Source organism: Nuphar pumila, chromosome 11 (genome assembly GCF_984573655.1).
Source record: "Nuphar pumila chromosome 11, dmNupPumi1.hap1.1, whole genome shotgun sequence".
In the NCBI taxonomy this organism is placed as follows: domain Eukaryota; kingdom Viridiplantae; phylum Streptophyta; class Magnoliopsida; order Nymphaeales; family Nymphaeaceae; genus Nuphar; species Nuphar pumila.
In genome coordinates, this window is record NC_143259.1 from 117,005,355 (window position 1) to 117,149,533 (window position 144,179).

Genomic DNA, 144,179 nt, shown 5'->3' on the forward strand with positions numbered 1-144,179 from the left:
CTCGTAGGTAAAATTTTATTTTCCTATGAAATTTCTCTTTGCTCGCAAATGTGCCCTTAAGACTGTAGCATAATTTAGGGTGTTGAACTCCACAAGCAAAATTAAACTTCTGGATTTGCTAAAAAAAAAATCTTTTGGATCATGTTTCACATGTTGTACTTACTATTAAAGTTGAGTCAAACATGATATTTTATATCATTTTTTAAGTTACCCTTCATCAATTGTATGTTGGGAAACAATGTGTCCCTTTGTATGTATTTCTTCTCATGCATCATACTTTTTGATACGATGAAAATGCAAAAATTGAAGGCTTACAAAGATCGATCATTTGCTTACCTAATGCTTGAAGGCTTCTACTCATCAACAGAAGCATTTTGGCTGAAGAGATCATCAATTTCTAACGCCAGTAGTGCATTGTCAGGGACAAGTATGTGACCCTATTCAATGTGTTTGCTCTCCCGACGTTGTGAGCATTAGCCAATGTTAAATATTGAACACTTATGATTAACCTAAAGTGCCGGGAAAATCAGAGTCATTCGCTTTGCTATATAAAATGAGACAACGGTTGCTAGTATGTTTGGTTGGGTTCCATGAGATTTGAATTCTCATTTAAATGAGATTCTCCAGCTGCTCTTTTCAAAACATGATTCACAATCACATGAGGTCTTACATGATTTTAAATCTCAAGCAAATTACAAAGTGACTTTATGAGATTCACTTTCTCACAACTTACCTTTTTCATTCAAATGAGAAAGTGAATCTCATGTCATCCAACCGAACGAGCCCTAAATCTCATTTGTCTGTTAACCAAACAAAAAAAAGGCGGTGGGTGTGAGAAACCTCCAACCTTTGAGATTTGAAATCTCACATTAAATGTGTGTGATTCGAAATGACATGTGATTTATTTTCACTTTTTAAAAACTCAAACCAAACATACCCAATGCACATGCAATCTTCAAGGGAGCAGTGAATGGACATGCAATTGTAAAACCTGATTAGATTTGGATATAAAGAACTAGAAGAATTGGAACATCTATCTATTTGGATATAACAGGCTTGTCGTGTGACTCGTGTCCATTTTTTACCGTGTCTAGTGACAGGACACATGGAGGCAAAACATGTGATACGTACGTACAGCCAGTATTTTATTTTCTATTAGCTTTTGTAATATTTAAATAAAAACATTTTATATATTGAAATAACAAAAAGTATTTTTTAATAATTTAAAATTTGAAAGATTTGAGAACTGGTGCCTCGTAATTGTGTCCAGTAGCATTGACATCCCTTAATGTTGTTACATTACACTATCAATTAGAATGAGATTACAAGGGTTGTTTTCGTTCTTAAAGGTAGTAGAAACCTACCTGATAGTTTTTGAAAAAATTTTAAAGTATTATATGGCCGTTTGACAATAGGCGTTAAGGAAGTGAAAAGTTTTCAGGCTAATAGCTAGGGAGCTACAATTAACAAATTACTTATTTTAAAATTAAAGTACTGAATTGGAGAAAGCACTCACACTTAGGGGTGTCAACGGGTCTGGTTTACCCAGACCAGAACTGAACCAAACCCTATATGGTCCAGGTATGGTGATAAATAAGAAGACCCGGGTCCAGACCTGAAGGTCCAATTAATACATGGACCCCAGTATAATTTGTGAAATTTTATACCTGACCCGAGTTCCGATTAAGACCCACAAATTTTCAATGTAAAAATGATAAAAAAATATGGTTTTACCGGGTTTGGTTCATGTAATTTTTATCGAGTTTGGGTATGAATTTTCTTATAGTAGACCTGATTAGACCTGGGTCTGGACCCGATACCATACCCAAAAATCTGATCTAAGTTTGGTTTCACCTGGGTCCGAACCAAACCCGATCCATTGACACCCGTACTCAAACCATCTTTCTTTGTAATAATTAAAAAGGGGAAAACATGGGTTGCTTCTTAGTAATAAAAAATTGTTATTAATGCATATCAACTATTTATGCCGAAAGGCAATTCACTGATTCGTTATATCAATTAATTATGCCCAAAGACAACTCACGGTTTGGATAATTTAAACACTTAATTATGCCCAAGAACAGATCCCAGGTGGTGTAAATTAAGGGACTAAAACGTGGTTTAGGTCAAATGCTTATCAAGATTATAGCTGTATTTGAATTCTGACCTTTTTTTTTTCTTATGACTTTTCTTTTTAATTCTTAAGACAAGTTTCAATCCAAATGCAGTGTAACCTGTTGGCTTAAAGATGGCAACATTCGTTGGTTTATGTTTATTTTCTATTTTTTCATAAAGAAATGCAGTGTACCATGTTGGCTATTGGCTACGTCTGACCGTTATAAAAGGGTGAATGACTTAATCTATGGCCCATCCATTTGCAGCGTTAGGCCTAGACTGGTAGACCCTTCAACCTAGATACGGATGTCAACGGGTCCCATGTAACCCGACACCTGACCCGAATCCGAATCTGATTAGTCAGATTCGTTATCCATATCTGATTAGTTAGAATCGGTAACTAAATATTGGATCCGATTAGAAATCGGATTCGGGTTTGATATTGAGTTTTTCATTGAAACCTGACCCGAACCGGATTAAAATCTAAATCTGGCTAAAACAAGAACCCAATTAAGTGTAAATATCAGGTTTAAAGCTAGCCAGATCGGGATTTGGTTTTAATCTTTTTAATCTGAATCTGAATCTTATTAGGTCGGATCTGATTCGGTTTTATCTTTTTCCATCCGGATGTGACCCGTTGTGTGGATTTTTTTTAAACACTCGAGAAGATATATGAGAAATTTAAAACTTTATTTAAAAACTCTTGGCGTTTGCAATGGCCTCTCATTCTCAAAGCTCAGAATATAAGTGAGAAGAAGAAGAAGAGAGACAAGAAAGGAAAAATGCTGAAAAATTGGTTGGAGTCTTATGTCTTGATCAGCTCCATTCAATACACACTTGGGTAAACAAAAAAATTCTTGCACTTTTCTCTAGAACTTACATAGCTCTCTCTCTTTTATGTATTAGAGACTTTTCCTACCACTTCATGCATTGAACCATGGTGGGTACTTTGGAGTTAGATTTGGCAATATATTCCTTGCCATGCAAGTTATTTATTTTTTTCCTTTCTTGCATGGTATAAGTGTACAAGTGTAGGTTAAAGTTATAAATTTTATCCCAACTTACACAGATAGTGAGACATTGAATTTACGTATCATTTTCATTTTTACCTGACTTGCAAGTCAGTTAAAATGAGATTTTTACTCTTACTTGCACGGGTCGTGCAACTGGGGTGAATGCCCAAAATTTTAATGGTGCAAGTCATGGTTAAATAAAGGGGAGGTTTTTATCTCTTTACTTCACCTTGTAAGTATAGTCGTAAACAGCGTGACAAGGTCTCTTGTTCAAAAGGTGGTTTCTCCGTCCTTCATAATTTTTAGTATTTGTTATTTTAATGATTTTAACATGTGTGACACATAATATATTTTTAGTATTTTGGCCGGTACAGAATGATTCACTTGAGTATTCGGTATCGGCCGATACAGCTGAATCAGTGGCCCAACGATTTAGGGCTGAATACCGATAATGACAAAATCACAATTATGATATATGTTTGTTTTTGTCACAGTTACCAGGAAACAAAATGAATACAATAAGCAATGGATGAAGCGGAACAGTGTCAAAAAGTATATGAAGCAGGAAGTGGGATTATGAAGTGATTATACAAGTTCATGAAAAAAATAAAAAAACACATAAAACACAATATGAGGCGGAGAAGGAAGCAACTAAGAAATGATGTGAACATAAACATAAAACAATATAAAACCAATATGCAAACTTATTATACAAGTTCATGAAAAAAATCAAAACACACATATAAAAAACAATATGAAGTGCTGAAGGAGAAGGAAGCAAATAAAAAATGATGTGAACATAAATATAAAATCAATATGCAAACTTGTTATAACAAAAATTATAATTTTCTGATAATGAAAAACATAGGAAGTGATAAAAAGCAAGAAAAAAACTTTAAGAAAGAGAAAGGGAACCAATTTGAGAATCAAAGAGGAAGCAGGCTTCCCACTTAAGGGAATCAAGTTTCTCATATTTTGGAAGTGGGTTTCCCAAAGCTTCTCCTCTTTTCGGGAAAGCTAAAGGGCTCTCACTTCCAAAGCAAATTTCAAGGGAAACAAGTTTCTCTAGGTAGCAAGAAGCTTTCAATAACTATGGTTTTGATAGATCCACTTTGTAATCACAAACATATTATAATTACGAAAACTAGCCCCAATGGGGGTTGTCGTAGTGGGGGTGGGACCTTGGCCACTAGGCAGGTGGTCAAGGTCTCATTCACATGAGTGTCTCTTCTGTGTAAGCCAAACCCTAGCATAGGCCCCAAGGCCGGGGGTCTTAGCCTCAAAGTTTTATGTTGTGCGACTAGTTCGTGTAGCGCATGCTTAATCCAATTTTTTGTTTTGCTTTGTGCAATTTAGATTTTAGGGGGTTTGCACATATATAGCTTCCAGTTTAGGAGTTTCACATTTTAATTCATATGTTTGTAATTATATATATATAACTAGATTCTCATGGTTTATATATATAGTACTTTAATATTTTTACATAATATCCAATTAGGCAATACTTTTTAAAATTATGCATATTTGAATAAGTGTGCAGATATTATAGGCGATAGAAGTTGGATCCAATTTGAAAGATAATTTTAAGTATTTTTTTAGGTGATTCATATGCAAGTTAAGACTGTATTTAGATATAATAGCTAATGATGACATAACCTCGATAACCTTCATTTCATATGAGCGACCTTCATCGCTATTCAAAAGGAGTTAAGAATTTCTTAAAAGTTGCCCACAATAATAATGTAGTACGCCATAAATATCTCAGGTGCTCATATCGAAAGTGTGTCATCTTATGGCAATCAGTGCAAGATGTGTTCGATCATATAATGTGTAAGGGATTTCTAGAAAGCTATGTCAATTGGTGTTTTTATGGTAAACCAATGAGACCATGTGCAAGTGATCTGGTTGTTGATATGGACAAGTTGATAGTGGATGGATTTGGAGTACATCCAAATTCGACAACCGATGATCATGTAGATGAGGTACCTACTGACGCAAGTCTAGAGGGCGATGCATATTTCAGGTTACTAAATAATAATACACAAGAATTATACCTTGGATGCTTGAAGTTTATTAAACTATCTTTTTTCATGTGTTTGTTTAATCTGAAATACATTAACGGGTGAAGTAATAAGTCCTTTGATATGTTGTTGGAGCTATTACATAAAACTTTTCATGTTGGTGTACAATTACCTAAGGATTATTACGAAACGTAGAAAAGCATTGGGAAACTAGGATTGTTATAAAAAAATAAATGCATATCCTAGAAATTGCATGTTATATTTGAAAAAAGACAAAGAAAAGGAGAAATGTGTGCACTGCGGACTTTCAAAATATAGAGAGACTGATGGTAATGCAACACGTCTTAAGAAAGTTATCAATGTTCTTGCAAGACTTTGCGATATTTTTCTTTGATTATGAGGTTGCAGAGGTTGCTTATGTCAATAAAGATTGCTTCGAAAATGGAATGACATTATAAAGGGTGCATCAAAGATGGTAGTTTAAGGCATCCTGCAAGCTCATATATCAATTTTTTTTATCTTTTGCATCTATCATTTGCAAGTGACAACTTTAATGTTAGATTAAAATTCACAAGTGATGGTTTCGATCCCTATAGAACTTTGAGTATCACTTACAACATATGGCCAATCATTGTCATTGCATACAACTTGCCTGTATGGATGTGTATGAAGCAATCTTACATGATGATGCCAATGCTCATTTTTGGACTGCAATCTCTTGAAAAATACATCAATGTATTTTTGCAACTTTTTATTGAGGAGTTGAAGACATTATGGGCCGATGGTGTGTTTGAACTTATGATGCATCAAATAACAAGTACTTTCAGTTGCATGCAACTTTGATGTGGTCTATCAATGATTTTCTTGCATATGTAGATCTATCAGGATGGAGTACAAAAAAATTGTTAGCATGCTTATTATACCATAAGGACACATGTTCTAAGCAGCTAAAAAATAACAAGAAATGTGTTATATGGGGCATAGTAAGTTCTTGCCCATGGATCTATCATTAATACGTATGGCCAACTCATAGGGCGAGAGGCACAAATGCCAAGTATCTTCATAGGAACAATCGCACGAGATCCTGATCACATACATTTATATTTTTTCCTATCTTGCATTATAAATTTCTTATAAGAAAGATGTTTGTACTTTATTACTGATATGTATATATATAGTGTAATTTATTGAGTAAATTTTAGCATTTATTCATTCAACTATAGGTAAGATACATATATTATTATTGCACCAAAGGCTTGACATTTCTGATAAAATGAAAGCATGGGTATTAAAGGAATATGCAAAAACCTGAAGAAACTTCATGTGTGAGCATAGGAAGATCTTCAAGCAGCATAGTGCTCTCGATGAATGCCTAACAACACATCCACCTTACATCCAATCTCATTAATTGTTATAATTAATATGCTATTTTCAAAATTAATCTTCAAGTTATGCGATATTTTTCTTTCCTTATTTTATGAACTATAAAATTGTTTGTATATATTTGAAATAAAAATTATTTCTTTTTTATTAGTTGATGTTATCTAACATGTGAATTAATAAATTTTCTTTAATATTCTAAGTTTTTAAGCTCAAATATGAATGTTGAAATTATGCATGATTGAGGAAAGAAATATATATAATTGTGTATATGTATATTTTAAATATTATGTTTCTTGCAATGCTTCAAATATGAATGTTGAAGTAATAGAGGGTTCAAAGAAAAAATATATACAGTTGTTTGGATGTATGTTTTAAATATTATGTTTTTTGCAAGATTTCAAATGTAAATGTTGAAGTAATGGAGGTTGGAGTTATGAAAGTTGAAGGAAGAAATTTATATAGATGTGCATGTATATATACTTTAAATATTATATTTTTTATATTGCTTCAAATGTAACTGTTGGAGTTATGAAAGTTATGGAGTATTGATGGAATAAATATATATAGTTGTTTGTGTATGTATGCTTTAAATGTTGTGTTTCTTGTATAACTTCAAATATGAATGTTCAAATTATAGAGGATTAAATAAAAAATATATATATAATTGTGTATGTATGTATGCTTTAAAAGTTATATTTTTTTGTAAGACTTCAAATGTAAATGTTGGAGTTATGGAGGTTTATTATTGAATGAATGAAATGAATGGGGAGCATAATTTAAAAATGAATTAAATGAATGACAAATATGAATTAGAATGAATATATGAATTACTCTATTTTTTAATAAATGAATGTATGTAGGTATGAGCATGTTCATTTTTTAATGAATGAATATATATGCATATTCATTTGATGATGAATGAATTATTATAAGAGTTGGTTCATATTGAATGCAAAAACTGAATGTATGTATAAGTATGTTCATTTATGAATGAATGATCAGTTTCATTTTGAATAAATAAAATTAAAAAATATATGAACTGGTTCATTTTAAATTGAATGAATGTATGAGTATTCAATTTTAATTATTGATTGAATGTATGTATGAGAAGGTTCATTTTTTAATAAATGAATGAATGTATATATACGAGCATGTTTATTTTTTAATGAATGTATATATAAGTATGTTCATTTGGCGATAGATGAATGAATGAATATTAGTGTTGGTTCATATTGAATACAAAAAATGAATGTATATATTAGTAGGTTCATTTTAGAATTAATAAAATGAATGAGCACGTTCATTTCAAATGAATGAATAAATATCTAAGCAGGTTCATTATTGAACGAATTAATGAACAAGTTATATGAAAAAAAAATTAGCTAAAAATGCATTTTTGGTACTAAAATAATGCCAAAAGTAATATTTTTTTGCATTATTTAGCGTTAGAAAAGGCATTTTTCTTGCGCTAAAAAAGTACCAGAAAAAGGCCTTTTCTGCCACTAATTTAGCACCAAAAAAGTTTTTTTCACTAAAATAGGGCCAAAAAAGATTTTTTTTTTGCAAAATAGCATCATAAATAGCTCATTTTCTGATGCTCAAATACTGCCAGAAGAAACACATTTTTTGCTGATATTTTAGCAGCAAAAAAGATATTTTTTATTTTTTGATATCTTAGCACCAGAAAAAGTCCTTTTTTGGTGCTACAAAAGTTTATTAGTAAATGCTTTATCGGCAACACCATTTACTGGTGCTAATTTAGCAACAGTAAATATCAGATTTTTTGTAGTGGGGTGGTGAGCAAACGACTCAGACCATACCAAGTGGACTCATAACTCGTGGGCTGGCTCCCTGTTTGGATAATAAAACACTAGAATCACTCTCTCTTCCACTGGGATGATGCTGCAAGTGGTTGAATGCTGGTAGAAAATACCTTATAAATCAAGTCAACATGCTGGTAGGAAATACCCTATAAATCAAGTCAACAGTGAAAGCACGAAAGATATCAAAATAAAAATTATTAAATTGTTATAATATCAAATTAGTATCTAGTTTATTAAGATTAAGAACAATTTGGTTTTCTAATGATTTATTTAGGTATATCATAGCCTTTGAATTTCTCACGATAAAGTAACAAAAAATTTGATATATTACATGCCAAAATTTGTGACTTGTTTTAAGCATCAATCTAGCCCATGATAACCCTCAAAGGCTTGCAAAAAACTAGTCTAAACAATAGTAGGCTATATAACCAACGAGGTGGTATCCCATGTGGTAAGAAGGGTTTTGTGTCAAGCTCAAGGCCCATGATCGAATCCCGCCTAACCCAACTTGATTATCAAAAAACAAAATAGTATTTTGTCACTGAGAATGAGACTAGAATTGAAGACACCCACAATACATCCCTTGATATGGGTATACTGTCACTGAGAATGAGATTGGAAGGGTGGTTTTCTTTCTCAAAAGTAGCAAAAACTAACCTAGTAGCTATTTTTAAATCTCTTGAACATATTGAGTTAGAGTTTTCACGATAAAAAGAGAGCTACCAATTACACTTTCATATTTATTTTTTAAACTTACCTACTCAACTAGGAGAAGCCCTAAAATATCAAGTGTTTTTTTATCTCTTTTGTTTTTTAGAGAGAGATGTTAATTAATTCTGCCAAATGACAATTCACAATTTGTTTAGTATATCATGTTATAAAATTTGTGTGGGCCTACATACGTTGAACCATACATTGTAAGATTGTCTTAGGTTTATGCCCAATTTATGTGATCTAATCCGATTGAGCCATGTGATATCTCATATGGTATGATACACTATGTGGAGTGACCTGCTCTATCGATAATTTTGTAATGGGATGAATTAGAGACAGACACCTAATTAATTGGATACACATTAGGTTATGGTCTCCAAACCTTATATAATGGCCCTCTCTTCAGACTCCTCATAATTAGAAAGATAATTTAGTTTCTCTCTCATTAGGTTTACAGAAAGGAAAAAGGACACGTATATAGGTTCTGGAAGATTATACCTGTCAACGATCTACCAGAGCGCTTATGAATTTAGGTACGCTTCCACATTAAGTTCTATTTCTGTTTTCATTTCAACAATTTAGCGAGAACATGTATTACGATCCTCTTTAGTCTTCGATGGATTTTTAAATCCAATAATTGGTATCAGAGCTTTATGTTCTCGTTGAATCATTGAAAATATGATTTATTGTATATTTTTTATTATTGTTGGTGTCAATCTGATGTGCTCGGTGGCTGAGCATTTTGGTGGTACCCGAATGGCTAGAAAGGGTCGTTCGGCCCTTTCCTTTCAGATCACCTGACTGCACAGGCGGGAGGGCTGATCTACCCTCCCCTTTGATTTTGGTTGAACGATCCCAAAAAAATGGGAGGGGGGGGTCGTCTTTTCCTCTTGTTAGGCTGGATGGGCAGTAATTTGCCCTTCTCACCAAATGGAAAAGGGGGTGTCACCCGTTCAAAGTCCTCTGGTTGTCGGATAATGAGTTGCCATCGTTTAGATTCTTGAACGCCGAACAGAGGAGGTTATCATTGTTCAGTCCTCCGGACGTCGGACGAGATTGTCGTTGATCACATCTCTGGATGCTAGATAGAGGGATATAGCAAGCTCAGCTTATCTTACGGCAGTAGATTTCCCCTCATCAAGGCCATTCGGCTGAAGAGAGTACTTGTTGCTCTATTCGTCGGACGACGAACTGTGGAGGGCCCTCCTCCTTCAAATTGTCAAATGGTGGGAGGGCAGACGTTTTGTTTTGATCGAACGTTCCTAGGTTCGGTGGCAACCCAATGTCATTTTCGGCCATCACTGATCTTTTTTGAGGGCCAGTGGTTGCAGGCATTCAGTCCGGCACTCTACCGACAACAAATGGTGTTTAGTTCAGCCCTCCGCCGACAGGAATCGACAACCAGATCAGGTTTGTCTGCTATAATTTTTTTTCACAGGGCTGATTCATGCTTCTACTAATGCAGATCGGGTCCTTGAAAATGAAACATTGTTTTGCTGGGTCGATCTGGTACTTTTGTGACCTAGCGATTCAACTGATTTGTCTCTTGATCGACTCGACCAGGTAACTGAATCGACCATAAGGCCTGGTTTCAGTTTGATTTTCAATTGATCAAACCACAAACTGGTTCGGCCACCATCTGATCGAGTTCGGATCGGTTCAATGCTCTTTTGCTGACTCAATCAGGCAGGGCGATCTGGATGTTGGTCTAGGGTCGAGTTATGGATTTGATTCAGAGACAACTCAACCATTTTGGTCCAGACCATTTTGAGCATCTATGCATATGACCGGTTCGACGCCCAGTCCGAGGTCGAGTCATCCTGAGTATCTTTTAGGGGTGGGGTCTGCTGACCCGGTTTAGCCCCATTCAGTTGTGGGGCTAAACTGTGTCAAGTGGGGGTCTGTGTCAAGTGAGGGTTTGTGAACAATTCAGTCCCCCATTTATTTTTTGTTTTTTTTTGCTGAGGGGGGGGGGGGGCTGAACCGAGTCAGGACATAGATTTAAGTACTGGTCCGGACTGGATAGACCTGACTCACACCCGGTTGCAGTGTGCTGGGTCTAACCCGATCTCAACCAGATCCAATTGGCCAGACCCGTGCATGGGCCATGAAGTAATAAAAAAATAATTATGAGGATTTTATTATTTTTATAAGGCTATTTGGCATGCATTATGGGTCATTTTAGTGGCCTTATTTTCAGTTATTTTTTGGCCCATGCACTTTGTTGATTATGCTTTATCATGATCATATGCATGTATTGACATGTTTGAACGTTGGTATTTTTTTTTACTCTGGATCCAATATTTTAAATTGAATTAGTTGAATTGATATGTTGCCAAAGTAACCTTTGTTGTATAGATTAATTTATTTTAGAATATTGTGATATATATATATATATATATGTGTGTGTGTTTGTGGTTTATGCGGACAGCGATTGACCCAAAGAAAGAATACTATTTGGCTGAACCCAAATATATACTTTCAATAATAAATATGAGATAGTTATATAGTTTTTCATGTGAATAACGAGTCAGTCTAAAGAAAGGCTCGTTATTTGACAAGACTAATTGTCCATGTTTGATTATTGTTCTGAGAGTACCACTTACAAGTTAACACTTTTATCTAAAAACTAAGTGTCAATGTTGTGTTGGGCATCTTGTAATGGGGTTCACCACTGTTTAAATATATTATTTTATGTTAATGCATGTGAAAAATGTATATTAATTGTGAGCTTGTTTGTTCTTGATTCAGTTAATACCTTTGCTTCTACGATATCTGCAAATATTAATTCCATCTATGTTTTGAGTGGTTTCAATTTTAAAAACTGAAAAGAGAATGTCATGATTGTTCTTTGATGTATGGATTTAGATCTTGCACTACAAGAAGATCAACCACCTGCTCTTACAGATAGGAGTTCCACTGAGATCGATCTAATTACATGAGTCTCATAATCATGAAACGTGTAATTCCTGAATCCTTCAGGGGCATCATGTCTGAAGAGGTAAAAAAATAAAAAGATTAAAACAAGTACTATTCTTTTGAGTCTTGTCTCAATGTGGTATAAGGGCAAAGAAAGCATTCAGAAGTACATCATGGAGATGTCCCATCTTGCTTCAAAACTCAAGGCATTAAAGTTAGAGTTGGTTGAGGACTTACTCGTGCACTTAGTTTTGATATTCCTTCCTGCACTATACATTCAGTTTAAGGTCAGTTACAACTGTTAGAAGAAAAAATTGATTGTTAATGAGCTTATTTCACACTGTATGCAAGGATAGGATAAAGCAAGAAAATACTGAGAGTGCTCATTTGATAGTAACCTCTAAGGACAAGTTTAAAAAAAATAAAATGACTAAGAAAGTTACAGTTGACCCTCAATCATAGAAGAAACATAAAAGATATCAGGACCCAAAGTCTAGTTGTTTCTTTTGCAAAGAAGAAGGTCACATGAAGAAGGATTGTACCAAGTATCATATCTAGCATGAGAATAAAGGTTCACTTCTTTGGTTTATTTTGAAGTTAATTTGATTTATGTGCCCGAACACACTTGGTGGATAGATTTTGGTACTACCACTCACATAAGTGTGTCTGTGCAGGGTTGCCTAAGTTGTTGATCGATAATTGATGATGAAAGATTCATCTATATGAGCGATGACAAAATAGTTGAAGTTGAAGCAATAGAGACATTTAGGTTGCTATTAAAGACTGAAAAATACTTAGATTTGAAAGAAACATTTATTATGCCATCTTTCAGGAGAAATTTGGTTTCTATTTTTATTTTAAACAAATATGATTATTCTTGTTTATTTAGAAATAATCAATTTAAATTATTTCTTTATTCAAATATTATTAGGATCAGTTCTTTATCTATAGTTGATAACCTTTATTTTCTTGATACTCTTGCTTCATTTAATGAAACTTTGCAATTAAGTTCTCGTGGTACAGAACAAAAATTAACAAATCAGAATTTCACTTTGTTATGACATAAGCGCTAAGGTCATATTTCTAAACAAAGAATTGAAAGGCTTGTGTCGAGTGATATTTTTTATTCTCATAATTTCACTGACTTTCAGGTTTATGTTGAGTGTATAAAAGGAAAAAGAACAAATATAAGAAAATTATGTGCAGAAAGGAGAACAAACGTCTTAGAACTAATTCATACAGATATTTTTGGGCTCTTCCCTATGACTTCTTAGAATGGTCAACAATATTTTATTACATTTATAGATGATTATTCTTATTATGGGTACCTATATTTAATTCATGAAAGGTCTTAGTCCCTGAATGTGTTCAAATCTTTCAAAGTCGAAGACCAACTTAGCAAAAGAATTAAGGTCGTCAGATTTGACCATAGTGGTGACTACTATGGTAGATATGATAGATTAGGTGAACGTTCAGGGCCCTTTACTAAATTCCTAGAGAAATATGGGATCGTCCATCAATATACCATGTCAAGCACTTCTAGCATGAATGGTGTTGCTGAGAGACGAAACAAAATTCTTAAGGACATGGTAAGGAGTATGATTTCTCATTCTACTTCACCAGAGTCCCTCTAAGGAGAAACATTAAAGACTGCAGCTTATGTATTGCATAGAGTACCCTCTAAAGCAGTAACCAAGACCTTATATGAATCATGGACATTTTAAAAGCTTAGTATGAAATATTTTCATATTTGAGGATGTCCAGTTGAGGCTAGGCCCTACAGGCCACATGAAAAGAAACTGGATTTCAGAACGGTTAACTGTTATTTTGTTGGATATTCTGAAAGATCTAGGGCTATAAGTTTTATGACCCTATGAATAAGTTCTTTTTCAAAACGAAAAACACTTGTTTCTTTGAGAGTGCTGAGTTTGGGGGAGTGATAAAGTAAAAGACATTGTTTTTAAAGAAAAGTCACTTTCTCTTCCGATAGTTGTGGTTGACAATGATCAGATTTTCATTCCTGATATTGTTTCCATAAATTCGAATCAGGCCAATGCTTTAGATCTTTTTATCCAAAATCAAGTTTTTACTCCCGAAGTACAAACTCAACAACCTCAAGAAACAGTGCCATTAAGGAAATCCACTAGATAAAGGAGAAGAGCAAATTCAGATGATTATATTGTCTTTCTAAAAGAACATGATGCTGACACTAGCTTAAGAAAAGTTGATCCAATCAACTTTCATGAAGTCATACAAAATTCTAACTCTCAAAAGTGAATTGATGCAATGCATGAGGAAATCAAATCCATAAGCGACAATGACGTGTGAGATCTTCTCCCATTACCTAAAGGTGTGAAACTCATTGGTTGCAAATGAATATTTAAAACCAAAAGGGATTCAAAGAATGTGGAAAGATATAAGCCCCATCTTGTTGCAAAAAGGTTTACTCAAAGGGAAGGCACTGACTACACCGAGTTTCTCTTTGATTTCTACGAATGACTCTTTTAAGATTATGATAGCATGTGTGGCTTATTATGATTTAGAAATACATCAAATAGATGTTAAGATTGCATTTCTTAATGAGAACATCGATGAGACAATATATATGGTCTAACCAGAATATTTTGTCTCAAACTATGCCAAGAAAATGGTTTGCAAACTAAAAAAAATTATCTATGTACTAAAGAAAGCTTTTCGTCAGTGGTATCATAAATCTCATCAAGTTGTTCTCTCGTTTGGTTTTGAGCTGAATGTGTTTGATGAATGCATATACCATAAGTTCAGTGGGAGTAAATTTATTTTATTGGTTTTGTATGTAGATAACATATTGCTTGTCAATAATGATATAGGCATACTACACGAAACTAAGAAATTTTTGACATAGAAATTTGAAATGAAAGATCTTGAGGACACATTTTTATATTAGGCATCCAAATACATCGAGACCATTCTCGGAGTATTCTTGGATTATCATAAAATAACTATATCGAAAGAATTTTGAAAAGATATGGCATGAAGGATTGCAAACCAGGGGATACTCCTGTCGCTAAAGGAGACAAATTTAGTCTCATTTAGTCCCTCAAACACCAGTCTGAAATTAAGGTTATGAAAAATATTTCCTATGCATCTGTTGTGGGGGAGTCTTATTTATGCTCAGGTATATATGTGTCGAGATTTAGCGTACATTGTTAGGATGTTAGGCAAATATCTTAGTAACTCAGGTATGAATAATTGGAAAGCAGCCAAATGAGTTATGTGGTATTTGCAAAAAATAAAAGATTATATGCTCATATACAGAAAGTCATATCAGTTGGAGATCATTGAGTATTTTGATTCTGACTTTGTGGGATGCCAAGACAATCGCAAATTCACGTCAGGCTATATTTTTTTGTTGGTTGGGAGAGGCATTTCTTAGAAGAGTGCCAAACAGGCACCCATTGCTTCTTTCACCATGACAGCATAATTCACAACTTGTTATGAGGCATCCAACCATGGGATATGGTTACATAATTTTGTCAAAGAGCTGTGAATGTTGGATAATGTTGAGAGACCGCTAAAGTTATTTTATGACAATAATTTAATAGTGTTGTATTCTAATAACAAAAGGAGCTCGTCAAAGTCAAAGCATATTGATATCAAGTTCTTTGTTATTAAAGAAAGAGTGCAAAATGGTAAGATATCGATAGAATATATTGACACAAACTCTATGATTGTGGATCCGCTTACTAAAGGTTTTTCACTCAAGGCCTTTCACGACTCGCATGGGTGTTTTATCATTTTATGATATGCTAGTTTAGTGAAAGTTTATATTTGGATGTTCTATGATATAATAAAGTTTCTTTTACCACTTCGGTATAAAGTTAAAGTTTCAATTTCATTCTTTACTTATGTTGTGATCTCACTAAGGCTTTCAGATAGGATCAATTGGAAATAGGCATGTTTGATCATATTGCAAGTAATTTTCATGATTCACATTCATACTTGATCCATGTCATTTAATTATGTCGATATACGTGATCATTGATGAGTCCAATTATGTTATTTGTAATGAAGACTGCTTTGATTCTATGTTGACATGATCAATGGACCGGATTGGTAGAGATGTCAATTGATAAGACAATATTTTGAGCTCATAAGGTTACAATGTGTGATTATAAGGTTATGTATATGTCACAAGTGGGAGATTATTAGGAAAACCATGTGGGCCTACATACGTTGAACCACACATTGTAAGATTATCTTAGGTTTAAGCCCGTTTTATGTGTTCTAATCCAGTTGGGTCATGTGATATCTCATATAGTATGGTACACTATGTTGAGAAACCTTCTCTGTCTATAATTCTGTAATTAATTCTGTAATGGGCTGAATTGAAGATAGATTCCTAATTGGATACACATCAAGTTATGGTCCCCAAACCTTATATAATAGCCCTCTCTTCGTACTCTTCATAATCAGAAAGAGAATCCAGTCTCTCTCTCGTTAGGTTTAGAAAAAGAAAAAGGGTTGCATATATAAGTTCTAGAAGATCATATCCATCAACGATCTACCGGAGCGCTTATGAATTCAGGTACATTTCTGCATTAAGTTCTAATTCTATTTTTGTTTCAACGATTTAGCGAGAACATATATTATGATCCTCTTTAGTCTTCGATGAATTTTTAAATACATATCAATAATGTGTGTCAAACTAAAACAGGTCATTGTGATATTGTTCAAACGGACCAAAACTTGTGGTTTGTGTCGAATGCTTATCAAGATTACCTGTACTTGAATCTTGTCCTTTGTTTTTTCTATCTCCTCTCTTAAAGGCTTTTTTTTTAAATTTTAAGACGAGTTTGATGCAACTCCTACTACTTGCTTTTGGTTTATGCTCTTGCTGGGCAGCAAATGGAAAGACTTTTTTTATGTTTACATGAAAAAACTGCCTCAAGATCATAGACCTAGCCGTGTAGTCTCTGCCTATCGTACTTACGATCACTGTCATGGCAGTGTAAAACTCTTTGAGCTTACCCTTATCTCAAAAAAAAAAACTTTGAGCAACATATTCACATTTAAAGGCTTTTTTTTTATGTTCTTTTCTGTATTCAAGCCAACATTAGATGCCCCAAGTGGGGGTTGGCTTAGTGGGGTGGGGTCTTGGCAGATAGAGGGGCAATCAAGGTGCTATTTTTATGGGCGCCCTTTGGTGCAAGCCAACGCATAGCATAGACCGGGGGAAGGGTTCCTAGCCTCAGATTCAGATGGCACAATGACTGTAGGTATGGCAGGCTGAGACAGCGCTATTGGGTCTTAGTGTCGGGTGGAGGTTATAAATCCAAAGAAAAAGCTGACATAATGGACACAAAAAAAAAGGAACGGTTGTCTAAAAAAAATCCAATTAGAAGGAGCCACCTGTTGGCCGAGTCTGACCCTTAGAAAGGTCTGATGGCTTTCAGGCCACCTGTGTCCCGTCCATTTGCCTTGGGGCTGGGCTGATTTTTTTTTTTTTTTTGAAATCACCCATAAAGCATTTGCACTTTAGTTGCTTATGTAGATCATGTCCAACAAAAATCTAAACCTATTATAACTAATAAAATATTAAATTAATGTAAACCACCTACGTGAGATCTCGGTACGACTAAGCCGAACCACAGGAACCCTTTAGCTCACAGCTCATCACACTACAAATGAGAGACAACATACGTTATTTATAGGTGATCAAGTGATTTGACAAAATATAAATTTGTGTTATTTGAAATTACCACCGTCCATCACTTCAATCATCACCATCCATTGTGAAATAATGGCATCAGCACTTTTGGTGGGTCCCACCGCTTGCACAATGAATGGTGGCGATTGAAGTGATGGACGGTGGTGATTTCAAAACACAAAAAAAAAAAATGTCTTGTCAAATCACCTGATCAGTCCTGGTCTTTCACTCCACTTTCAATTTCAACCACAGGGAAAACTCTAGAGAGCAAATATTCCCTACTTTTTTCAAATGGAGCAGCAGAGAGAATTCATTCTTTTGCTTTACAAAAAGTTGGCCTTCATGGGAAAGAAGAGAGTTCTGCTCTGAAACCATTAACTCTTCACCATTCACAGAACTTAGAGCTAGTAGCTTAGGTGAAGATGGCAGGCCGACAAGCACCCGATATCCGATTCGAGAGAGACCGGGATCCGAAGAAATGGCGATTCTCGCTAACCGAGGATGCGTTTGAATCGATCAGCTCTCGAGGCAGTGATGAACTTCTGCAGAAGATCTTTTGTGGCTGTTCTATTTTCAGCCCGCTCTTGTTCGGGAAGTTCTTTGATCCCTCGGATGCATTCCCTCTGTGGGATTTCGAATCAGAGAGACTCCTCGCAGGCTTCCGCCGGGGCTCCGGTGGGTTTCCGGGTGTAGACTGGTTTGAAACAGAGACTGACTATGTTTTGAAAGCAGACTTACCAGGTAAGTTTTTGTATATTTAGTGATGAAGTCTCTAGTCCTACTGTAATGAAGTAGAGAGCTTGAAGTTTGTGAATTGGTCCCGGACCTATGGTTCCTCATTAGGGTCTGTTGAAGGCATGGTTATGGACTACTGAATCACTGCTTGACTTGGACAACTCAGACCCAACAAAGGACACCAAGCTGATGATTCAGAAGTCGGACATAACCAGGATTGGCCACATGTATTTGGGTTTGGTATCTGAGCAACCCGAATCCACTTATTCAGGTTTTGCCGGACCCTGATAAATCGGATCCGATATATGGTCAGCTCTGTCAAGGACTTGGGGTTTCCAAACATACTGACGGAAAACGTGAGTGCATTCAACTCCAGTATAGATATGAATAAAACTACAATGTTCTATAAGCAATTTTATTTCCGAAAATATAGAAACTGATTGGATTTGGATTTGGATTTGGATCTAGCAAAAGTCGTTCATTCCACTCCAACCCTGAGCCTTGATGAACTAACATTAGGTTCTAGCAGGTTGCAGGAATCCCTGGACACAACTTGATTTTGAGTCTCAAAGATTGCAGTGAACCTCAAGACTTGATTGACATGAGCTCCCTCACAAGATCAGTCTCTTCTTTTTCAAGGCAGTTTTTAACTTTACAAGCCCTGCTGAGTCAGCCATACAGGGGGCACCGATGCGGATAGGGACACAGTGTGAGAGTTGGAGACATCCCCCCGTCTCATGTTCGAAATCCATTGCGGGTGTAGCCTATCCATAAACATGGGGTTGAGTCGAATGAGTTAGGTGGCCAACCTTTAAGCTCAGTGTGATTCAAGCTAGTAGGAGCAATTCATGAATTTCCAGTCGGCTTTGTGAGACTTTCAAGTTCTCCATAGACCTAACCTGGTTCGTAATATGGCATCAGTCAGTTTGGTGAACCTTCCAAACTTTATGTAGACCAAGCCGAGCCCATTATCAATTGATTTGGCTTGCCGAGTAGATCAATGTAGAAATAAGGCAGCCTTTGTACTCATGGTTGGGTTTTGATGAGTCTCCCGATTATCTGAAGAGTCAGAAAGAACCAATCTATGTCACAGGGACACGCTTTAGGGTTAGTGTCCAGAGGACAGCAGCACAGGCATATTTCATATATTTTATATTTCGTGTTTTATTATGAATAAATATATTGTTACACAGTTATAACTGTCGAAATATGTATTCTGTATATTAAAGATTTCAAAAATCTGTCCCGTCATACTCTTCATAAAAAACACATGTTTCGGATCTCTCTCTCTCTCTCTCTCTCTCTCTCTCAACGTTGTAGTTCATGATCTTGGTCATGTTCCTGCAATGCCTGACCTTATCATCCTCATACAAGTTATTTTGGATGGTGAGTTGTAGCTCTAAACTTGTAGACTTCTTGGCATCAGGAGGAAAGAATACTGAACTTCAGATACGTGTGGAAGGAGGGAAGCTAGTAGAAATTAGTGGACAGTGGAAAAGGCAAGAGAAGGTTGGAGAAGATTGGCGATGCCAAGACTGGTGGGACTTTGGATATGTTCGCCGGCTCGAACCACCAGAGAATTCAGATCCTGGACAATTGGAAGCATTTATCGATGAAAACATTCTCGAAATCAAAATACCCAAGATTTCTAATGGTGAATCTCCACCAACAAATGCAAAGAAGGCTAAAGATTCAAATTCGTAAGTGTATTATCTAGTGGAAAAGAACTAATTTAGTCTTTAATAATAAAGACAAATTATGTACTTATGTTAATGATACTAAAACCAATATGATGCTACGTGATATATATGGAATGTGATAACTGGCTCAATGGAGATTGCTATCTTAGTCAAGGGATCTTGGTTTTAGATCTTAAAGGGGATAGCCTGCCCTGCAAAAAGAACTGATGAATATGATGGGAGGAAAAAAAGCAAAATCTTGGTTTTAATAGTGAGCAATAATGAAAATATGATATTATTTCTTTTAGATACAAAATTCATAGCAGCACTCTGCAAGGGCTTTTCTCAGGGTCAATACATCTTTGCATTTCATAGAAGATGCTATCATAGATTTTGAATTGCTGTACAAAGTGTAACACTGCACTAAGAGGAGATCCAGGGATCTCTTAACTGATCCATTATGTCACATTAACCAATCACACGACAGCATTCCATGGTCCACACAGCACTAGAATGCAGGCCCCACTAAAAATGCAGTCGTGATTGGCTGTGGCACATAAGAGATCAGTTCAGAGATCCCTTAATCTCGAGTACTGCACTAATGCTTATTTTGTGCCAAAGATAAATACGATGCATTATATGGCTCTACGAGTCAAACTTTTCCATAACTAAGACTTGGAGCATTTCTAGCCATGTCAAATTCAGGTGCTTCTTCTGATCTAGTTAGCCATTCTCACACTGGAAGACTGTGACCAACTCAAACAAAACCCTAGATAAGTCAAATGAATTTAACCCTTTTAATTCCGCCGATCACATTGTGGCTTAGGTTAACCTTTGAAGTGGCATAGGTCTTTAAGCCAAACAACAAGAGATCTATCGATACGAGATTAAGGTGGTTATGAGGCATAGTGACATAGCATAGTTTTATTACTGAATTTTGCAATTCATGAAAACTAATGTGCATCAGGAAAATGAATTGCCAAAATTTTCTCATGATTACAATAAAGAGAAAAAGAAATACATGTTTATTTTGAATAAGAATAAATAAATTTTCTTGAACTATTGTACATGTGAATATGATTTCTCAGAATCAGCTACATTCTTCCAAAATTAACACTTTTAATAAGATTGAACCAGACTAGATCCGTTGGCATGCCAAGAGGAATGTAGCAGGAGACTCTCAATCAGAGGTGGCATAGGAATTTTGTATTTCATGAATGAAGAGTCATGCAACTCAAAGGAAGATTTTACCTTTAAAAGAAGTCACATTGCCGTTTCACATAATGCAACAGAATTGTTGAACTGGATGCCATTTCATCCATCAACCATGCGTAGATCATGTGACCGCCATGATCCTATGACTCTTTGCATGAAAAAGGTGCCGGAGTCTTTCACAACCAATCACATTTTTTCATGTTTCAATGGGGTCTTTTCATATATCGAGAGTCATCTTGATTTGGTCTTCCTCGTGAGCTGTTTCAAGTGCATCAGCATCACCAGTAATCCCCACAAGAGCAGCTCCCATGTTTGGAATGGTGAAACTGGCTGGCATCTCTCACAACAATTTCACGTCCAGTGGCTGCAGATATCAACTTTAAGCCATTATGGCAGTCCCCACAGATGCGATGACTTTGTACCACATGCAGTGAAGTGGAACCTGGTGTACTTATCAGCCCAAAAGTAACAGCTAACTTTTCACTATGGAAAGCAACAGATTGCCGGTCCTGCTGCTCTTGTACATCAGGAATAAGAAAATCATCATTGGTAACATAACCCATCTTTGCTATTTCGTTTGTTAACAATTCTAGCTTTTGATATATCTCTTCACTTTGAGGATGAGACTTGCCCCCCAAAAGAAAACCATGAGGTCTTTTCTTTATCTCGATCCAACTGCATGCAGGAAGCAATCTTAAACCCCTTTTCCTTAAGGTCTCTCTAACCATTTCAGCATCCTCAATCCTCCCAGAAGAACCATAAATATTGAGAAGCACAGCATAGTTACTGAGTTTATTAGGCTCCATACCAAAAAGCTTCTCGGCAGAAAACCTGCCAAGCTCCAAATTCTTGTGAACCCTACAAGCTGTCAGCAAGGCTGCCCACATGTTCTTGGTTGGTTTAAAAGGGGCACCCCTTATCAAAGTAAATGCCTCATCCAGATGCCCTTCCCGGCCTAACAGTTCAATCATGCACGCATAATGCATGGCTCTCAGTAAGATTATAATTTCGACTCATCAACTCGAAATAGTGCCAACCCTGATCCCACAAACCAGAGTAACTACAGGCAGATAGCACTGCAAGAAAAGTTACATGGTTGGGACGGATTCCCTTACTAAGCATCAGCTCAAACAAATCAACCGCCTCACTTCCACAGCCATGGTTACCATATCCAGCAATCAGGGCATTCCATGAGATTATACTTTTAGATGGCATCTTGTTGAAAATATGTCTAGCATCTTCTAGCCTGCCCCACTTGCTATAGAAGTCTACAAGTGCAGTATTGGCGACAGTATCTAACCCAAACCCATTACGAATTAGACCAGCATGGGCTTGCCTAGCATGTTCATGAGAAGCTAATCGAACACAAAGTCTAACCACCATCGAGTAAGTAAAGTGGTCCATCTTCACTCCCACACGTTGCATCTCATAATACAACTCCATCGCCTTCTCACTGTACCCATGAAGAGCATAAGCAGCTATGATGGAGTTCCACCCCACCACAGCCTTCTTAGGCATCTCATCAAACACTATCTGTGCATCCTCAATACTCCCACACTTGCTGTACATATCAATCAATGCGCAGTGTATGAAGACATCTCTATCCATTCTCATCTTCAACAGACAACAATGGAACTGCCTACCTACAGAAATATCTGCCAACCCTGCGCAAGCACGAAGTACAGACGCAAATGTGCGCGGACTTGCGTCAGAAACTTCCTCCAACAACTGCAAGAACAACACCAACGCTTCCTCATAATCACCCGAATCAACAGTTCCGGCAATCATCATGTTAAAAGACACCAAGTCTCTCTTCGGCATTTCTTCAAACAGTTGGCGAGCGCCGACCACGTACCCAGATTTCACACGCACGAGGACCACCCTGTTCATCAAATACCGATCTGGCTGAAACCCACTTTTCATCATGTGCTGATGAACCCTTTTCACCTCTCTAAAGGACTTCAACCCCATACAAGCATTAATCAGTGACTCATATGTACTTCTCCCCACAACCTCACTACCCATCTCAAGAATTTCAAACCACTCCAAAGCTTCGATATATCTACCCAACAAAACAAGCCTCTCAATCTTATCGCAAACACTCAAACTCGATTCTCTAATCTGGGTTCCCCCTGAACCCCTTTCTACATCAAAAGTTTCCTGAATTCTTTTGGGTGTAGGCTTAGGTTGAAGGGATCTGTAAAGAGAGAAACAGAGGGTGGGTTTCCTCCTCTTCTTGGAGCCAAGACCGAACCAAGAGAAGATGGGCTTTCTCTCTATAGATGGTCGAGGGTCTACACTCAAAGAGAGCGATATAGAGTGCTCTGTGATGCTTGTATTGTGAACTTGCGCAAACATGGTGATCTATGAACAATTTAGCTCAGAAAAGATAAGGATTCTGTGGAAGGAAGAGATGGTAGGTACCTTGGAACCGTTGAAAATGGCGTTCTGAAGATTGAGATGCGAAAATTTCATGAGAAACCAGCCATGAGAGGAGGGAGAGGAGGGGTTTGGTGGTTTCATAGTTAAGAGAGAGAGAGAGAGAGAGAGACTCAAGGTATCCGCCGGAGAAACACTCGGCAGTTGCCTTGGTAGGCTCCGCGCTTGCTTGAATGTGAAATTCGTGATTAGGACGAATTCCTGTTTGGTTTGAGCTTTGATTTTTTTGGGAAAAATTTAGTTAGCGGCCAACCTTGTGCTCCTAATTTCAAATATAGGCCACATGTTTCTGAAATTGCAAATATAGTCAATTTTTTAATAACTGTCAAACAAGCGCTTGCATTTATTATTGTCCTTTAACTCATGTTAAATTATATGTCAAATTACAACGGTGACCTTCATCATTAAAAAGTTTATACTGTACTTTTTCTTTCGTTTATGAGGATAAGTTCTTTATTTGACAGTTTTCAGCAAAAGTTTGGCCCATATTTGAAATTTAGAAATGTGTTGCTATATTTGAAATTAGCGGCAAAAGGTTGGCCCTAAATGGAATTTTCCTTTGATTTTTTCAAGTTTAAGCTGTCGATGGGTCGGAACTGTACTGTCACATGGATACGATCGGATTCGATGGGCTACACCAGTATGGACACTTCCCAATGACGAACTCGGCGTCCAGACTCTTCCCCAGACCCAGCCCAGTGGGATTTGAATCTGGACAGACCCAACTAGGTTTCAAATGCATACATGATTAATTGGCAAGGGGCCCGGTCTTGGTGCTCCATATACAATGAGATCAAGTTGGATGTTTTCTCATCCCGGCCTGGATCCTACGGTTCCTACCCCCTTATCTTAAAATCCGTTTGCATGTAATATGGATTTTACTTGATAAGGGAGGCTAGAATCTTGTCCATTGGCATCTTTGACCCATGGCAGCATGGTTCAGCTGATCTCATCTATAGGGTCTGCTTCACCTAAAACGGTGTAGTGCATTTTTTCTTTTTGAAATTTAAAACAATGTTGCTATATTTGAAATTAGCGGCAAAAGGTTGGCCCTAAATGGAATTTTCCTTTGATTTTTTCAAGTTTAAGCTGTCGATGGGTCGGAACTGTACTGTCACATGGATACGATCGGATTCGATGGGCTACACCAGTATGGACACTTCCCAATGCCGAACTCGGCGTCCAGACTCTTCCCCAGACCCAGCCCAGTGGGATTTGAATCTGGACAGACCCAACTAGGTTTCAAATGCATACATGATTAATTGGCAAGGGGCCCGGTCTTGGTGCTCCATATACAATGAGATCAAGTTGGATGTTTTCTCATCCCGGCCTGGATCCTACGGTTCCTACCCCCTTATCTTAAAATCCGTTTGCATGTAATATGGATTTTACTTGATAAGGGAGGCTAGAATCTTGTCCATTGGCATCTTTGACCCATGGCAGCATGGTTCAGCTGATCTCATCTATAGGGTCTGCTTCACCTAAAACGGTGTAGTGCATTTTTTCTTTTTGGATTTATAACCCAAAGAAACCACACCCGGCACGACAACTTGGTCATTTGCCATTCCTATGGTCATCGTGTCGGCAGCGTAAAGCTCCGAGGCTAGAACCCCTGCCCCAAGGGCGTATTGTGCATAGTTAGGAATACATGGAACAGCAAAAAATCGTTAAAATGCTGAATACGTTGATTTTTTTCTTTTTTCAAGAGAGAAAACTGGGGTTAGGCAGACCCCTACCAGTTATACAACCATATCATTTGGGATTAGAACTTGCAACATCCCAACACAAGGTGACGTGCACTAACTGTTCCTGCCACACAAGCGGAGCCCCCCGTTGGTATTCTTTTGTAATCTTATTACTTTGAGCTGTGAGACAATGTAAACAAGCCAGCTCGAGCTCAACTTGTTTAGCTCAGAATCATTACCAGCTCAAACTCGAGTCAGCTCATCACAAGAATGAAGTGGTCTTGGCCTCTAAGGGGGCATTTGAATGCCATAGATCTACAGAGAAATCCACTGAATGGTTCAGGTCCCACACCTCAAACAAGGATCTTAGATCCAAGGATCTGAAACCCCCATTTACAGCTTAACACTCTCCCACATCCAAAACAAAAAACCATGAATATGACATAAGCCCCACATCAAATTCATCACACGAATCCAAGATCCAGGACATTGAAATGCATCCCATGACTTCAAAACCACCACATGTTTTCTCTTTCAGAAATGGTGCTTCTATTGTGGTACTGAAGCACCATAACTTATGGTGGTAGCACTTGATTTACACATTTAATCTCCAAAAACAGAAACTAACCTCTGGATCGTGTTTAACATGTTCTATTTACCATTTTCATAAGTTAAAGTTGGCAACAGTTAACTACCTTACCTGTTGTGAAATGCCGAGAAAGCTCAATCCAATCCCTTCAGAGCATATCAGCCTTGCAGATGGTTCAGGTTACAAACAGTAGCAGTGTTCTTCAAAGATTACATACAAAGCATGGTTCGTCCTCTCTGGACTTTCATCTAACAATGGAGGTGTGGTCATTGCAAAAGTACTGATGACGACAATGATGATAAAATATCATCTACAGTGAGCAATCTGAGGTAGTTTGATGGTATTTAGCTCAAGACAGCATCTGCTTCAGGTGAGTTACCAACATCCTCCGGTTTCTCAATGTTGACATCCTCAAATTCATTGTTATCTGAAGGAGGACAAGCAAAAGATAACTTCTACAGAATCAATGTAAAACATGAAGCAAAACAGAAGTATTGAAACAAAAGAACACACAGAACAAGGAGAAAACAAACCAGGGGCGCTTCATGGAGAATGCCAATTCTTTTCTAGGTACGGCAACCATGAAACAGTGTGTAGCGTGTGTGAATTTGCATGGACATAACCAGATCAAGAATCATACAGATGCTTCAGTTAAACAAGTTTTAAACTTAAAGAATGTTGGTAAACCAATTCCATGCCTTTCTCCCACATTCACCTTAACAACAGGAGTCAGAAGGATCCCATCAAAATATACAATATAAGATACCAAAAATTAAATAAGCTAGTAGAACACGTTATCTATCACAAATATCTCCAGCATTTTCAAATATCATGATACATGGAGATTTTCCAATACCCTGAGATTTATTATCAGTATTCAGTAGATTCAAATTTATCATGATATTCTTGGGACAAACTTTATAGGCCCTTGACTCGTTAAGATTTGAATATCTTGAATTTATCAATTTTTGTATTAACTTTCCAAAGATTCCAAAGATCTCCCAACGAATTCTCTCCCAAGATATTCCCAAAAACAATGTCTGTCACATAGATAAAAGTACATCCACCAAATATTGACAAATAGTTTTTCTATAATGAGTGAATTCAAGTCCAAACATGATATAAAATCATAACCTTTTCAGGAATTGCCTATAAAATTGTTCATGGACAAAACAAGATGTACATGTCATTGCTCTTTCCCATCAATAACATCTTATAGACAAAGATCAGTGCATATGAAATACCCTATTGAGCTTAAACTCGTTCTTATCAATAACATCTTATAGACAAAGATCAGTGCATATGAAATATCCTATTGAACTTAAACACAGTCAAGGACAGGATCAAAATAAAGGATAGGAAATTAAGATATTACAAGTAATGACTATAAAGTACATTGGAAGTAGTAAGAAAATCACACAAATCAGATATTTTTCCAGAATTTGAAAATATAGGCCATCATTTAATTACAGTGTCTGTGTGGCTTGTGGGAGTCCGTGTATCATGCCTCTACTTTTTTGTATATTTGAAGACAAAGAGGATATAAAAGACAACCTTTTCTCAGAGTTAATGCCACAATTGCATCATTTTCAACCTGCATGTGGAAATAGAAAAACTATGAGAACTCAATGTCAGGAAAAGTTAAAAGGTCAAAAATATATAAAATAAAGATCACAATGCAAATCCAACCATAGAGAGCAACTTATAAGACACTTAAAATTAAAATTGTGAGTCACAATTCTTCTAGATCATTAAAAAGGGGAAAATACAGTTACATTTCTTTCTAGAAAGGTAAAATGAGGCCAAACTAGGTAAAAAAACAAGCCTTCAAGAGACTGCCTTTGAACACCAGAATCTCAACTTTTTATAAATCATACTTAAAAAAATATCATTTTCCAAGAGAAGGTTGAAACAAATAAAGAATTGCAGGAAAAGAGTGAATGGGACACAAGCGAATGTTGGGTTGCTCTGAGCTTAGCATCAGATAGAAACAAAAGGTGCAACAGGACTTGCATACTAACCCCATACAGATGGGATAAGACTGAATGATCTAGTTTCTATTTGACACCTTTGATAATGGAATTGCTAGATTTGCTCAGACCTAACAATGTTTTGCACGAAGTAGAATAAACAAATGATAATTCTTAATGCTGATCACACATCAATTATCCAAAGCAGGCTGATGCTAATAAAAAGTTCTTTGAACCAGATTCTGCATAGATCTAGTAATGGCCGGTAGTAGCAAATGAATGTGACAATTCTTGGTTGGCATCTATCCAGTGCATGACTTTGTTTTGGAATCAAGCTCCTGCCTTCGATTTGGATTCGACTTAGAGTTGTGTGTGTATGCATGTGTGTGTGTGTGCGTGCGTGCATGTGCATGTGTGTATGTGTGTTCATGTGTGTGTGTGTGTGCATGTGCATGCATGCATGTGTGTGTGAATTCACATCCCTGTGTGTGTGTGTGTGTGTGTGTGTGTGTGTGTGTGTGTGTGTGTGTGTGTGTGTGTGTGTGTGTGTGTGTGTGTGTGTGTGTGTGTGTGTGAATTCACATCCCAGTCCAACATTATGCCAACAAAGCTACAAGATATTCACTCAGGATACATAAACAAGGTGGTTGCTTCTAATATGGAAGAGATGTTTTTGTCTTTTGTCTTTTTGGTGAAGTTCCTAGACAGATAAGAGCGTATTCAACAAAATAAAGTAACCAAAAGAAACAGATTGGCAGAAAATGAATGCTATCAGATAGTAATCCTGTATAACTTAAACGATGGCCAAAGTCACTTTATGTTATGCAGTAAGTGTTCCACAAATGTTTGGTTTCACATCACATAAAAAACATAAACTAAATATGGAGCTGACTTTTGGTCAGTACCTTCTGCTCAGCCAATGTTTTGGAATCATCCAATGTTACTCCAGTTGCAAAGAGAATTACCCTCTGATTACTAGCAGGCTGGTCAATCAAGGAATGTAGCTTTTGCTTCACGTTTAGAATTGTCTCAGTTGGATCGCATTGCAGAAAGTAGGTTGTCTTATGGTGCTTAACACGAATGTACATAGCCTGCATATAGCAAGTAGCCCTTACGTTTGTATGCAAGGAAATTAAGTAAAAAATCAAAAACCCACACGCAGTAAACAACACCCTTAGAAAGTACTTTAAAGTAAAATGATGCACTTCAATAAGACGGAGGAGAAAAAGTAAGTTGCATACCCACGACAAAAATATGAACCAGAAGCTAATGCAATGTATGAGCTTGGATATATTCAATATACTTTTAATATTTATGCAATTTGTAAATATGCATCAGTAGACTTAGAACTCCCTAATAAAAACCATTCCTGACTGTGGGTTTGTTACATATGAAACAAATATTTTGTATTAAACTATTAACAACAACCACCTAAATATTAGTTCATTTACAGAGTATTGTTTTCTTGATGCACCAATAAGATCCATGACTAGCTTCTTGGATAAGTTAAATCACCAAAAGCACCTATCAATCATCAAAAATATCATCTCCAAAAAGGACAAAAGAAACAGGAGAATCACATAAATTTAAACTAGCAGTGGGATGCACCCCACTTATCCAGATAAAGGGGATAAGCTTGTAAAATGCATTGTAGAATGTGAAGCACAAAGAAACATTATAGACCATACTATTTTTCTGAATAACGGGATCACCTACACACCCACAATAATGACTACTCCTTAGAGGGAGTTACTGGATGGAAGGATGTGCAATGTTTAATTACCTACAGCTAAACTGTGTTGTGAAGAATATCCTGAAATACCTTTTTTCAGTCTACATGTCTGATTAATAATGCAGATCAACAGTTCAGGGCCTTCAGGATTTACTTTTCTAACATTTTATTATAAATAATTCTACAAGAAAAGGAAATTGAACATAAAAGATGACAAAAGAAACAAAAAGGAAAAATATGGAAATTGAATCACCATTTTGCTGTGATGTCCCTCTGCGAGTGAGGAATGGGATGCACCCAAGAACTGACAACTGAAACACTCTTCCTCTGCACTTAAATTTCACAAAATTAGCTGAAGAGCTGTCGCCAGTACGAGCACAATATCCAACCTTCACATAACTAAAAAAGAAAGCAACCTTACGTTCATCAATAAGGAAATAGGACAAAAGGAAAATGAGAAAAATGAAAATATCGTCCTTATTTATATGCCCTATGAGGTAGCCATGAATTCGGTTTCAACCCAATAAAAGAACAAGTTCCAACATCATATTGTGACAAGAACACAGACATTACACGATTGTCAGCAAAATTTCCATGGAAAATTTAAGCCATTTCATGTATCATTCTCCAAAGAAAATAAAGTCTAAAATTATAAATAAAAAATTTTCAATTGCAGGAGCAAATGTTTGAGAGCTTACAACAATGGAAAAAATATATGCATAAAATACACATACTAATGAATATGATCTCCAGAGAGAGAGAGAGAGGACTCACGACCATAAAGAAATCGTAAAACATGATAACAGAAAAGAGAGAAACTGAAAACCAGTGCAAATAACAAAGTGGCAAGACGAGCCACAATTAAGAAGGCCATCGGCACTCAATCAAATTACACCAAATTGGTGCCTGAAAGTTCACAAATTCAATTCCACTAGAAAAAAGTTAGGAAAAAGAATAAAACCCATACAATAACAAGAAACCCCAAAATTGAACACTAATGATCCAAGGCATGTCAATCCATAACGAATGCAAATAACCAAAAAATGGGTAGGCAAGAAACAGAGTTAGCACTGAAAATAAGGGCAACCCGCAAAGCAAATCCAATCGTCCCATGCAAGTAATAGTCCAAATAGAAACCACATATGGGGTAACTAAGAAATAGGTATCACAGAAGCTGATTCTTATGAAAGAAAAAGCCATGCCTGTTCTTCTTGTGCCGATTCCAATGCTTCTTCTCGGTCGATTCCAATGGCAGAGAACGAATGGCCTTTTCACGAATATGAGAGAGAGAGAGAAGCGAAAGGGAAAGCCGGATTTTTCCCAGACACCCCTCAAATGATTGAAATCACATAACCCCTCCTTGTCCACTAGTCCCCCTCAAATGATTGAAATCAAGGTTCTGAAATTTGATTGCACATGCTGCCCCTCCTTGACGACTTTTTGTTTTGTATAACTGTTATTGAAGCTTGGCAAGAATCAAATGTTTTAGTTCATCTTTAAAAAAAAAGAATACATGTAAATATATAGAAAATATACTTATTACTACCCAACAAGCTCATACTAGACGAGCCGAGCCGAGTACATATGAAGCCTATTTTATGAGTTATGAACGAGTTTTTATGAGTTGAATATGAGCCTAACCTGTTTCCCAGACCTGTTGTACTTAAATATGTACAAAAATTAATTGTCAATAGGTGGCCGTAAAAAAGTTGTCAATGGGTAAAATCTAACGGTCACGTGCACATCATGATCAGGTATGGAGGTAAAATATAATGGTCGTATCACATAATTATTAAGTAAGCAAATGGCTTAAGCATTAATTTGGACTACAACTACAGAAGGCCTAGAGTGGTTCTAGCATTCATCATTATCAGGCCTTATCTACGTGAAACCATCATTACTATTATTATGCTTTTTAGGGTACCCTATTCTTTAACAAATTTGAATTTTTTATTAGCTTTAAATCTATTGTATGAAACACATCTAACAAACGATAATCACATTCAAATACTTTGGTTTGTCAATTTTGGGTTTGAATGTCCCATACTAAGTTCTACCATTTACTAATTGGATCTGCCTTGTAATTTTAAAACTATGCCGCTCCAAATTTTCTATACGTTAGGATTCGAACATGAGGTCCCTCAGTTATGAGTGCGACCTAAACCACCCAACTATCTCATTCTAATAGTTATGTCTTATGAACTTATGAATTTTAAAGGATATGGTTGTAAAAAGAACTCCAAACCTTTCTAAAATTACAGAAACCTCCATTTAGGTTATGCAAATTACTGCGTCTTTGACATTTTAAAATTACATAAACTTCCTAATGTCTTTCAGATTTACCAGAATCTCCCCAATTATATTCCAAAATAACCATAACCACGTTTTTTTTTTTGCTAGGATGAACATAAAATAACTTACTAAATCATTTAAACACCATGAATTTTTGAAACTTTACTTTTGCTATATGTTCATTTGAGCCACAACAATAATTTTCAACAAATTTTTTTTTTTAATATTCTGTATGCATTAGCCTAAATGTTGTAGTTTTCTCAAATCATGAGAATGCACATGCATGTTTTAAGGAAGATTTTTTTTTTGTCCAGCTATCAACCTTATTTTGCATTGAAGACATATGATAGATTTGTTAACACATCCAGTTGGGGTGATTTCAGAGTCTCTACACATATATGTTGGCATCCTACATTCTAGTAAACTGAATGCTGACCCGCTTTTTATTGCATGAAATGCTGTTTATCTGCATTATTTCCCCTTGAAAGAAATTTTTTTAAAGATATCCAAGTATCTCAATGTAAAACCCCCTCCGGCAAAGTGGCCAGAGGGGATAAGCGTTGAAAAAAAAATTAAAGGAAACAACGGTTTTCCTAAAAGGGGAAACCGCGTTCCAGAGGGGGTGAGGATAAACCTCACCCCCAAAAAATCCGCGGAGGGTGAGGGTTATCCCCACCCTGCGTGAGGGCTATAAAAGCCCTCACGCAGCCTCTCTCCACCGCATCTCAACGAGTGGCAGAGGAAGAGACAGAGAGAGAAAGGGAGCGGCAGGGAGTGGGAGAGAGAGGCACTTACCGGCGACGGCGGCAAGGTGAGTGCCTTCTTCCCCTTCTCCTTCTCCAGCTTCTTCTTCTTCGTTCTTTTTCTGTCAAAGCAAAGAGGGCCGACAGCCATGGCGGTCGGCGAATTTCAGAAAAATGAAAAAAAGAAGAAGATGACAACAGAGAGTGCGGGAAAGAGAGAGAAAGAGAGAGGATCGACCAGCCGAACGACGTTGGTGGCCGATCTCCCTGTCATCGGGGGGCGGCTGACGCCGGCTGCCGACCGGTGCCCTCTTGGGTACAGAGGAGAGGGTCGGCCGGTGGTCGCCCCCTCCCTGTAAACGAAAGGGGTTTGCCCCTTTCGGTTCTTTTTAGTAGGCCAGGGTTGGTCTGGGTGTGACCCAGACTGAACCGGGTCTGGGTGCAACCCAGACCGAGCCTGTTAAAAAGAAAAAAAAAAGGAGAGGTCGGTTCGGCCTGGGTGTGACTCAGACCGAACCGGGTCGGTCTGGGTCGCACCCAGACCGAACCGAGACAGGTGGTTTGGGTGAACCGGTTCAGGTCAAACTGGTTCAGGCCAAACCTGTTTGGTTGAAACTGGTTCAAGTGAAACTGATTCAGACCGACTCGGGTCTGAACCAAACCGGTTTGAACCAGGGTTCGAACCAAACAGGTTCGGGTCTGGATCTGGGTCATTAGTCCAAACTCAGTTCAATCTGGACTTGTCCTAAATCCAGATTAACCGGGTCTGGATCTGATTGGATCAGTCTTGGGTCTAGACCCAGTCAGGCAGATCTGGATCCAGCTAGACTATCCTGGATCCAGTCAGACAGATCTGGATCCAATCAGATTGTTCTGGATCCAGGTAGGCAGGTTCGGATCCAGTCAAACTGTCCTGAATCCAGTCAGACTATTCTGGATCCAGTCAGAATAGTATGGATCAAGTCAGGCCAGTTCGGATCCAATCAGACTGTTCTGGATCGAGAAGAGTTATGGATCTAAATCCAAACAGACTAAGTTGTATCCAGATCAAAAATGGATATGGATCGGATCGTAAAAAAGTCTTGTATGGTACCGAAATCCAAAATTTACGAAGATATCCATTTAGATACCCAAGATCAACTTAAGTAAAATGGACATAACTTTGCACTCTGAACTTAGAATCGAGTGAGGTTTGGTGCGTTGGACTCGTATTGTAGAGAGGAATCTACTAGTTTATTTAGTTCAGTAAAAACAGTGATGCGGAAATTAAGGTTTCTTAAGTAAGATTCAGGAAGGGTATTTTGGTAATTTGGTAAAAGGTTTTGTGAATTAATTCAAATATGTTGCTTTAATGACCAAATCCGACTGTTAGAGCATCTTGAGACTCACTTTCGGTGGAAGTACAGTGTTTTCACTTGAGGTAAGGGATATTATAAGTAATCTTAGATGTCAATAAACATTTTTACGTTGCTTGTTACTGTAATGTTATAAACTATTTGCATGATAGTTTTCGAGTGAGACCATGACATGCATAAACTTTCATACTTGACATTATGAGTAGAATTATATACATGTTTGTTGTGATATGCAAGTTAGTTTTGATATGTCATGCATGATGAAAAGAAATTCTATTGTGATTGCATGTCTAGATAATTCATTAATATCATGCATTGTGATGAGACTATATTTAGATTTGAGTCTCATTTAGTCTATTCATGTTGTATGAATGTATATTTTGAGATCAGCATGCATGACTCCTTAAATCCCGAAAGTGGCGACCTATGGCAAGGGCTACCTGGTTCACGACCAGAGTGCAGTCACCACGGAGAGTGGGCTGCCGGTGATTTAACGATGTAGAGACACTACATCATTGCATGCTAAGTAAGAGAGGTGTGAGTTCTAAGGTCATCATGAGATTAAGAATGAGAATTGCTGTGATCAGACATGACATCACTCGTGAGAGAACGAGTGAACTATGAATTTGAGAATATTGTTCAATGTGTGAACTTAGTTATGACTTACACTACAAGAAACCTGTGGATTAAAGATGACCTAAATCCCTTGTTAATCCGTCGCTAAATTGTTTAGCGACGGATGTCTTCCATCGCAAATTTTTCGATGCTAATTAGCGATGAAATATATATGTCGTCCATTCCATCACTACATAGCGACAAACAGTATCTGTCACCAGTTCTGTCGCTAAGGTGCGTCAAAATAACGAATGGCAACATCCATCGCAAGGCCGTCGTTACTATACGACGACTTTGGTTTAGCGACAAAATTATATTTTTCGCTAATCCGCCGCTATATATAACACTAATAGTACTTAGCGATGGATATTTTTGTCGCTAATCTGTTGCAAACAAGGAAAAAAAATTAAAAAATATATTTGAAAATTAAATATCGAGAAAAAATTTCTCGTGATACAATTTATATTTCCTCTACAATTTATATTTCCTGTGAATAAAAAACAAAGAACACATCAAAATACATATAAAAGGAAACTAAAACAATTAATCCATCCACTTTAAAATTCGTAAGTTCTAATTATTTATAATTCAACATTTACATTTTTTAATAAAAAAGAAGGTAGAACAAATTTAACCCATGAATCTAATCATCGCCAAGATTTTGTGCGTCCTCTTGTTCATTGCCTTGATCTGTCCCTTCAGCTCCACTACGCTGATTATCGCCACCAACCTACACAAAAAAAGAAAGGTCAGTACTGATAAACAAAATATATTGAAATAAGTTATACTCTATTTGTGATTCTATTATCCTCTTATGTGTTCTAAGGCAGTAAAAAAACTATATATGTGATTTTATCATGCTCAAATTTGGTCTAAGGCAGTAAAAAAACTGTATATGTGATTCTATCATGCTCATATGTGTTCATAAGGCAGTAAAAAAACTTATATGTGATTCAATCATGCTCCTATGTGCTCTAAGGCAAACAAAAAAACTGTATATGTGATTCTATCATGCTCATATGTGCTCTAAGGTAGTAAAAAAACTTTATATGTGACTCAATCATGCTCATATGTGTTCTAAGGCAGTAACAAAAATGTATATGTGATTCTATCATGCTCATATGTGTTCTTAAGGCAGTAAAAAAAACTTATATGTGATTCAATCATGCTCATATGTGCTCTAAGGCAATAAAAAAAATGTATATGTGATTATATCATACTCATATGTGTTGTAAGGCAGGCAAAAAACTATATATGTGATTATATCATGCTCATATGTGCTCTAAGGTAGTCCAAAAAATTGTATATGTGATTATATTATGCCCATATGTGTTCTAAGCCAGGCAAAAAACTGTATATGTGATTATATCATGCTCATATGTGCTCTAAGGTAGTCCAAAAAGTTGTATATGTGATTCTATCATGCTCATATATGTTCTAAGGCAGTCAAAAAACTGTATATGTGATTTTATCATACTCATATGTGCTCTAAGGTAGTAAAAAAAATATGTGATTGTATCATGCTTATATGTGTTCTAAGGCAGACAAAAAAAATGTATATGTGATTCTACCATGCTCATATGTGTTCTAAGGCAGTTAAAAAACTTTATATGTGATTCAGTCATGCTCATATGTATTTTAAAGGCAGTAAAAAAAATGTTTTCGTGATTCTATCATGCTCATATGTGTTCAAAGGCAATAAAAAAATTGCATATGTGATTCTATCATGCTCATATGTGTTCTAAGGCAGTAAAAAAACTGTATATGTGATTCTATCGTGCTCATATGTGTTCAAAGGCAGTAAAACTAATATACTGAAATATTATATAAAAGTTCAGTATTGATAAACAAAATATACTGAAATAAATTATATCCAATGCACCTAAGTTAAGGCAATCAAAGTTATAGGAAATCTAACGACATGCAATATATAACATGAAACTTTCATACCTGAGAGGCACCTGCAATCGAAGTACCCTTGTTCTGTATAAAACTGGTCAACTCATCTCGAAGAATGTCGGCAATTGTTTCATGAAAGTAGTCACGCATTGTGTCCTTAACGATCTTGCGTACATCATCACCGGAAAAAATAGGGCACTTGGAGCTGATGTCGACGGGAGAAATATGTGAGTCGTAATTAGAGGAAGCAACGACTGGTGAGGTGTTCATATTACTCCCAAACCCGAACATACGACCATTTTTGGGTTCACCTGCTGCAGTCACCCATGCTGCATGATCAAATGATGGATGTTGAGTAGAGTCATTGCCATATCGCTCTACCATCTGTTGCTTATATGCCTCCTACAAAATAATGTTTACAGTATGCATTAATAATGAAGAATTATAATTTTTATGATAACTTGTATATTATAATGATTATTAATACAATAAATACATATTGTTGTCATTCTCGCCTTCTCTAATACGAACGCTCTCGTGGTGTTACGTTTATGTGTTTCAACAAACACATCCTTATATGGTACAATGCCTCCTTTTTCTGTTTTCTGTGAAGTGAAATGATAAAAGATTTAGTTAACAGGTTTGCAACAATACTTATAAAATTGACAATATATATATATTGACGAGTTACCATTTTCTTCAGGTGGCTCCCAAAAGTCCTAGATCCACCTGTGTGTAGATGGACTTCGGGCATTTTCGCTCAATTTTGTGCAACCTTCGCTGAGCGATTTCGAAATGCATTTATCGCCCACTTGTTGTACATTCCCTCCCAATAATCTCTCCTGATAGTAATAGGGCCATGGCCCTTCTACTGTAGTGGATCATCTATTCCTCCAGATGTTTTCTTTGATGCAGTCTTCATATTGTGCAGCATGTCTGCAAATCGATTGACAACCACCTTCTGCCATACCTTCCTTGCATCATGTTCCTCCATCGTAGTCGCGAAGCGATTCGAAGCCTGTATATATTTTCAGAAAGTTAGTAGACATGACTATAACAAAAAATTAAATATGAAACACATTAACTATGATGGATGATTGTATATCATGAATAAGGACCACAATCTGTCTATCACCTCTTTTGGGTACTCTTTCCATTAAGCGACCAGTTCTGGTAGATGTTGAAGAAGTGAATTCCTAATATCGTGTACTACTTCTTGTGGCTTAAACCTCGTGCTGCACATAAATTGGTATACAGTAAATATCAATATACAATATTTATAATATATGCAATAAGTGGAAACGAAATACTTACGGTCGATTATCGATATACAATATTCGAACGAGTCTTCTTATGCCAGACTGAGAAGACTCTCTATTCTGTGTTGCCTCCTGACTTGTATGATCAACTGGTATAGGTGGGTCATGTACAGGCGAAACATCATCTATAAAAAAAATACGTTAAAAATTCTTAAAATGCGTATTTCAACTAATCAAACATCCAATTAGTTAAATGATATACCTATCAAAGGAGCCCATGAAGATGAAGGTTGAGCCTGACTACTACTGGATGAACGACCACTGTAAGCTCCATGAACCATATTCTAACGAATAAAAAATGACATGCAATACATTCAAATTGTTTCAAATCATTCACATTAATGCAATATATTCAAATAATTCAACTACCAGTATTGCAATACATTCAAATCATTCACATCAAGTATTGCAATACATTCAAATAATTCAAATCATTCACATCAAGTATTGCAATACATTCAAATAATTTAAATCATTCACATCAAGTATTGCAATACATTCAAATAGAGGTTTGTATTACAAGATTTTGCTCACTAGCTTGAGAATTCTTCCTCATCACTTGTTTGACTTTCATATTCTTCTTCTTCTTCATCTTCTTCTTCTTTATTGTTTGCCTATCCACTTGGTATATCATTTGGATCACATTCTTCTATAAATGTTTCATCTACCAATGGAGATATGACATGCATATCATGCGCAACATCATGATCATAAGAGAAGTCATAGATATCATCTGATTGATAGTAATCACTTTCTTCAGTCAACTTGTCTTCTTGTAACTGATCATACTCAGGGTATAGTTTGGACTTCACCTTGCAAACTGCCCACCATTCGTTTCTATCTGACTTTTTTGTACTCGGATATGAAGTATAATAAACTTGTTGAGCTTGCGAGGCTAATATGAATGGTTCATATGTTCCAAACCTTGATTTATGATTCACCTCCATAATGCCTAAGGCTTTGTCGACTCTTGTTACAGTTGGATCAAACCAATGACATCTGAATAAGTTACCTTATTATTTATGCCTAAGTAAGTTAACTCCATTATTTCCTCTATAACACCGTAATAATTATGTTCATTTCACCGTAGCTGCTACCCTTGACACACACGCCACTATTCATCGTTGATTTGTTTATACCGTAATCTTTTGTATGGAATCGATAACTTACCCGTTATAACATTGCACAACTTTGGTCGGACCATTTTATAAATCACATATTCCTTGATCTTTAACATCATCATGGCGGACCTACACACAAATATAAACAATGATTATGATCATGACCAATTAAGTAACTTAGTGTTGTTTACAAGTACATAATTTATGTGAGCATCCTTACCAACTGTTTCAACCACTCCACAAACTTAGTTTCACGTTCTTTTTATACTTCTGAATCAATGAGATGTGAAACTTCTCTTTGCAACTCCAGATCAAATCGTCTGCAAACCACAAATACTTATATTACCGAACCATGTATGCATGTATAGAACATAAAAGGATTTGGAATTGTGTTGTGTCTATATATACTTACTCGATGTATGGGTCGATCGCTGAACAATTAAAAAGAATATAGATGTGTGATGTGTCTTGCTCTCAATCTGTCAAGAGTCTTGATCGGCAACTACAAAATGTATGCCCAAGTGTTTGAAATATTGACAGCTTGTCAGCTACAGTTACTTGTTCTCCATCATCGTTACGAGGCGGGCATGTGTAACATGTTGGAATGTGAGGTTCAAAGTACATAGATGAGAAATTTGAAATCTCTTCTAAAGTGTATGCCTCACAAATAGAGCCTTCTACTTTTGCTTTATTATGAACGTTTTTTTTTAGGTCAAACATGCATCTGTCAAAAATATACATTTCAAATTTGAAATATCTGTCATTGAAGAGGCAAATATAAGAAAACATATACCTTTCAAATGGGTACATCTATTGATGTTGCACAGGACCACCAACCCTTAGTTAATATGGCAAATGTATGATCAAATGTTCCATAACATCGAAAAATGCTGACGGAAAAATCTTTTCTAGCAGACAAACAGTAGTGATGACAGAGTCCTCGAGATTCTTTACACTAGATACTACGACTTCTGATGCACACAATATTCTAAAAAAACTACTCAACTCAGACAATACCCTCCATATAGGTTTGTCTAACATATCATGGAATGCTAGGGGTATCAATCATTGCATAAAGATATGACAATCATGGCTCTTCAACCCATATAACTGTCCATCGTCAATCTTCACAACCCGAGCAATGTTAGAGACATATCCATCTAAAAATCTCAATTGTCTCAACCATTGACGTACCTGCTTTATTTGATCAGGTCCAAGCACGTACCTTGCCTTTGGTTTCAGTACTTTGTCATTATACTCTTTGAGTTTCAATTCTGGTCTTTTACATATTACTTTTAAATCCATACGGGCCTTCGGATTATCCTTTGTTTTCCCTTTAACATTCATTATTGTATTGAACACATTATCAAACACATTTTTCTCCACATGCATCACATCCAAATTATGTCGTATTAATAGGGTCGGCCAATATGGTAGTTCCCAAAAAATAGATTTCTTTGTCCAATTGTGATCCTTCCCAAATCCACAGAAGGGTGTAGGACTGCAGACATTTGTTAATACATCTGGAAAGTATCGTAATCTTCTTAGAATCTCTATGCCAGACAATCTTGTGGATGGATCTTCCATTTCAGTTGTGCCTGCTCTAAACACATTCTTTTATCGTCGAAACGGATAGTCGCTGAGTACAAATCGATGATGACACTCAAACCAGCAAGGCTTCCTTCCATGCGTCAATCTAAAAGCTTTGGAATCCTCCATGCAGTACGGACATGCTAACCTCCCATGTGTGCTTCAACCAGATAGGATACCATTTGCAGGGAAGTCACTGATTGTCCATAGAACAACGACTTTCATATTGAAATTTTATTTTTTGTGGGCATCATACGTAGTAACACCGTCATCCCACAGTACTTTTAGTTCATCAATCAATGTCCTTAAATATACATCAAGATTTTGGCCATGTGAGGTAGGACCAGGGATCAATATAGTCAAGAAAAGATTTGGACACTTCATACACAAGCTTGGTGGAAGGTTGTATGGAGTTACAAATACTGGTCAGCATGAGTATGGAGTTGATCTACCCACAAATGGATTAAATCCATCTGTACATAGACCGAGTCTAACATTTCTCACTTTCATTGCGAAGTTCTGATGAGTAGGATCAAAGTGCTTCCAAGCTTCTGCGTCAACATGATGCGTGATCTTGTCTTCATCATGTCGAACTTTATTTGCATGACATCTCATGTGTTTAGTTGTCCTTGAAGACATATACAATCGTTGCAATCTAGGAGTGATAGAAAAGTAGCAGAGCGACTTGTATGAAACTTCTTTTAATCTCGTGCTACCATTGCCTCTTGTCTTTGGCTTGAACAGAGGATGCCCACATGATGGGCATGATCTGTTGTTTTCCTGATCCTTGAAATACAATATGCAGTGATTTGGACAAGCATCTATCTTTTTATACTCCATACCTAGAGCGTTGATCATAACCTTCGCATGATAGAAATTTTGTGGCAATTTCTCATCTTTAGGCAACATACTCTTCACAATCAGGCACAAACGATCAAAACATGATTGACTCAAATTATACTCAGACTTTAAATTCATTAGTTGAAGAACTGCAGACAAGATAATGTGACTTTCGCAACCATTCCAAAGTGGCTCATCAGTATCTCTAAGTAAATCATAAAATGTACTAGCTGCATCGTTTGGTGATTCTTCATCTACTACAGCTGTTACATCATTAGGACCCATAGCAGAACCTAGTTCTGTTCCTGCGGCATCAAATATCAAATCCATATATTGATTATCGTGCAAAACATTCACACGTGCATTAAAATTCTTTCTAAATTATTCACCATGAAACGTCCAATTCTGATAATCGCTCACAAAACCCTTCCTGTATGTATGATGTCTAACACCATGAGGTTCTACAAATCGATTGTTCTTATAAATCTTGCAGGGACACCTAATCTGACATGTAGGATCCACGGTACTGACACTTGCCGTTGCAAATTCAATAAAACTGTCAACATCATCCATATATTCGTACGATAACTCATTGTCAACTATCCTACGGTACATCTATTCACGGTTTGCAGTCATTTTGTCGTATGCTGTTATGAATAGTATCTTAACCAGTTAAAAGAGAATCATCAAAATGTTATGATAATGAAAATATCAAATTTATCATGCAATATATGATGTCATACAATCACAAGAATTATGATGCGTGCATTGATAACTTAATATTTTTATGTGCAAACTATTCATAAAACTATACATTCACTTGAAGCATGCTTTCATTATACAATTTCACATGTAAGTAATAAACAAATTGAAAGTAACCACATGCAAGCATGTATACATTCACATTCAACATTGCAATACATCAAAAACATTCATATCAAAAAATATGTCAAACATGTACCTGCAGCAAACACACTCCAATATCCTGCTAACTACTACCATGCCTAGCATGGAATCCGTACTCCAAAAATAATAACACTTCTATTCTCATACATTTAAATCATGCTCAGCATGATCTCCAAACTCCAACAAAACAATCCTAGATATCAACAACTAAGTAAGTGTGTGAACAGTAAAGTGTTGCATCCAATAAATTAAATAACATGTGATGTGCTTGCATCACGTACTCACCATGGGTATTTACCCAATTTGCATTGATTTTGTAAGTTACTTACCACGGGTGGCGGGGCACGAGCGGGATCCGTTAAGAAATCTGCAAGAGACAATGTGTTAAAATGAAGTCACCCTCTGCTGAAATGAAAAAATCTTGCATTGGCCTTTTATCTAAAAAATGCGGCCCTTCCAAAAGTCGGGCTTTGGTGCACGTATTAGCTCTAACTTTACTAGAATAATCCGAGTAGCAGGAACTATCAAACAAACTATAACTGATTTAATGAGTCATTCGCAGTTTCACAGAACGATGCAGTGTGGCCTGCCAAACCGCATGTCAAGCTCTCTGGCAAGATGCACAAGGAACCTTGCAGTAGAGCTGTCAGCACCGAGTAGGGACACGATTCCGCTACGGCAAAGAGAGAGCAAACACAGAGATCCCAAAAAGCACACACCGTGCACACGGGTATGAGCACGATGGAGGCGTTGAGAAGCCGAGCACCCAAGCACCTAGTGGCAAATTAGGGGGGCGACCCCCTGCCAGAAAACCAAGGGGGGCGACCCCCTGCCGGGAAAACCAAAGAGGAAGGGGGCGCCCCCCATCCGGAAAAGCATTGGGGTGCCCCCCTACCGGAAAAGTAGGGGGACGACCCCCTGCCGGAAAAGCAGGGGGGCGACCCACCTGCCGAAAACGCAGGGGGCGACCCCCCTGCCGAAAAAACCAAAGAGGCAGGGGGTTCCCCCCATCCGAAAAGGCATTGGGGCGCCCCCCTGCCGAAAAAGAAGGAGGGCGACCCCCTGCCGGAAAAGCAGGGGGGCGACCCACCTGCCGAAAACGCAGGGGGGCGACCCCCCTGCCGAAAAAAACCAAAGAGGCAGGGGGCGCCTCCCATCCGGAAAGGCATTGGGGCGCCCTCCTGCTGGAAAAGCAGGGGCGACCCCCCTGCCATTTACAAATCGATTACCTGAGCGTAGTCGAGCGGTGGGCGTCTGACGGGGAGCGGCGGGAGGCTTACGGGGAGCGTCGGCCAATGGGTGACAGTCGGTGGGGGTCGAGGAGAGGCGAACGGGCAGGATAGTGCGGCGGGAGGGAGAGGGCGGCGGGTGGGAGCAGCAAAACAGGAAAGAGAAAGAGGGCTTTGGTTAGGAATTTACGCGACATTTAACAACGGATTTAGTGACAACCTAATTTCGTCGCAAAGCCGTCGTATATTTACATAACTACTTAGCGACGGAAATATTCTGTCGCTAACTGTGTCGCTAGATAGCGACGACAACTGTCCCTCACCAAATCCATCGCTAAATTGCACGGTTATTACAACCAAACCTTCCGTCGCTAATTTGCGATGGATTGTGCGACGGAAGCTATTTTGTTGCTAAAATCTGTAATATTTATGAAAATAGCGACGAATTTGTTTCTCCTGTTAATCCGTCGCTAATTCGCGACAGAACAATTCCGTCGCAAACGTCCATCGTTAATTTCATATTTTCTTGTAGTGTTAGGATTTCACTCACACTGGTTTGGACTCTGGAGAACCATGGATGGTTGATAACCATCATGGTTAGGATGTAGCATGAACCATACCGAGATTGAGAGCTTGACCTCCCGGCTAGCTATCGGTGGGGTTCCCGTGATAGTTCACTGCAGTGCCTGGTAGTTCGGGGACCACTGAGAGTGTATGGTTCATTGTCTGACTAACATATAGAATTGGAGTGTTCTATGGGATTGCTACGCCCATAGACAACTATTACCGGTATAGCCAATTTAGTGGTAGTTGTGTGAAAGAGAGTATTTGAGAATGATAATTAGGGTAATTAAAATATACAAACACTTATGATGCATCGAGAACTAAACTAAGACTAGGGGCTTAGAGTCCACTACAGTTGTAAGTTAATTGTTTATTTACTTATAATCATTTCTTACTGGGTTGTAGACTCACCTCTATTTTTGTTTAATTATAATTATAGGTTCCAGACATTAGAATAGTCAGCTTGTAGGCACCTTTTCCCTTCTTCAGTAAAGCATTGGTATATTTTACTTTTCTTGTCATTGAATAAGATGTATTTGTTTTCTTTTGTTATGAATGATGAATAATTGTAAGAAAGAATTGATTTATGAGAATAAAATAAAAAGTTTTTTTTAGCCACGTTTTCTCTGTGTAAGCTTTGCACTCTTCCCTCTGGGAAGTAATACCAATCGAACTCGGACTCCTGAGGTCTCAGATCGAGGTGTTACACTCAAAACCAGCTTTCATGTTATATGACCTAGGGGCTCTTCAATATCCAGTGATACGTGAACATGTTTTAGCTAGTTGGTGATGTGTCACAGAGAAACATTTTTTTTGTCACTCTTTGTGTTATCATCACAGTTCAATTTTAGAGCAATCACATGGTACTACACTGCTGTATTGTGGTTACTGATAAGATAAAACAAGATTTCTCATTGTCCTCAGCCAAGCTACAGTTTTCCAGTATTTCTTACTTGTTTGACTTAATGGCAAAGGACTGGCTCTCAATCTTAAAAAGGCAGCTTCCCATTTGGCATTGCTTCTATACAAATTGTTTGATTAAGGGCTAATTTGTGTGTCACCAGTTCCAGGTAAAAATGATACTTTCTACTTGTTCTTGGCATATGTATATGGAAATTTGATGTTTTGCTCTAGGAAGGATTCAGAAATTGATATTTCCACTTATGCCATTTGTTCTTTTTTTACTGAAATTTGGAAACAAACTTGATATGCAAAATCATCTCCATTGGAAACTTAAGTCTTCAGAAGGTACCATTGCATTAATGGACTGATGGGCTTTGATGTTTTAGACAGAAGCCAAATAGCTGCATGTTACAAAACAGAATAAATGAATCTAGCCTAGCTTAGCAAGAACATCGTTAAGTGCAGTGACGGTCTCTGCATAGTATTTCTCTGCTTCTGGGGAGCTCTTTATCTTGGCTGCATGATCCAGCTGACCAACAAACAGATAAACATGCATCAATAAATTTAAACTGCAAAAATCACATATTAATGTTCTAAATAGGATTTTTTCTCTGTATATAAAAATTGGTTTAGTAAATCAGAGAATTTGGAGTGCATGCTACAAAAGACAGGCCAGGATAACCACCAATAACTAAAGTTGCTTGATTGGCCTGCAAACAAAGCCTTAGTTCAGTGTGACTTAGTTATCCTCAAGTTATTACACTGCTGAGACATTTTTTGACTGCCACTTGAATAGGCTTGGACGGGACGAAGTCGATTGCTTTTGCTCAGAAAACTTATTCTGGTTAAGCATATATTTAGATGAAAAAGTTCATTATCATCATGACTGTTGGTCCCATGCCAAGTAAACAAGACGAAACTGCACAAAATGTCTCAGAATTTCTACCACAGTGACTTGGTATATGAACCAGGGCATGTCATGCTGCAGTTGCAAATAGTCAATTATGCTGACAATTCAAACTTCACCTAGGAGCACCATCTAGATAATGTATCCCTTGCTGCTTTTAATAGAGGTAAAGCACCTCATCCTTATGGCTTGAAGTTTGATTGCACTAATTCACTTACAGAAAATAATGTAAAACAAAAGCAGAGGTTAAGAAGGATGAGTTTACATTGTCGATCGTGGCGAAGAGTTTTCCTGTGAGTTCTTTCAGGCTCTTCTTCTCGTCCTTTGGCTTCGCAGCAATGACAGTGTTGAGATCATAGCGGAGATAAGACACCTTGAGACGGAGATCATTCATCACATAAGGCCAGGCCTTCTTGTCAATCAAGCTCTTGATGCCAAGAATGTCTTTCGCTGATTCCTTTGCTCGCTTTGCAGCCTCAACTGGAGTGAGTGGCTGGAGATAGAAACGGTTCTTCAAAGGCAATATCAGGTCCCTTGCCTCATCAGAGTTTAGAGTTCCAGCTGCATGATTGCAAAAATGACGTTTTAAACTGCAATTTGGTTGACACACACACACACACACACACACACACACACACACACACACACACACACACACATATATATATATATATAACCAACAATGCAAAACAAAGAAAAACATGTACTGGCAGATTTGAAGAATCATACATATATCTCATGCATTTTTAAGTAAATTGGACCATATTGATATCTTTAACATGGTTTATTTTCCATGGAGTATGTTTCAATTCAACAAAATTAAATAGTATAATATATATTAAATAAGAAGACGTATGGTTCAGATTGCATCAAAATGTAACTATTAAAAGATAACCTTTTGCATCCAAATTACTAGATCTGAAACTTGATTTCCACTAAATATGTAGGATGAGTTGAAAACGATAAGGGGATAGGCTTTTTCCTACCCCTTTAAATAGTAGTGGAGAGAGAGAGAGAGGGCTGTCATAAATCTATCAATAAAATCCAATCTTAAATGAAAATGCACAAATAGATGTGATTCTACTCTTTGATACAGTTGTCCGCACCAGGGAGTTATCTATGTATTTTGGCACATTAAAACATATTCTCTTGGTGGGACCCACCAAAAACTATAAATCTCCATCATTAATTGGATGACCTTTATCACGAGCGTGCTTGCAATCATCTTTGGAGGGCGCTAAGAATCCAAATTTCCTAGATTTCAAAAAAATCCTAAAATACCACTGGGAATACTAAGTAATTAAGAAAATTCAAGCTTTTGATGGCATTCAAACATACCATCAACTTCATTTCAGCTTATACAATATCAAAGAAATGCAATTGCCATGAACTGATCTTCTTCATCTTCTCAAGCAACGACATTGCCAAAATATATAAAAAAGAAGTAAAATGGCTCAATTGCACTTGTTAATTTCAGGAAAACCGATCTGAAGCATCACAAGACTAATCAAATTATCGAAATCAGTGGACAAGAATTCGGAAACTTACGCAATCCCCCGGAAGGTGGTGGAGGAGGCCCCACTTTGATCGACTTAGCCTCCGCGAGCACCGGCTTGACGAAGGACCCGGCAGCGACTCCAGCAGCCAGGAAGCTGAGGACAGCTCGGCGGCTGCTCTGAGCCACGGCTTCAGACTCCACTGGAGCCTGCTGAGCTCTAATCGGAACAAATGCCGACCCGCTCACAGCTACGTGGCTACCGCCGGTGGCTCGTGTCATCCGGCTCGAGCCGCTTAGCTGGTGGCTCCCGTCAAGAACTGCTTGGGAAGCACCACGTAGGCCAGCCATTGAAGCCATTGCATGAGCCATCCTCCTATGCTTCCTCAAGCTCACAGAGCTCTTCCTGTAACACTGTGAGTAGAAAGCTGTGGTTTATGTGCAGTTGGTGTTTTCTCCCTCGATGCAATATTTTGTTTGTGTGATGGAAGTTGCTCTGGGCAGTGGTCGGTCCCTTATCTGCCCGTTGGTTGGGATAACGTGGGAACCACTCATGAGGTGATATGTGTCACGTCATTAAAAGAATAACTGGGCCACCTAGATTAGGTTTCACAAGAGGTAGCCAATGGCAGTGTACGGGTGGCAATGAATTGGGTTGGATCTGGATCATGAATGATCCAACCCAGCCCATGTTAGGGTTGGGTTATCAATCATCTTCAGTTGTCTGATTTATATGACAAAGTCTATTCCGATCCTAAGGTGGTGGTGTTGGATGTACCACTCATCCAAAAAGTTGGGAATAAACAGCAAATTATTCCAACTTGTCTCAGTTTTCAGAATAAGTGGGTGTGCACAGAGCATAGTTACTGGATGCTTATTGCTATATGGCGTTTCGGAAGTAAGAAGCTAAAGGAGGGGAAACTTTAGCTAACCCTCTTCCAAATTACGGAAACTAGATTTCCTTTAGTGAGAAGCTTGCTTTCTTTCCTAAATCAACTCTTTGGCCGTTTCTCTCTCGCTTCTTGTCACTTTCCACTCGCTTCCTCCTAACTTCTGTTTTCTATATTGAAAAATAATAAAAATTTTTATAACAAGCTTACATGTTGGTTTTATATGCTTTTACACTTGGATTCTTGTCATTTCTTATTTACCACTATGTAATTTACTGCATGTAAATTACTTTAATTACATAGTTTACCCTCATGTTTTTACTTAAGTACATTAGTATAATTAAAGATATGTATGAAGGAGTAGTAACCAATGTCCGCACTTGTGGAGGGGTGACAACCAATTTTCCTATAACGGTTGGGTTACATCAAGGATCTGCTTTAAGCCCTTTCCTATTTGCTATAGTGATGGATGAGCTTAAGAGATCAATTCAAGAAAATGTGTCGTGGTGTATGTTGTTTGCTGATGATATTGTTTTGATTGATGAGTCTAGAGTTGGGGTTAATGCTAAGTTAGAATTATGGAGACAGACATTGGAAGGAAGATGTTTTAAGTTGAGTAAGAGTAAGACAAAATACATGGAATGTCGATTTAGTAAGCAACGAAATAGAGATGGGAGTGTAGTGAAGCTTGGTGAGCAAGAAATACTGGTGGATGATTCTTTCAAATATTTGGGATCTATCATTCAAAAGTATTGAGAAATTGATGGAGATGTAAATCATAGGATAAAGGTTGGGTGGATGAAATGGAAGAGTGCAACTGGAGTGTTGTGCGATCGTAGAATGCCATTGCGGTTGAAGGGAAAGTTTTATAGGACGACTAATAGGCCCGCTTTACTATATGGTACGGAATGTTGGGCTGCCAAGAGACATCATATTCAAAAAATGAGTGTAGCTGAGATGCGTATGCTGAGATGGATGTGTGAAAATACAATAAAAGATAAGATTCGGAACGAGGAGATACATAAGAAGGTAGGCGTTGCACCCATTGAAAATAAGATGAGAGAGAATCATTTACGGTGGTTTGGACATATTTGACGAAGGCCTAATGATGCTCCAGTTAGAAGGATGGAGAAATGTGAAAATATATTAGTTAAAAGAGGTTGGGGTAGGCCTAGGAAGACATGGATGGAGGTGATAGGAAAGGATATGAATGCTTTGAACCTCACCGAGGACATGGCATTGGATAGAAATGAATGGAGGAGAAGGATTCATGTGGAAGACCCAGAATGATTTTCTTTGTTGGTTCATATCGCCGACCCCAATTGTTTTGGGATGAAGGCGTAGTTGTTGTTGTTGTACCCTCATGTTTTTACTTACCGTTGTAGAGTTACCTTCTTCATTTTCACCTCTTCTGTAACTCAGGAAAGTCGATCCTGATAGACATCAAATGTTGTTATGTATTCTAGATATCATCCCAACAGGATTCAAGGGATAAATATATCATCAAAAGAGACTATATATACAATATCAAATAATAGAAATGACAACTTTAGATTTTCTCTGTCTTTATCTTCTTCTTTCTTACATGGTATCAAACAATGAAGCTGATATCGATCCTTCATGGCTTTCGTGGACAGCAGTAACAACAATGCCATCGTGAATGACCCGATGACTAATCTAGATTCACTGGCAAACCCATTTTTTCTTCATCATTCAGACAATCCTGGGATATCTCTCGTATCTCAACCACTCACTGGAGATAATTACTCCACATGGTATTGAGCTATGCCCATGGTTTTAAGTGCAAAAAATAAACTAGGCTTTGTTGATGGGATGCTTCTCAAACCAAGTTCACCTGCATCCAATGTTGTTGCCTATAAATGTCATAAAAACATGGTATTGCCATGGATTCTCAACTCCATGAACAAAGACCTCACATTCAGCATCATTTATGCAGACACTGCTCCCGAAGTTTGGGCAGAGCTCTGAGAGCGGTTTTCACAGTTCAACACCCCAAGAATATATCAAATAAAGCAAGAGATAATCAATCTCAAGCAAGCTCAGTCATCCATAGCAGCATACTATACCAAGCTGAAAGGTATGTGGGATGAAATCTCCACGTACATCACCAGCCCTCCATGTTTGTGCATAGCAATGAAAATCATTGGGGAGTTTCAACAACAAGAGAGGCTCATGCAATTTCTCATGAGCCTCAATGAAAGCTATAGCACCATCCGCAATCAATTGCTTCTTATGAGTCCCTTGCTGAATCTGTCCAAAGCCTTTGCATTGATTATCCAGGAAGAGCGACAACGTGATCTTCATATCACTCCTGTTCATGAACTGGTGACTATTGTAGTGAAAGTAGACTAGCCCAAGTTATTCCAAGGTCAACCATGTCCAAAATGTGACCACTGTGGCCGATTGGGTCATATGAAAGCAAAATGCTACTATCTTCACAGTTTTCCTAACCGACCAAGAGGTTCCTCCAATGCTCTTTTCAACGGCCAAGCAAACGCCAACCTAACTTTCATCAATCAAGAAACACCAAATCCCAGTCCTCTAGTTCCTCAACTCACCCAAGAACAATATGGCAAAATCATGGCTTTTGCTAACTTAGGTAACCAAACTTTACCACCCATGGCCACCCTCGTAGGTAATTCTAAGCAAAAAAAATTTATGTTCAGTACAAAATATTTCATTTCTACTGTTAAATTTATAAGAATATTTGAGTTGTTTGAAAACCTAAATTCTGAGTTTAACTTAGGTACTATTGTTAATTAGTGTCTAATTAATAATTAAATTTATGAGTTTAAGTAACTGACAATTTTAGATGATTATTAAGTTATTGAATAAATTGGTAGCTAGATGATAATCATCTATGCAAGTTAATTAAACTTTGATGTTGATAGATAAACCCTAAGTACTGAATGAATAAAATTCATTGAGGTTTGGGTTTGGACCGGACCTAATTGGATTCAGGTCCAATTGGAGATCCATCAAGCAAAATAATAAATACATGAATATGTAATAAAAATAAAATAATAATATAATAATATAATCTTGGTTGGTTAGCCTAGTTGGGATTGAACCAACTAGCCAACCAAGAGGGGGTCAATTTTCCCATGTGGGGCCCTCCCTTATGCCATGTGCATATGGGGAGGGGAGACACCTTGGGATCCGCATGAAAGGATGCGCCTCTCTCATGCAACTCCCAAGGTGTTTCCATGTTGGAATCCCAAGTTTTATTCCAAATGGGATAAAATCTTATCCTTTTAAAAGACAAAAGAATAATTTTTTTAAGAAAGTAGAAAAAAAGAATTTTGAATTTTATAAAAAATGGTCAAAGCCGAAAAATCAATTTTGGAGGTAGAGGCTTGATTTTATCCTAGCTCTCTATCCTCCCTTATGTGTGAAACACCACACATCTCATCTCAGCCTTTTTTCCTCCATAAATATCCCCTTAGGGCGAGTGAGACAACTTATTCCTTGGATTTTAAAAAATCCTTGTATTATTTCTCTCGCTCTCTCTCGCTTCACCTCTTTCCACATAGGTGTAGTGTGAGGTACCATTGTAAACTTCATCTTACATGTTTTTTTGGTTCTTGGTGTTTAATTATTCTTCTTTGGTGATTATCCTATCAAGTGTAAGTTAAATTCCACACTTAGAGTTGTTCAATGTTTGTGCTATTTTTTTTTTCATCCATACATACATGTAGGTATGAGTATGGGCATTCATCCTTATTGATACTCTTCCTATATCTCTTAGTGGCAGTTTTCCTTTTCAATCTATGCTTAGGGTTAAAAATGATGTTCTTAAATTTTTAATGGTAACTTTGCTTTGATTAAAAATGATGTTCTTAGATTTTTAATGGTAGCTTTGCTTTGGTTAAAAAATAATGTTCTTAGATTTTTAATGGCAAATTTGCTTTGGTTAAAATTGATGTTCTTAGATTTTTAATGGTAACTTTGCTTTGGTTAAAAAAATTGATGTTCTTAGATTTTTAATGATAACTTTGTTTTGGTTAAAAATGATGTTCTTAGATTTTTAATGGTGACCTTGTAATTTTTTTACTTATGCTTATGATTAAAAATGATGTTCTTAAATTCTTAATGATAACTTATATTTTAACCCATGCCTATAGTTAAAATCGTTGTGTTTGGATTTTTAGTAGTGACTCTACATTTTTTAATTCATATCCTTAGTTTAAAATGTTGGATTGGATTCTTTTCCATTCTAACACATGAGTATAACTAAATCTCAAGCTTTTAGATTCTTTTTTTGGTGGATTACTATTTTAATATATGTTGCATAGTTAGTTTATGTGTCATGGGATTATTGTTAAGTGTTTTTCAATTTAAAAATACATACATCTATTGTATGTTTAAAGTCTATTCATGTTACATATTATAGTCTGTCTCAAAACCTATTCGTGTCAAGTAAAAAAAATAAGTCTCGTTGTGTATTAGAGCCTGCTAAAAAACATGAGCATTTCTTATGTTGAGCCGATACAGACCAGGCTTGACCCCTACCTGGGTCATACTAGGTCTGAACCCAGGTGAGTCAGACCAGGTCTGAATCGACTAGTTAGGTCTAGACCAGGTCTAAATTCAATCGGGTTAGACAGACCTAAACCACTAGTTGGTTCACACCAAGTTTGAACCCAACTGGGTCAGACCAGGCCTGAACCGACCAGCTCAATTCAGACCAAGTCTGAACCCAATCGGGTCAGACGGGCTTGAACCACTAGTTGGTTCAGTCCAGGTTTGAACTCAGTCGGTTCAAACCAGGCCTGAACCGACCAGTTCGGTTTAGACCAGGTTTGAACCTAGTTGGATCATACCAGGTTTGAACCCAGTCGGTTCAAATCTGATCTAAATCAGGCTCATCCTTCTCACCTTTCTTCAAAAAGAAAAGAAGAAAAAAAATATACACTTATGATGGTTGTGCAAAGTTTGATTTAAAAAAAAAGGATATACATACTTATATATATGGTGGATAACATGCATAAACTTATGTGGACAACACTTTTATGAAAATACGGTTTGGAAACTTATACATATAATCTCAAAAGAGTAAATTTGGTTTTGGCATTCACGTATGCACTTATACATATGTTCAAGTAACTTGTATGCAAAGTATGATGTGCACTAAAACTGCATGTCTTTATTATGCTATAAGTTGTGCCGGGTGTGAATGTGAAGCATGGGGTTATTATGTTATGATGTGTAATGTTTGAGATACATAACTTATTTGTGTAAAGTGCAGGGTTCAAGGAACCTTACAATATTTATAAATACTCGTATGAATTTACTTATTTATGAAATTGTCATAAATATACAGGTGAGCCATGTCATATTTATACTTGATAGCTCGAGTATGAGCTTAGGTTGGTCAAGAACCCTTAAGGTACGCAAGGCCGTACCAATCACATATCTACACTTAGTTTGATCTCTCATTCTTATAAGCGAGATACTCATATGGGCTAAAGGCACTAGAGCGATGTGAATGGGTTGAGTACATAATTGTCATTACATGACTTTTACCCTAATAGGGTATTCAGGCTATTGACCTCTATTTTGCCTTATGGACGGAGGTACCTAGAATGTCAATCATATTAATTAAGAAATACTTGTAACCCATTCATACTATATGGTCTGTTAGAGAAGATAGATCAGTACAACTTTATGTAACTCGATCGCATGTAGATTTACTTATATGTCATACCTCTTATTGGGAGCAACAACATCCCTTGGCTCTCCAGTTACTCAAAGTTAAGGAGGCCGAGGTTGTCCATGAGATATACCTCAATTACTGCAGATAGTATGGATTGCAATCCGTATTAAATGTTAGAACCTGGTGGGTTTTCTCTCGGTCATCGACCGCCCGCTTGGGGATATGACCCGGTTTGTTAGGCACTATGGGCAAACAAATCATGTAGCATAACCAACAACCATAGTGACCTTAATAGATTATGTGACTCACCTTCTTTGTACTTGAAGGCGTAATCAAGAAAAACAAATCTTATGTAGGCATAAAAAAAATCGGGAAAAAAACTATATGAAGAATGAGTGGTTTTTAAACTTTTTAAAGATGGTTTTGCTAAAAAACTCTTTTTAAAGACCACTTTATGAAAAAAATTGCTTTAAAAGGACCTCTTTTTCGAAAAAAGAAAAAATTACAACGGCCGATTCATGCGGGCTCGCTCTCCACCCTTCGATCACTGGTTTCTCCCCTCCGCCCTCAATCTTCAACGAACTTCCTCTTCTCGAACCATCCATCTCCCTTTAAGAGGATACCCCCCATCCGTTCTGGATCATCCATTCTTCCCCTCATCCCCCGGAGTCCATCCACTTTCTGCCTCGCATCCATTTTTCTCCTCTGATGTCATTCATCCATCGATCTTTTACCCCTTTCTTCTGCTGCCCTTGACGAATAAGATCTGATCTGCCATTAAAGGAAGTTGGGCCTTGCAATAGTAACATCCGGAGAAGGAGTCTTCCCCCTCTCATCCCAGCCTTTGCAGAATGAGAGTCGACCATCTTTTTAGTAAAATGAAATATGTGGAAGATATCATCATTGGGAGTTGTAAATTCAATTTTATGTATTGTAATAGTTAGATCTTAATGAGAATTTACATTTCCTGTTTTAGATAGAATGAATGAGCATTGTAAATATCATAAAATTGCTTATTTTCATGCTTTTGGTCTTTATTTCTCAAAATCTCACAAATGGAAACACGAATGGCACGTGCACCATTTCGTAAGAGGTAATTAATCCTAAGTTGATGATTTACATCAATGGCCATAGTCAGGATGTAAACAAAACTTAGGATTCTTATCTTTTATAAAATAACACTGGATCCACACTGGATCATTTTCAAAATTCATCATGTTTTCTTTAAATTGTGTACAATGCTGAGCTATATAGTTTTAGTAGTTTTGTTCAAGGTAGATCATGATTATGTTAATTGTTATGCTTGTGAGATCATGATTGTGTTAAATTGTAAGCTATGGTGTCATAATGTGATAAATGTTCTAACATTGTTCAAACTTTATATATGCGGTTTTATCTTACCTGCTTGTAAGAGTCTGACTCCATTTCATAAGGACACAGGTGACGAGTGAACAAGCACGATGGTACGATGTTGTGGCAAGGCCGAAGACCATGTTTCTATCACTCCTTGTCAATCCTAGAAACTTTTGTTCAGCTCAGTTAGACTAAGATATTTTTTATTTCTTTTACCTTGTGAACTTGTTATCATCATTTTGAAATTGTCTAGTTTATCATTAAGTTATATATGGTTATGATTTTTGAAAGAAGTCATCCTGCTAAGATTATTTTGGGTGTGAACCTAGATCCAAGTTCAAGTAGGAATTGAATCCAGTTTAGCTTAGACTTTATATTTTTGTAACCCGCCAGAGTTGTCCAGCTTTAAACCCTAACAAATTCTGCTATGTTACATAAAAAAAAATAGGTTGAAATTTTATGTTATTTTGAGTTAAAAATTTGTGGGTGTTATATAACTTCTCAAAGCCTTGTATTTGTTAGTCCATGTCTCAAGTATGGATTATTGATTCAAGAGCCACATATCATATGACTAATTTCTTGCATAACATAGTTGGTCCCAAAACCGTTTTCTACTAGCCCATCGGGTTACCCGATGGATCTTTCACTCATGTCACCCACATTGGAAATGCTATGTTGTCTCAAAAAATTAAGTTGTCTAATGTTTTGTATGTTCCTCAATTCTAATTTAATCTCATATATGTCAGCAAATTGATCAAATGAAATTATTTTTAAAAATGATCATTATTTTTTTCAAGACCCACTCTCGAATACGAAGATTAGAGTGAGTAGGTTGCAGGGTAACCTTTGTGACATAGAGATCAATGATAACCTTTCTTTGGCATTCTAGACTTGGACATTTATCAAATTCTAGACTTCAAATTCTTATTAATTCCAATAAAGTAAATGAATGCATTTCTCATAATCATTGTTCAATTTGTCATATGGCCAAACAGACCAGATTATCATTTCCAAATAGCTTTATTTCAACCTATAAACCTTTTTAATTAATCCATTGTGCCGTTTGGGGGCCTTATCAAACCCCATCGTTGTGAGGAACAAGATATTTTTTTACTATAGTTGATGACTATAGTCGATGTGTGTGGGTCTACCTCATGTGATATAAGTATGAGACTCATGATCTTTTATTTTTTTTATGATGATTCAAACCCAATTTAGTACCACCATTTTAAATCTTTGTTCTGATAACGATACCAAATTCTTTTCTAATGACATAACTTCATATCATCAAAAAATTGGGATTCATCATCAACATAGTTGTGTTGCTAATGGGGCAGTTAAAAGCAAACACTAGGACTTATTAAATGTCACTCAGGCCCTTCGGTTCCAAGCTAATCTACCCATTAAATTTTGAGGCGAGTGCATTCTCACTGCGAATTACTTGATAAATCATCTCCCCTCAAAACCAATAAAGGGAAAGATGCCTTATGAGGTTCTTCATAACAAAGAGCCTAAATATAATCATCTTCAGATTTTTGGGTGCCTTTGTTATGCTTTTAATATCAATCATACTCATAAATTTGACAAACATGCTAAAAAATATGTGTTTTTAGGATATCCATACGGTCAAGTTGGATATCGTGCCTCAAAAATATTTGTCACTTGAGATGTCAAACTTTATGAAACAATTTTCCCTTTTCAAGGTCATGAACCCCTTGATAACGATGATCGTCACATTTTGCCAATGCCCAATTTTGAGCCTTAATAATCGATATTACCTAATTCACACTCATCACCCATACTGATCAATCCACATTCCACACCTATATTGACCGATCCACATCCCCTCCCTGATCCCATTTTGGATGTGGTACATCCAGCTGTCATACACACCAAACACACCATCTCAGACACTCTGCTCATTAGGCACTCTGGTCGGACTTGACAACCACCCTCGTATCTCAAGGACTACAAATGCTATGTTATAACTTATGTGCTTAAATCAGACTCTTTGTCTAGTAAGGTTCTTTGAACATGTTATCTCCTAAGTTACCACCTTGCATATGATACATTTTCTCACACTCACTGTGTTCTTTTGGCTGCCATTACTCAACATTTCAAACCAAGGACTTTTACCCAAGCCATAAAACACTAAGAATGACATAATGCCATGGCCGCAAAAATTTGAGTGCTTAAAGAGAATCAAACTTGGTCTGTCATGGATTTACCTAAAGGGAAATGACCTGTCGAATGTAAGTGGATCTATAAAATCAAGTATAGATCAAATGGTTCCATTGAATGATATAAAGCATGTCTGATCGCAAAGTGGTACACAGATTGAAGGTCTTGATTATAATGAAATATATGCTCCCATAGCCAAACTGGTCATTATTTGTTGCCTACTAGCCATTGTTGTAATACGCAACTGGCATCCTTTTCAAATTGATGTTAACACCACCTTTCTTCATGGAGGGCTCGATGAGGAAGTCTATATGCAAATGCCTCCTGAATTTTGCAGTTAGGAGGCGCCACTTGTTTGTAAATTACACAATTCCCTCTACAAACTTAAGCAATCTTCCAGAAATTGGTTCGCCAAACTATCCTCCTACTTGAAGCAAGTGAGTTTTGTTCAATCCAAGGTGGACTACTCGTTCTTTTCTAGCATCGACCAACACAATTAAATGTTTCTCTTGGTGTATGTTGATGACATCGTAATTGCTGGCAATAATCCATCCCAAATCACCGAAATCTCATATCAATGCACAATTTCACCTTAAAGATCTTGGCCAACTCAAATATTTTTTAAGAATTGAAGTGGTCAGATCCAAACGAGGTATATTCTTTTCTCAAAGAAAATATGCCCTCGACATCTTGGAAGACATGGGTTATCTGGGAGCCAAACCATGTCTATTCCCCATGGAACCAAATTGAAGCTCAACAACGAGGATGGTGCTCTCTTAGAAGATCCTAGCATATATTGATGAATGATTGGGCATCTGATATACCTAACCATCATCGGGCATGATATCTTATTTGTTATTCATATCTTAAGTCAATTCTTGAGTAAGCCTTGCAAATCACATATGAAGGTTGCACTACGGATACTCTGATACCTTAAAGGCACTCTTGAATAAGGTATCCTCATGTCCTCCAACAACAAACTCGATGCCATCGACTATTGTAACTCGGATTGGGCCTCTTGCCCCATGACCCGTCGCTCCACTTTCGGGTATTGTGTTATCGGCCATAGTCCCATGACTTCACAATTGTGTGCATCCCCTTCATGCTTTATGTGCCACCCAAGGTTTTGATATGATGTATGGTAGAACCATGTGGATCAAATATGACCCTGGGTCTGGCCTCTAGAGTCTAGACTACCCCCAACACCTAAGTGATTGAGACCTGGCAAAGAGGTTTAGCCCTAGTTAGGGCTGTCAATTGCTAGACTACGTGTGACTCCAAACCAAAGTTGATTTGAAGCCATATGAATCATAATCACAAGAGGCTTCTTTTGATTTATTGAATTTACAAATGAGAGTTGGTTTCTCACTGCTCATTTTCCGATGTTTGGTTAGCCAATGCTGATGAGATTCATTTTCTCATTTTGCACGTCTGAATCTCAGGAGAACCTTACTAAACATGTCCGTAATAAAAAATACACAAAAGTAGTGTTACAATCCTTTTGGTCCTATCTTAAATGCAAGGGATCTTTTCAAGCCTGTGGCAAAAGGGATAGTTAGTATATTAAGAAAAAGAGTAACTATAGTATAAGAACTAAAAATGTGGGCATTTCCAACACTTCTTTTGCAAATCCCACCAAGTGGATGTGCTTGGCATGGTGAGTTTGCTAGGAATCAACCATTGGGTTAAATATTTTCGATGAAAAAATGTGATTTTTGAATGCTTGAATATTTATGAAAATTATGAGCCATTGATTTTAAAACCTTAAAAAAATCAAGTTTATGTATCAAAATTAGATGATTTAAGATGCAGTTCTTCTAAATCCAAACATGTGGATCACATCTGTATGGTAGATTCAAGAGAAAAGAACAAAAAATCCATGAGAATAATGGTTTACACATTAGTTATCATATTTCCAGTTCTCATATTCTAGTGATTCTTAAGAAAAATGTTGAGGTGATTTGTAAAGGTGCCTATAACTTTACAACCATATTTAATTGCCTTTTCACATTATTGAAGATCCTAAAATCTCAAATATCTAAAGATCCATGAGGATTTGAGGTCCTTTGTTTGATAGGCAGAAGAGTGGTGCACATGGAGAACGGACAATGACATATATTACAAATTCAGAGAGATTTGAGGAATTTTAGGGGGGACATTGGAGCCAGAAACATGCACATTTAAGGCCCTTTTAGCATCTCAAATCAAAAAATTAATGAAACAGAGGCACCATTCCAAACTTTTCGATTTTTCATCCAAATAATTATAATGTGGATCATGAGAATTCTCAAAATTCTCATCTATGGCATTCAAACACTTCCTACATGCTAGGCAAAGGAAAATGACCACTCAGAGAGAGAGAGAGAGAGAGAGAGAGATGAACAAAACATCAACATTACTAAGACAAAGGGTCAACAAACGTTAAGCCCGTGAGCAAACAAACAGTAGACCCAAACCAAGGGCCAAAAAAACAAAAGCAAAAACAGAAAAATGACAGAATGCCAAAAAAGAACGAAATTCTGATAGTGTCAAGAGGAAAAGAGGGTGGCTGAAGGCGGTGGAGACCAGGGCAGTAGAGGCGCAAAATTTGTGTACACATCAGCTAAGATGCAATGCATAAGCTTATTAAAAACAACCGAAGTTTGACGAAATATCACATTGTTGTGGGTCATCCAAATAACCCACCAGGTAGTGAGGAGCCAACTTCTCCAGATCAGCCGCCATCTCTTACAACAACACACCTGCAGCGCCCCCCACAAAAAATCGAGCGTGAAGGAATCCTATCACACGTTGACATCAGATTTGTTTCATGTACTCTTGAAGAGATCCACAAAGATGGGGCAGGCCCAAAACAAATAATAGGTGAATTCTTCCACCGCATTGCATAGGACGCTCTGACTCGAAAGCTGAAAACCCACTCTTTTGAGGAAGTTGTCCATCTGGACCCGATCATGCAGAATCAACTAAGCTAAGAACCGAGAACACAGAGCTAGGCCTTTAGCCCATAACAATGCTCAGGTAGCCAGTCAGCTCTAGGAGGAAGAAGAGACCAATAAAGAAATTTGGTGCAGAAAGCGCCGCTAGGCGCAATTGCTTGATGCAAAAGCTAGGCGACAGGGTCGGGATCACCCTCATTCATGAGGATGAAAGACATGGCTTTAAGCCACATGCGACGCATGTGCGAAGTAGGAATCATGTGATGACAATGATCAAAAGAGAACGGCTCATGGGGGGCACATTTAGCATGCAGTAAGGGAGCACACAGATTGCCAGGACGATCTGCCATCCAACATTGCTTCACGATGAGAGCAATACTTCTAAGTCTCGGAGCAAGAATCCCTAGACCTGCCATACACCTAGGGAGCAACAGAGAATTCCAACCCACCAGATGGTGCTTATTAGTCTGAGGATGACAGCCAGACCAGAGAAAATTCGCCATCAAACAGAAGAATTTCTTCTCCACGCCCGTGGGCATCAAGAACATAGATATAAGGAATTCTGGGATAAAGGATAAGACATGCTTGATGAGGGTAATCCTACCTACGATGGAAAGGTAAGAAGCCTGCTAGGAGGAAATTTTGGTTTGGACTTTTTGAAGAGTGACATTCCAAGCGTCTGAGGGGATGTGCGTAAGTTGCAAAGGGAGACCTAGATAGGAAATAGGAGGATCCGAAGTAGCGAAACAAAAAATATGATGCTCAATGACTAGCAAGGAAGGGGGGGCATTGAACATGGATATGCAACATTTACTGTCGTTCAGAGATAAACCCGACAAAGAGAGAAAAAACTAAATGATGAGCTTGAATATCAATATTTGTTGCATGGAGGCGCAACCAAAGATGATCATATCGTCAGCGTATGTGAGAATATGATGGAGGGATTTTTGGATGCCGAGGGGATCAATAAAGCCAGAATCCACAGCTCTCTTGAACAAAACCATGAGGTCATCAACAACGATGTTAAATAACAAAGGGGAACAATGACAACCTTGCCGAATACCATGCCCAAGCTTGAACTGTGAGCCTCTAACTTTGTTGATCTTAATCATAGAATGAGCATTTGAAACCAACCCGCACATCCATCGAGAGAAACGACGATCGATACTGAAGTTGTCAAGCATATGAAATAAGAAAGACCAATGAACTGAGTCGAAGGCTTTATGAAAGTGCCGCTGATATTCAAAGAGTGAATGACTTTCGAGGCCCGGATGGAGGAGTGATGAATCCCCCTAAGGAGGATAAAAGTGAACTGGGAATCTGAGAAAATCTGAGAAGCGACGACTCTGAGCCTGCTAGACAAAACCTTAGCAATAATGCGATAGAGCTCCTTCAAAATCGAAATAGGATGAAATCTCGAGATATCAAAGGACACCACGTCCTTAGGGATGAGAGAAACAAATGGGTAAGTGCATGTGGACCGACAACCGACAATTGTGATGGAACTTAGAGAAGACTTTGATAACGTCATTTTTAATGCTGGACTAAAAGATACAGAAGAAGTACACGACGTTGAAGTCAGGAGCTTTCCAACCTGACAGGTCCTTAATAGCCGAAAAGATCTGATCGTTAGTGAACGAAGATTGCATGGATCAGTCTATTGTGTTTTTTAAAAGCAATACTTATAATAAAAATGCTATTCCTTGCTAAAAAAAAGGAATATCTTCTATTTGACTAAATTGTATATTTTCTTGAAAATCTAAGAAATTTATGTTCAGCCCAATCAAGAGAAGCTGTTTATCAATAAGATGTTTGATAGAAGTAGCATCTTTGTGGTTGAATAAGAATTCAAATTTCATCTTCTAACATAAAAACTGCTAAAATCCACTCTCATACTTGGTCAAGAGACTGAATAGCAGCCGTATGTTCGCATTAGAACATGATTAAGTAGCCAAGACTAATATAACCAATCACCAACATACTCATCCTGCGAAGAATTAATGGCGATGTTAGACATGTCTCAATCAAGTTTAACACACATAGAAACACGTGTGCTTGCACGCATCAACACATCTTTATATAGTCATCAATTGGGATATTTTCTTATATCATCGTATTGCAAAAACTGAAAGTTACTAGAGTGCTTTAATACAGAATTATTATGCAGTTGTGTAAAGACTGCTTCAATTAGCATATTGAAAAGTGACTCTTGTAAGCCATTGAGCTTGCTCACAACTTGACCTTTCTAGAGTCCATGGATGAGTTGGAAGATTGAGAAAAGTGAGCTCATTATCTTCACTTTTCAACATGAAGAAAGTAGATTGATGCAACATATTTTATATGTTTGTACATAAAGTGGTTGGAATATAGATGAAGTAGGGCAAGAACAAGTAGAAATTTCCAAATTAATTAAATTGTGGTTGTTAGTACTTTTAAGAGCATTCTTGGAGAAGGGAGTTCAAAAAGGGAAGAGTTAACTCAAAAGAGTTAGTTGGGGGATCACATCTGCAAGCTAAGTACCAATTGCTAGCACACGTGAGACATTAACTTATTTTGTCTTGCATTTTGAAGTGAAAATCAAGTGATTGAGATGTGGGTCTCTTTGTGTTCCTTAGCTATCACTCTCCTAGAAGGTAATCAATATCATAAAATAGGCACACTACTGTTTCAAGAGGGAAGTTCAAATGTAACTCTCACTTCTGGCACTGTGTTGGCATACCTTTTAAGCCATTCAGTAATCCAAGGCTCTACCTAACATTATGAAGTCATTTGCCAATTCCTAACATTATGAAGTTATTTAGCCAATTTAGTAACTTTCCCTTTTGGAAAAAAAATTGGATGGTGCATAAGCATCCTAAAATTTGAAAATTAATCATTTTTAAGCCCTATAGAACTACATAATTATCAAAAAAAGGTTTGATCTACAAAGAAATGGACGATGTGCTTGCTAGATTCACCTTTGTGATGCTAAATTAGAGAGTTGGTCCACGCTGATGGACCCTGCCAGGTTCTCCAGCCCTGTGAAACCAGGGCAAACCCCTTGCCCTCAGGGAGACAACTTGAAATACCCAAGTTTACAAGAACTTTATTAACAGCTTGATAAAACAGGGCAGCAGATTGAGGGCACTAGGTTCTCCTACACTCAACCTATTAAAAGAATGTTAAGCTTAGCTAAGCCTAGCTCTCCTGCACCCAAAACTAGATCACCCCAACAAGATTTTGGCATAGATATGATTTATGGGCCTACATTGAAATAGGTAAGCATTGATAAAACTAATTATGATCATTTTTTAAAAACAAAACTAGCTTATGCTCATGCTTCAACATGGAATCCATCCACATTGTCTGATCCAGATGATTTGTCTCCAAATTAGGTTCAAAATAAATATGGTATAACTAAAACAAATTTGGGATAAAATTAAGGAAATTGACTTGTCGATGGGAGCTCTGCTCATATGGTAGGGGTGACTTGTAAATGCTACCAAGTTGACAGCTCTCCATTTGGCAAAGAAAGATTGGGATTTTACGCGAATCAACTTAATTAGCAAGATGTTTTTTTTCTTTCAATTATCCAAAAAAAAAAGATAATTTGACCTGTTTGCTTAAAAAAAAAAGATTTTACTCCTTTGGTCTGATCAATCACAGAAGCTTAAATTTGAGCTTAGATAGGCTGGATCTAAACTCTAAAGCTAGATTCACTTAAAAACTGATATGGTGTTGGCTCACGTGCTTGATCCGACCGTCTAACCTAGGAATGCAAATGGGTCGGATCAATAATAGAGGCTTTGCAAATTGTGGCTGTTCCGGACCCTTTTTCGATCCAAATTCTCATTTATTTATCTGTTTCGGATCTGAACCGTTTGCATCCTTACTCTAGTCCCTTACCCCAATGAGAGAGAGGCAAGCAAACCCACTGATCTCTCTCTCTCTCTCTCTCTCTATATATATATATATATATATATTGAGATTTAATATAAACCGAGCGACCAAACAAGATATTTTCCATTTTTAAAATCCCAAAAATCCCAGACACCAACTTTTATGAAGTAATTTTGAGGACTCTTCGTGGACATTTTCGTCAAATCACAAGAAGGAAAAGGAGCTCCCTTTAACGAGCCCGCCCAGACGAAGGCTTTTCAAATCATTTCAAACTCTCTCACTTTACCGTTGCTCTCTCCAAACCCTAACTTTCCACCCACCACCAGAAAAAAACACTAAAAATTCCTCCCGGTTGATCCTTCTCTCTCTCACGACGAGCAAGAAAGAAAGAGGAAGAGGGGCGAAATTAGGGTTTTTCTTCGATCGCGCCGGCGACGGAAAAGCTTTAGGGTTCGTACGTCGCGGTTGCTTTCGAACCACGTAAACGGAGGCCCCGCAGAAGCGGAATTGAAAGCACTTCACTTTTTTCTTCCGGAAATTTCTTTAAATTGTTTTTGCCAAATTTCTTTATTTTATCTGGCGCGTTTCTTGGGTCTTGGCTGGCGTTGAAAAAGGAAGGTACCTCCCGTCCGGATAGTTTCATGTCAGTTCGGAGCCAGAACAAAGTCCCCGGCAAGCCCCCCAGGAGCCCTTTCAATGTAAGGTTTGATGATCCTGTTTTTTTTTTCGGGTTTTCTAGGGTAGGTGTCAGATTCTGCGTAGATTGGATTTTTTCATGATTCGGGGGATTTTGATTGGTTTCTGGATGACGATGATGTTGCTTTTGGATGGATTTTGACTCGGGTTTCTTGTTTTGTGCTTTTTGTGGTGGGTGTTTGCTTGCGATGAGAAGGTTTTTTATCTTTAAGGTGTTTGGTGTATGACTAATTTGGATGCGCTTGCTTGGGGTTTTCTTTTTTATGTATCTGGATTGGCAATTTGGGGTTTTGTTGCGGTTAGCTGAAAAAGTAAAATCGTATCTGGCAAATCTACTTTCTTTCTCTCAATTTTGCATTTCATGGTTCGTGTAATTCTTTGGATTTTTGTGCCTTTTAGTGCGCTTTGTTTGTGGAATCGGAAATTGATTCTGTGGAATTGAAATTATTGTTGTGTATATTGCAACAAATACTGAATCTATATCTGGGGAATGTTGAGGAAAGTGGTTTTTCTGGGGGTTTAGTTAATGAATCATTTTCCGCATACTAATGTTGATGTTTCTGGCTCGAAGCAGGATTTTAATTCTATAGAATTGGTTCTTAATCCCCCTCCCCCACAAAAAAAATGTTATTTCTGTTTTGGGCACACAGATTCGTGCTGGTGCATCCTTGACTATCAGATTTTGAGGTCTGACAATTTTGTTGGCTCTTATTTTTTGTTTGATTTATTTTATTTTGTTTATCAAATTCTTAGAGGAAGGAAACCTTGGAGGAAGTGCCTGTAGACAAGCGTCGGAGATTAGCCCGTGAAGCTTCAGGGATGGGGAGGATGGTGGGCCCGACTGTGAGGAGTCGACGAGTACTTTCAGATGTGAATGCGGGTCAAGGGCTGGGTGATTCGATGAGCAGCACTTCTTCTGCCACTCAAGGTTCCGGCAATGATACCAACGTGGATGGTGGGTTAGTTGAGTTTCGGAAGGATGATGCACTGGCACTTTTGAATGAGAAGTTGAAAGGGAAAACAAAGTTCGATTTCAAGGTTAGTTATTTTCTTACATTTTCTTTCCACATTTCATCTCTTGCCAATTGGACTCTGGGGTTGATAAGAAGATAGGGAAAATGTGTAACCTTTCTTTTTTCTGTTTTCAGGGGAAGTGTGAGATGATGGCAGAGCATATAAAAAAGCTCCGTGCTTGTGTTAAATGGTACCTGGACCTGGTGGATCGCCATATTAAGGAAAGTGAAAAGCATGCTGAAACATGTACGTTTGAATGAAAATTGTTAATTTGGTTGGTAAACCGTTGTTTCTGGAGGTGAAATCAGTGCTATCTATGCAGAAATCTGTATTTAGGAAGGCCTTCTGGCCAAACTAAGCATAGTGGCTTCTGGCTTTGGACTAGTGGATATTACCATTGATTTGTTGTTGAAATAATTTTACATTTTAAACTTTGTCTTTATGTTTGTATAGTGGGTGAGATGAACCAAAAATTAGATGAGTTGTCTCAGACCAATGAAGAACTCAGGAAAAACTCTGCAGAATTGCATGAAAAATATTTAAAAGAAGAAGCTGATAAACTGGTACCCATCTGTATTTATTTAATTATTTATTTGTTCTTATATGATGCTTTTGGCTTTTAACGTGCTGTTATAAGCCTCTCTTTTGCTAATGTCTTAATACTATGATCTGAATTTTCAGGCTTCCGTTGAATCCTATGAGAGGGAAGTGAAAGCTAGAATTCTTGTGGAAAAGTCACTGGCATCTCTATCTGAAGAACTTGAAAAAGCACATCAAGAAATATCAAATGCTAACCAACAGGTAACTTATCAAAATTAGTTCAAGTATTCCCAGCAATGCATTGCTGATGTTTTTTTTGTCCTGTTCTGTTGAGCAGATTGCCGAACTTCGTGACATTAACAAAAGGGTGCAAGAATACAATTCTAGTTTGCAGCAGTACAACAGTAGACTTTGCAATGATGCAGCTAGTGCTTCTGCAACAATTTCCCGGTTGCAAAATGAGAAAGCTGCAATTGTGGAAACTTTGAGTGGCATTAGGGCTCATTTGACTTCGGTACAGAATCAATTGGCCACTTGTAAAGTAAGTTACTTTTCCTACTTCTTTTCACATTCTTTATTACTTCATTTCATTCCATTAATCTTTTACAAGAAGATCCTAGGGAAAAATTAAATTTCTGTTTCCATTTTTTGCTTTGGTTCATGCTTCTTGTAAACAGGTAATTTGTATTTTGTTGGACTTAGTATAGTTAGCTGTTTGTTTCTAAGAAGGAAAGAGTGCCCTGTAGTGCAGTAATTTTTTGGTGTACAATATGGACTGATAATTTGTTTCTAATCTATATACTAGTTTATTTTTTTATTAATAAATACTTAGGTTTTTTGGTTGTGGACATGGTATCTCAAGCTACGAATGAGTGACATGTTATTTGCAATGTTTGGTATGTCATCAATTAGTTGTGGTATTTGATCTGGTGTTGGAAACAATTTGATTTCAAGCATTTTATTGTTGACTGTGTGAATCTTTGATAAATTTAAGAATGGTGGTAGAAAAGGGTTTCATTCAGAAGTTTTAACTTTCAATCTTTTTTTTCAGATTGAGTTAATGTAAGGAAAATAATGAGGCAAAAAAAAAAGGTAGAATTCATAATACATGAACACTAATTCGGTGCTTCTTTGTCTATGGGCTTGATCCGCCCTAGGTGTTGCTTTTGCAGTTTTTTCCTAGAACTACAAACCAATTTGTCTACCAGACCTTGTACATGCTCATTCTATGTTGGAATCAGCCTAGGCTTGTTGAACATTTACTACCATTTATGATTTTTTTTAACCTATTCCCCTTTTGCCTGTTAAATCTTATGTCCTGTATATCATTTTCCAACATTAGTGATGCCATGCATTTATATTTTCCCCTTTACATGATTCTGTGTTTTCTTGGGTTTCTAATATTATTCAACATTTTCTGCTTACCAGGATTCATTGCAAGAAGCTGCAGATGCTAAACATTTGGCAAAGGAAGAAGTGGTTCGCCTAACTGCAGAGCTACAACTAGTGAGGGAGGATAGGGATATGCAAAAGGCCAAGGTGAACACTTTGATTGCTGAGGTTAGAAGGTATAAGGAATGTACAGGAAAATCAACTGCCGAGTTGGAACATTTGACCACAAAGACTAATTGCCTTGAGGTTCGATTTGGATTTTAACTTTTGGCCGTAGTTTAGTTTTTATTATCTTCGTTCTAGCTTTGGTTTGTTCTTATTTGTCCCATGTGATTTTATAGGAGAGTTATGAATTCCAGAAGGAGCGAGTAAGGACGCTTGAGCAGCAATTGAAAGTTGCTCGTGAAGAAAAGCAGGTATGGTTCTTTTATATATTTTTTCAAACTGCAAATTTTGTTGCTTCCCTTATGATTAGATCTGTCTAATCTATGCATTTGGGACTCAGAATGGTCTTGAGGCTAATTCGGCTACAAAGTTACACATCAATGCCTTGGGTTAATGTTAATTTTGACTCCTGGACTGGAATATGCCTGGGTTGAGTTTAATGGATTGCAAAACCTATGATTTTTTCACTGGACAACCTTACACTGTTATTTTGTTTTGGGGTCATATCTGATATTCAAAGTTTGGGTTGATTGTGGATAAAATTCATTAGCTTGGGTTAAAGTTTCTTGGTTTCAGTTAAGTATACACCTTTGACATATGACCCTCAGTAACCAACTTTACTGTCAATTATTAACTTGCAGATGCTAGAAATATCGGCCTCAGAGTTGAAACAAGAATGTGAAAACAAGGAAAAAAAGTTGAAAGAGCTGGAAAATGTCCTTGTAGATAAAGAGCGTTGCATTTTTGATGGGGAGTTAGTGCGGAGGAAATTGCACAATACCATATTGGTATTGAACAATGTTTTTGTGCATTAAAGTGTTCCTATTTCTTCTTTGTTATCATCTTATTTTTTGTTTTATATTGTAGGAATTAAAGGGAAATATACGAGTCTTTTGTAGGGTTAGGCCCCTGTTGGCTGAAGATGATTGTTGTGATGGTGATACGGCTGTTGTTTCATATCCTTCATCAGCTGAGTTGCTTGGTCGTGGGATAGAACTGATCCAGAATCCTGGTGAGAATATCTTCAACATTACTTTTTCTGTGATAATGACTAATAAAATATGAAATGTATGTCCAAGTCATATGGCTTCAAACATTGATTCATTGTGGGAATGTTTGTGGAATATGTAAACGGCTTGTTCTTTTACTTGAATATTTCATGTTTCTATTTATTTAAACTCTAGTTTCGTCTGGCAGGACAGAAGCATTCATTCAGTTTTGATAAAGTTTTTAACGATGAGGCGTCTCAGGAGGATGTCTTCATTGAGATTTCTCAATTGGTTCAAAGTGCACTTGATGGTTATAAGGTGACTGGATACATCATTTTATATTCTTTACAACTTATAAGTCACAATTTATGTGATTGTTTGTAGATTTACTAATTTACTATCATAACAAATTTATTGGTCCTTGGACTGTTATCCTCTCTTTAAATCAGACTGCATCAAAGAGTGAATTGTGAACTGTTGGTGGCCCAACCACCCATCATGTCTGTTATGCCTCTGTTCAGTTGCATGTTGAATTGCACAATTTCATTTCAGAATTAATGACATTTCTTATTCAGGATGCCAGTAACTTGGTTTCCAAAGTTAAAAAACCCATCCCAATGTGCTTAATATCCTAGAAGTTCCAATATGTTTTTTGTGCTTCTATGTTTTTCTTTTACTTTTTTTTTTTTGTATTCACTTCATTACTGTCTTATACTTGCTCTTAGTGCATGCATTAGGTTACATAATGTTCTACTGTTTTCCTTTCTTTCTATGGTTAAATGCATACTTACCTAATATTCTTTTGGCAGGTATGCATTTTTGCTTATGGACAGACAGGGTCAGGTAAAACTTATACGATGATGGGTGGGACGGAGGCCCCAGAGCAGAAAGGTTTGATTCCTCGTTCTCTGGAGCAAATATTTCAAACCAGCCAGTCTCTTTCTTCACAAGGATGGACATTTAAAATGGAGGTAGGATCATAAGACCTTACATCAATTCATCTTTTCCATTTATATTTGTGTCTATGATAGATGTCTTCAATTTGATGCTTTATTATTGTCTCTCTTCCACAATTGTAGGCTTCCATGCTTGAAATATATAATGAAACAATACGAGATCTGTTATCACCCAGCCGGGCTGCTGGTTATGAGGCATCTCGATCAGAAAATGGTACTGTTGGAAAGCAATACTCAATTAAACATGATGCGAATGGGAACACGTCTGTGTCTGACCTTACTATCGTAGAAGTTTGTAGTTTAAAGGAGGTGTCATCTCTTCTGCATCGGGCTGCTCAAAGCAGGTAATTTTGGAATGCATAATACTGCATGTATTTTATGTGGTGCAGTCATGCTTAACTCTGATATAGATGCTGTATTCCTCTAGTGGTCATATGTGCCCTTGTTTTTCAAGATTTGATATTGGTTCCCTCTAATTTTTTCTGTTTCTGTCCTATTCTTTGCTAACTGATCCAATACAATTCAACTGAAATAGAATGTATTGCACTCATTCAACTCCAAAGGGATCAAATCATCTAATGGAGAAGAAAGATCTAAGTCAATTTAAACTATAATAAAGAAAAACAGAGGAATAATTTTTATCTACTCCTTTGTGAATAAACAACAAATGTAAAGCTTCCAATAACTTTCTCATCCTACCCATTATCTACTCTTCTCCTTAAAAGGAAACCAAATTCAAGTTGGAGGGGCATTTTTTGTTTTCACTTGAACCTGAATCAGTTGTTTCTTCTGACTATATGGTCAGCCAACCGTTAGGAATTTCTTTCTTTGTGATTTGAATGAAAGTGAAATGGCGTGATTCAAATGCTCCTATTTCCGAAAAGGCAACACTCAAATCTCGGGAATGTTATGCATTCATCAGTGTTTGAGGGATCTAATTGATGTGTCTTAGGTTATAAGTTGATTAAGTACAATTTCATCGATAAAAGACAGTAGAAGGCTGTTCATTAGAAAATACTTTGTACTGAATGCTTTAAGGAATTGTGTGAAGCCTTCAGTCGCTGTTTGAATATTCAAGTCTTTGGATATGAATTTTAGGGCTAGATAACTTTTGAAAAGCTGTGGTCAAACATAGCTATTGTAAGACTTTGATGTAAACTAAAGTGGATCTGAATCCACTAATTGCAGATCAACAGGCACAAATCAAAGATTTACATGTAGAGAAGAAAGATCTAAAACCAACTTAATGTAGGAAAAACAAAAGTAATTTAAGTTACTCTACTCCTATGGATGGTAAGTCTTCCACTGACCTCTGTCATAACGAGAATAATAAGCAATATTGCTTAAAACAAAAATCTTGTCCATGAACTAAGCTTTGGATCCTCGATCGTGGATATCTTGATTGGGCATCTCATTCCTTCTTGCATGCCAAACTCTTGATGTTCCCTTTAGAACCTTTTGAGTTTTAGTGGTATATGAAAAGTATGTGGATTTATTTTCTTATATAATCTAGTCTTGCTTCTTTTAAGTATGTATCGTCCTTTTTTGGTTGCTTTTGGTTGTGATCTTTTTGCCTTCTTGTGTTCAAACAAAGATAACTACTTGCGTCGTTGATGGGGGGGGGGGGGAGTGCTGAGTACCACACAAATAAGACAAATGAGGAAACTTTTTTATTCTTACTCTAGTGTTTTAGATTTACCAAGTAATTCTAATCTTTGTCATGTGTATATTTGATAATTTTGGTATAGTGGAATATTCTTCTTGTGATTTTCCAAGGCTGAGTGTTTGAGAAATATCTGGGCATTTTCAGAATACCTCTGCTTTTAATTTATTATTATAACATTATCACAATGTTATCACTTGAGTGTCATGAACTTAGACCAGTAAGACCTTTCTTTTAATCTTTGTCATGTGTATATTTGATAATTTTGGTATAGTGGAATATTCTTCTTGTGATTTTCCAAGGTTGAGTGTTTGAGAAATATCTGGGCATTTTCAGAATACCTCTGCTTTTAATTTATTACAACATTAGCACGATGTTATCACTTGAGCGTCATGAACTTAGATCGGTAAGACCTTTCTTTTAATCTTATCATCTCCCATTATTTTTTCTAAAATTTGCGTGATGATTCCTAGATACAAAAAGTATTGAAGAACCTCCTAGGGTGATAATTATGAGAGCTCCTTGTGACAAGCATTTCGACATTTTTTCCCCTAGTTGGAGACATACATTTTAACTTGTGATTTCTGAAAGTAGATACTTTGTTTGGTACTGACGTTTTGTGCACTCCCTTAGGTCTGTTGGTTATACACAAATGAATGAACAGTCATCACGGAGCCATTGCGTTTTCACATTACGAATTTCTGGATTTAATGCGGTAAAATGTGTTTGGTTGTTCGGATAATGTCTGAGTGTCTTTTTCTTCACTATGCCTGAATTTTGATTGATATATTAGATGTCTATTCTCTTGATAGAGCACTGAGCAACAAGTACGAGGGGTCCTTAATCTTATTGATCTTGCTGGAAGCGAGCGTCTGTCAAAGAGTGGTTCAATCGGGGACCGTTTAAAAGAAACCCAGGTATCAATTTGTGTTCCCTCAGAACAAGTGCCATAAATTCAGAACTTCCTTTCTTTGCCATTGGCATTTCATTCACGCTATTCAAAATAGTTACATTTGTTGTCTGGCAATTTTATATAGGCAATTAATAAAAGTCTATCATGCTTGGGAGATGTCATCCTGGCTATTGCAAACAGAGATGCCCATGTGCCATTTAGAAACTCAAAGTTGACATACCTTTTGCTGGTGCACCTTTCTTCCCTAATGTGTTTTGTTGAGTATGATCTCAGGTTCTAGTAGTTTGTAGAACATCTTAGCATTTCAGGCATCTTCATTTTTTTTTCTTATTCTGACTGTAAAATATGTCTTGTTGTTGACAGCCTTGTCTTGGGGGTGATTCCAAGACATTGATGTTTCTCAACATCTCTCCTGCTCCTTCCTCTGTGAACGAGTCACTGTGTTCTTTACGTTTTGCTGCAAAAGTAAATGCTTGTGAAATTGGGGTTCCTCGCCGTCAAACTCATGTCCGTCCTTCTGATGCTCACTTGAGTTGTGGTTAAAGAGGTACTTTGCTTTTGAAGTTCTCTTGCTTTTGGATACCTTATGAATCCTTATAAGATGAGTAATGGTATAATGATAAACCTGTTAGCTTATGTGAAAAAGTGTATTCTGGATATATTTTGGATATTAAGACCCGGGTCTATTGTATGTTTTATTTCTTTTGGGTCTTTCGGGTCTGGACATTACACCAGACCCGGACCCATACTATTCATTTAAACCTATTAATACAATGTTTAGGTCACGATTTCATCTATTGAAATCGTGACAGCCGCACCCTCTGTTCTTCTATTTCTTTCTCCTCTTTTCTCATTTCACAGGTTCTTCTCGAACTTTCATTATGATCAATGCGTAAATGAAGGCCTAGAAGAATTTTATGTTATGAAACCTTTTCCCAGTCTTATTCCATGTAGCGTTTGTTCTCTGATATCCTGGAAGTTCATATCTACTGCCTGCTTTTCTGCCTCATTAGTATAATATCAGAAACATTATACTGTAGTGCTTGTGGTCTATTGATTGGACAAAGAAATTAGACTGCTCATGATTATCTCTGTTTTGGATAGCATCAATTTTGTTGCATTTCAAATCAAGAGAGGCTAGGTTGTTTTCTTTGATCCTTCTATAATGAGTTTCCAATGTCTTAATCACTGACCAGCAATGTGTCTCGTTCAGTTGACTAAATCTTTCTTTGTGAACAGATGTCTTGTTTTCTTGGAGACCCGAAGTTTTGTTCTGTATCTCATCTGATCCTTCTGCAGAGAGTGCACTTTCTCTCTGATGTTTGTTGCAATAGTGAAGGTCCATTTACTAGAATATGAATGCAGAAGCACTTAAGCGCCTCGATGCTATCCAATTCTGTAGCTTTTCATTGGCGTGACTGTATAACGTATGCAGTTATGTAGGAGTTTCTGACCATACCTACTGTAACATTATTGTGAAATTCATGCAGATTCTAATTTGGGCACCCTTTTTGTGCCCTTGTCGAATCCAAATTGCTAATTGCTTTGTACTCCAAAGCTGTATGACACTGGATTACTTTTCCTGAAGTTTCAAGAGTTGTGCTTCCAGTTATGTTTCTGATGTCATTGCAATTTCCTGACGTCTTTGAAATTTCATTGCTTTATACTCGTTTTCTCTCTGGTAAAAATTTGTTCATTGGACATGAGGCCGTGGATTTTATGTTGCTGTTTGGCTAATTTCTTGTTTGGAGACTTGATCGATCAAGTAATGCCACAAAAATTAGGGCCCATTTATTTGTTTCAGAAAGCTAAGAAAATGGTTTCGGGACGATCCTAGGAAAACACTCCAATGGGGGAGTTCTCTCAGATTGGGCTATCTATATTAGTTGATCTTCTTCAAAATTGAGGAAAGAGATTTCAGAAATCTTACTTTTGTTCGGAAAACCACCAAGAAAAAGAACCCTCTGATGAGAGAGAGAGAGAGAGAGAGAGAGAGAGAGAGAGAGAGAGAGAGAGAGAGAGAGAGAGAGAGAGAGAGAGAGAGAGAGAGAGAGAGAGAGAGGTCTGTTTGAGCCTCAAAAATCATAATGGTATAATTTGGAACATGAGATCAAGCAAAACACCACCAAATTTATTGCCATGCTGCTAAGCCATTTGCATCATCACCTCTTCGAGAATGCTACTGGTCTCTTTGTAGCAAGATTTAGTTTGAGGAACACTGCGTGACTTGATTGCATCTTCCAACTGCCAATTCCAATGAGATTCAAATATTCAGAAAAAGAAAATCTAGCTTCTGTTTGTGGCCTCAACTCTAAAATTTCAGATTTTTTTTCTTTTGAGTTATCTTAGCATCTTAGGCTCTCTGTTTGGGAGCTGGAGATGAGAGGGGAGATGGTATTTAATAAGGAATTGATAAATACCAACTACACCTACAGGTGCTTGGGAACTCCGTTTTACAGGGAGAGAATGGTGTTGGGAGTGGATATGAGCCATTTTCAACTACATCCTCACAAGAATGTTGTTGACCACTCCAGCCTTTTTCATCTCCCATTCTCTTCTCCACTCCCATCAGCCTTCAACACCGGCTGCTAAACAGAGCCTTACTGTACTTGCCTTTTCAACATTATCAAATAATCTGTTGGCGAGATTGGTGAGGCCCTGCTTTTGATCTGCTGGAGCTGCAGTGATCACTTTGTCGAAATCGTAGTACATGAATGTTGATTTAAGGCGCAAAAACCTTCTTATGTATGCCCACGCATCCTGCTCTATGATATCTGCCATGCCCAGAAGATCAAAAGCATACTTCTTCAGTCTGTAGGCACTTCCCTTGGCTCCAACCTTAGCCATGTAAATGCCTTGCTTGAGAAAAGAACGTGTTCCTGTCTCCTCATTGGCTATATCTGCAAACCAAGTTTATGTGCAAAGTCTGTTAGCAATTGGCTCAGGATTTACTTCTCTCAACAATTCATTATTATGGGGCTTTGTGGTTTCCCTAACATCCTCCGCTGTTTGGAAACAGTGCCTTGTGGTCTCTCTAAGGCTGCTGTTTGTGAGCAGTGGTGTTGGCAAAACACTGTACTGGCTACGAAGTCGACAAATCCAACGTTACATTTATAGGCCAATTCATAAGAGGATGTTTTTTGGCAACCCTATTCTGAACACAGCATTCGGGCAAAACCATGTTTTGGCGACACATGAAAATGGTGTTTCCATCCTAATGCAAAGCTCCCAAACAGAGATAATCTGGTAGTTTAGGAGACACGGGTGACCAAGAAACATACTGTTTAAAACAGGAGGCAGAGTGTTTAGAGGGCCATCCAGCCAGAAGCGTCTTCCCTCCTCAGCTAGTGAAATTTCTGCATTTAGTTGGCCCGAGAGTGTGACAGTGGCAAGGCTGAGTACAGCAAGTCTTCTTGTGAACTGCAAACCAGAGTCTTCTGAGTCTGGAAACTGAGCTTGGTTCTGTGCAGAAATCTTTAAGCATTTTGGCCTTCTGGTGCTTATGAGCTTGTTTGGGATGATCCTATTTGCTTGAAGAACTGTTTCAGAAGCTCCCCTCATTCTTGCTTGGTACAGGAGGTGCTGAGCAAACCTCTTCTAACATTTCCAAATGAATGGCTGTATGCCACGTGGAGGATATCCTTTCTCAGTGGTGGTAAAATATGAGGACTCCCCTTATCTCCTGTGTATTGGTACATACAAAATTACATAGCTTGTGCACAAAAAAATTATTTATAGTTAAACAAAAATTAAAAAAGAAAGAACACCGTTTAGCAAGAACAAAAATTTGACCAATCATACTCGATAACTAGTAATAAATATATTTTATATATATTCTGTGTAGATGATTGAAGGCTTCGTCTCACAAGCAATAAGTTAAAGTTAAAGCTAAAATCCTATTGATTACAGCTTTGGAACAATGTATTTATTTTATAAATGAGTTAGGTTGAGCTTGACTAGTACAAATATTATTATTTTCTATTTAACAAATAAACTTTTGTAAATGAGCAGCTCGAAATCCGTTTGTTTAACTCGAGTTTGCCATGAGCTTGAGCTCGACTTGAATTTTCATAAGAATGAGCAAAGCATGAAAACCTTTGTTCAGTTCTTTTGCCCGTTTATATATATATATATATAAGAACTGAACATATTAGGCCCCATTTCACGTTCTGTCCTGTTCTGCCCCATAGTTTTGAAGTGTTTTATGATAGATTTGAACCATTAGATGTGTTTAGTATGCTCTATTTAGTGATAATAGACTCTTGGATAATGGTTTTTCGATGAAAAAACATATTTTTATGAGCTGAGAAAAAATGATACCTTCATAGCCATTGATTTTGGATCACCAAAAAAACACTGGTCAGATTTCTGTGATTCAAAAAATGGTTCTCACTAAACAAAACCTATAGATCACATTTATAGTGTTAGATGTGAGAAAAAATACTAAAAACATGCAATTTTGAGGTGGCAGGATGGGAAAGTGGGAAGAAGCAGCGCATTTCTCTCTTTATATGAGTAATGCTTCCCTTTGGCCTTTTTTTTTTCTTCAAAAATCATAGGTTTGAGTATTTTTTCATGTCTTACACCGTAGATGTGATCTATAGGTTTTGTTTAGTGGGAAGCAGCTTTTGGATCACGGGAATCTGACATGTATACAAGTTTTAACAGTGATCCAAAATCAATGGCTATGAAGGTACCAGTTTTTCCCAGCTCATAAAATCATGTTTGAAAAAACATGATCCAAGAGTTGATTCCTACTAAATCGATCGTGCTAAACACATCTAATGGTTCAGATCTATCATAAAACACTTAAAACCTATAAGGCAAAATGGGGCAGGACAAAAAATGGAGTTCTCTCTCTCTCTCTATATATATATATAATCAGACTCTACAGTAAAAATTGACCTTTAGATCATTTTTTATGATGCGGCAACTCTTGCCGGTGTGTTGCCGGATTGTGCACAGTTGCAGAACTTGCAGAAGGGGAAGGAAATTCATGAATTAGTTGATTCCTTGGGGCTTGGTGAAGTCCTCTCAGTAAGAAACTGTTTGTTAGATATGTATGCAAAGTGTGGGTGTTTTGGTGATGCACGTCGAATCTTCTGTGAGATGCACAGAAGAGATGTTGTTTCATGGACTGCCATGATTGATGGCCATGTCCAGAAAGGTGATGTTGGTGAAGCGTTTTCACTCTTCTACCAGATGCAAATCTCCAACGTGAGACCCAATTCACTGACTCTATCTTGTCTTCTCTCTGGTTGTGGAAGTGTTTCTTTCTCAAATTATGGGAAATGCATACATGGGTTTTCAATTAGGAATGGTTTACACTCGGATGTTTTTGTAGAGACTGTATGGAGAGTGTGGGAATGTGGATCTCGGGCGTCGATTGTTCATGAATACTTCTAGAAGGAGAACAGTACCATGGAATGCCATTATCACCGGCTATACACAGAATGGGCTCACGAGCGAAGCTGTGAAACTTTTCAAGCAAATGCTTTTGGAGGAAGTGAATCATGATCATGCAACTATGGTGTCAGTTCTTCCTTCATATGCTAACTTAGCAGATTTACAGCAAGGGAACATGCATTGCCATTTAATCAAAACAGGATTCAGCTCAGCCTTAGAAATTAGCACAGGGCTCATTGATGTATATACGAAATGTGGTAGCCTAGACTCCGCACGCAAGCTCTTTGATGGGATGAGTGGGAAGGATGTTGTCTCATGGAGTGCAATTATTTCATGATATGGGATGCATGGTGATGGACAAGCTGCTCTGTCTCTGTTCCATCAAATGATCCACTATGGATTAGATCCTAATGAGATGACCTTTACATCAACAATCCAGGCTTGTAGTCATGCTGGAATGTTGGAAGAGGGTTTGAACCTATTCAGCTTCATGGTCAAGAATTACAATAGAGAAGTCTCCGTCGATCACTATGCCTGTGCCGTCGATCTGCTAGCTCGTGCTGGTCAGCTTGAGGAAGCACATGACCTAATCAAAGGAATGCTGTTTGATCCTAATTATGCAGTGTGGGGTGGCTTGCTTGGTGGCTGCGTGCTCCATGGGAACATTGACCTTGGAGAGTTGGCAGCAAACCATCTATTCAAATTGGAACCTGAAAACACAGGAAACTATGTCTTGCTTTCGAATGTTTATGCTGCAGCAGGGAGGTGGGAAGATGCAGAGCGGTTGAGAGGTTTGATGAGAGAAAGAGGGTTGAGGAAGACTCCAGGATGCAGTTTGATAGAGGTGAAAAGAGAGATTTCATGCCAAGCTGCAAACGAGTACTAAACCGAGAGATTTAGGCTATTTTCACGTCTAGACACCTCACATCCCTGTAGTGTTTCTTGTATAAAATGTAGGATCATCTGAGGGTACCAACCTGAAAAGTGAAAACCGAGCAGTGTTTTTATTTGGTCGATTCTTTTTTTTTTAATAATCCAAGGGAAACCCTTCATCACCGACTGCACCTAGCCTGCCCACCGGGGAGTAAACCCAGCTTTGACTTTTTTTTCCTTCTTTAAAGGCAAGTTGGGGTTAGGCAGACTCGTACCAGTTATACAACTATACCATCGGGTTTTGAACCAACAATGTCCCAACACAAGGTAACGTGCATTAACTGCGCTTGTCAGACAAGCCGAGCCCCCTTTGGAACCTAACCAACTTCACCAAGTCGCCCCTATGCCATCATCTGCTGGTTTTAAACTTATGACGTCTTATCAACTTGGTGACATTCACAAGTCGCCCCTAATGAGATGAGCGGAGCCCTCGCGGGCTTTTATTTGGTCAATTCTTGTCCATCTGCTTTTAGTGCCTTTTAGTCATTTACCCCCATGACTAACTAACCAATCTCTCTTACTAACATGTCCTGCAGTCAAGCACTGTACATGCTCAGTTGTCAGAATTACTCTGAAACACATACATTTATGTTCTGTTTGGGAGATGGTAGCTGGGATGGCAGTTTATGCATTTGGAAGAGAGTGAAAACCCTCTCCTTTGTATTTGCACCAAATACTGGATTTGGTAACTACGTGGGTCTGGATTTGGTTACTGGGGCGCAGGTCATTGGGCCAAGCCCGGTGAATATTTAGCCTAGTCCACAGCCGAGCTGGGTGTCGAAGCATCAGGCCTTCTACCAAATTCTTTGGGTTTTAATGGGTCATCAGACTGAATGGTGCTTGACCCAACAGACCCAGAATTGAGAGAAAAAATAAGGCTAAATCATCAATTGACCACATAAAGTTCGGTGAAGAAAAATATTGAGCAACCATTAAGGGTATACGTAAGCCTGAAATCTCATGTTCTCTTTCATAACAAAATTAATATGATGAAACCCACATAATAAATTAAAGAATTCCCAACGGCTTCCCTATTGTGGGAAAAGCACTCAACCTCCGGTCCTAAAAAAGCCAGATTTAGGAAGGATTACTTTGGGACACAGACCCAGTAAAAGTAGCTCCAGAAAAATTTTAATTCAAAGGCTTGTAGGGCTTACCCTGTTATGGGAACCCTTCCAGAAATTCTCCAAAGCCTGGGCCAAACCCAGGCCTCGGAGGGGGTTTGGAAATAGTTTTCAACCAGCAATTGACGCGCCTCGGTTTTACCTCACTAGCTGCGTCATTGCCCCAAGCGCAAAGATGCCTTAAGAATCCTCTCGAGCCCCATTTTATAATCATCTCTCACCCCCTCCTTTCCTTTCTCCCATCGATATGGGACCAAGAAAAAACGAAGCACAACACCGCCTCCAATTGCCGCCTTACCGTGAAATAAATCTAACGCCGCATTCTTTACTTTACTGTTTGGGACACCTACGCTTGGGACAGTTCTCATGAGCAATGGCTTCCTTCTCAAATCTATCAAAACACCCAACAAAAACCTTGATTTCTCTCTTACAGAGAGATTTAGAGAGTGCCCTAATTGCGTCTTTTCAATCTGGAGAGCTGCTTTCCAAACTGCCATCTTGGATATGTATGCTAAATGGGTAGCGTCTGAGCGTGCATAGCAAGTTTTTTAGGAGATGCCAGAGAGGGATTTGTTCTCTTAAGAGTGCTAAGATTACAGGCTATAGACTTCACTTGGAAGGGAGGGGACTCTTAATCATTTTTTATGAGATGGAGCAGATTGAAATTAGACCAGATGGGGTTAGCTAGCGCCTCAATTTTGTCTGAGTGCAGCCATGCTGACTTGGTAGATGAGGGTATACAGCTCTTTTATCAATTGCATAGGGAGTATTCTATAATTCCTCAAATGGTAGCACTATGCTCAGAATTAAACCAGATACTATTTTTCACTTGAAGGCTGATGGTGTTGGGGCCTATATTGCTCTTTCAAACATTTATGCATAACCCACAGGATGGAAAGATGTCGAAATGGTATAGGCAGGGAGAGAGCAAACGGAAGAGGCATTCCTGGTCACAACTTTGTGGAATTAAGCCAATCAAGCCATTGATTTCTGGTTGGTGACAAATCGCATCCTTTATATACCAACTAGCTGGTTTGGTGTTTTAAGATTTTCTTATTTTATAAGTTGGTGATTTTGAATCTGTCTTGGGCTTGTTGAGGTGCGTGTGTTTTCAAACTTCGATCACAGTTGGTCTCCAAGCTACTTTTTGTTTCACATATTATGCAATCAACTATTGATGGAGCCGGTGTTTATCAGTCATTGCTACATTCTGATAAGACACTGAATATAGAAAAGATTTTCTAAAACAGCATGCAGTTTTCCCATCACAACATTATCAACAATACCAATTTACTCTTGTTAGAAGCACAGGAAAGCAATTGCTAGCTGTTGTAGAACACATTGTTTCTTAATCATGTGAACATATGGTAATCCAAGTACTCCTACCTCTGATGATAAGTTAAACTCTTGGGAGCACTGTAATTTCATGCATCAAAGATACTGCTACATCCTTCATTCTTCTTTCACCATCTCTTCCTGCATAATTAAGCTACTCCTATCTACAACTTTTCAGAATTCTTAGTTGCCGGGTGCATGCCTAATTCAAATGGATGGAGCTCAGCATGGGTTGTAATCTTCTATCTGAACATGGATTGGCTGAAAATGGGTGACGGCACCTTTCTTGTGTAAAATATAGCTTTTCAAGATTTCCCTTCCCTTCTTCTCTATCTTTTTTTATTTTCAATTTTGTTTACTGTTTGTGGTACTTTGGTTATCACAGTGACATTTTCTGTTAAACTTGGCAACAACATACTTCTATCAGTAGTTGGCATCCTTGCTGCTTTAGTAGCTCGTGGCCATTTTAGATCCGATAGCGACATAAGAGGTAGCATAATTTAGCTTTACCATGTATTAAAGATGACTGTGTTCAGCTTCCCCTAAAATATTTGTTCATTGTTTCACCAAAGTATTGGTTCAACCTTATCTAGAATCTGTTCTAGCAGATTATGGATCTTGCTGGCTATTCCTTTTTATTCAGCACCAAAACAGAATGGCTCTACTAGTGCTGCCTCAATCAAAAACTCTTCAAGTCCCTTCTTTGGTGCTGATCTTTGCAATGGAACCCTGGGATTGAAGTACTTCTCACAATCTTGACAATGATCCTGAAATTTTGCATTTAAAATGTGTTATTGTTTAGCATGTCTTTCCATCTAATACTCAAGCTTCAATATGTAATGAAGACAATATGTTTTACCAGGCCAGCATGCATTTTCCGTACAAATGATTTGAATTTGCCGAAATTCCTTGCCTGCATTAGCTCTTTAGAGAGCCTCAGATATGTGAATGCTGAGATGCGCGACCATGGAAGCCCATTTATTACAATCCCATTAGGTCTAGCATTGCGTATGATCTGTCTGTATGCTCTTCTATCATATCGTGATAGGGCATTTTCACATGCTACTTCAATGCCTTCTCTCCACCCCGCACTTAGCACCTGAATAAAATATTTCTTGTTCATGAAGCACAAGTTTGATTGCTTGACGTGCTGGTATGATAATATATGGGTGTGAGAAGGTGCAGTTTGGAACTGTCAAGTTGATGCATTATGCTTACCTGGTGGACAAGTTGCTCAGGTCCACATGCAGCTTCTTGGGGATGTTCAGAATCTTGCATTTCAATACATGTAAAATTCAGTACAGCATGATGTCTGGAAAGCATTTTTGCTATTGGCTGGTATCCATCTCGACTGCTTAGATTGTAATAGCCTGCAGCAAGCTCCGCAGCATGACTCGCGGACTTGTACCACCAGTGAATTCCTGCAACCTGTTGACAATGTGCTGCAGCAATAAAGCACTATATGATAAAATTATTTTATGCTAACCATTAAGCTTGGCTACTGTGCTGATTGTTATAACAGAACATGATCATTGTAGTTTGATTACTTGAAAGCAAGTCTATGGAGGTGTAAGAACATATTCTTACTAACCTTTGCGGCTAACTTGACTTTGCATCCTTTGAAAACCTCATTGGCTGAATCAAGAAGTAGATCTCCATGCGACAACAATACATTTGAGTACCATGTTAAGAAAAACTTCCCTTGATCTGTTTGAAACGTCCCGTTTTCACAGAAGAACTCAGTGTTCTCTGGCCAATCATTACAATGTCCTGAATTTTGGGTCCCAGACAATCCCCATTCTGGGCGCCCTGAACTTTCAGCTGCTGCTCTGAGTTTTGACTTGAGATATTTGTCATAGCACTGCAACATTTTAAGAGTGTCAGTCTCTTTTTTCAGCATGTAGTAATGTCTGTTTTATATAGTCAGGGAAATTATATAACCTGGAATTCACCTATTCCTGGGAATTTCCATCCTTGATTTCCAGTGAATGAGGGATATCTCAGCTCCCCTGCTGGCCCTAGACCAACTTCTATCTCAGTCACAAGACCCGAATCCAGGAAGTCTGACATGTTCTCTTTGAAACTTCTCATGAAGTCAGTGTAAACCTGCATTTGTTAATCATATTTTGATTGGAATCCTGAAAACTAGTTACTGCTAAAAGGCAGATCTCATTGCAAAAGGTGCAGAAATAACTTTAAATATCAGCATACCTCTATTGCCATTCGCCTGCTGAGAATAGGTTCATCATCCACCCCAAAACTTAGGCATTCTTTGTTCCGTTGACCACGTTTGTTTGTAAAGAATATGTCTGGATTTGATTCACCAATATCAAGAACCCATTTTGGTAGAGGAATGTTGAGAGCACTCCCTACTTTACAACCATATTGATGAAACGACATGATTGCCTGTATCTTAAACCCATATTCCTGGACTACTTCAAATAGTTCCCTATAACCAGTCCAGTTGTACTGTTTAGGTGCTCTGCCTTCTACTATTCCCCACCACACATCAACCATGAGACCATCTACACTTGCTGCTTTCATTTCTTTAAACCATCTTCTCAACTCTTCTTTGTTTCTAACTGTACTATCGTTCTGTATGATATCTAGCTACTCAGAAGGTTGAAATTTATTAGCCATACACTGAAGAATAGGCATTTTAAAAAAATATCTGAAATAGAAAATTCCAGATGTTAGAAACATAGATAGAGATGACTTACTGGTAGCATGACAAATACAGGTACATAATTTGCCAAGAGTGCTTCCTGTTTCTTTGTGATATGTTTAACCTGCCGACAAAACCTACCATTCATATTACTATCGAAAATCAATGCAATTACAGTCACTCTTAAGATAAAATATCCTATAGCACTTCTCCAGAATTCTTGATATTATGTGTTATGAAATTTGCCCAATGCCAAATGCAACCTTCTTGGTCTTTTCTTCTGTTTCAGTGAGAATCAGAATAAGGTTTTGGTCCTATGAAATTTCCTCAATAATTAAAAATCCTTGATGAGAAAGTACACATGCTGCCAATCATATATTAAACGAAAACACAATAAGGTTTTCGTTTTATAAAATTTCCTGAATAATTCAAAACCATGATGAGGGATTACACATGCAACCAATCATACATGAAGAATAGGCCATCAAATAATAATGGGAATAAGAAGATTTAGGTTTGTTTGTTCCTTCAAAATCATTTGACGGGAAAAATTTCTAGTGATAATGGTTAATTCCGCTCATGATTGCCCACTACGGCTCCACTCATCTGGCAGGGGCAACTCATGAATGTCACCAAATTGACAGGACTTCATGAGTCTGAAACCCACAGGTGTGTATCCCTTGCCGCGAGGCTAAAGCTGGGTGTACTTCCTGATTGGCAGGGGGGGGGCTGGGGTTGTACGTTAATGAACTCATTTAGCTAGGCAGTTTTTCCCTGGTTATCGGAAAAAAGAAAGAATTCCTGCTCATGATCAGATTCCAAGTTAGACCCTACAAATGGCCATTATAAGTGGAGGGCCTTTGCTTTAGTTGAATTTAGAGGTTTTGTGTATTATGACACCTTTCGGAAACAAATTGTGCATCTGAAACTGGGTACCTGCAGATGTTGCTTAGTATTTGAAACTTGAGGGAGATCATCTTTGCAATCTTCAGCAGTTCCACTACTGGGGAGACTCCCATTAGCACTCACTCTATGTCTCATAAGATGTTTGCTTCTTCGACTATGCATATCTAACTCGCATAATTTTTGAGTAAATTCCTGGGGAGAGTTGGCCCCCCCTCTGTTCCAGCAACACTGTGACACTACTGATCTGATTGGCAGCACTAAATTATTCTGTTTCTCAGCCAGATTGTATGTTGCAGAGGCCTTCGATTGGAAGAGAAGAGTGTTCATGGTGATATCTTGTTTGCCACCTACCAGCTGGAACAGAGAAATAAAGGCTTCTTCTGCAATAATGCCAAGGTTATAAATATCTACTAGTTTTATGTGGATGGGGTCCATTTATAAAGATAAATGCTCTCTCTCTCTCTCCCAAGTTATTTGAGTACGGCAGGCAGAGCCATCCTTAAGGTGGTTTTTCCCTTCGTGAAAAAAAACGTGGCACCTCTCTGGGGTGACAGGATGTTCAAATGTCAATAGTGGTTTGTCCTTTATATATATATATATGAGAACTGGTATCCCAGGTCCGAATCCCTCTGCCACAATGGGCTTAAGAGATATCTGGTAGGGGTCTGGCTAATCTCAGTTTGCCTTTCAAAAAAATAATAATAGTTGGGTACTGAATTCATCTGAAAGCGTTAGTCATTTAATTAATTATATGTTAGAAACGTCAGCTTGTTGTCGACAAACAGGAAAAAGAAAAAGGGCAAATAATTGGAGCTCCAAATAATCGTAATATGCAGTATTCAGGTTGTTGAATTAAATGTTAATCATGAATGAATAAAAAAAGGCTTCTTGTGATAAAAGCTAACAATAAGGTTTTATTTTCAAGTGTTTATGCAAATCCTTCATTCAATACTGTATATGTATGTGCACGCAACATGGATAGGCCATTTTGTGTTATCAGTTCATCAATTCGGTCATGTTTGCATAGACCTCGATTGTGGCCGTTTTACTTTTCCTAATGGTTAAAGTTTTTTTTATATTTACAAGGAGAAACTTACTCAAGATCAGATACCTAACCTCGCTGGATCTGCCTGCCGTAATTACGGTCACTGTCCCGACAGGGTAAAGCTCTGTGGGTTTACTTCTTGCCCTCAGATTGTGCAAGGAGTGACACCCCTAGACCACCTGCCTAGCGGCCTAAGTTCCATCCTAATGGTTCAAGTTGAAACTAAGATTCACAGGCATGTGTTCTACCATCATATGATTCTTATGGGATTATCATAATTGTCATGTCCCTTTATTATATAATAATTACCAGGAATGCGGGCATTTCACCACTGATATATGCTTCACTAGGTGCATAAAATAAAACAAAAGGTACCTAAAAATGTAAAAAGTCTCAGATATTTTCTTCTCTCCTCTGCTATCCTAGAAGAAAAGGATGAAAGAAACGAGATTCACAATCTAATCTTTTAGAGAGGGTCCCACGCTCAACTTAATGCTAGGATAATTCAAAAGATTTTCAGAATCGAATATTAAAAGGAGGAATACAAATCACGAATGAATCATGACTACATAAGCATGGTGCTCATATGCCATGGATGAGCCTGTGATGTGGGTTACAGAATTATCAATCAATTTGTGGGCCAAGTTTCTTGATGTACCTTTGGTGAACCTGTTATGTATATACCGACTAGTTTTATCAAGTTTTGTAGGCCATGATTCAGCCTCAAGTTGGGGTCTCAATGCATCCAAGTAGTAGATTTTTTTAAGGCGGTGATCTGAATGATGACTCATCTAAGCTATACGAACACCATTTTCATATAACCACTTCTGGAAGATAGAGAAAAAAAAAACTATGCATTGCTATTGCTTGGTTCTATCTACCCTCTATATTATACCGACTCCCCTCCCCCCTCTATAAATTCCCAACCTTTTTGTGCGTGGTAGAGGTCTAAAGAATTTTGTGGGTTTTCATCATGGGGTCTCAAGAGCAGCTTCATAAATCAAGGGTTCTCAAAGTGGAGTCAGAGGAGTATTGGGACTGTTGCCTTTCTCAAGCCAAAGGCCAATCCTGCCCTGTAAAACATTCTTTTGACCTGATATCCTTATGCCAACTTTTTATTTTTTTCCCCTTCTTTTACTTTCCATTTCTTTGTTATGTTACTCATAATTTCTATTGATTTTCAGGTTGTGGTTCACTTCACTGCATCTTGGTGTGCACCATCCACTGCCATGAACCATTTCTTTGAGGAATTAGCCTTGACTTATCAAGATATTCTCTTCCTCTTGGTAGATGTTGATGAAGTCAAGGTACCAATTTTTTTCCAAACAAAAGAATCTCAATTTCTCTTGCCCGCGAAGGCTCTGCTCATCTGGTATGAGAGACTCGTGAACTTTCCCAAGTTGGCGGGATGTCACAAGTTCAAAACCTACGAGTGTGCATCCTTTCTTACGACGTCAAAACTGGGCGTACTCCTCAGCGGGCAAGGAGGATCTGGGGTTTTATGCTAATGAACTCGATTAGCGAGATGATTTTTCTCCTCGAAAACAAGTTATTTGAGTTCTATACATAAATTTACTCTGCTACATAACATGCTGTTTTCTGACAGGGGGTTGCATCCAAGATGGAGGTAAAGGCTATGCCAACGTTTGTGTTCCTGAATGAGGCAAACCAGCTGGCGGATAAGATAGTTGGGGCCAACCCAGACGAGATAATTAAGAGGGTTGCTACCTTTGCTCAATCTATCCGTGCATAAAGATCAGATTGAATACGTGTGTGTATGAGATACGTTCTCTTTGCTTGCGTGGGACTTGGAATGATGCAATATGTTTTGCATGTGTGGACTTGATATTTTATTTGTTTATTAATTTATGCTTGTCATGAATATTCTTTTCTTATATGTGGAAAACTTGAGATTTTTTTGTTTTGATTAAAAACCGTCTCGACCACACTCGACCTGACCTTCAGTTGGTAAACTTTTGAGGTTCCCCTGCTCACAAGGAGTACACCTAACTTTGACCTTGCAGCAAGGGATAGCATCCTCGAGTTTTGAGACGTTGACATTTACACGTTGTCCCAATCAAATGAGTGAAGCCCTTGAGAAGATTGATAAATAAAAAATGACCAAAGAATTTGTTTTATATTTTATATATAAAACATTTAATAAAGTGGGTATAGAAAATAGTCAGGTATCCAGATTTGGGGTCTTTGTAACATCTCGATCTGAAACCTCAGGAGTTCGAGTTCGGTTGATATTACTTTTCAAAGAGAAAGAGTACAAAGTTTACACAGAAAATGTAGCAAAAAAAAAAAACTTTTCATTTTATTCTCACAAATCAACTCTTTCTTATAATTGTTCACCACTCATAACAAAAGAAAACAAATTACATCTTATTCAATGATAAGAAAATAAAATATACCAGATGCTCTACTGAACAAGAAAAAACTGCTCACCAGCTGATTGTTCTAATGTCTGAAACCTACAATTGTAATTAACAAAATGGGGATGAGTTTACAAACCAGTAAAAAATAATTATAAGTAAATAAACAATCAACTTACAACTGTAGTGAGCTCTAAGCCCCTAATATTAGTTTATTTTTCGACACACCACACATGTTTATATATTTTAATTACCCTCATTAGCAATCTCGAATACTCTCTCACACACAATTATCACTAGGTTGGCTATATCGATCATAGTCGTCTATGGGCGTAGCAATCCTGTAAAACATTCAAATTCTACATGTTGGCGAGACAATTAACCATACATTCTCAGTGGTCTCCGGACCACCAGACACTGCAGTGAACCACCACGGGGACCCCACCGATAGCTAGCTGGGAGGTCAAGCTCTCGATCTCGGTATGATTCATGCTACATCCTAACCATGATAGTTATAAACCATCCTTGGTCCTCCAGAGTCTCAAACCCAGTGTGAGTGTAACCCTAAGTCGTAATTAAGTTCACACATTAAACTGCATTCTTAAATTTATAATGCACTCGTTCTCTCACGAGTGATGTTGTGACTGATCACAAAATCTCATTCTTAATCTCATGATGACCTTAGGACTCACACCTCTCTCACTTAGCATACAATGATGTAGTGTCTCTACATCGTTAAATCACCGGCGACCTACTCTCCGTGGTGGTTGCACTCTGACCGCAAACCAGGTAGCCCTTGCCACAGGTCGCCACTTTCGAGATTTAAGGGGTTATGCATGCTGAACTAAAAATACTCATTCATACAACATGAATGAACTAACTAAGACTCTAATCTAAGCATGAACTCATCACAATACATGATATTTAACGATCATATAAACATGCAATCATAATTCAATTCATCACTATCATGCATGACATATCACAATTAACATGCATATCACAATAAACATGTATATAAATTAACTCATAATGTCAAGCATAAAATTTATGCATGTCATGGTCTCACTCAAAACTATCAAGCCAATCATATAACATCTATAACACTATAATAACAAGAAACGTGAAAAAAGTTTATTCACATCTAAAATTACTTATAACATCCCATACCTCAAGTGCGAATATCGTGCTTTCACCGAAAGTGAGTCTCAAGATGCTCTAACAGTAGGATCTGATCATAATACAATATATTCACATTAATACGCAATACTTCTTACAAAATACCCTTTTTTGAATTTACTCAAGAAACCTTAATTTCTGTATAATTGTTTTTATTGAAATAAATGGACTAGTAGATTCCTCTCTACAATACGAGTCCAATGCATCAAACCTCGATTCCGAGTTTAGAGTGCAAAGTTATGTCCATTTTACTGAAATGGATCTCGAGTATCCAAATGGATATCTTGGTAAATTTTGGATTTTGGTACCATACGTGACTTTCGTTCGATCCGATCAATATCCATTTCTGATATGGATCTAAGACTGATCCAAACTGATATAGAACATTCAGTCTGAATCTCGAACATGTCCAAACCAAACTGGATCCAAACCGAGAACCTGAATCCAGTTAGATCAAACCAGTTCGACCTGACTCGGGTTTATCCAACCCGGTTCAGCTCAGACCCGAGTCTAACTGAACCGGTTCTACTTAAACCAATTCCACTAAACCGGTTCGACCTGAACCGGTTCACCCAAACCACTCATATTTTTTTTTTCAACATGTCTCGGTTCGGTCTAGGTGCGACCCGGACCGACCCGATTCGGTCTGGGTCACACTCAGGCCGAACCAGTCTCTCTCTCTCTCTCTCTCTCTCTCTCTCTCTCTCTATATATATATATATATATATATATATATTGAATGAAGGTTCGGTTTGGGCGCGACCCAGACCGACCTGGTTCGGTCCGGGTTGACCCCAGACCGACCTGGTTCGGTCCGGGTTGACCCCGGACCGACCCAGTCTCTTTTGAAAAGAGCGGAATGGGCTGAGCCCCTTCCGATTCCCAGGTGCAGAGGGGTCGGCCCCTGTCGACCCTCTCCTCTGCATCCATCCGAGCACGGGCTGACCGTCGGGTTCGGCCATCGGCGTTTGCTGGTCGTCGGGGCCGGTCGACCCCCCCGCCCCCCTATTTGCTCAGAACAGAAAAGAAGAACGAAGAATAAGATGAAGAGGGTGGAGGCTTACCTCGCCGCCGTCGCCGGTCTCCTCCCTCTGTTTTTCCTTCTTTCTCTCTGCCGCTCGTTGAGATGCGGTGGAGGAGATTGTGTGAGGGCTTTTATAGCCCTCACACAGCCTCACCCCCTCTCGTAACGCGGTTTTCCTTTTGGGGAAACCGTTGTTTCCTTAAAAAAATTTTTTTGATGTTTATCCCCTCCATCGATTGTTTCCTTAATTTTTTTTTTTTGATGTTTATCCCCTCCAGCGGGGGGGGGGGGGGTTACAGTCTTTTCTTCTGTTGGTCAAGTGAGGTTGTAAAGTGTGCTACAGAAGAAGTAGCAGCATAGCCTAAGTAGCAGCAGAGCCTCCAAAGCAAGCAACTAAATAACCTTTATTCATGAACCATTGACATGGGTTTTGAACTTGCAACGCCCCAACACAGGTGACTGCTCAAAATCATGTTTCCTTTTTGTGTTTTGGCATGACTCTGTAGCCACCGTTCATCATGCAATGAGTAGAGCCCAGCACAACATGCTCATGACGTCTCTGTTGATGCCCTGGATGGACGGTGATTATGCCAAGAGCAATTTTATTTTTAAAACCATTATTGATTTATTCATAATATTACCGTGATATTATCGATTTTTTAACTTCTTTGACATGAAAATTTATATATTTTAAATCGAGACCAGTTGTTTTTCGTGGTTTTCTTGAGAGACGCGTTTAAAATACCCCACGAGATTTTTCCTTGCGAATAAAATTCCTATTTTAAATATTGTGGCATTGCCTCCGAGCCAATCAAAACCATATCCCATATGGGATGCATATTTCCATGCTAGAATAAGAACCATATTAGATTTGGGCCCAACAAGTGTGCACCAATTTGAGCATAACGTCTAATCAAGGTCCACTAATAACTCGTCATACTTGGCAATTTAAAATGAGTGGATCAGGTCAGGGGGTATTTTTGACAGTAATGTTAGGGGTCCCTCTGTTGCCATTCATCCATGTGATGAACACAATTCCAAACACCACAAGTAGGTACTTAATTCCTGGATGGATCCCACAATCTTTTTCAGGGCTGTTGATGCTTTAGTTGGATGCAGAATGGACGGTTGAAAAGAAAGTTAAATAATAGTGTTTGCACTTTGGAATTTGGATGATATTTAAGATAAGGATGAACAGCATCTAGGGGTGTCAACGGCTTGGGTTTGGTTCGAACCCAAGTGGAACCAGACTTGGATCAGATTTTTGGGTATGGTATCGGGTTCGGACCCAAGTCTAATCAGAGGTCCACTATAAGAAAAATGATACCCAGACCCGATAAGAACTACATGAACCAAACCCGGACCATACCCAGTAAAACCATATTTTTGTATCATTTTTACATTGAAAAATTGCGGGTCTTAATTGAAACTCGGGTCGGGTCCGGTTTTGGTATAAAATTTCACAAACTATAGCTGGGTTCATGTATAAATCGGACATTTGGGTCCAAACCTGGGTCTTCTTATTTATCACCATACCCGAACCTTATAGGGTTTGGTTCGGTCGGGTCCGGTTAAACCGGGCCCGTTGACACCCCTAACAGGATCAAAGGGGTACCCTTCACATGATCTGCTCTAAATTTTAAAATCAAATGTATACACCTGCAGCCCCAATGGGGTTTGGCACGGGGGGCGAGGGGTGCGCAACGGTTTTATGTTGTCGAAGAAACAAAGGGGTTTGGCATGGGGTGTTGGCTGCCGATGAACCCTCCCCTTAAATTAAGACCCAACCATAAATTTATTTAGAAATATCTAGAAAAATCTGAAAATTGAAAAAAATGCAAGAAATAATAAGAAATTAACTGGAAATTATCTCATATCCAACTCAGAATAAAACTCCTAAATCTCCAATTTACTCGTAGATAAAAGTTTCCTAATTCTAAACTAAACAAATACCTATTCTGATAACTTTCCCACCATACAAAGTCTATCCTAAAGTTATGACTTATAAACATAATCTAATATCCAAATACAAACAAAGATCCAAATGCTCAAATGCAAAAGTTCCAAATAACAAAACAAAAAAATCTAAAATCTAAAATGGATCCAGATGGACCCAGTTCTTTTGCTTCACTCCTGCATAAACATTCCTTTAGGGGGTGCTTGTTTAATCCCAATTCATACAAAAGAGACCTCTTTCACCAACAGGATCCATTATCCTTAGAGTCATCCTTATGGTCTTACCCCTTTTTGAAATCCTATTGCAAGTTTATTTGATTAAGTCTGACCCATAGATGGATTTTCATCATGGTCGATTTAATAGGATTTGACCATGGAAAAACATGAATTTTAAATTACAAAAAAAATAAAAAATTTCAGCTGTTGATTCTTGAATAACCAAAAAATCCTGCACAAAAGTTGGAATATGGCGATTCAAATCAAATGCTGATCTTCACTAAATGGACGATGTAGATCACATCTATGTTTCTGCAAGATTTGATCAAAACAACTTGCATCAATAAGATCCCATAGAGGGGGGTATCACCAAAGGAACGACTTTGGGGATGATGACTGGATCCTACTGCTCTTTCATACAAGAGAAACACCCCTGAAGTAAAGAATCAGGAAGGGCATCAAATATCGCATGAAATGCTTGATGCGTAGATCAAAACTAGGTCATGTTTTCAAATACCAATGTCACAAAGACACGGACACAAACTGTGACTTAATACGACTTTGCAATTTTTTTTTCTAAAATAGGATGCGAGGAAAACAAATTCAATACTATAATTGATTAAAATGTACTTTTGATATTTTTGAATGAAAAAAATATATTTTTGATATTTAACATAAAAATGTATTTATTATTAACAATGTTAGAAAACTATTTAAATTAATTAAAAATAATAAAATGGTGTGTCCTAAGACAGCCAAATACCATGAACTGTGGCAAATGTCTTTGCTATGAGAGAGCTTGCAGATGCCTGCTTATTGTTGTGCCATCAATAGAATGAAGGTTGTAAGCCAAGAATATCTTGGTTCATAGCCCCTTTGAGAGCTGCAACTTCCCTTACAACCCCTTCTCACCAACAGAGTGCAAAGGTTCAGGCATGGTCCCTGTCAAAATTACAGTACTGGGCTTCTTGTCAGGCCAAGCATGCAAAGTTGAACCTTTTTCCTTTTTTAAGTGCTCAACTACATGTGGCCGAATGAATAGATGTGATATTACACTGTGCATCATGTCAGGAATTGCTCAAAATTCTGTGTGCTTGATCTTAGCCATTTGTTGTTGTGGGCTCAGGCAACAGCTATATAGGACTTATTTGGGGTTGTCTAGCTCATCCGTGTTCGTGCATAGATCGAGGCAACTGGCAATGTTGGCATGGTTTTGATCCGACTTTGACAACTTAATATCGAATGAGGGTCTTAAAAATTAAAATAAGATCCAAACAAGTGTTTCTATTAGCATTGAGTTATATAATTAGAATATTTTGAATTTGAGTTTGAATTTTAACTTTTTTTCTAAAGCAAATCGGATTCCTTAGTACTTTTTACGTGTTAAAAACCTTGTTTTCAAAGTTTTTTTTTATAAGATCCAGTTTGAAATTAGATCACTTGATCTCAACCTGGCTTAACCAACCACAATTAGCTGGAACATGACCCAACTAATCTATGAGTTAGCTTGACAGATAAAACACTTGCCAAGGGCTGGTCATCCAAGTTAAAAAAAAAAAAAAGTATTGAGCAAAGCAAGTACCGTCCCTCGAGACACTCGATTCTTCTCTTTTTTTTTTCCAACTCATTAGAGTTGATAGGTTCCATTCTCAAGGCAAAATTTGACATTATAGGAAAATGCTAGGGGCAATTCAATCAATTGGTTGCCTGTGGATTCCCCCTCTGCAACTGTGTTTTGGCACTTTTCCTCTGCTTTTCTCCTAACAATGCTTTCTCGTGACGCCACTTCATCTTAACATATTTTTTACCACTCCCTCTTACCCTTCACTAGAGAGAGAGAGAGAGAGAGAGAGACAGCATCTAAGAGTTACACTAAAATTAACTCTTCACTCTCCCTCACTCCTTCCCTCCATGAAGACCCAACTCAAGTTCATGTCGAGAAAGTAAGGAAGGAGTTTGTTGGGGTTAGGCTATTAACAAAAAATGTGCTATGTGGGGAAGGCGTCAAAGATCTTCCTATTCATAGTGGCGGTTCTGGTGATTGCAGGGATGCTGTTGGCGTTCCATTGGGTTAGGCATGGGACAAACAAGAGACACAGCAAGTGTGATGGCAATGGTTGCTCCCCTCCATCCTACCCTCAACCCATCCCTGCCACAGCTGCTGCTGCGCCACCCTTCACCCCTCCCAGCTCCCTTGGCCCTCCTAGCTCTTCACTTGGGAACGCCCTGGGTCCGGTCCATCCTTGATCCAGGTACCCATTTGCCCCCTCCCTTCTCTTTTTCTGCAAATTCTCATGCTGCTGCTGCTGCTGCTGCTCTCTCTCTCTCTCCTTGAGTGAAAATTTGCCACTAGTGAATTTGTTAGATCTGTTTATTTCTTTGTTGGTGGTGGTGATGCTTTTTTGAGGTCTGAGCTTGTGAGGTAGATATGAATGGTTGGTTTTAGTGTGTTTAATTTGCTTTCAATTTTGGGGTTCTCATTTTATTTGTTGATGTAAATGACGGGATAAACCTTGATTTATTTGAGAATGTGAACAAACCAGCATGCTTCGTTCTCTTTCAGGTTAGGTCTCTAGTTTCAGAAACGCCTCTTGATTGAGACATTGATACTTGAAAGCTACTAACTAGAATTAAATGATGGTTTAGGGCTAAGTTAAGAAGTGGATGTTGCTTTTAAAAAGGGTACAATGAAGGGATGATTTGTTCATTTAGGAAATAATGCTGAGGTTGATTTAGACTTTCGAAAGTATGTGGGGGGCGTGTTTGTTGAGTTCACGGATGACTTGAGTGCCACTGTTCTTAACTTTTTTGCTCGTCTATTATTTAGGCTTTGTTTGGAACGGGTAACTTTAGGTGGGATGGGAGTTTTTACATTTGGTAAAAAACTGGGGCAAACTACCTTCTTGATGACTGTTTGAGAGAATGACATCGAGGAGGTAGTTCAGAGGGGTGGGCGTGAAGGTGTTGAGATGAAAACACCTGATTCAGTCCTGCTGGTGTGCGGGTGTGTCCATAGCTTTTACAGGTGGGAGATGTAAGGCAGGGTGATTTTGAACTTCATCCGAGTTTTACTTCATAGGGAGGTGCGCCCATTAAGTGATCTGGTTTTTGACAAGGGTTTCTTCTTAGGGCCTGTTTGAAATCTTAGGCGCTGTGATGGGTGTTTATACATTTGGTGGTCCTGAGGTAAAATCTTGGTCAAACTATCTTGGTGCTCGTGTTTGGAATCTAGGCGTTGAGATGAGCGTTTATGCATTTGGGATGGGAAGTGAGGCCCTTTTTCCTTTTTATTTACGCTAAATCATGGATTTGACTGTCAAATCCAAGATTTGACAGTTGCCACTTCTTCAAATGCACAAACTTCATAAACACCTATCCCAGCTAATTCCAAACAGACCCTTATAAAAAAGAAAAGAAAGGAGGTCAAAAGTACCCTCCCCATTTGTATATACCTTCAAAATTGGATTTGGTAACTGCCAACTCATATATATATATATATATATATATATATATATATAGAGAGAGAGAGAGAGAGAGAGAGGGAGAGAGAGAGAGAGAGAGAGAGTAATGGTAGTCTGCAAAACGTCGGATGCGTGGCCACTAATTCACTGGGTAAAAAGTGACCTTTAGAGGGGTGCCGTCGCTAAAGGTCATTTTTGGGCTCAGTGAATTCTAAGCTGGATGCGCATTCTACCATGCATCCAACATTTTGGTCATTCCTATCTCTATATATAATATCACTTTTTTAAATACATAAACCGACTGTGGCTGCCAGTTTCTTTTAGAATTAGGAAAATTCTCTTTTGATAGGAACCATGCAAGATACTGGTTATATCAAAGGCATATTGTTTCTCGAACCCAGTTTTTCACTTGCAAGAGGGGTGTCAATTCCTGGCCTATCAATGCCTCGAGTTGGTTCATGGTTGGGACAAAGCAATCACTCGAGTATAGACCATAAGTACAGGAAGCTCTTAAAACCTTCGATGTTCGCTTCTCAAGAAGCTCGCTTTGTAGAACTACATGCTTCTTTCATGGTTTTGAAGGTTTATAAGAAACTCTTTCTTTCTTTCTTCTTTCTCTTTTTTATGACGAGGAACCCTCGCCAGGAACCAGTTCACTTAATGAGCCTGCCCCTCTACGAGGTAAACCCCCAGGTGGGTTCTCCTACACCCAACCCGAGCCCTTACCCAGCCCCACTTCCAAAAATGAAAAGCTCAACTTTCCTGACTTGCAAATAAGGTTATTATATTTAGGAATATATTTTCCATGTTGGAAGAAGTCCACCAAAGCTCAAACCTGAACTTTGTCCAGTCACTTTAACCCATTTTTACCCCCAATGTGTGCAAATGGATTGGGCTTGATTGAACCTTCCAACCGAATTTGACATTTTATTTCTGGACAGGGATTCTTAAAGTAAGATCTCAAAGGCTAATAATTAAGATCAAATTCATATAAGATTTGAGTCAACATTTTAGGCCGGACCTTTGTTCGGTTTCAGACCCGATCCATCATATTTTACATGTAAAACCTTTATCTAATTATTCTTTTACCAGGTCCATTATTATCATACATATTTCACATCCAGGTTCAACTTTACAACATCGGATCTTATTCTAATCCAGTCTTAGACTTGGATGTACTGCACAAAATTCAGACTCAGATTCTGCTCAGTTAAGAATCAGCTCATATCTGATCCATTTGCAGCCCTACTAACCTGGCAGTATCGGTTCATGTAAGAAAAGAACTAGAGCTACTTTTGGTACTTCTACTTTCCCCATTGTGTACTCCAAAATGTGTAGATATATATGAATGAGTAGCCCCAAGGGTGGTTGGCGTAGTGGGGTGGAGCCTTGGCTGCTAGACGGGTAGTCAAGGATCGATTCCCATGGGCGTTGCCCCTCTGCGCAAGCCAACGCGTAGCATAGGCCCCGGTGGCAGGGGTCTTAGCCTCGGAGTTTTACGGTGCCGGCACGACAACCTTAGGTATGGCAGGCTGAGCCAGCGCGACCAGGTTATAAATCCAAAAGAAAATATATGAACGAGTAAAGAAATCCGAACGGCGGATAATTCTTTTCACCAGTGGACATAGAAAGGGATTGTTGTCCTTACGGGCCTAATTGACTCAGATTGGTCCTTTTGTCCACTACAAGTGTGCCATTTTGGTTCATAAGGCGGTATAGCAGTCAGTAATGTAGCTGTCTGTGAATGCAGTAGCCATTGTACCTCCTTGGGCCCCACGGGGCCATTCACAATCACAAGTAGGGCTCTCATTTCACAGGATATTTTAAATGGGGAAGGGTTCAGTAAGTCGAATCCTTACCAAATATCAAGGTTAGATTGATTTGGTTTGAACCAAATTCAGACCTTCATGTTTATATGATATATTCAGATAGCGCACACATCTAATCTAGATCCAATCTTCTACATGCAAAATTTTGTTAAGTTGCTGGGCAATTATGTTGAAGGAAAAATATTGGCTACCCTCGAGTGTTTCATATTTTGTTTGAAAGGCAAGATGGGGTTAGATGGACCCTTACCAGAACAACAGCCGCCCCATGTGGCAGAGGGATGTTGGGGTTAAAACGGACGTACCGGGTCTCCCCACAAGTGTGAATCGATGAAAACAATGCAACAATAACAGTGAAAGAAATAAAATAAAACCAACAGCGGAAACAAAAACAACACACAACGATTTACGTGGTTTCCTTTCAACTGAGGTACGTCCACGGCGACTGATAGGTCAGCACATTCCACTATCTTGAAACAAAGATTACAAAGTGACCAAAAGGCATAAGCCTTACAAACACACAAGGTGTAACAAAATGAACAAGAGGATATACTTCACTGAAGAACAAAGAACGAAAGATCTGAAGAACCAACTTGACGAAACTGTCCTAAAAGAAGTGTAGCAGCACTTCTTGCTTTGTTCTCTGCGCACATTTTCGATGCTCTAAAAGTGTTTCTCACACTCTCTCTAATGTTCTGCTTCGTATATGCTCACGCTCATCCATCCCTTAAATAGAGGACGAGACCCGCAATAAATGTGGAAGACTAAATGTCTTGTACAACTTACGATGTGTCTGAAGTGCCTTATCACAAATCGCTATCCAGCGAACACTGCAAATCGCTATCCAGTGATACCCACAAATCGTCGTTCGACTGAAGCACATAACGCTGACCACAAATCACTATGCAGCTGAAGCCACTCACCACAAATTGTCATCGACAAATCGCTGATCCTCAAACTCTGAACAACTGAATCGTCATTCAGCTGAGAGGACTTCTACAAATCGCTATCCAACGAATACTCCAAATCGTTGTGCAGCGAATACGAAAGACATCTTTAAGAAGATCAAGCGTCGTGCTTGGAATTTTGGAGCGATACTGAATGTGCATTGAACCAATGGATCCCACAAAGGAGGGAAACCCAACAAGGGATTGGATCCTGGGTCTTCAGCTTGACACAGACCCTGCTTACCACATGGGATACCACCTCGAGTGTACATACTCTAGTAAAAATGGCTCATTCTTCTACCTTTTTGTGTGTGAAATAAGCCCTATAGATATGATCTATATAGTTTGTTTAGTCAAAGACATGTTTTAGGTCATCCAAGCCTATTGTACAAGCTGACTTTTGAGGTCTACAAAATTCAATGATCTACAATTAGGGGTGTCAACCGGTCGGGTTTGGTTTGGACCCATGTAGAACCAGACCTGACCTTGATTTTTGGGTATGATATTGGGTCCAGACCCGAGTCTAATCGGGTCTATATAAGAGAAACCATACCCGGACCCGATAAGAACTACATGAACCAGATTAAGACCATACCTAGTAAAATAATATTTTTTTTTATCATTTTTACATTGAAAAATTGCGGGTCTTAATTGAAACTTGGGTCAGGCTCGGGTATAACATAAAATTTCACAAACTATACCCTGCTCCATGTATTAATCGGACCTTCAGTTCCTTACCTAGGTCTTAATCGGATCTTCATATTTATCACCATACTCGGACCCTATAGGGTTTGGTATGGGTCGGGTCCCGGTAAGCCTGATCCGTTGACACCCATATGTACAATGTACCCAAATTTCATGATTGACAAAATTATGTTTCTATGTCGAAACCACCCGATTCAAAATATATTTCCTAATAAATAAACCATGCTCCTCGAGATAGGTTCATCAAATAAACCTGCACCTATAGGATTCATCGAGAGGGTTCGGCACTCTAGAGTGTAGTCAATATTTTCCCCATGTTGAATATGGATCTAGATTCAATCCTTTAACATGGAGTTCGGCAGAACTAGATTAGAGGCTCTTCACTATACCACCTCAGTCTGGACCTAGCTGGAATAAGTACCTAGAACCAGACCTTTTACATCCCTAAGCTTGAAACAAAAATTCTCATTATTTGACACTAAATCTGGATAAATGTGTTCAACATTGACCTTTACCAAGGTAACCATTTAATCGGACCTTTTCTCTTGTTCAAGCCAACCAAAATTTGGCAAATATTTGCTACAGTCGTTTGTACATGCTACCTAATAACAAATACCACATTTTTCACATTTTTTTTATTTTTTTCTGTTATAAATCGAACCCACAGATGCAACCTACATGGTTTGGTTAATGGAAAACATGTTTTGGATCATTTGATTGTAACATGTAACAAGATCTTTTACAAGCTTAAAAAATCAATGTCTCACAATTACACCAAATTTTACGATTTCAAAAAAGCATGTTTTTACATTGAAATAACATGATCCAAATTGCAATCCATAGCAAACAAACCATGCTAAATACATCGGTAGATCAGATTGATTAAACAAAGCTTGCACCTATGACTTCCAACTAGACAGTATGGTACAGTCAACCATAAAAAATTTATGCCCTTGAAAATATGAATATCTTAGGGTGCAGCATCGCATCATAAATGTGTTGAATAAACACAGAGGACTAGGATATTATACTATGACAAAACTAAATTTTATTTCAAACATGATTTAGTTAATCTCAATGAAATAAAATGTTCAGTTTTTCACTCAGAAACCAGATAAGGTTCAAACTTGCAGCCGCACCTTCATGCCTCTATTGTCATCCCCAATACTCATCTCTAGGGCTGTCAATTGGTTGGAAACGGACCTAGTAGGTTCAAACTGTACCAACCAAGTGAGCTGCATTATGAGTTTGGCTCAAAGTGCCTAGTAACAACTTGAAGCATTGAAGTTTCATTCAACTAATACTTAAACAGCAAACAACCTTTAAAGATCCAGTATTGGCTATCAGATTTTTCAAAACTAATTTGTATTTAAGTTCTGTTTGGCATCTTTGCATTGGGATGGAAGCAATGTTTTCATGTGTTCCCAGAATATGATTATGCCAAAAATCTAGTATTGCTAAAATTTGGTCTTGCAAAAATGTGGTGTTAAGGACGGAGTTGCCAAAAACACCCTTTTGTCAATGGTGCTGAAGTGTGATCTTGAGGTTGTCAATTCCCTCCCCAAGGTAGGAAAGGCGTTGGGAAAGCATAACACATTGCTCCCAAAAAACAGAGGGTTTTGGGGAAGCAGCAATACACCTTCAATTCAAGGTTCCCAAGTTATCTTGGCTATGTGGGCCTTCAATGCATCCAACATACATGAAATGAGCATGATCCCAAGTCCTTTCTATCCAAACAACACGCTATCTAAGGGTGACCATTGGGCTGGGTGCCCGCCGGGCTGTCGCATACACTACAAGAAAATATGTTGTTAGCGACGGACTTTAGCGATAGAAGTATTCTGTCGCTAGTTAGCGACAGATTAACGAGCGAAAACCATCCATCGCTATAATGAATGAAATTTACGAAAATAGCGACGGAAGATATCCCGTCGCAAAATTCGTCGCTAATTAGCGACGGATTTTGCGACATAGTGTTTTGTCGTAACGGACGCAACATTTAACAACGTCGTTTGTGATGAAAGATTGTCCGTCGCTAATTAGCGACAGAATATATTCCGTCACTAGTTTCGTAAATTTGATTTACGTCGGCTTAGCGACGAAATTAATCCGTCGCTAAGCCATCGTGAATTTTCGCATAACCCTAATCCCAAACAGCTTTTCCTTTTCTTCTTTTGCTGCTCCCGCTCCCGCCGTTCGCCCGTTCCCACCGTTCGCCCGCTCCCGCTGTTCGCCCGCTCCCGCTGTTCGTCGGTCCCACCGTTTGTAGGCCCCGCCGTTCGCCACCGCCCGAAGACAGGTAAACGAGGGGGTTGGCGCCCCCTGCTTTTTCCGGCAGGGGGTCGACCCCCAGCGTTTCCGGCAAGGGGTCGACCCCCTGCCTGTTCTGGCTGGGGGTTAACCCCCTGCCTTTACGGCAGGGGCTTAACCCCTTGCTGAAACAGGCAGGGGGTTAACCCCCTGCTGGAACAGCAGGGGGTCGACCCCGTGCTTGTTCCGACAGGGGGTTTCGGCAGGGGGTCGACTCACTACCGGAAAGGCTGGGGGTCGACCCCCTGCCGGAACATGGGGTCGGTTAACCCCCTATGTTCCGTAAGGGGGTCGACCCCCTGCCGGAACAACAGGGGAGTCGACCCTCTGCCCGAACAACCTCATTTTTTTTTGTGGTGACTTCATTTTAAAACAGTGTTTTTTTGTGCAGATTTTTCAACGGAACCAGCTTGTGCTAAGCCACCTGTGGTAAGTAAGTGACAAGAACAATGCAAATCATGTAAATATCTGTGGTGAGTAAGTGATGCAAGCGTATCACATGTTATTTAATTTATTAGATGTAACACTTTATTGCTCACACACTCACTTAGTTGTTGATATTTAGGGTTGCTTTGTTGGACTTCGGAGATCATGTTGAGCATGATTTTAATGTATGAATATGGAAGTGTTCTTATTTTTGGAGTACGGAGTCTATGCTAGGCATGATAGTAGTTAGTGAAATATTTAAGTGTGTTTGCTGTAGTTACATGTTTGCCATTTGTTTGATATGAATGATTATGATGTATTGCAATGTTTGATGTAATTGTATCCATGCTTGTATGCAATTACTTTCAATTTGATTATGGCTTCCATGTGAAATTGTATAATGAAAGCATGCTTCAAATGATTATATCGTGTCATTAATAGTTTACACACGAAAATATTAAGTTATCAATGCATGCATCAAAATTCTTGTTATTGTATGACATCATATATTGCATGATAAATTTGATATTTTCTTCATTGTAGCATTCTGAATGTTCTCTTTTAATTCGTTAGGTTATTATTCGTAACATCATAAGAAAATGACTGCAAACCGTGAATGGATGTACCGTAGGATAGTGGACAATGAGTTATCGCATGAATATATGGATGATGTTGAAAGTTTTATTGAATTTGCAATGACAAGTGTCAGTATAGTGGATCCCACAGGTCGGATTAAGTGTCCCTGCAAGATTTGTAAGAATAATCGATTTGTAGAACCTCATGACGTTAGACATCACCTATATAGGAAGAGTTTTGTGTAGGGGTGGCAATCGGGTCGGGTTGGCGGGTCGGTTTGGCGGGTTGGCATGTCAGCATACCTCAACCCGAACCCGACCCGTTTATTAAACGGGTCGTCTGTGGCAAACACGAACCCGACTCGTTTAATAAACGGGTAACCCGACACAACCCGCCAACCCATTTAATAAATGGTTTGGGTCGGGTAAACGGGTTTTCAGGTTCGCGGGTCAGGTTGGCGGGTTGACGGATCAGGTTGGCAGGTAGGCAGGTTGGCGGGTCGAGTTGACGGGTCGGGTTGGCAGGTCAGGTTGGCGGGTTGGTGGGTCGGGCAGACGGGTTGACCCACCCGCCTAACCCGTTTATTAAACGGGTCAGCCGGGTTGGCGGGTTGGCATACCCCCAACTCGAACCCGACCTGTTTAATAAACGGGTTACGCGGGTCGACCCGTTTATTAAACGGGTTGGCTTAAGCCAAACCCGAACCCGCCTAAGAGGCGGGTTGGCGGGTCGTGTCAGAAATTGCCACCCCTAGTTTTGTGAGTGATTATCAGAACTGGACGTTTCATGAAGAAGAATTTACAAACAATTTTGATGCACGGGTGAATATGGTGCACGATAATCCATATATGGATTTGATATTTGATGCCGCAGGAACAGAACTGGGTTCTACTATGAGTTCTAGTGATGTAAGAACTACCGTAGATGAAGAATCACCAAACGATGCAGCTAGTAGATTTTATGATTTACTTAGAGATGCTGATGAGCCACTTTGAAACGGTTGCGAGTGTCACACTATCTTGTCTGCAGTTCTTCAACTAATGAATTTGAAGTCCGAGTATAATTTGAGTCAATCATGTTTTGACCGTTTGTGCATGATTGTGAAGAGTATGTTGCCCAAAGATGAGAAATTGCTACAAAATTTCTATCGTGCGAAAGTTATGGTCAACGTTCTAGGTATGAGTTACAAAAATATTAAGCCTTGTCCAAATCACTGCATGTTGTATTTCAAGGAGCAGAAAAATAATATATCATGCTCGTCATGTGGGCATCCTCGGTTCAAGCCAAAGACAAGAGGCAATGGTAGCACGAGATCAAATGAAGTTTCATACAAGTCACTCCACTACTTTTCTAACACTCCTAGATTGCACCGATTGTATATGTCTTCAAGGACAGCTAAACACATGAGATGGCATGCAAATAAAATTTGACATGATGAAAACAAGATCACGCATCCTGTTGACGTTGAAGCTTGGAAGCACTTTGATCGTACTCATCAAAACTTTGCAATGAAAGTGCGAAATGTTAGACTCGGTCTATGTACAGATGAATTTAATCCATTTGGGGGTAGATTAATTCCATACTCATGCTGGCCAGTATTTGTAACTCCATACAACCTTCCACCAAGCTTGTGTATGAAACGTCCAAATCTTTTTTTGTCTCTGTTGATCCCTGGTCTGACCTCACCTGGCCAAAATCTTGATATATATTTAAGGTCATTGATCGATGAACTAAAAGTATTATGGGATGACGGTGTTACCACGTATGATGCCCACAAAAAATAAAATTTCAACATGAAGGTCACTGTTCTATAGACAATCAGTGACTTCCCTGCATATGATATGCTATTTGGTTGGAGAACACGTGGGAGGTTGGCATGTCCATACTGCATGGAGGATTCCAAAGCTTTTAGATTGACGCATGGAAGGAAGTCTTGCTGGTTTGAGTGCCATCGTCGATTTCTACCCAGCGACCATCCGTTCCGACGATAAAAGAATGCGTTTAAAGCAGACACAACTGAAATGGAAGGTCCATTTTCAAGATTGTCTGGCATAGAGATTCTAAGAAGATTGCGATACTTTTCAGATGTATTAACAGATGCCCACAGTCCTACACCCTTTCGTGGATTTGGGAAGGATCACAATTAGACGGAGAAATCTATTTTTTGAGAACTACCGTATTGGCCGATCCTATTGATACGACGTAATTTGGATGTGATGCATGTGGAGAAAAATGTGTTTGATAATGTGTTCAATACAATAATGAATGTTAAAGGAAAAACGAAGGATAATCCGAAGGCCCGTATGGATTTAACAGTAATATGTAAAAGACCAGAATTGGAACTCAAAGAGTATAATGGCAAAGTACTGAAACCAAAGGCAAAGTACGTGCTTGGACCTGATCAAATAAAACATGTATGTCAATGGTTAAGACAATTGAGATTTCCAGATGGATATGTCTCTAACATTGCTCGGGCTGTGAAGATTGACGATAGACAGTTATATGGGTTGAAGAGCCATGATTGCCATATCTTTATGCAACGATTGATACCCCTAGCATTCCATGAAATGTTAGACAAACCTATATAGAGGGTATTGTCTGAGTTGAGTGGATTTTTCAGAACATTGTGCTCATCGAAGGTCGTAGTATCAGATATAAAGAATCTCAAGGACTCTGTCATCACCACTGTTTGTTTGCTAGAAAAGATATTTCCGCCAGCATTTTTCGATGTTATGGAACATTTAATCATACATTTGCCATATGAACTAAGGGTTGGTGGCCCTGTGCAATATCGATGGATGTACCCATTTGAAAGGTATATGTTTTTTTATATTTGTCTCTTTAATGACAGATATTTAAAATTTGAAATGTATATTTTTGCCAAATGCATGTTTGACCTAAAAAAAAAAGGTTCGTAATAAAGCAAGAGTAGAAGGCTCTATTTGTGAGACGTACACTTTAAAAGAGATTTCAAATTTCTCATCTATGTACTTCAAACCTCATATTCCGACACGTTACACATGCCCGCCCCGTAACGATGATGGAGAACAAGTAACTGTAGCTGACAAGCTGTCGATATTTCAACCACTTGGGCATGCATTTGGTAGTTGCCGATTAAGGCTCTTGACAGATCGAGAGCAAGACGCAACACACATCTATATTCTTTTTAATTGCTCAGCGATCGACCCATACATTGAGTAAGTATATGTAGACGCAACACAATTATAAATCCTTTTATGTTCTATACGTGAATACATGGCTCGATAATATAAGTATTTGTGGTTTGCAGACGATTTGACCTAGAGTTGCAAAGAAGAGTTTCACATCTCACTGATGCAGAAGTACAAAAAGAACGTGAAACTAAGTTTATGGAGTGGTTGAAACAGTTGATAAAAAAGCTAACATAAATTTTGTACTTGTAAACAACACTAAGTTAATTGATTGGTCATGATCACAATCATTGTTTATGTTTGTGCGTAGGTCCGCCATGGTAATGTTAAAGATCAAGGAATATGTGATTTAGAAAATGGTCCGACCAAAGTTGTTTAATGCTACAACGAGTACATCATAAATGACTATCGATTTCATACAAAAGATTACGGTATAAACAAATCAACGATGAATAGTGACGTGTGTGTCAAGGGTAACAACTACGGTGAAAATGAACATGATTACTATGGTGTTATAGAGTAAATAATGAAGTTGACTTACTTAGGCATAAATAACAGAGTAACTTTATTCAAGTGCCATTGGTTTGATCCAACTGCAACAAGACTCGACAAAACTTCAGGCATTGTGGAGGTGAATCATAAATCCAGGTTTGGAACATATGAACCATTCATATTAGCCTCACAAGCTCAAAAAGTTTATTATACTTCATATCCGAGTATAAAAAAGTTATATAGAAATGAATGGTGGGCAGTTTGCAAGGTGAAGTCCAAACTATACCCTAAGTATGATCAGTTACAGGAAGATAAGTTAGCTGAAGACAGCGATTACTATCAATCAGATGATATCTATGACTTCGCTTATGGTCACGATGTTGCGCATGATATGCATGTCATATCTCTATTCTGCCAATGAAACATTCATAAAAGAATGTGATCCAAATGATATACCAAGTGGATGGGCAAAGAAGAAGAGGAAGAAGAAGAAGAAGAAGAAGAAGAAGAAGAAGAAGAAGAAGAAGAAGAAAGTCAAGCAAGTGAGGAGGAAGAATTCTCAAGCTAGTAAGCAAAATCTTATAATACAAACCTCTATTTAAATGCATTGCAATACTTGATGTGAATGATTTGAATGTATTGTAATACTTGATGCGAATGAATGAGTTGTATTGCAATACTTGATGTGAATGATTTGAATGTATTGTAATACTTGATACGAATGATTTGAATGCATTGCAATGAATGATGTGAATTATTTGAATGTATTGTAATACTTGATACGAATGATTTGAATGCATTGCAATACTTGATGTGAATGATTTGAATTATTTGAATGCATTGTAATACTTGATGCGAATGAATGAGTTGTATTGCAATACTTGATATGAATGATTTGAATTATTTGAATGTATTGTAATACTTGATACGAATGATTTGAATGCATTGCAATACGTGATGTGAATGATTTGAATTATTTAAATGAATTGTAATACTTTATGCAAATGAATGAGTTGTATTGCAATACTTGATGTGAATGATTTGAATTATTTGAATGTATTGTAATACTTGATACGAATGATTTGAATGCAATGCAATACTTAATATGAATGATTTGAATTATTTTAATGCATTGCAATACTTGATGTGAATGATTTAAATTATTTGAATGCATTATAATACTTGATGCGAATGATTTGAATGCATTGCAATACTTGACGTGAATGATTTGAATGCATTGCAGTACCTGATATGAATGATTTGAATGTATTGTAATACTTGTTGCGAATCATTTGAATGTATTGCAATACTTGATGCGAATGATTTGAATTATTGTAATACTTGATGCAAATGACTTGAATGTATTGTAATACTTGATGCAAAATATTTGAATGTATTGTATAACATATGTTATTTGTTAGAATATGGTTCGTGAAAGTTATAGTGGTCGCTCATCCAATAGTATCCAGACCCAGCCTTCATCTTCACGGGCTCCTGTGATAGGTATATCATTTAACTAATTGGATGCTTGATTAGTTCAAATGTGCATTCTGAGAATTTCTAACGTATTTTTTTACAGATGATGTTTCGCCTGTATACGACCCACCTACACCAGTTGATCACACAAGTCAGGAGCCAACACAGGAAGCAGGGTCTTCTCAGTCTGACACAAAAAGACTCATTTGAATAGTGTATATCGATAATCAACCGTAAGTATTTCATTTTCAATTATTGCATATGTTATAAATATTTTATATTGATATTTACTGTGTACCAATTCATGTGCAACACGAGGTTTGAGCCACAAGAAGTAGTACGCGAGATTAGGAATTCACTTCTTCAACATCTGCTAGGACCGGTTGCTCAATGAAAAGAGTATCCAAAGGAGGTGTTAGACAGATTGTGGTCCTCATTCACGGTATATAGTTGTTTCTCATAGTTAATGTGTTTCATATTTAATTTTTGTTAGTCATATCTACTAACTTTTTGAAAATATTTGTAGGCTTCGAATCGCTTCACAACTACGGTGGAAAAAATGATGCAAGGAAAGTGTGGCAGAAGGTGGCTGCCAATCGATTTGCAAACATGTTGCACAATATGAAGACTGAAAAAAAAAGCATCTGGCGGAATAGATGATCCACTACAGTGGAAGGGCCATGACCCTATTACTATCAGGAGAGATTATTGGGATGGAAAGTGCGATAAGTGGGCGGGAAAGTGCGATAAGAGGCCATGACCCTATTACTATCAAAATCGCTCAGCGAAGGCTGCACAAAATCGAGCGAAAATGCCCGAAGCCCATCTATACACAGGTGGATCTAAAACATTTAGGAGCCACCTGAAGAAAATGATAACTCGTCAATATATAATATTAATTTTATAAGTATTGTTGCAAACTTGTTAATTAAATATTTTATCATTTAACTTCGCAGGAAGCTGAAAAAGGAGACATTATACCATATAAGGATGTGTTTGTTGAAACACATAAACGTAAGACCACGAAAGACTTCGTATTAGAGAAGGCAAGAATGACAACGATATGTATTTATTTTATTAATAATCATTGCAATATGCAAGTTATCATAATGTTATCATTAATTATTAATGCATACTTTAAACATTATTTTGTAGGAGGCATATGAGCAACAAATAATAGAGCGATATGACATTGACGCTACTCAGCATCCATCATTTGATCCTGCAGCATGGGTGACTGCAGCAGGTGAACCCAAAAAAGGTCGTGTGTTCAGGTTTGAGAGTAATATGAACACTTCACATGTTATTGCTTCTTCCAGTTACGACTCACAGACTTCTTCCGCCGACATAAGCTCCAAGCATCAACCTATTCTTTCCGGTGAAGATGTACGCCAGATCATTAAGGACACACTCCGTGACTACTTCCATGAAACTGTCGCCGACGTTCTCCGAGATGAGTTCAACAGTTCTTTGCTGAACAGGGGATCTTCAATTGCAGATCCCTCTCAGGTATAATCACATATTCAGTTTTTTGACTGCCTTAAAACACATATGAGCATAATCGAATCACATATATAACTTTTTGCCTGCCTTAGAGCACATATGAGCATGATAGAATCACATATAGAGTTTTTTGCCTGCCTTAGAGCACATATGAGCATGCTATAATCACATATAAAGTTTTTTGCCTGCCTTAGAGCACATATGAGCATGATAGAATCACATATAAAGTTTTTTTGACTGCCTTAGAACACATATGAGCATGCTATAATCACATATTCAGTTTTTTGATTGCCTTAGAACACATATGAGCATGTTATAATCAAATATTCAGTTTTTTGACTACCTTAAAACACATATGAGTATGCCAAAATCACACATAGAGTTTTTTTACTGCCTTAGAACATATATCATTCATGATAGAATCACATATAAAGTTTTTTGCTTTGCCTGCCTTAGAGTACATATGAGCATGATAGAATCACATATAGAGTTTTTCTGACTACCTTAGAACACATATGAGCATGTTATGATCACATATTCAATTTTTTGACTGCCTTAGCACACATATGAGCATGATTGAATAACATATATAGTTTTTTGCCTGCCTTAGAGCACATATGAGCATGGTAGAATCACATATAGAGTTTTTCTAGCTGCCTTAGAACACATATGAGCATGATATAATCGCATATAAAGTTTTTTTACTGCCTTAAAACACATATCATTCATGATAGAATCACATATAGAGTTTTTTGCCTGCCTTAGAGCACATATGAGCATGATAGAATCACATATAAAGTTTTTTTACTGCCTTAGAACACATATGAGCACATGATAGAATCACATATAGTGTATAATTTATTTCATAATATTTTGTTTATCAATACTGACTGTTCTTTTCTTGTGTAGGCTGCTAGCGATAATCAGCGTAGCGGAGCTGAAGGGACAGATCAAGGCAATGAACAAGAAGACGCAGAAAATCTTGGCGATGATTAGAAAACTGTGTTGAAGAAGTTCTATTTTTTTTTGTTTCGAAATTATAATTGTTGAATTGTAAATAATTAAACTTGTTAATTTTAAGGTTGAACGATTAATTGTAGTAGATTCCTTTTATATGAAATTTTATGTGTACTTTGTTTTTATTTATAGGAAATATAAATTGTACCGTTCTCGATATTTAATTTTCAAATAAAATTTTTTATTTTTTTTCGTGTTTGCGATGGATTAGCGACGGATTTTTCCGTCGCTATGCATATAAATCTAGCGATGGCTTAGCGACGGATGTAAATCCGTCGCCAATCGATGTCGCCGTTTAGTACCGACGGATTAGTGACGGAATACGTCATTTGTTATTCTGTCGCAATTAGCAACGAAACTGACGACGGATGTATTCCGTCGTCAGTTAGCGTCTAAAAATTCGCGACGTAAGCTTTCCGTCACCTCGTCGTCGCTAATCCGTCGCTAAGCCGGTTAGCGACGGAATGTGGTCGTCGCTAATCCACTGCTTTGTTGTGGTGATACTTGGTCCGTATATGGTCAGGCTTGAGCTGCATTTTACAACCCAGGCTCAAATTAAGTTGGATTGGGTCTGACCCTATTAGATAATTGGGTTCTAATCAGGCTGGGCCCTTGTGTAATATGCACAGGGCTCGACAAGCCCGACCCGAGCCTGACCCGATAGGCCTGTCGGGCCGGGCCAACTCGATGACCACTCCTAACCCCCCGGGACCTATTTTGAATAGTGAGCGAAAGTAGACATGCATGTATAGTTTAAGAGTCTGGGCCAAACTTGGGTACTACCAAGTCAAAGAGCTTCTTACTACATAAATTACAAGCCTTCATAGACAAGGTCATAAATTTATGATGGCACCCCATTCCATCAATTATCATTTATTTGATGAAGTCTCTCTCATGGATGCTTAGTTTTCTTGTTTAACGCCATAGAAAACAGACAATCACCATATTAGAACAAAGCCAACATAGATGAGGTTATGAACTGTATGATGATGGTAGTCTATTATATGAATTATCATTTATTTGATCAAGGGGACGTTCGGTTGGATCATTCACAATAGCTTTCTCACGGGAACCTGAGAATGCGATTATAATAGCCTGAAATCTCATGTTCAACCAAACATGAGATTTCAGGCAACCCGTGAGATTCTAAATCTCACCGTTGCCCTGAGATTTAGAATCAGAATGATCTCTAAATCCCGTTGAGTTGAGGCAGCCGAACGTACCCCAAGTGTCACTTTCATGGATGCTTGGTTCTCTTTTTTAATGCTACGGAAGACGTCCAATCTTGGTATTGAGACAAAACTAAAGAACTACCAAGACAAAACATAAAATAGAAAAACGACATAATTCTACTCACTGTATATAGCAGTCTAATACAATGGCTTGCTTGTCCTACAAAGCAACCTTTCTTACACACAAGGCTTTGTCGAACACCACCTTGGAGATGATCTTCAATGCAGAAATGTCCTCAACTGAGTGCATGCAGGGGTGACTCTAAATAATAGTGCCTCCAAAAAGCAACAAAAAATTTGTTGGTATTTTATTTTGAGGCTGTGGCAATCAAAAGAGAACATTGCATGATTTAAGTTGGCAATCTCAGCGACCTTACATCAAAGAAAAAGAGTTTGCAAACTGCACATCAGATACAACGTTTACCACTGAGTATGGATGTAGGTGCTTGAGCATAAATTTCATCTTCTCAGCTACGTGTAAGCAAAGGAGTGAAACTCCACACCAACGGGGGGCTATGCTTGTTTGGCAGGAGAAGTTAGTGCACGTCACCTTGTGTTTGGACGTTGCAATTTTGAACCCCAAATGATATGATTGTCTAAGTGTAGGGGTCTGCCTAGTCCAATCTTTTTCTTTCTGTAGAAAAAAAAGAAGTGGGACTCCCCTAGATCCTACAGTCCAGGATGTCAATCATAGCGTCTAACGTGCATGCCAAATCTTTCTCTTCCTTCTCCTGTTGGATATGTTTTTGCTTTAGATCCTATCTTTTAGCTAAGCTCAAAAGTCAAAATCTTATGCAGATGCTGATAAAGATAATAATCGTGAGGGGTTTGTGTGTTCTCCCTCGAAGAAAAATTCCTCTCTTCGGGTGTCTATGGAGGAATATCTTGGGACACACAATAATTCATATGCCAATGTTACCCATGATAATTTTGTAATAAAATAACATATAAAAAAGATAAATAACATATAAAAAAGATAGATATGCGTTTGACAGAAATGTCCTCCCGTAAGATAGATATGCGTATGACGAAAATGTCCTCCATAAATATCTTTGCACATTCTTGCAAGTCCAGGTTCTCGCCTTGTTTTTTAGCTTATGTTACAACACATTGCCGCCTTCTCGTTCCTGCCTTGTGTTACAAAACATTTTTGGGTTCGTTCCTACCTCATAGAGATAACTATAAATCGATCGACTGGTTCAATCATTGGTGGGCGTCATAGAGAAATTTGTCACCCATCTCTTTTTACAGTCTTCCTTCTTCATTTTTGTTAGGCAATATGAAAAAAAATAATGACACACAAACATTCCAACAAGTGCCATTAAGGCGTCGTGAGTACCATTAAGGCATTGTTTTGTTATTGCAAGTCGATGTTGGCTTTTCGACAATTGAAAAATTGAAGATATTTGTAAGACGTTGGGACTTGTTGATAAGAATGCTTGGTTACAGATGCGAGGAAGGGCCTCTACCCCATCCGGTATCGTCCATTCACTCAGTATATGCAATGTAACACAAATCAAGGTTGCAGTAACATACTACCGATTTGTGAGATATTGTTTTGTTTGTTAATATCGATTTGTAAGCTATTATATTGAATTGTCGTATCGATTTATAATATATTATGCGATATGTATATTGATTTGTAAGCTATTATGCTGAATTGTCATATCGATTTGTAATATATTATGTGATATATATATATATATATATCAATTTATAAGATATTACGTATTTTCTACTATCGATTTGAAAGATATTTGTGGTATGCTTTTAAAATATGTGTGCAAAATTTATATTATTGCGGGCTTGCGGTGGCGATTTGCGTATTCAAATTGCTGCTCATTTAGCGATTTCTATTGAAATTGCTTCATGGCGTCGTACATATAATTAAATCGCTATCACGTGAATCGCTATCGTCAACACACATATACAATAATTTGTTTCTTTTATTAGCATGATAAATAACAACTCAATGCATAGTATAAGTAAATAACAAATCATTGTTGTTTTTATATTGTGATTCATTCAATCGTTTTTTTGACTTGCTTAACTAATCGATATTCGTTGTTATATGCATCTTGAATAAATCATAGCAAATATATACGCTGGCTAATGCAAATTGATATATTGCTTATGACAGTGGTGAGCTTATCATCTGGTTGCAGTGAAGATGATGTATCTCAATCATTGGAAAGTTATGGAGAAGTGAACATTTGTACTAATGACGCACTTGAAGAGCTGAACATGTGCACTAATGATGCACATGATAAGAAGGGTGCAAGCATTTGATTCACTCTTGACTTGAATGTTCCAGCAGAATAAATGCAAATCGGTAATGAAGTAGACGATCATGACAATACACTTTATAAAGGTGCAGACACTCGGAATGTACATGATAGTACACTTGACTCTATTCTCGTAGAAGAAATTTAGTTTAATAATGAGAAAGTTGCATACAATTTTTACAATGATTATGCCTTAAAACTTGACTTCCCTGTTATAAGGTATTCTTTGTCAAAAAATGCATAGGGTGTCATGGTGAGAAAAATATATGTTTTCTCTAAAAAAGGTTGGAAGAAGTCAAGTGAAAATCCAACAAGGAACAAGCTAGATTCAAGATGTGGCTGTCTAGTGAGAATAGTGTTAAGAAGGCTTTCGAATGAGAAATATGTAGTTCATACTTTAATCAATAATCATAACCATGAATTAGCAGCTCCATTTATGACTCCTATGTTAAGGTCACATCGTAAAGTAACTGAAACACATGCTGTAATTACTGAAATAGTTGATAGCGCTGACAGTGCACCAAAGAACACATATAATTTGTGCGCGCACATAGATGGTGGTCGCGAGAATGTGTCATTCACACCTATGGATCTAAGAAACCACTTGAGAAGGAAGATGACAGATAACATGAAGAATAAAGAAATATGTTCTTTGGTTGATTACTTACAGAAAAAATCAAGCAATGACCTTGGTTTCTTTAGTGCAATGCAACTGGATGAAGATGAATATGTTGTGAATATGTTTTGGGTAGATTCAAAGTCAAGAGTAGATTATGAATGCTTCAATGATGTGCTTATTTTTTATACGATAGTGAAGATTACTCATAGAGTTGCCATTTACGTAGTTTGTCAGAGTGAACCATCACTCATAGAGTTGCATATTAGGCGACACTTTTTTGTATGACCAGACAAAGGAAACCTTTGAGTAGTTGTTTAGAGTATTTACACTGGCAATGAATGGGAAGCACCCTGAAGTTGTACTTACAGATAGTGATCATGTAATTGCGGCTGTATTGTCTCATGTATGGCCAGATGCACATCATTGCCTATGTTTGTGGCATATCTTTCAAAATGCAGTAAAGAACATAGGACACATATTTAATCAAAAGACATGGTTTAATAAAAAGTTTATAATGTGTGTACTTGAGAGCGTAGACGATGTCACCTTTATGTTTGATTGAGAGGAAATGATTCAGATGTATGACCTTGAAGATTGTGTGTGGTTATAAAATTTATATACAAACAAAAAGAAGTTGGCGTATATGAAAGACAATACCTTTGTGCATGTATGATAAGCACACAAAGAGCTGAATCTATGCATGACACATTGAAGAAAACCTTGTATTTATGTTTAACAATGTTTCACTTCATGGAACAATATGAATTATTTATAGATGGCCTTAGACAGAATGAGCTTGAACATGATGTGAAATGCTTCAACACATGCCTTGTAACTTGGGCCTAAAAATATTGATGCGACCTGCAGATTTGTATACACTAACTATATTTGAATGAATTAAGAAGGATGTTATACAGGTCATAAATTACAACATAGAAGGACGTATGAAAACTGAAAATATACACAAATATCATATTGTATGGGAGAGTGAAGAGCATTCAAAAAGGAAAGAAACATATATTACGTACAATGTTGGCAACAAAACAATTGAATGTACGTGCAAAATGTATGAATTTAAAGGTATTTTATGTCGTCATGCATTAAGGACACTTAATCAAGAGATGATACAAAAAATACCTGAGTCATATTTAATGCGAAGATGGACGATACAAGCAAAGATTAAATTATTGGATACAGATAATGTCAGTCCATCTGGTATTGATGAGAAGTGTCACATAGCCTCCCGTTATCAACAACTATATACGTTACTTATGTATGTTGCAGATTTGACATCGAAAAGTGAAGAATCCTATGTATGCATGAGAAAAGTGTCAAAAAACTTACTTGAAAATGTGTAGTTAATTCACTATTAGTCTGTTGCAACTCATGAAGACCAATATAAGAAAATGAGAGCAAACAACAAAGGTAAAAATAATGCTTCAACTAACCCGCATGAGAAGTTATGCTGAAGCATAAACATCATCTTCAATAAGTCAGGAGTCAACGTTGTAGATTATGATAAAAGAATTCACCTAGCGAAGGGTATCAAAAGAAAATTTGCCTCTGATCGCAGTCGTTGAAGGACAAAAGGTGCACTAGAATTGGTTGACAAGAAAAGTTCTAAGAAACAACCAACCCCTAAGCAAAAGTATAATCAAGCCCTTCGTATAAACAAGTATGTAATACATTATATTGCTTTTCATGTAAATTGCATTACGTGCAGCTTATCAATATTTATATTGTGTAATTTCCAACATGCAATAATACCCTATAGACGTGCACTACAATGTTGGAACCTTCAATCCTCCTGAAAGGTTTGAGTGAAACGATGACATCAGTTTTACAAGTCTTTTGATATGTAATCAATGTTGGGAGGATGTTTATATTTCTTGTTAAACTTAATGCAATGTCTTATATTATTTTGTTTCATGACAACCTCAGTTCAATTCAAAAGTGAGCAATGAAACACAAGAATCGCGTGTGAATTCTTCAGCTACATAATTGTATTTGATTGTATTAACATGAACGATCAGTGTAGTTTAATTTTTATACCATTAGTAAATTGCCTTTGTAATTTTCTATTGCGATTTACTAATGATATAAGAATGACGTCTATGTTATATAAATCGTTATACCATGTAGTATCCTATGGCAATTTATTTGTTATATAAATCGTTATACCATTTAATGTCGTATCGTGATTTACATAATGACGTCTATGTCAGCCACAATTGGATGAAAATCACACTGTACGTGAGTACAAATCATGGTAAAAGTTTAAGTAAAAACCATTGTCTCATCTAGCCTTTACATATACAAATCATTATACATACACTGAATTTGAATCGTAGTGCAAAACTTTCTGTAAATAAACTATATTAAAAGTAAAAATCATTGTCTCATCTAGCCTTCACATGTACAAATCGTTGTAAATACAAAATACTTTTTTCTTTTCATGTTATATAAATCATTATACCATATATTGTCCTATAGCGATTTACATAATGACGTCTATATCAGAGTCAACGATTTGCCTTCACTACAAATAACAGTCTAACTTATTGACGTGTATAGTAAAAGTGATTTATCATGTAGCCCATTAGCGCAATTTACAACCACATCAATTTACATACTGTCCTATGTAAAATGATGGAAAACACAAATCTTTCCATTTTAGAAGTATATATCAGCTTTCCTCTTGATATCAGCATTTATCATCATTCCTTTTGAAATCAAGGTAATTATTGAATTTTTATTTCAACCCATAACGATTTATATATAAAATTTGTATACATAGTCTTACAAAATTTGTATACACAGTCTTACAAAATTTGTATACACAGTCTATAAAATCTGTTACAAATCTTTGTACATCATCGCGTCGTTCATTGTCTTCTAAGTATTCTTGTCGTCTGAGTTTTTTTCTTTGACGCAATTAGAAACTCCAATTTTTTGCATAGTTATGTGCAGAATCCAGGTATATCATCTTGCAACAAAAAGATAATGTGGGACTAATATAGAAATTGAGTCCCCAATAATATAGGATAATAAAACATGTTTAAGTGTAGAGCATACACTGTCGAAATCAGGTTCTTATCCATTATATATTGCTTCAATATACTTCATTACAAATACGCTATAATCGATGCCATTATTTTGTAAAGGAGCATCGAGTGCATAGTGAAACCTCCACTCGCTAATGTCGACACCCAAGACGACTTTAAGAAATTTCACCTGTGGTTAATGCAGAAGCAAGTAAATTTTGGGCCACCATACAAGATACGATACACTTATAGATAGAAACATACCAAATACATAATGTTACGTTCTATACCAATGTAAAAGTCCAATGAGTTGTAGCACCATAGTTGTTTTCGGAAATTCATTACGTATAAGACCCAATGCTCAGACGATCGCCACAGTATAAGAATCAATATCGACAAATCGATGATAAAATATCTTACAAATCGATATAAAAATTTCTATTGATAGCTTAGAAATCGATATTAAGAATCAGCATACAAATTGATATTAAGAATCAAAACAATATCTTAAATCAATATAATATCTTACAAATCGATAGTAGAAATCATGTTAGGATTGTTATGCCTCACAAACCTTAGACAACAGGTTTATTCACTTACCTTTTTACTTGACTAAAAGTCTCTACAGTGATCATCGTTACCCTAACATTGTAGTCCATCTTAAAATCCAATGGCGTATGGCAGTCGGCGAAACAAACTCTATTGAACGAAATAGTGATAATAGTAAGGTTAAAACACAAAGCGACAAGAGTAAATAAAAAAAGAAAATAAACATATAAGAGAACCGATATACCATGAAATAAGGGTTGACGATGCATCTAGTATTGGTTGTTGCATTTCTTTGAATATATATGACAAAATCACATATAGTTTGTTTACAAAAAATATGCACATGTTAATATATATACCAATAACATATATATAAATGTAAAGCTGATAGTGGTTTCATACGTACAAAATTATTGATAGTGTTTCCTTCTGCAAATTCATTTTGCAACTGGTTGATGTTCTCTTGGAGCTCTTTGCTGAGTTTTGGGTTACCTTTTTTTGTGGATGTTTCACTGACATTAGCAGAATATTCAATAAACGATCTGTCACATTATATTGCAATTCCTTTCTACGGTAAACAAAACAAATCAAATATACAATATTAAAGAAATAAATTTTGAAGATACTCGTCACGAGGTTTATAAAATATTTGCCTAATTCACCATCGCTGACTGTGTAGCTGTCGTCCTCCTTCCTCGATATCGATACCCCCTTTACGATGAAGCAGATTATATGTTAGACCCACAAACATGTCGTTTATAAAGAAAATGTTGGTTCGTCTGTTCCTTACTCATGAAGCAAAGCAAAACAACACCCTCCTGAACTTGTGCGATGTGTCATTTATTTATAAAAGAAATATTGTTTCACATCCCGCTTATTTCCAAAAATCATGCGCAAAGTATATAATAAACAAATAAATTACATTGTACATAAATTAAAAAATGTTGTTTCATTGGTCATGATATATTGTAACTAAATACTCATATTTTTTGTAAATAAATGGGGTTGTAAATCACGTCGATTTGTATTTATAAAGTTACCGTGACAACGATATGTCTTTGTTTATCTTTGTGAATGATATCGATATGTAATATCGCGATTTACTTATATCGATTTGCAACTATTACTAAAATATTGTTTTAGTATAAAACTTAAATCGACATCAAGTTGTAAATCGATTTGTATTTATAAAGTTACCTCGATTTATACTTTACTAAGTCTAAACATCGTGTCGATTTGTTTATTGTTTTTTTTTCTCCTTTTATGAATCAGTCATTGTGTAAATCGTTTCATGGCCAAACCATTGGTCAAGATGTATTGTAACTAAATACTCATATTTTTTATAAATGAATGTGGTTGTAAATCACGTCGATTTGTATCTATGAAGTTACCGCGACAATGATATGTCTTTGTTTATCTTTGTGAACGATATCAATATATAATATCGCGATTTACTCATATCAATTTGCAACTGTTACTAAAATATTATTTTTGTATAAAACTTAAATCGATATCAAGTTGTAAATCAATTTGTATTTATGAAGTTACCTCGATTTGTATCGTTGAAGTTACCTCGATTTGAACCCAAATTGTTTTTATTTAAGTAGGATCCATTTAAAATTTAGATAGATCCAAAACTTATTATATTATAGTAAAATTTATTTGAATATCAAACTAATCTAAATCTATATTTTTTTAAGTATGATTCATTTGGGTTAAGTGGATCCAAACAAATTTCACAGTACACTAAGAAGATTCATTTAGATCATATGTGAATGCAAATCTTGTTTTCTTAAGTAGGATCTATCTGTGTCTCCAATTGAATTCAGATCCAAACAAATCTATTTTACCTTCATAGATCTATTTAGGTCTCAAATAGATCTAAAAGCCTTATTTACTTATTGAAATCCAATTGGATCTCCAAATGGGTCCAAATGTTAATTTACATAATGGGATCTAATTGAGTATTCAAGTAAATTCAATATCTTATTTTTATAGTAGGATCGAATTTGGTCTCTAAATGGATCTAAAATACTGTTTACATTAGAGAACTATTTGGGTCTTAAATGGATCCAAATCTCTTATAGGTCTTGTCCAAACTCTGATATGAGTCTAAACTCTTTCCATATCCATTTGGGTCAACCCAAATACTCTGCAAAGATCTCATATTTTTTTCAATTAAACATTAAATAACTTGAATAAATATTATCGAGTAACATGCCAACTTGTGCTTTCAGATCTAGGTGGCATATATTGATCCAACTAGTGGTGAGATATAGATATTGGAAAATTGATCCAATTATGCCTGAAGATCTGCTATAAAGTCATCGAGTAACATGCCAACTTCTGCTTTTAGATCCAGGTAACATATATTGATCCAAGCTAGTTGTGAGATATAGATCTTAAAAAATTGATCCAATTATGCCTGGAGATCTGCTATAAATCATCAAGTATCAAGTTGTAAATCGATTTGTATTTATGAAGTTACCTCAATTTGTACTTTACTAAGTATAAACATCATATCGATTTGTTTATTATTTTTTTTTTGCCTTTTATGAATCAGTCATTGTGTAAATCGTTTTATGGTCAAACCATTGATCATGATGTATTATAACTAAATACTCATATTTTTTGTAAATGAATATGGTTGTAAATCATGTCATTTTGTACTTATGAAGTTACAACGACAATAATATGTCTTTGTTTGTCTTTGTGAACGATATCAATATGTAATATCGTGATTTACTCACATCGATTTGCAACTATTACTAAAATATTATTTTTGTATAAAACTTAAATCGGTATCAAGTTGTAAATCAATTTGTATCTATAAAGTTATCTCAATTTGTATAATTGAAGTTACCTCGATTTGTACTTTACTAAGTCTAAACATCATGCAAATTTGCTTATTATTTTTCTTTTTCATCTTTTATAAATCAATAATTATGTAAATCATGATAGGACATATTGTTCATATAGACAAATTAGAAAAATGTGAATATTAAAAGGTCTCATGTTTGCCTTTACGATATGAGTCTCGTATAGAGAAATTAACCCAACCCGCTCTTACAGAGAATAACACAACCGATCAAGAAGTTGACTATGAGAAGTAGAAGCACTCAAATAGGCTTAGCTTGTTGCTTTTGCAATCATGAGTGATTAAAAATATTCTACGTGTCATCATTTACCGCAGGATAGTGAAGAAATTGCTGAATACCATTAAGGCAGAAATTATTGCTCTATACAAGACTTCATCTCATGGTATATTGATAAAAAAAAATCATTTTGGGTCTTGATATTATGAACTCTATTGAGATGTCACTGAAGATCTTTTGTGATAATAAAGCTATTGTCTTTCTTTACTAACAACAAGTGCTCTACTTTGTGTAGTCACATTAAGATAAAATACTTTGTTGTTAAAGAAACATTAGAGAATCATGTAGTGTGTATTGATACAATCAACACAAAAGAAATGAATGCGAATCATCTTACTAAAGGGCTAGCACTGAGATTGTATTCCCAACATGTAATGGGGATGGGTCTATTTGATTCTTTGTGATTTATGACAATACATTATGATTTTATGTGGTCAAATTTCTGAAACTAAATTGATTTTTTATATTTTGTACAATATTAATTTTGTGTAAAGTGTATATTGTTTGTGAAGAGAATAGTAGAATAATAATATTAAAATGACCAAATAGAATGAGTTAGGGACCAACCTGTTTATAAAAGTACTCTGAACATGCTAAACACTTAAAATAAATAATATTGTAGTACGTGAAAATATGTTATCTCATATAGAGATGTTTCAACCTTTTTATAAAGGTACTCTTAACATGCTAAACACTTAAAATAAATAATATTGTAGTACATGAAAATATGTCATCTCATATAAAGATGTTTCAACCTTTTTATAACGGTACTCTTAACATGCTAAACACTTAAAATGAATAATATTGTAGTACATGAAAATATGTCATCTCATATAAAGATGTTTCAACCTTTTTATAACGGTACTCTTAACATGCTAAACACTTAAAATGAATAATATTGTAGTACATGAAAATATGTCATCTTATATAGAGATGTTCATCTTCATGACTCGTATTATTCATTCTTGTGATTAAGTATAGCATGTGAACCCATATAAAAATTGGATTGAGATAACAGTAAAGAACCTTGAAAAGTGATTTTTCATATCAATGGGTCAAGTGAGAGAATGGATTTTTTGGTTCAGATCCAACTTAGATGTGACCTATATTGACCCGAGCACATCAAGGGACAACGTGATGGTTGTGGCTTTTCAGTTTTTTGAAGGTTATGATTGTAGGACCATTATGTGAATATGAAAAGATCACATGACTGTCCATGAATGCGATTATAACCTCCCATGAATCTCCTACTATAAGTAGGCCACCATGGAAGCTTGATGAGTGCTACATGTGTGATGCAAGTTTCTCATTTTCTTTGGGTTCAAGGGTCTTGCTCACGTCTTGACATAATGGCCTGGCTTCATCGAGATCATCGATTGGTTAGAGGGAATGCCAACAACCACCTCCAATGAAGCTTCGTTTGAATCGACAATGACCACTTTCGATAAGTGATGTTCTCACAAGACATTTTTGCTAACATTAATATCCATATTCAGAATAGTTACCATTGACTTAATCAATCCGATCTCCTTCAATGGTCAAAACTTCACAATGTTACAATTCACCCATGACCTTTTGATCTTTAGTGATGCCTCAATCTCGCAAATGGCACTGGTGGAGCGAATACTTGGGAGTTTTGCAATGGTTTCGGGCCTTTATGTAAACGAATCTAAATGCTCCATTATCATCTTCAACTTGGATAGGCTGACGTGCATGGCTGCCTCCTCCATTTTTGAGCTGCTCCCTTGCCTCACTTTCAACATCTTGTTTGGGACTACCTGTGTACAAGAAAAGAGCAAACTCGCATCTATGACAACCTCCATTTTTGGGTTGCTCCCTTGCCTCACTTTCAACATCTTTTTTTTGCATTGCATTTTTAGCCACATGCGATACTTAGCACTAAGTATCGAGCAATTAACTCAACAACGTACCTGCAAAACACAAATATACAAAACAATACAAGGAAGAGGCTCGATCCATACCTGGCGAAAAAGGAAACAGAGAGGGGTCAGAGTCCCTCCCTCACATCCTGTAAGATAGGGAGGGGGCTCGACCCCTCCCTGGCAAAAAAAGGGAGGGGGCTCGGCCCCTTTGTATTATCCCGTAAGACAGGGAAACATGGAGGGCCTCCCTGGCAAAAAAAAAGGGAGCGGGCTCGGCTCCTCCCTCTCATCCCATAAGACATGGAGGTAGGGAGGGGGCTCGGCCTCTCCGTGGCAAAAAAAAAAAAAATAGGGGAGGGGCCCGAGCCCCTCCCTCACATCCCGTAAGACAGGGAGGGGGCTCAGCCCCTCCCTGGCGAAAAAAAAGGAGAGGGGGCCGAGCCCCTCACGAGCATCCCGTAAGACAGGGAGGGGGCTCAGCCCCTCCCTGGCGAAAAAATAGGGAGGGGGCTCGGCCCCTCCCTGGCAAAAAAAAAAAGGGGGAGGGGGGCGAGCCCCTCTCGGGCATCTTGTAAGATAGGGAGGGGGCTCGACCCCTCCCTGACAAAAACAAAAAAAGAGGGAGGGGGCCGAGTTTCTCCAGTGCATCCCGTAAGTCAGGGAGGGGGCTCAGCCCTTCCCTGGCAAAAAAAGCATAGGGAGGGGGCTGAGCCCCCTCCCTTACATCCCGTAAGACAGGGAGGCTCGGCCCCTCCCTGGCGAAAAAAAATAGGGAGGGGGCTCGGCCCCTCCCTGGTAAAAAAAAAAAGGGGGTGGGGCTCGGCCCCTCCCTGGTAAAAAAAAAAGGGGGTGGGGGGGGGGGGGGAGGGGGTCGAGCCCCTCCCGGGCATCCTGTAAGACAGGGAGGGGGCTCGACCCCTCCCTGACAAAAAAAAGAGAGGAAGGGCGCCGAGTTCCTCCCGTGCATCCCGTAAGACAGGGAGGGGGCTCAGCCCTTCTCTGGCAAAAAAAGCATAGGGAGGGGGCCGAGCCCCCTCCCTCGCATCCCGTAAGACAGGGAGGCTCGGCCCCTCCCTAGCGAAAAAGGAAATGGTCGGCGAAAAAAAGGAAAGAGACAAGGGAGTCAAGGGGTTACCTGAGCCGAAGGGGGAAGGTCGGCGGGCGTCGGGCATCGCGCAAAGGGCGTCAGGCGACAAACAATGATCGAGGGGCGACTGGCGGTGGAGACAAAACACGGTGGGCAACAGGCGGCGAAGACGAAACAAAAAAGAGAAAGAAAGGAGTTCAAATTAGGGATTTATGGGAAAATTATGAATGGATTCACGACAGACAAATTCTGTCGCTAGGTCATCACTACTTGATGACGGTGTAGTGACGAAAAAGTTCTTTCGTTGATCCGTCGCTAAGTTGCGACAGATATTGAGACAAAATAAATTTTATCTCTAATTAGCGACGGATTACCGACATAATATTTTTCGTCGCGAATTTTGCAAATAAGCAAAATTTTAGCGACAAATATATTTCTCTCGCTAATCCGTCGTAAATTTGTGACGGATTTTTTCTGTCACATTTTCGACGCTAATTAGCATTTTTCTTGTAGTGAAGGCAACTGGTAATGGATGAAGAATGGAAGACATGGGTGATCTTCATGAAATCCAAGTATAGCTTACAAGACCCAAGCAAGGACTGGCTAATTTTCAGTTATAGGCGACAGACATCGGCCATTTGGGGAGATTGAATAAAGGTGTGAGATGATTTCAGCCAAAGAGTGGAGACGAACCTGATAATAAGCAGATGTTCACATGACAATGTCTTTTCATTTTCTCTCTGTTACCTCTCAATGCAACAAGAAGGTTTGGATTCTTTCTTTCATGTCTGCTGCTTATGGGGTCTGAGACCTTCCCATCGATCACAGATGTTTGCATGGGTTCTCTCTGATGACACAGCCCTTGATCCAATTGAAATAGATAGGGTATTTAGATGCCAAGCCAATGCATCCTTAATTTGTTTTTTCGAAGAAGAAGATGGTTATCATCTTTTTTTGGGACTGTCCATTCTTCCAAAGCATCTTCATGGCATCCTGGTCTTTGCCTAGTCTAACAGTGAGGAGGGACTCATGGTTTCAAGACCTACTGATGAATGGGAAGGCATGCTTCTGATGGCAAAAATGGCTATTAATCTGGTGCTGATAGACACTATCAGCCCAGGGCAGGTTATATGCCCCCCCCCCCAGCTACAGTGCATGTTCGGGTCCCGCTCAGTCGGGTATACGGGACTCGTACACTGCCGTACACTCGCCTGTAGCTACAGTGCCTGTTTGGGGGGAGAACACGCAACGCCCTCTCTTATCAGCCCTGTGATCGGTTTGGGAGGAACGAAATGAGCAACCTTGAGGAAGTCTCATTTCAGGTAGGGAATGCGGTTTTGATAACTGCAACTGTCTTAGACCCCTTTTTAAAACTGCAACTCCTTGTTCTCGTCATTGCAGGCCAATCAATTGGCGACCTCAGTATGATCTAATGAACTTTTCTGTCACTATTCTTAAGAATGAATTCATGTTTTTCTCTCCTTCAAAAAAAAATGTTCTTTCAAGTTAAAATAGGCGATTATTTAATGCAGCCAAAACTACAAAAAAAGTCCACCTTTACTGGCATGAAAATCGTGCCAGACAAAGCTAATGATGCCACTTTTCCTAATAACTGCATGCTAACAAAGCTAAGGGTGCAAATGGATCAGATGTGGGCTGGATCATGGTCGATCTGAATATGAATATAAATTTTTAATACACTCCATTGCATTACAGTGTAGTTGGAAGCTCATGATTCAAGTTGTTTTGACCCAAACTAACCTCGGAGATGTGTTCAACATAATTGAACTAGTGAGAATCTGCTCTATTATATGTTTTACGATGAAAAAATGTTTTTTTAGTAAAGAAAAATCAGTCCTTTGTAGACATCGATTTTTGCATCGCTAAAAAGATCAGAAAAAATTCACGTTATGGCACTTCAAAAGCTAGTTCCTACTAAAAAAAGAGGATATAAATCACGTTATGGGGTGTTCCAAAAAAAAAAAAAAAGTTTGTTAAGTCGTATGTTCAAATAAACTTTTTTTTTTGTCATTCAAGTGATATTGGTTCTCGGACCTTGACATGTAGAACCAATTATCACTCTGACCCTATGATGGGTATGGACGTGGATTAACAACTATTACCAGATCCCATTTGACCGTCAAATGTCACAAGGGAAGGAGTCAGGATCAGGTGCCATACATGGCAAACTTCGAGTGTGCCTCTGTACCTGACTGCCCTCCATTTGCTTTTGGCGCGGGAAACTGACAGACAAAGACAAGAGGTGCAACGGCACACTTCAAAGTGTGCCATGTGATGTGGGAAAGGGTGTCCCACAATTTACCACGTCACGATGTTACACCACGTCACGATGTTACACCACGTCACCTTGTTTTGAAGTACAAGATTACTAGTACTACCACCAACACACACAATCTTCACGTCATGCCTCCTCATTTTTCATCTTTGTAATATCTTATATACCCTCCAACTTTCTCAAAATTATGATGATGCAATTGTTTCATTTCAAAGTGAAAGCCCAAGGCCATAAAGGTTTGGCGTAGTAGGGTAGGGCGTAGGCCGCTAGGCGGTAGTAGTGTCAAAGAGTCGGACCCGCTAAAATGGACGGGTTCAAATCCGGATTCAACCAAGTGATACGGGTATCGAATTCGGACTCCGATTTTATCAGATTTTTATAAGAAAAACCGTACATGATAAGAATTACATAAACCAGACCTGATAAAAAAATATTTTTTAAGTTTTTTACATTGAAAAATTATGGATCTTATTGAAAACTTAGGTCAAATCCAAGTTTGGTATAAATTTTCATAAACCATACCCTATCCATTTAATAATTGGACTTCATCTGTTTGACCGAAATAGTTAAACATACCCCTTCTTTGTAACCAAACCCTAACCTTGTAGGGTCCAGTACAGGTCAGGACCCTTACTAGGCGGGTAGCCTAGATTCAAGATCCCATGTGTGTCACCCTTACATAAACCCAAGCGTGACGAATCCCTAAGGCTATGGAGTAAGCCGTCAAAGTTTTACATTGGTAGAACAACAACCGGGTCAGGTATAAAATTTGACAAACTATACCCGGGTCCATGTATTAATCGGACCTTACCAAGTCTTAATCGAGTCTTCTTATTTATCACCATACCTGGACTCTATAGGGTTTAGTTCGGGTAGGATCAAGGTAAATGGGTGGATACCTAGCATGCCCATTAAGTGTCTGGGTTCTTGTTGAGGGTTTTCTTTCTTTATCAAGAAGAAGAAAAAAAATACTTGCCTAAGTTGCGAAAATAAAGTTCTTATCCTTCGCTGATTAGAGGTCGCCAACCGGCGTGACAACTCGATGAGCCAAGCTGACTTAATTGGCCCATCATGGGTTGGGTTTGGGCCATGATTTTTAGGACTTGGCCTATTAGGTATCAGCCCGAAACCCGGCCCATTATATATGTGGGCTAGGCTTGGGCCAGCCCACATATATAAGATCGGACCAACTTTAATGGGCCTGAGTTATTTATTAACTTTTTTAACAATAAACTTTTTTTTAAAATTAACTATTACATGGTAACTTGGATAACTATTATTATTTACCTGTTTAGTTGCATGAGAACTTGCTATTTGTTAATTATTATTATTTACCTAATTAGTTGCATAAAAACTTGTTATTATCATGTTAGCCCATAATTTCATTGAGGCATTTATGCATCTTAAGATTGGACCAAGCCCGACCGGACTTGCCCCGCTTCACATTAACGCGTTGGGCCAATGGGCTTCTCTTCAAACCCGAGCTCGTTAAGAACCAACCCAAAACCCAACCTGTTAGTAAACGGGTCAGGCCGGCTTGTTAGTAAACAGGCCGGGCTAGCCTGGTCCATTAGCGGGCCGGGCCGGCCCGATGCCCACTCCTATCGCTGATGAAATTAGAACGTTTTAGGAGTAAGCATGTTTGTGAAACGTAAACAAAAAAAAAGCAGCGGCTAAAAGTAATAACTGAATTTTTTGTGGGCTCTTGTAAATAGCTCGTAAGTTAGGAGGCTGTTTGTAACTTGCTCTTAACTTTTTTCCCCTTCTCTCTCTCTCTCTCTCGGAGAAGGAGATTCGTCGCAGGCGCCGGAAAATGCGGTGAGGATTTTCCGGCCGGCGAGATTTCGAGGGGTTCTCCGGAGGCAAGCATGGCGTCTGGGGAGAACTCCGTGTGGCTGACCGACTATGGGCTCATCGACATGGACGACGTGGGGGATTTCGCGGGGGATTTTCCGGGGACGGCGGCGGCCGGATTTTACTCGGCGTTGGGTGCCATTCCGGAGATCGGGTTGGTCAATTCTGATCTCGAAATTTTGATTTGGGTTTTCCTTTTTCCTTTTTCTTTTTTCGGTTAATTTGTGAAAGGATTGCTCTCTCTCTCTCGCACGCGCTAGAGGGTATTTGATTGAACTCACCTATCATGAAAATGGGGATAAGTTAGGCTCTTGTGTTGAGATCCACGCTTGAATCTCACAACTTATTCCAGTTTTCTAGATATTGGGTGCATCCATAATACCCATTTGGAATTTGTTTTGATTTTGGAATGAATGTGATTGAATATCATATGGAGAATTTTTTTCTTGTTAAACAATTGTTTTGAGCTCGGTTTTGTTTGTCTTTCATCCTGTTTGTGAGTTTTAGTTCTCTGATTAATGCAATAAAGGAGTAGTTTTTGACTATTTTATGCGTGTCTTTTTCTTATGGTAATGAGTTTCAAATAGTTGGAGGATTTATGGAGAGTTCTTTGAAGGATTAGGGGCAGAAGGATCTTGTTGGTAGGTTTGATTTCTATGATTTTGAGTCAATGAGGATGAAAAATATGCAATATTTTGGTTTATTTCAATTGATTTTACGAATGGAAGGGACCCATCAAATTATTTGAGGATCTGAATCATTGCCATAATTCTCTTGGGATTGGAGGGATGTTTGAGAAATGGAGCAGTCTGAAGTTTTATACTTGCCAGATTTTGGGAAAAATTTTCCTCACTGAAAGTCCAAGTCGATCGCAATCACTAAAGGGTTCGGTTGTTGTGGGGTTCATACATATGAATTAGGCCTATTCCATTGGCATCGAGCTACAGCATTTGGAAAAGGTTAGTGGTTCTGCAGTCTATCTCCTTGTGTAACCATGGAAGTACCTCTTTGATTTTTGATTTATGGGGGTGCATGTCGCTAACAAGGCCAACATATGAAGATGAAACCCTGCTATGTAAGTAAAGATAGTTTAGGAATGCGTTTTCCTTAGGCTGGTGGTTGGACCATTGTTGACCTAAAAAATGGCGTGAATCAAGCGAACTCAACCTTGTTTCAGCCATGAATGACTTCCAAAAGACTGGGCTTGAGTTTGTATAAAAATCAGTAGCCCAGTAAGCAAGTTTTATTGATTGGCGTTTATATGCTGCTACTTGAGTAAAGAACCTGATGCCGATGCTTAAGACCATTAATCTTATAGTTACTGGTAATCCAGTCTGTTTCTACTGTTTGAAATGAGATGGTTGTTAAGAAAATTCTCATTTGATAGTGCAAAAGATTTCTTTTATGAAACAAAGGAAATTACGAGGAAGAGAGAAAGGTTATGTCACAGGGACACTCCAATTCACCCTCGTGTCATATGACTTATATACCATCCTTAATGAAAAATATGAAAAAATAATATATACCCTATCCTTTTAACTATGTCCCTGTGAATAGGAGAAATGATAGAAAGAGATATCTAGAAAAGCACTGTATCTTTTGTGTGTTTGGTCCAAAGGTTCCTAACATCATTTTGTGCTGAGGGTATTAATGGAGTTACGCAGAATATTAAATCAATGTTACTAGTTTGTCAAATGAGAATCATTCTTACTAATTATCTCTGGGCTTTGTTTCCCTAAAGTTTCTTGGAACCTGTGATCATCTGTGCCTAGATAAGATGCCATATCGGGTTTGGTTGGAATATCAAAGATAACCTCTACAAGCGGTAGCAAACAATTGGACTTGCCTTTATTTGTCGTCTGTTTTGATATTTAGCACTTGATAGATTATCATGTATTCTGTAAAAGTTATTATTGTTCAATTGTTATTCTTGTTCAATATGTTTTTTTCTAGTTTTGCAATGCATTGCATAACAGTGGTGCATCATAATATCATTAATATAATTTTAAGGCCTTTTTCTGACATCAATATTCAATATTGATATGGGGAGCTATGTATTGTGATTGAATAAAACTCAATCTAGATGTGGCCTGCAGAGAGAGATTGTTTCTCTGGTCAAATGGCTACCACAATTGGAGGTTTCTTGAAAGAGTATAAGGAAATACATTGAAATAAAGATTTCCTTTGGCATTTGCTTCATGCTGAGTTAGGTGGTTGGGATAAGATTTAAAATAATCAAAAGTTCAGGCTAGCTTCAAAGTTATCATTTTTATATCTAAGAACCTAATCTTTTGTGTTTGATTTGTATGTTGATAATCAAAGAAATAAGACAGACCACGTATCTTGTTAGATATCCTTTTCTTTTACCTTCTTTTTGGAATTTTTAGCAACAACTTGGTCCTATCCAATTTTGTTGAGTAGTGCTTTATCTGGTCTTGCGTGGGGCTTTGGGCTGGGTAACTAAAAGCACTTAAATAAGTGTGAATTATCAGGTGAGCTATCTTCTCTATCTTCAGTCTTTAACTATCTTTGACTCATTTGCTACTTCTAGGGCCATTTAATTGAAGCATCATATAGTGCGTAACTTTCGATTACCACTTTTACCTTTCAATATATTCATTCATTCTTTCGTATTTTATTAACTTAATGATGTCTGTGCATTATGTGCAGTGCGGAAGTGAGTGGTTCTTTTGAGAATACTGACCGTTACAGAAAATCATGTTCAGCAAAACGGTATGTCTTTACTGAATCTCATTTGCAATTTATAATGATAAGTTTAATAGTCTTCCTAATTTTTCCTTGTATCCGCTTCATTTTCATGTGATTATTTAGCCATCTATGCATTGCTAAAATGTCAGCCACATGCAAAGGGAGATTGTTTCTACTACTTTAAAAGCTTAAGTAACAAAACTCTGTTCAGCCATAGTGATCTTCAAACCCATGACATTGGCATCTTTATCATCATTATCAATGTCATGCTCCATAATCATCATTTTCTGTTGAAATAACTAACAATGCTTACATACTGTGTTGCCTTTATTTAGGGTCATCTGTCATCAGTGCAATAGTTTGGATATAGATCCTGTTTTCTTTTATTGCTAGCATCAGTGGCCTTGGCTGTCTAACAAGTGTCGTTATTCTCTTCCTGGACTAGTTTATCTTTCTCATTCTTGTTCTGTGTAAATGCTTGCATTGATTATTTACTGCAAAGTCATTTTCAGGTATGACTTTCCATGTCAGGGTTCCCAAGATTATGCATATAATTCTATATTCTTGGAGTCAGCCACTTTGTCACTTTGTGCCATTGTTCTCTGAGTTTGTTTGAATTTCAGGAACAGGGCTGAATCATGTGATACATATTGCTCTGAAGCAAGCAGGGAGAAGGTGCAAAGAGATAAATTTACAAGACTCTGTTCAGCCATAATGACCATCAAACCCATGTCATTGGCATTCTTTATCATCATTATCAACATTATGCTACATAATCATCATTTGCTGTTGAAATAACTAACAATGCTTACACACTGCGTTGTCTTTATTTAGGGTCATCTGTCATCAGTTTAATAGTTTGGATATAGATCCTGTTTTCTTTTATTGCTAGCTTCAGTGACCTTGGCTATTCTGATCCTGGACTAGTTGATCTTTCTCATTCTTGTTCTGAATAAATGCTTCTGTTGATTATTTACTGTAAAGTCATCTTTCGGTATGAGTTGCCATATCAGGGTGCCCAAGTTTATGCATAAAATTCTGTATTCTTGGAGTCAACCACTTTGTCACTTTGTGCCATTGTTCTCTGAGTTTGTTTGAATTTCAGGAACAGGGCTGAATCATGTGATGCATATTGCTCCAAAGCAAGCAGGGAGAAGATGCGAAGAGATAAATTGAATGACAGGTCCTGTCTCTCTATCTCTCATGTACATATGCACTTTCTGAGGTTGTTGAGGTTGCTTGGAATGATGCTTGCAGGCTCTTGGAGTTGGGTTTATTGTTGGAACCGGGAAAGAAGCCTAAGACTGACAAAGCAACTATCTTGTGTGATGCCATTCGGGTTGTGAATCAGTTGCGCAGTGAAGCAGAGAAGCTAAAAGAGGAAAATGGGCAACTCGAGGAAAAGGTCAAAGAATTGAAGGTGAATGCTTTATCTGATTACCTGAATGAACCACATTTTGTTTGCATCTGTTTCTTTAGCTTTATTATCATGCGTCTCCTGGATTCTTTCTAATTTTCACTTGTGAACTAATGTCCATGATAAGTAAATGCATCTTTATTTTATTTTGTCCCATTGTTCCTTTTTCCAAGATGCAGTTCATGCAAACCTATTTGCAACGAACTCTGGATTACCTTGCGGTAAAAGAAAGGACAGTTCATTTGCTTATACTTTGAGTTAGAGTGTCTCCATTTCTTAAAACTCTAAATGCTTATAATAATATATAGTGAATGCAATAAAAAATTCTATGAAAGAAAAAGGCATACGCAGGGCTTTCTGTATGCATTACTAGTCTCTGTATTCTTGGTAATTGTGATTTCTGTTGGAACACATATGCTCTTGCATATCCTGAAAAAGATTGCATGCCCTTTCTGCAGGTGGAGAAAAGTGAACTCCGTGAGGAAAAGGTGAAGCTAAAAGCTGATAAAGAAAGGCTGGAACAGCAGATAAAAGCAATGACTGTGCCTGCAGGGTTCCTACCTCACCCTGCAGCATTTCAGGCAGCATTTGCAGCTCAAGCCCAAGTGCCTGGGGTGAAACCTATGCCGTTTATGGGTTACCCTGGGGTGCCCATGTGGCAATTCCTGCCACCGGCACTTGTTGATTCATCTAAGGATCCTGCGGGCGTCTCACCTGGTGCTTAGGTTGCAGTCTCCATTCTGACCGTCAATTTGTCATAACTGTTTTCTTTTTTGTGCTACATTAGCCTTGACTATTCTACTTTCAATTTTCTTGGTGATGCTTTAAGTGTTATATAAGACTGGTGATATATAATGTAGGATAAGAGAAGGCTTTGGCTTGTAAATGGGGAATAATTTTTCATTAACACATTTCTCGATTTCTGTGGGTGCATTTCTAGTTGCAGATTGCAGCTGCTGTTACTGCTTATGTCCTTTGAGTTATTTTGCTCCCAAAATGTTCTGAATTTATACCATACAGTCCTTAAACGAGCTTTCCCCATCTACAATCTATTTAAAAATTGACAAGAATTCTGTTTTGGAGACGGTGGTTCTATGATTGCAGTTGTCTTAGTGACGAAAGTTTAGAGCAATGACCGCTGCTAATTTTTTGTGATATTTTCAAATTTTTTGTTTTCCCCATATCCTTGATCATGCTTTGTAGAGAGTTCACATTTGAAAGACAGGTTAGAGTTGCTTGTGTATATAGCAGTTGCTGTGGTTTTTGTACAGATCATTGTAAAGAATCCATCTTCTGACATGCTTCCTCGATGCTTTTTGTGAATGCAAAGTGCAGAACTTCGATTTTTCTGAGAATGGAATTGGATGTCGTCTCCTAATTTGTTGTGTCATGGTGGTCATGATGATCTAAATACCAATGCATTTGTTGAACAACTTTGTTGTGGCATGGTGGCCATGATGATCTAAATATCAATGCATTTTAAGGATACACAAAAATAAATAAAAAATCAAGTAATATATTATATCAAATTCCGCCAAATTCATAACCTTGTAAACCCAAGTTAGCATATAAGACCGAGTATATTCTAATTGTTGGAGGTCAAAATGGTAATTTTTTTTAGAAAGTTCATTTTTGATCTGCATATTAGAAAGATCATTTTTTTATCAACATAAACAAAAATTTGTCAGTTTTTTTCAAAATTTCCATACATTAGGCGAATTCTTGAATTATGCCAACAGTTGGGTTGCCATTTTGCAAATTTCCCTAAAAACAATATTATTTGAGGTAGGTGAAGGAAAAGCTGCTGATTTTCTTTGTTTGAATGTTCTACAAGACTACAAACAAGCTGCTCCTCATATTTATTTTTGCTGATAGTACAGCTGGGGTTAGGCAGACCCCCACGAGTTAAACAATCGTACCATTGGGATTTGAACTTGCCTGCCCATAGGGACAATAGTTAAAAACGGCAAAATATCGGCAGCCAAAAACTCTTGAGAAATTGATTTTTTTTTGGCAAAATCGTGACAATAAAAAATAAATTTTTATAATGAAATATAAATAAAAAAGTATTTAAAAATAAAAAAAACAGTTTTTTCACAACGAATAGTCGATGAAGCATAAATATTACATTTAAAACATGATATTTATGTTTTTGAAGAAAAACTCACGAGAAATTACCGGTTTTAACTTTTGGGTAATTTTCTCGTGATATTTGTCACTATGCTTCTGCCATACAACCGGAAACTTGGACATTTAACTAAAAGCTGCAGGTAGTACTTCTCTAAACTGCTCCACTAGTAGCCACTTTCTACCTTACTGTGTTTTGTCATCCTCATTCCGAGTGATTGCTATTTTGGGGTATGAGACATTCAATCTTTTGATGTATGGGCTCTAAGCAACTTGGCCAGGGTTTGGAACAGTATACTTAGTTTTTCAGCTTGTTAGTGTTAATGGGTTGGATTTGACAGGAACCTCATGTGAAGGACTTGGGCTAAGAACCATCCAAGTTCTTCCCAATAAGCTTAAGGTTAGGTTCCTGCTTGTTAGAAATTCATATATGCTCTTCCATGGAAATTCTTATAGGGGAATTACCCGTAAGATTGGATGTGGGTGTTTGATCCTATACCTATATCTGGATCTTGAGTGCAATTTATCCCATGTCCTATAGGATCCAGAGATTCTAAAAGACCATCGATGTTAGTCCCAGAACTGGGCGCATCTTAGTTTGTTTTGACAGGGTCAAGCCTTGGTGAAGAATTAGCATACATTTTTTTTTTTTATATTTACACGGAGAAACCACTCTCAGGATCAGAGACCTAGCCGCACTGGCTTTGCGGCTAATTTGAGTTGAACTGAGTACGACCCTGGCCTAAGACTTGGATCTCAATCCCAGATTTGTTCAACCTGGTGGAGTCTACCGAGACATACCAAGGGCTTTACAATGTTATATGAGAGTTGGGCTAGTTAAATGAATCAAGCTGGTCATAACTTGGCTCAGTTTATCTCGATTTAGGAGTTGTCTTGGGCTCGGCCAAAGCTCATGATAATGTAGGTTACTCAGAGCACTGCAAGATCGGATCGTTCAGCTCGTATACCAGTTGGAAAAGGGTGGCACCCTCATGATGAACGGCTCCAACAAGGCAATAAACCCCATGATACAAAATCCTCGGAGCCATCCGTTCTGCAAGCGCCGGATGCCATTCATCATGATCATGGATTGAGTTGACAAAGCCATGTGGGTGAGTTCGACACCGCTCGTCGTTGGTGCAACTCGTTGCAAGTATGGATGGCATCCAATGCACCTTGAACCCTAATCAAACCCAAGACCAATAGACCAGGACTGGTTCGCTGGAGACTTAGTCTAGCTTACCCAAGTTGCTGGGTTGACCTTTGCAGAGTGTACATATTCTTACAATTTTTATTTTGATATTTAACAAAGGTCAATTATATATCTATTTTGGTACTGTCTACATTCATAACTTATGGTGGTACACATTTGACTTACATAGATCTAAGCTTCAAAGTTAAAATCTAACCTTTACATCATATTTAGCATATTCAATTTATAATCTTTATGTGTTAAAGTTAAACATAATGCTTTATACCATATTTAGACCGTTGATATCTTCATGAATTTTGAGTGTTGATTTTTCTTCATCTCAAACATAAAATCTTGTAGTGTATTGGACATGGCAAAAAACCTTCTAACATGGTAAACAAACCATATACATTTGTATAGATATGCCCCTTTTGTCGGCTAAAGAGCAGGCTACTTTGGGTTTAAGACAAAGAATGCACACCTAGAGTATCGAATTCGACAGCTTAAATGCCTTAAACAAACCCACCTAGCCAGGTATGCTGAGCCCTTGTGAGCACCCTTATGCTTACATTGCTCACCAAGTGCGAGGCGGGGAACAAGGTCTCCACCCTTGCCCCGTCTCAAAAATTTATCCTACATCCTCGTCTCCATCCTTGCATGAGTTTTGATTTTAACCTCCATTCTTGGTTCATTCCTCGTTTCATGTCTTCCATCCCCGATTCAAACGGAGCAAGGCGGAGCAGGACGAAGCCCCATTTTCTCGCTTCTTGTACCTGACACCTTTTATACATATTTTTATAATATGTATAAAGGTATAATAATAATTTTCTTAACGAGAATCAAGGGGATGGGGTGGGGGCAAGAGTAAGTTTATCCCCGCACCGGTTTTGATTTTAATCTCCATCCCTAATCCATTTCTCATTTCATGTCCTCCATTATGGTTCAAACGGGGCGGGGCCAAGAGTAAGTTCATTTCCACCTCCATTCCTGTACGGGTTTTGATTTTAACCTTGGTCAATTTCTCATTTCATATCCTTCCACCTGTGGTTCAAACATGATGAGGCGGCGGGGCGGGGTGGGGCTCTGTTCCCCTGGTCCGCTGCCATCCCTAGTGTTCAGCATCACTGCATGGTGGGCATGCAGCAATATGACTGACAGCCATCCATATTCACATTTCTCGAGATTAGCGTGGTTTTTTATTTGGAAAAAATGTTGAGATGGGTAATCAGCAGTAGTGGCCGCTGCATAAAAAATGACCTGATGTCCAATATGTAGGCTAGGTACTCACAGGCAATTTGTTCTCTTCATGTTTGCTGGTAAAACGAACCAACACATGGTCGTTTTTTTAGTCCCATATCGATCATCTTCGGCTGAGAGGGATATGACAGCTGCTTATAAAATGATCGCCTACGGAGCTTGTTATCTTCAACCCGTCCCTGCAGGGGTTGAGGCGACACGCCAATGATCGAATGGAGACGACGTGTCGTGCCAGCACCTGTATTTACGAACACAACTTTGTTAAAGGCGAGCTGCTGAAACCCTACTTAGGTTTTTCCCAGCCCGTCAATTTTTGAAGCCCCTCCCCTCGATTGGAGATGGGCCCACCAACTCCCCCACTAAATTCTATTTTATAAAATATTACTTTTAGGGACAAAAAGCTATCTTTCAGCAGGTACGCGTTTCGTTTTTTAATGAAAAATTTACCGGTGACTCTCACTGGCCAGTGGGGTGGTTGTGAGGGGTGTCACCAGATCAAACTCCGCTGGTGCACGGGTGTCTCCGTAGCTTTTCAAGGTGGGACACATAAGTGGGACTCACCCGGGTTTTAAAAAGAAATGAAAAACTTGATGTGTGATTCTTAATTTTGGATTTTATATCATTTGAAGTTTACATTTGATTTGAGGTTCTCAGTTTAGGAATTTGATTTAGGGATCTGATTTTGGGGTTTTGATTCAGGGTTAAGAAAGGCAGTATAGTAAAAAATATGTTGTATGAGCCATTTTCTGGGGAGTTCCTGTAATTCTATATGGCAAATCTGCTTTGTATATTTTATTCAAGAAGCAATCGAAATTTATAGCAAGCAATTGATTTTAATATACCATATTGTGATCTTATCAAGTTTGCATTTTCTTAAACTTAAAAATATTAAGAAAGTTGGAGATTGATACTTTTAGTAGCCTGATCTTGTAAAGAGCTTTGATCGCTAGCAAAAGGATTGAATCCAGATTTGGATCAGAAAGAGATCCAGTAGGTAACGTTGAATCAGGATATGAACTTACATTACATTACTTGATAGCATGAGAAACATAGTTGAAAACGATTATTTTATCAAAAAACAAAAGAGGATTAATTTTATATTCAACACAAATAGCGGGTTCAATATAAAAAGTCCAAATAGATGAGTCCAAATTTGGTGCTAGACCCAGATTTGACGGGTGACGAATTCTGATCGTTCATAGCCATAGAACATGATTTTGCCCAATGAGTTTGAATTCATATCCAACCAGCATAGAGCATTTTTAGATGCATTGAGATTTGCATATTTGATAAATTCAGATTTGGTTTGGACTTGGATTTAGATCTAGATTCAGATCCAAACCAAATCTGGATTCAGTTTTAATAAAACGTTAGTTTCTCTAGTGAAACCAACCAAACGATTTAGATTTGGTTGGAAATGCAAATGATAGCAGTATACATCATAAAGGTAATAACGAAGTTCAGGATTTTTTTTAGATAGACAAGCTGGGGTTAGGGTTAGGCGACCCCACCAGTTATACAACATACCATTGGGTTTTGAACTTGCAACCTTTCAATGACTGGGGTCGTCCTCCACCAGTTATTATTTAATCGTATCATTGGGGTTTTGAACCTGCACTGACAGCTGCTACCAACCGCGCGGAGCCCCCCGGTGGTGTATTCAAAGTGAATTTAGATCAGGTCATGCTGAACATGAGATTTTTGCTCATGCTAAAATCGTGGCCGACCATTATAGGTTACGGATGAATGCTACGTGGCACTTAAATTTTTGTCAATTTTTTTTAATGAAAAAGGTTATTAAAAAAAAAAAGGTGTACGAAACCCCAACGCCTGCCTTCCGGGTCCTTCTCTCGTCTTTGGCGGTCTTTTCTCGCTGTTGTGAAGGTGGAGACGTGCAGCCCCTTTCTCATCTCTCTCTCTCCCTGGTGTGCTCAGATTGGTGGATCATGCTATGGGAAATCAAGATCATTGACCTTTGTAGTCTTCATCACACTATGTATCAGAAACTAAAGCAAAAGTAAACCAATGAACTAAGAAACGTCATTTGTCCTCACATGATAAGAGCATATCAAATGGTAAAATAAGCTATTAATCAAAACGCCTGCTTGCAAAGCCCAAAAATTTTGAAGTCAGGATCAAAGTTGTTAAATGCGTTGAGGCGAAGCCAGGCGTTGAGCTTGTTATGAAGCGAGGCGTAAGCCTCGAGGCGTTGAAGCATAAGCTTCATGATCAAAATAAAAAAATATATAATATTAATAAAATAATAAAAAATTTAAATAAAAACTAATAATAAACAACAGTATAAAATAAATAGTATTTATGATTTAAAAACACATTTATGATTTAAAAAATAATAATATATCAAAAAAAAATGTACTGGATTCAGAATAGAAGATCCATTTTACATCGCTAGATGATGGAGAGGGGGATTGTGGCCGTTGGGCACAAGGGATGAGAATGATGAAGGATGTTCAGTTATTGCCTTGTTGATGTAATGCCAGGTAAGGGCAATAACTGATCAAATATCAAAATGCATGTGGTGCAGTTAGGAAATTGTAGCACAATATGCTTTAAAAATAAAACAAAGGTCTATGTCACGTCCCAAATCTACAGTCTATGTCTTACGAACACCCCCCTTTTGGCTAACACGATCAGACGCTAGCATATTATTTTAATATAATTTAACGACTTTATCATTTATATTTTGTGGCTTTTTAATATAATTTAAAAACTACGAAAGGCTTTTTAATATAATTAAAAAAGGTCTAGAGCCTTCGTGAACAAGCCTTTCAGACGAAGAGGTCATATCAGAGAGCTCTCCGGCCATGCCCCCACCTCCAGCTGGAGCGCCAACCTCACCACCACCGATTCAAGCAACCCAGACGACTCAAGGGCAACCTCCTCTAGCACACAGTGGAACCGCCCCCCAGAGAACCCTCAAATATTGTCATTCCCTGAGATCTGCCGCACCACCAACAACTTCCTTGCCAAGACCATCGGTGGATCCCCCGCCGGTTGCCAGCCTTTGTGAGTCCCTCCCAGAGAACCCCCAAATATTGTCCTTCCTTGAGATCTGCCGCACCACCAACAACTTCCTTGCCAAGACCATCGGTGGATCCCCCGCCTGGCATTGCTTCCCATGATGATGCCGAGCTCTTCGACCTCCACCAGGAGCCGCTCGCACGAGCTCAAGAACACCTTCGTCTTGGCAATGAGATTGCTGTGGCTGTGCTCCTCCGTCATCTCGAGGTACTCCACCGCGCACTGAAGAGGGAAGAGTAACATGATGTGCACGCCTTAGATGCGAAGCGTGCTTCGATGCCAAGATTGCTTACGCTTCGCCTCTGAAGCGTACCCTTCAGGCACTGAGGCTTACGCCTCTCACAACACTGGTCAGGATATGTTCCACAAGCAACATGAGACAAAGATCCAACAGTGGAAACTCTAAATTGAAAAGCCAAGATATAGATATCGTTATGAAGTTTATGAGTAACTAAAAGCGGCACACCAACCTCCATTTCCATAAGAGTTCATGGAAAGCTGAAGTATGACTACTAAGGTGATCACACGAACCCCATAAAAGGAAGTTCTTATAAAAGCTATTTCCTCTAAAGAGGTGTTGCGCTCACCAGTTTTTCTCCAGAAACTGGGATAAGCATGATTTCTGTAAATGGGTGTTTGAATGCACCCGCTTATACAGAAAAAAGGAGAAGTTGGGATATTTCATTCCGTTCCACAATAGAATGTTCCAAATTATCCCACTTTTTTGGATAACTGGGAGCATCCAATCACCCGCTAAACCTCAAAAAACTTTTGTCCCAATACTGAAAACGAAATAGTGAGTCGAGTTAAAAAGCCAGTGTCATGTCACACATCGGGAGAAAGAAGAACTTTGTGAGGAAATCGTTCAAAGGCGCACCGACATTGTGACTATTGCTAAATCTTGTGAGCCATAATTTATTAAAAAGACGCCCAAAACAGAGGAATACAAAAGCTCAATAAAGGAAGAAACGCAATACCGACTATGTCGATCTACTCGTTCCAGTAAACGATCTTGGGAAAAATGATGAAAATCTATCTTCTACAGTTGAGACAGTTAAGCTAAGCAGTTAAGATTACGCACAATGTGGGCATAACCCACCTACCAAAAACACCTCAAAAACCCGATGCAGCCAACCAACCCACAATACAACTGCACATAAGACTCACATTTCCCATCACTACCCATTAAATATCTCTACATTCAGTAAGTGACCCATCATCTGATAACTAATTAAAAAACACTAAGAGAGAGATAGGTTACTTGTTGCTTGACACCCAGAGAAGCGGCGGTGATGTAAGAGACATCCCAGTTGCAGAAAGCAAACGGATCTGCAGCTAAGCACACACCAAGCAGAAGAAGTTGCAGGTGAGCCAACAAAGGGAACACCGGAAAATGCTTAACTCCAGCCGCCACCATCTCCTCAAATATAAGTGAAACTGCTGTATTCAAATGCGCAGGCAGAGATTCAGACCAACTCTACAGAGAGTCACAGACCCACTTCACTACATTATCAGAGTGATAGATAGGTACTCAGAGAGAGAGAGAGAGAGAGAGAGAGAGAGAGAGAGAGAGAGAGAGAGAGAGAGAGAGAGAGAGAGAGAGAGAGAGATGGGACCAAGCGAGTATGTGGGTTATATGCAGAGATCTAGGCGATGGGAGAGCGTTTTGACAGCCAATATCCAGGCCAATTGCAGTAAATTATTGCTCTCCCCTCCAACGTTCCATCTCTGAGAAAGGCACATGCCGGCCTGCACGTTTCTACCTCCATACGAAAGAGAGAAGAGAATGAGAAACGAGAGAAACCAGACGACAGAGGGCTTTTAGCGTTTGCGCGTTTCCACCTCCACACCAGCGAGAGAGATGAGAAAGGGGCTCCTCTCCTCCTCCACAATAGCAGAGGTGTGTTTGGGGGTTTAGTATGCCTTTTTTTTAATAACCTTTTTTATTCAAAAATTTGATAACGTTAAGTGCCACATGGCATTCATCCTACAATGGTCGGCCAGGATTTTAGCATGAGCAAAAGGCTCATGTTCATTGTGACCTGATCTGCTTCCATTCAAAGTGGATTAATAGGAAACAAATTGGCCATTTTGTGTGGGTTTTCGAAATTAATCCTTACCTTATTAGCTTTTTCTTAAAAGGCCCTTCCAGTAAGAGTAAACTGTCATTTAACCAACCACTAACAGTTTCCGTCAAGATTTCTGGTGCCAGTTAACCTGAGGCCTGCGGGACCAGGTTAAATATAAGGTAGGGATGGAATTGAGATTAAAAAAAAAGAGAGGGATGAATTTGAGATTAGCCAATAAGGTAAAGATGATTTTGAAAAAATCCCATTACAAAAAGTAAAATAACTCTAGCGCTTAACTAAGATGGCCTGACAAAGTGTAATTACTCGAATACTCTTGATCTAAATCTTTTTAAACATTTTATCCTTTTACAAAAACCCACCCAAACTGCGCAGAGACCCCTACTTGCGGGAGCTAATCTGCCCACCGGTCGCTGGTGACTGTTTCCCGAACCAATAGTTAAGGTCTCTCTCTCTCTCTCTCTCAAAGGCACCGACCGCTATAAAAGTCGGTTGCATTATATGAAAATGCAGAAAAGAAAACAGACTACACAATAAAGACGAGGGGTAGCCTTCCTATATATATATATATATATATATATATATATATATATATATATATATATATATATATATATATATAGAGAGAGAGAGAGAGAGAGAGAGAGAGAGAGAGAGAGAGAGAGTCAAAACCTACAAAATGGCCTCATTAAATGAAACTTGCCATTGATTTTCTGGTGTGTTTTTTCGAAATTCTAACTGTACAGATGTGATTTATATGCTTGTTTTTTTTATAAGAATAACTTCTTAAAGCAATTGATTCCAATGCATGAATATGTTTTTATAAGGTTTCAAAAATCAATGACCTACCATTTTCATAAATTTTAGAAGCTCTAAATACTGTTTTTTTAATTCAAAATGCATGATTCAAGTGTCAATTTCTAGTAAACCAATATTGCTGAACACATCTATAAGGTCAGAATTTTGAAAAAAAAATAAAAATACAATAGCAAGTTTCATTTAGCATTGTGCCTATTTTGTAGGTTTCTATTTCCCTCTCTCTATCTATATAGAGAGAGATAGAGAGAGCATGCAACCATGAAACAATGCCCGGGCTGTCGCTCCGACAAATAAAAGTTGTGGTTGTTGGATCCAGTGTAGTCATAGGGTCTCACATATGGAACCCATATCAGATATATATTTTGGATCTAGGTATTGGATTCAAAGTATAAGTCCATATATTAAATCTAGAGTTAGTAATTGGATCTCGCAAGAGAATTCAATGACCTAGAGTAGTGGGTCAAGAATCCTATGACCCACTTACGTAGTGGGACCTTGATATGTGAGCCACTGAAATAGTAGTAGGCTCACAACTCATTAGATTCTCAACACGTTTGGGAATTCAAGAGGGTAGTTAGGCTGAGAAATAACTACCCAGGAGAGACAAATATATATTCAGCCCCTGCCTCAGGAGATTGATAAGAGTGTCAAGTTATCTCCCCTGAACCAGACAATTAACCTCAATCTCCAATTCTCTTGCTTGTCA

At 37.9% G+C, this 144,179-nt stretch overlaps 9 protein-coding genes, 1 non-coding gene and 2 pseudogenes across 11 annotated transcripts; 6 read left to right on the forward strand and 6 right to left on the reverse strand.

The window, feature by feature from the left end:
- Positions 1–18,075: 18,075 nt before the first annotated feature.
- Positions 18,076–20,233, forward strand: LOC149823041 (21.7 kDa class VI heat shock protein-like). Its single transcript, XM_089981530.1, has 2 exons — positions 18,076–18,418; positions 19,839–20,233. Exons 1-2 carry the CDS (start codon positions 18,100–18,102, stop codon positions 20,114–20,116), a joined length of 597 nt encoding a protein of 198 aa, XP_089837656.1. The 5' UTR covers positions 18,076–18,099; the 3' UTR covers positions 20,117–20,233.
- A 1,351-nt stretch (positions 20,234–21,584) lies between these two features.
- Positions 21,585–23,664, reverse strand: LOC149823042 (pentatricopeptide repeat-containing protein At5g50390, chloroplastic pseudogene; annotated as a pseudogene).
- Positions 23,665–26,147: 2,483 nt separating this feature from the next.
- On the reverse strand, positions 26,148–30,107 carry LOC149823043 (uncharacterized). Its single transcript, XM_089981392.1, has 4 exons — positions 29,975–30,107; positions 28,895–29,080; positions 27,574–27,613; positions 26,148–26,446 (listed from the first exon to the last, which is right to left on the reverse strand). The coding sequence occupies exons 1-4, from the start codon at positions 29,975–29,977 to the stop codon at positions 26,364–26,366; spliced, it is 312 nt and encodes a 103-aa protein (XP_089837518.1). The 5' UTR covers positions 29,978–30,107; the 3' UTR covers positions 26,148–26,363.
- A 15,312-nt stretch (positions 30,108–45,419) lies between these two features.
- Positions 45,420–47,985, reverse strand: LOC149823044 (oxygen-evolving enhancer protein 3-2, chloroplastic-like). The gene is made up of 3 exons (XM_089980516.1): positions 47,553–47,985; positions 46,270–46,565; positions 45,420–45,626 (listed from the first exon to the last, which is right to left on the reverse strand). The coding sequence occupies exons 1-3, from the start codon at positions 47,869–47,871 to the stop codon at positions 45,528–45,530; spliced, it is 714 nt and encodes a 237-aa protein (XP_089836642.1). The 5' UTR covers positions 47,872–47,985; the 3' UTR covers positions 45,420–45,527.
- Positions 47,986–64,775: 16,790 nt separating this feature from the next.
- On the forward strand, positions 64,776–74,365 carry LOC149823045 (kinesin-like protein KIN-14D). Its single transcript, XM_089980496.1, has 18 exons — positions 64,776–65,113; positions 65,865–66,149; positions 66,260–66,371; positions 66,579–66,688; positions 66,807–66,926; positions 67,003–67,206; positions 68,094–68,303; positions 68,399–68,473; positions 68,864–69,010; positions 69,090–69,234; positions 69,420–69,529; positions 70,021–70,182; positions 70,291–70,511; positions 72,464–72,545; positions 72,643–72,747; positions 72,868–72,972; positions 73,107–73,290; positions 73,983–74,365. Exons 1-17 carry the CDS (start codon positions 65,057–65,059, stop codon positions 73,284–73,286), a joined length of 2,430 nt encoding a protein of 809 aa, XP_089836622.1. The 5' UTR covers positions 64,776–65,056; the 3' UTR covers positions 73,287–73,290; positions 73,983–74,365.
- A 445-nt stretch (positions 74,366–74,810) lies between these two features.
- Positions 74,811–76,307, reverse strand: LOC149823046 (photosynthetic NDH subunit of lumenal location 3, chloroplastic-like). The gene is made up of 3 exons (XM_089980497.1): positions 76,025–76,307; positions 75,357–75,643; positions 74,811–74,987 (listed from the first exon to the last, which is right to left on the reverse strand). The coding sequence occupies exons 1-3, from the start codon at positions 76,302–76,304 to the stop codon at positions 74,889–74,891; spliced, it is 666 nt and encodes a 221-aa protein (XP_089836623.1). The 5' UTR covers positions 76,305–76,307; the 3' UTR covers positions 74,811–74,888.
- A 1,494-nt stretch (positions 76,308–77,801) lies between these two features.
- LOC149823047 (pentatricopeptide repeat-containing protein At5g39350 pseudogene) lies at positions 77,802–78,486 on the forward strand (annotated as a pseudogene).
- A 6-nt stretch (positions 78,487–78,492) lies between these two features.
- Positions 78,493–79,035, forward strand: LOC149823048 (pentatricopeptide repeat-containing protein At5g39350-like). The gene has a single exon (XM_089980424.1). The coding sequence runs from the start codon at positions 78,493–78,495 to the stop codon at positions 79,033–79,035; it is 543 nt and encodes a 180-aa protein (XP_089836550.1).
- Positions 79,036–80,242: 1,207 nt separating this feature from the next.
- On the reverse strand, positions 80,243–80,383 carry LOC149823049 (U4 spliceosomal RNA). Its single transcript, XR_016426303.1, has one exon. It is a non-coding gene; the product is annotated as a U4 spliceosomal RNA (small nuclear RNA).
- Positions 80,384–81,482: 1,099 nt separating this feature from the next.
- On the reverse strand, positions 81,483–85,434 carry LOC149823050 (beta-amylase-like). Its single transcript, XM_089981394.1, has 8 exons — positions 85,143–85,434; positions 84,262–84,330; positions 83,753–84,151; positions 83,483–83,647; positions 83,133–83,402; positions 82,760–82,969; positions 82,401–82,640; positions 81,483–82,308 (listed from the first exon to the last, which is right to left on the reverse strand). Exons 1-8 carry the CDS (start codon positions 85,272–85,274, stop codon positions 82,177–82,179), a joined length of 1,617 nt encoding a protein of 538 aa, XP_089837520.1. The 5' UTR covers positions 85,275–85,434; the 3' UTR covers positions 81,483–82,176.
- Positions 85,435–86,983: 1,549 nt separating this feature from the next.
- On the forward strand, positions 86,984–88,043 carry LOC149823051 (thioredoxin-like protein CXXS1). The gene is made up of 3 exons (XM_089980518.1): positions 86,984–87,232; positions 87,342–87,464; positions 87,764–88,043. Exons 1-3 carry the CDS (start codon positions 87,131–87,133, stop codon positions 87,908–87,910), a joined length of 372 nt encoding a protein of 123 aa, XP_089836644.1. The 5' UTR covers positions 86,984–87,130; the 3' UTR covers positions 87,911–88,043.
- Positions 88,044–128,757: 40,714 nt separating this feature from the next.
- LOC149823052 (transcription factor ILR3-like) lies at positions 128,758–133,962 on the forward strand. 2 transcript variants are annotated; one of them, XM_089980498.1, is made up of 5 exons: positions 128,758–128,977; positions 131,494–131,556; positions 132,638–132,715; positions 132,790–132,952; positions 133,408–133,962. In XM_089980498.1, exons 1-5 carry the CDS (start codon positions 128,838–128,840, stop codon positions 133,672–133,674), a joined length of 711 nt encoding a protein of 236 aa, XP_089836624.1. In that variant the 5' UTR covers positions 128,758–128,837; the 3' UTR covers positions 133,675–133,962. The 2 variants fall into 2 exon arrangements, with proteins under 2 accessions (XP_089836624.1, XP_089836625.1); XM_089980499.1 differs by having other exon boundaries at positions 132,644–132,715.
- Positions 133,963–144,179: the final 10,217 nt, after the last annotated feature.

Excerpts from the sequence above, each read along its gene's own strand:
- LOC149823045 (XM_089980496.1), top strand. The coding sequence starts at position 65,057 with ATGTCAGTTCGGAGCCAGAACAAAGTCCCCGGCAAGCCCCCCAGGAGC. Across the intron at positions 66,372-66,578 it reads TGAAAAGCATGCTGAAACAT|TGGGTGAGATGAACCAAAAA; the intron begins GTACGTTTGAAT and ends ATGTTTGTATAG. Across the intron at positions 69,235-69,419 it reads AGAACTGATCCAGAATCCTG|GACAGAAGCATTCATTCAGT; the intron begins GTGAGAATATCT and ends TTCGTCTGGCAG.
- LOC149823048 (XM_089980424.1), top strand. The coding sequence starts at position 78,493 with ATGCATGGTGATGGACAAGCTGCTCTGTCTCTGTTCCATCAAATGATC.
- LOC149823046 (XM_089980497.1), bottom strand. The coding sequence starts at position 76,304 with ATGAGGGGAGCTTCTGAAACAGTTCTTCAAGCAAATAGGATCATCCCA. Across the intron at positions 75,644-76,024 it reads TCTGCCTCCTGTTTTAAACA|ATATAGCCAATGAGGAGACA; the intron begins GTATGTTTCTTG and ends CTTGGTTTGCAG. Across the intron at positions 74,988-75,356 it reads TATTTGATAATGTTGAAAAG|TTGGAAGATGCAATCAAGTC; the intron begins GCAAGTACAGTA and ends TGGAATTGGCAG.
- LOC149823043 (XM_089981392.1), bottom strand. Across the intron at positions 27,614-28,894 it reads AAACATTGGCTGAGCAGAAG|GTTGAAAATGATGCAATTGT; the intron begins GTACTGACCAAA and ends TTCCACATGCAG. Across the intron at positions 26,447-27,573 it reads GGCATTAACTCTGAGAAAAG|ATAACAATGAATTTGAGGAT; the intron begins GTTGTCTTTTAT and ends GTCCTCCTTCAG.
- LOC149823051 (XM_089980518.1), top strand. The coding sequence starts at position 87,131 with ATGGGGTCTCAAGAGCAGCTTCATAAATCAAGGGTTCTCAAAGTGGAG. Across the intron at positions 87,233-87,341 it reads CCAAAGGCCAATCCTGCCCT|GTTGTGGTTCACTTCACTGC; the intron begins GTAAAACATTCT and ends ATTGATTTTCAG. Across the intron at positions 87,465-87,763 it reads TAGATGTTGATGAAGTCAAG|GGGGTTGCATCCAAGATGGA; the intron begins GTACCAATTTTT and ends GTTTTCTGACAG.
- LOC149823052 (XM_089980498.1), top strand. The coding sequence starts at position 128,838 with ATGGCGTCTGGGGAGAACTCCGTGTGGCTGACCGACTATGGGCTCATC. Across the intron at positions 128,978-131,493 it reads GGTGCCATTCCGGAGATCGG|TGCGGAAGTGAGTGGTTCTT; the intron begins GTTGGTCAATTC and ends CATTATGTGCAG. Across the intron at positions 132,716-132,789 it reads AGAGATAAATTGAATGACAG|GCTCTTGGAGTTGGGTTTAT; the intron begins GTCCTGTCTCTC and ends TGATGCTTGCAG.
- LOC149823050 (XM_089981394.1), bottom strand. The coding sequence starts at position 85,274 with ATGCATAGTCGAAGAAGCAAACATCTTATGAGACATAGAGTGAGTGCT. Across the intron at positions 84,331-85,142 it reads ATACTAAGCAACATCTGCAG|GTTAAACATATCACAAAGAA; the intron begins GTACCCAGTTTC and ends TTTTGTCGGCAG. Across the intron at positions 83,648-83,752 it reads GCAGGCGAATGGCAATAGAG|GTTTACACTGACTTCATGAG; the intron begins GTATGCTGATAT and ends TAACAAATGCAG.
- LOC149823041 (XM_089981530.1), top strand. The coding sequence starts at position 18,100 with ATGGCAGGCCGACAAGCACCCGATATCCGATTCGAGAGAGACCGGGAT. Across the intron at positions 18,419-19,838 it reads TTTGAAAGCAGACTTACCAG|GAGGAAAGAATACTGAACTT; the intron begins GTAAGTTTTTGT and ends TCTTGGCATCAG.
- LOC149823044 (XM_089980516.1), bottom strand. The coding sequence starts at position 47,871 with ATGGCTCATGCAATGGCTTCAATGGCTGGCCTACGTGGTGCTTCCCAA. Across the intron at positions 46,566-47,552 it reads ACCACCTTCCGGGGGATTGC|CTGGAACTCTAAACTCTGAT; the intron begins GTAAGTTTCCGA and ends GCAATCATGCAG. Across the intron at positions 45,627-46,269 it reads TCTTCGCCACGATCGACAAT|CTGGATCATGCAGCCAAGAT; the intron begins GTAAACTCATCC and ends TTTGTTGGTCAG.